The sequence below is a fragment of the Microtus pennsylvanicus genome, chromosome 18 (genome assembly GCF_037038515.1).
Source record: "Microtus pennsylvanicus isolate mMicPen1 chromosome 18, mMicPen1.hap1, whole genome shotgun sequence".
In the NCBI taxonomy this organism is placed as follows: Eukaryota; Metazoa; Chordata; class Mammalia; order Rodentia; family Cricetidae; genus Microtus; species Microtus pennsylvanicus.
Genome location: NC_134596.1, coordinates 28,744,925 through 28,870,547, shown reverse-complemented (window position 1 = coordinate 28,870,547; position 125,623 = coordinate 28,744,925). Strand labels below are relative to the sequence as shown.

The 125,623-nt window shown below is 47.7% G+C and overlaps 1 protein-coding gene across 5 annotated transcripts; it reads left to right on the top strand.

Moving 5' to 3' along the window:
* The first annotated feature begins 10,298 nt into the window (after positions 1-10,298).
* Crtc3 (CREB regulated transcription coactivator 3) lies at positions 10,299-113,714 on the top strand. Of its 5 annotated transcripts, XR_012908340.1 has the most exons (17): positions 10,300-10,607; positions 21,387-21,485; positions 72,623-72,742; positions 82,664-82,725; positions 84,756-84,818; positions 87,230-87,330; positions 93,219-93,254; positions 97,630-97,715; positions 99,084-99,133; positions 99,823-100,040; positions 103,576-103,874; positions 106,954-107,151; positions 107,238-107,318; positions 109,406-109,508; positions 110,015-112,494; positions 112,650-112,688; positions 112,806-113,714. XR_012908340.1 is itself a non-coding variant. In XM_075953059.1 (15 exons), the coding sequence occupies exons 1-15, from the start codon at positions 10,476-10,478 to the stop codon at positions 110,221-110,223; spliced, it is 1,854 nt and encodes a 617-aa protein (XP_075809174.1). In that variant the 5' UTR covers positions 10,299-10,475; the 3' UTR covers positions 110,224-113,714. The 5 variants fall into 5 exon arrangements, 2 of the variants coding, with proteins under 2 accessions (XP_075809174.1, XP_075809173.1); XR_012908338.1 differs by having other exon boundaries at positions 110,015-112,456; positions 112,495-113,714; XR_012908339.1 differs by having other exon boundaries at positions 110,015-112,688.
* The last annotated feature ends 11,909 nt before the right edge of the window (positions 113,715-125,623 follow it).

Genomic DNA, 125,623 nt, shown 5'->3' with positions numbered 1-125,623 from the left:
GCTCGGAGGAAGATTTGGGGGAGTCGGTACTCTTCTTCCACCACGTGGGCCCCAGGGATTAAGCTCAGGTTTGCAGGCTCTGTGGCGATGCCTTTGCCCACTGAGCTCTCTTGCCAGCCCAGAATCCACGTTTACCTTCCGAGGAGAAATACTGGGTGGAGGAGACGGCTCAGTCAGTTCAGTGCTTGCAACGCAAGCAGGAGAACCCGAGCTCAATCCTCAGCACCGGGTCAACAGCAGCAAGGAGGCTGGGTATGCCGGTCTGGGCTTCTAATCCCAGTTCTGGACCTGAAAGCCGACCCACGCAGATCCCTGGGGCTGTTTAGCCAGCCAGTCTAGCCTAATCAGGAAGTTCTAGGTCCCAGTGAGAGATCCGGTCTAAGACAACAAGATCTTTAGAGTGAAATATGCTCTTAAGTAAACAAGCTCTTTAGATTTCGAAATTCTAAGATCCCCGTCTCGACACACAGTAACAAAATTGCAAAGTAACCAAATGAAGATAGGATTGTCTAAAGGGAAACAGCCATCAGGTGGGGGAGGGGCAGAAGGGTTGGGGAATGAAGCTCATTTGGTAGAACCCAGTATTAACCTGGTAAGAAAACACCTGGGTTGATTGACCTCTGACCTTCACAGGCACACACACATGTACACTCACATATACAGGAACAAACATACATGTGTACACACACAAGAGAAAAAGGTGGGGCTAGAGAGATGGTTCTGGTAGTTAAGAGCATGGCTGCTCTTGCAGAGAAGTCTGATTGGGTTCCCAGCACCCACACGGTATCTAACGACCCTCTTGTAAATCCAATCCCAGGAGTTCTAACGCCCCCTTCTGGACTCTGGGGGTACTGCATGCAGATGATACATATACATAAAAGCAGGAAACACACTTATACACATCACACAAATACGTGAGTAAGTGAATAAGCAATGTTTTTAGGAGGTAGGAGGAAAGGGGAAGGAGAGAGGAGGGTGGAGGAGGGAGAGGAGGCAGAGCATCATATTGGGGGTCAGGATAACAGACAGGAGGGTGAGATGAATGACTTATTCCAAAGACGGCTTGGCTAGAGAGCAGACATTTTAAGATAAAACAAAAACCAGCCAGGTGGGGGTGGCGCATGCCTTTAATCCCAGCACTTGGGAGGCAGAGGCAGATGGATCTCTGGGAGTTCGAGGTCAGCCTGGTCTACAAGAGCTAGTTCCAGGACAGGTTCCAAAGCTGCAGAGAAACCCTGTCTCAAAAAAAAACAAAACAAAACAAACAAACAAACAAAAAACAAACAAAAAGAAAAAACAAAAATCAAAGAAACCATTTCGTTGAGCCACAGAGCCATGTCTGCATTCCTGTACCAAAGAGAAGATAAGGATTTTTTACAAAGTAACAACAATTAAACTAACGGGGAAAAAAAACCCACCCAGAACTCTGGGGCCCATCTAGTAGAATGCTCCTAGTAGACATAAGGTTCTGCACCCTAGCACCACAAAAACTGGGTGTGTTTGTGCTCACCTGTAATCCCAACAGTGGGGAGGTGGAGGCAGGAAAGTCAGTTCAAGATCACCATTGGTGACATAGTAAGATGGAGGCCAGCCTGGGATCCCTGAGACCCTGTGGCAAAAAGCCAATAACAGGGCAGTGAGACAGCTCAGGGAGGAAAGGAGGTTGTTGCCAAGACTGATAACCAGAGCTCAGTCCCCAGGCCATACACTGTGGAAGGAGAGAACTGACTTCCACGAGTTGTTCAGCCTGCCCGTGGTACTCCCTACATCATACCTGCCCATGGTACTCCCTACATCATACCTGCCCGTGGTACTCCCTACATCAAACCTGCCCGTGGTACTCCCTACATCATACCTGCCCGTGGTACTCCCTACATCATACCTGCCCATGGTACTCCCTACATCATACCTGCCCGTGGTACTCCCTACATCAAACCTGCCCGTGGTACTCCCTACATCATACCTGCCCGTGGTACTCCCTACATCATACCTGCCCGTGGTACTCCCTGTATACATCATACCTGCCCGTGGTACTCCCTGTATACATCATACCTGCCCGTGGTACTCCCTACATCATACCTGCCCGTGGTACTCCCTACATCATACCTGCCCGTGGTACTCCCTACATCATACCTGCCCGTGGTACTCCCTACATCATACCTGCCCGTGGTACTCCCTACATCATACCTGCCCGTGGTACTCCCTACATCATACCTGCCCGTGGTACTCCCTACATCAAACCTGCCCGTGGTACTCCCTACATCATACCTGCCCGTGGTACTCCCTACATCATACCTGCCCGTGGTACTCCCTACATCATACCTGCCCGTGGTACTCCCTACATCATACCTGCCCGTGGTACTCCCTACATCAAACCTGCCCGTGGTACTCCCTACATCATACCTGCCCGTGGTACTCCCTACATCATACCTGCCCGTGGTACTCCCTACATCATACCTGCCCGTGGTACTCCCTACATCATACCTGCCCGTGGTACTCCCTACATCAAACCTGCCCGTGGTACTCCCTACATCATACCTGCCCGTGGTACTCCCTACATCATACCTGCCCGTGGTACTCCCTACATCATACCTGCCCGTGGTACTCCCTACATCCCCATCACCCCCCCACACACACACACGGATAGTAAATACACAAATTTAATATTATAAGAAAAAATAGCAATAGACAAACAAATCCATGCGGTACAGATATGAGAAGGGGAAGGAGGAATGTACAAATGGGGGATGAGTCTGTCCGGTGACATCCACCAATGAAAAGACAAGATGCAGGCTGAAACGGGGCCCGTCTGTAATCCCAGCAATTGGAGCGAGAGGCAAGAGGGTCAGGAGGGAAGTGGAAGATACAATTTCCCAGGACTCTCTATATTCCTGTACCTATGTATTGATATGTGTATGATAAAAATTCTTCTCTTTGGCTGTTACAGGCCCTGGGTGAGTTAACCAAGGGTAAAATAACAGGGTTTAAGTGATCATCTCTAGGACAGCAGTCCGGAAGCTGCGGAGGGTGCGTTTGCAGTTATGCAGTGCTGGGGATTGAACCCAGGACTTCATGCATGCTAGGTAAGCACTTTACCCGTTAGGCCATATCCACCAGCCCAGGAGATATTTTTCCCTTGTGAGAGAAAAAAATAATTAACAATATATTAAACGAGATATTAGTTAATAAATTATATAAAATAAAAATATGTGTGGGTGTTTGGCCTGGTTATATGCCTTTGCACCACTTGTTAGAAACATTTTTTATTTTTCTAACACTTGTTAGTGTTATAAAAGTGTGTCAGAGCCCCTGGGAGTGGAGTTACGATGGTTGTGAGCCTCTCTGTAGGTGCTGGGAACTGAACCACCTCTCCAGTCTCCGTGCATATGTAGTAACTAAATACTACAGTTATTTAGTCAGTGTGTGTGTGTGCACGGCACATGCGCAGACCTGAGGACAACTTGCAGCAGCTGAATTTAGGTCGTAGGACTTCTCGGCCAGTACTCTTCCCCCAAATGTATACTGAAGTATACTCTATAAACACTTAAGGCTGACTTATCAGATATGATCATTTAGTTGCACTGGAAAGATTATAAGCAGAGAAAATCATAAAAAAAAATGGGCATTGGTGTGAAAGTGTCAGAGTCCCTGGAACTGGAATTACAGACAGGTGTGAGCTGCCATGTGGGTGATGGGAATTGAACCTGGGTCCTCTGGAAGAGCAGTCGGTGCTCTTAACCACTGAGCCATCTCTCCAGCCCCAAGCACCCTTTTCTATAAGATCAAGCCTATCATAGACGGCAAGGCTATACGGTCTTTTTCAGTGTAACCGTCTTTCCAAAACTATAAAGTTCTCTACTTACTCCAAGCAATTCCAAATGATGTGTTTACTGGATTAAAATTTTAAATATTTATTTATTATTTGCACAATGTTCTGTCTGCCTGTTTGCCTGCATGTCAAAAGAGGGCACCAGATCTCATTGCAGATGGTTTGTGAGCCACCATGTGGGAGTTGAAGTAGAAGGGCAGTCAGTGCTCTTAGCCTCTGAGCCATCTCTCCAGTCCCCTTATTGAGTTAAAATTTAAGTTTAGGATTAGGCGGCGTGACTGAGTGGTAAAGACTTGCCTATCATGCTCAGGATGTTGGGTTCATCAAAAAAAAATTAAGACAAGTTAATTACAGGATGACTACAAATACAGCGAATATATTCCCAGTCAGATGGGGAGAGAAGCGTGGAATCAGGATGTGGTAAGACTGATGCCGGACAGGCTGATGGAGACAGTTCACTTAGCTCCATAGCCATCCCAAGATCCTCGGTCCCTTCAGACGTAAAAGGTGGAAGGTTAGAACAACATTTTCTGGGTGACCTTGCAGCTAAGATTTCTGGGGGCGATTTTGCCTCTTCCCGCCATTTTTTTTTAATCTTACAAGCTCAGTAAATAGACTGGCTGGAGAGATGGATCAGTGATTAAAAGCACTTGTTGCTCTCCCCACACCAGGGTTCGGTTCCCAGCACCTACACTGAGACACTGAGCTGCCTTTAAGTTTCACTTCAAGGGATTCAGTGCCCTTTTCTGGCCGCTGTGGGAATCTGCTTCTGTGCATATGCATATGACTGCACACACATAAACAAATACATGAAATATCAAAAAGAGAAAAGATTTTTGGTGAGAAATGAAGCGAGTGTGTGTGTGCGGATGTTTCTGCTGGGGAAGGAATGCTGCTGGTGTCTTCTCACCGTGACAGCACTGCGGTGGCTCCCTTGTGGTGGGAACCCATTCTAGGACCAGCAGTGGTTGCATGAACTGCAGGCAGTACTGAGCATCCATCGGTATCACAGGTCTTAGCAGTCTAAATACACTCCTCTCCGACCTCAAGAACCTTTACTTTTTACAACTTCCTTTTGACATATCTGAATTGCCAGCATCATAACTCCCAGGCTCTGGGGCTTTTTTTTTTCAAGTACCCCCTACCCAGGAACAGGGTCTCATGTAGTCCAGGCTGCTCTCTAACTGGCTAGGTACTTGGAGGCCTTCTGCCTCCACCTCCTGATGCTGAGGTTATAGATGTGCGCCACCATGACCATGACCAGCTAGGGCTTTTTTTTTTTAAGAATTTTACTTTTAAATTACATGTATGGGTATGTGCTGTGGGGTGTCTTTCTGTACGCTGTGACTGTATTGCTCTCATTGGTTAAATAAAGCTACTCTGGCCTATGGCAAGGCAGGATAGAGCCAGGCAGGAAATTCAAGCAGAGATACAGGAGAAGAAGGGCAGAGTCTGGGAGATGCCAGCCAGCTGCTAAGGAAGCAAGACCTGTAAAAAAAAATGAGGTAACAAGCCATGAGCCACGTGGCAAACATAAATAAGAAATATGCGTTAATTTAAATGTAAGAGCTAGCTAGTAATAAGTCTGAGCCGTTGGCCAAGCATTTATAATTAATATAGGCTTCTGAGTGGTTATTCAGGAACTGGCGGACAGGAGAGAAACCTCCAAATACAGGTATGTACACGTGAGTGCAGATGCCTAACAAGGCCAGAAGCTTCAGATCCCTCTTGAGCTGGAGTTATACCAATTTTCAGCCGCCTGACTTGGGTGATGGGAACTAAACTCAGATCCTCTCCAAGAGCAGTACAAGTTCTTAACCACTGAGCCATCTCTCTAGTCCCTAGGGATCTGTTCTTAAAGTTTCATTGTATTTATTATGCCCGCATAGAGGTCGGAGGTCATCTTTCAGGAGTTGGTCAGTTCTCTTGTTGTAAGCTTGCACAGCAAAAGCTTTTATCCACTGGTAGGTGCCCAGTAAGGGCTTATTTATTGATTGTTTTTTACAGTGTGTGTGTGTGTGTGTGTGTGTGTGTACGTGCTTCTGCGTGCATACACCCTCACAGACACACCTGTGGGAAGGTCAGAGGAAAACTTGTAAGAGTTGATTCTTTTTCTACCATGTGGATCCTGGGATGGAACTCAAGTTGTTAGGTCTGGTGGCAAGTGCCTGCATTAACTGAGCCACTTTGCTGGCCCCCAGCTGGGACTTTTATCAGGTGAAATAAACGTGACAAAGCATTTTGTGTTGCAATCTGTTACCTGAGACCCTGTGACCATACAGGCAGGTGGTCTACTCAGCATGGACACGCTGCTTAAGGGGTTACCTCCCACCCATTTGTGAGATGATACAAACTTTCTTCCTGCTACTCAGATTGGCAAGCAATGTAAAACTCATGAATTATTAATTTTTGGAATGTCCCACTTAATATTTTTAGACTGTGGTTGATGGTGTGTAATTGAAACCTTGGAAAACGAAACCGTGGGTGAAGGAGTATCCCTCCTCCTGTGTGTTTTCAGAGCTGTTAAGTATCGCTAAGGGTAGTGGCAGCTTTCCTATTCGGCTGGTGGCTTTCTGTTTCGGGAGAGGTAGTGGTTCCTTTGCTGGCTCATTTCTGCAGCCAGGCGCTCAACATCAGAGTCTGTTACCAGCCTTCTTTACTACTTGAACTAGGCTAGAATAGATTCTTAGTTTATTTGGTTTTATTATTTTTAGTTTATATGGTGGGAAAGGGGACATGACTATGTGGACCTGGCTGCCCTCGAACTCACAGCTCTGCCTTCCTGTGCCTCCTGAGTGCTGGGATTAAAGGTGTGTGCCACTTCACCTGTTTAGATGCTTGTTTTGGAGACAGGGTCTCGATATGCAGCCCTGGCTGGCCTGAAACGCAATACATAGATCAGATCTAAATCAGAGAAATCTTCCCGCTTGTGCCTCCCAAGTGTTTTGATTAAAGGTGTGTGCCACCATGCCTAGCTTTTTTTTTCTTTAAGATTTATGTTGGTTACATTTAATTTTGTGTCTATGTGTCCCTGTGTGAGCATGTATACACGAGTGTAGGTGCCTGTGGAAGCCAAAGGTGTTAGATTCCCTGAAGACAGAGTTACATATAATGATATTTTATTTGTGTTTTAATAAATAAAACTTGCCTGAAGATCAGAGTGCAGAGCTAAGCTACTGGAGGCCAGGGAGTGGTGGCACACACCTCTGTTTCCAGGACTCAAGGCCACCCTGGGCTATATAAGATCTGTCAAAAAGAGAAATAGCACACAAAGGTGCTCCCAGTACTCGGGAGTCAAAGGCCTTTAATCCCAGCACCAGGAAGGCAGAGACAAGAGTGATATGGTTGGACAGAGAGAGAGGCATATAAGGCTGGAGGAGACAAGAGCTCACTGCAGTCTGAGGTTTGGTGGAGAGCATTGCAATCCGCAGTCACACGGAGGATAGGATTGCCCCTTTGTTTGTCTGAGCCTTGGTAGAGTCAGGAACCCTCTAGGGGCTTAACTGCTTTGCTTTTCTGATTTTCAGCAGCTTGAACCCCAGTGTCTGTTTATGGGTTTTTATTATTCATGCTCCAGTTACAGAGTCTGTGAACACCCAGTTTGCTGGGTACCAAACGGATCCTCTGGAAGGGTAGCAAGTGCTCTGACCCACTGAACCAACACTCCAGCTGTGTGCACTTGTTTTTTCTTTTCCTTTTTCGTTCTTTTTTTGAGACAGGGTTTTACTACGCAGCCAGAATCACCTCTAACCTGTAGTTTTCCTGCTCTGCCTTCCTCGTGCTGGCTTCTCGGGTATATGACACTATGCCCAGCCTGGCTTCTGTTGTTTGAAACCGGACACAGTGTGACACACAGGCAGAAAATAACACGTAAAGAAAAGGCATGGGTGAGGCCGCAGAGAAGACTCTGTGGTTAGGAGCACTTACGTTTTTGCAGAGGGCCAAGGTTCAGTTCCCAGAACCCACCTGGCAGCTCATGACCAACCATGTGTGACTCCAGTTCCAGGGGATCTGATGCCCTCTTCCAAGGAATCCTACACACACATCCTGCACATAAACTCACGCAAGTACACACATTCACATAGAAATGAAGAAATATAAAACAGGAAAGCATGGTGGATTGGACAGACACAACATATATATAAACCAGTTATAACGAAACAGTCTAGGGGCGGGTAAGATGGCTCTGTGGGTAATGGTGTCATGCCACCAAGCATGGAACCCAAAAGTAGAAGCAAAAAGCTAACTGCCACAAAATCAACTTGGCACACGTGAAACATGCAGGCACAATCGATCGATCAATAAACATCTCAAAAACATCACAGGAAATAAAGTTTCATGTCACGTCTCTAATTTTGTTTTTGTCACAAGATCTTGCATATTCCAGGCTAGCTTCAGTCTCATGATGTAGCCAAGGATGACCGTGGACTCTTTGGTCTCCTGCCTCCGCCTCTCAAGTGCTGGAATTACAGACATGTGCCATGGGCTCATTTTTGTACCGTTTTAAAACATAAAACTTCCTACTCCACACATAGTCACTGTATTAATAAATCATACACAATAAAACATAAAACACAAACAGTAGACCATTATATGTTAATTTTTTTTTTCGAGACAGGGTTTCTCTGTGGTTTTGGAGCTTGTCCTGGAACTAGCTCTGTAGACCAGGCTGGTCTCGAACTCACAGAGATCCACCTGCCTCTGCCTCGCGAGTGCTGGGATTAAAGGCGTGCACCGCCATCGCCCGGCTATATGTTAATTTTGAAGAATGAGCAGTCGTGATAGATGTCAACATGAACACAGTCGTGTTTTATGGACACAAAGAAGAATGAGGATGGGCTTGTTTTATAAACACCAAGCGTAGAAAGAAAAATGACTTTTTAAAAGTTAGTGTGTGTGTGCACGCGCGCGTGTGCACGTGCACGTGGGTTGTGTATGTTTGTGCATGTGCCCAGGTATGTGCTAGCCACAGCCTGAGTGAGTGTGGGGGGGGTCAAAGACCAATTTTCAGGACTTGGTTCTCTCCTTCCACGTCGGTTTGAGGGATCAAACTCGGGTCATCAAGCTCTTACCCGCTGAGTCATTGAGCTGGCCCCAAAATGCCTTTTAAATTTTATTGGCAGTGCTGGATTCACACCAAGGGCCTAGGGCTTGTCATACGAGTGCTCCACAGCGGAACACCATTCCAGGCCCTGTGGAAATGTTTTGATGGTTTAATCATGAGATGCGTGGGCGTTATTAGTTATTTTCTGTGCTTTTCTGCATGTCTCTAATACGCTCTAATTTATAAAACACAGACACACTCAAGCACTCCCTAGGACATCTTGGTGTACAATTACGCTGGAAGCAGCTTCTGGGCTGAAAAGGGGGAAACCTGATTAGGAGATGGGCTTTCTAAAAAAGGCAAACTTGAAGGGGTGGGAGAGATGGCGCAGCAGTTAAGACAATGGTTCTCAACCTGCGGTTCGAGGCCCCTTTGGGGTTGAAGGACAGGGGTTACATATCAGACGTCCTGTACATCAGATATTTACATTATGATTCATAACACTGGCAAAATTACAGCTATGAAGTAGCAATGGAAATAATTTTATGGTTGTGGATCACCACAACATGAGGAACTGTATTAAAGGGTTGCAGTATTAGGAAGGTTGAGAACCTCTATGTTGAGCGTATGCGCCAAGTTTGGTTCCCAGTCTAGGGAGATCGGGCATTTCTGATCTCCGTGGACACTGCATACACATGCACATATCCACACTCATAGTTAAAAATACACGACTCTTAAAGAAAAAAAAAGAACATAGAGCTGGCACCTTCTGAAGCTGGGGTTTTTAAGATACCACAGGGGCATTTACAAAGAATGGGGGCTGTGCCGTTAAGAGGCTGTTGCGACCAACATAGTGTCTCTAGCTGGAGTAAAACAGGAGTTGGGGGTAGAAACTGAGATCCCTGCTTAGGCTGATTTGTTCGTGGTGGTGATGGGGACCTCAGAAGGCCACCAGGAAACTAAACCGGAATGGGTAGGAGGGGGCAACTGTTAGGCTCCGGGCCGGTCCAGTGAGGTCCCTCCAGGTACACTCTGTGGTAAACTCCAAGTGAGGTCGATAAGATTGCACCCGCAAACTCAACCACGCTTGCTTGAAGTGGGTAGGAGTATTGGCACAACCCTGTTCTCAACGAGTCACCTAAATCCAAAGGCCATCCCGAAGCTGGGGCGGTGAGGGCAGCGGTACCCAGCGGCTCCCACACATTGGGGCGGCTTAGCTTTGCTGACGGGATGTAGGTGTGAGGGGGTCAGCGGGCTGGGGACAGGGGGCTCAGTGCTCGATCCGCGCGCGGGAGGCCGGGCTCCGGGGCTGGGAGGACGGACGGGACAGCGGGGGGCCGGGCTCCGGGGCTGGGAGGACGGACGGGACCGCGGGGGGGCCGGGCTCCGGGGCGCCGGGGGCGGGGCCGGCGCGTGGGGGCGGACCTCGGCGCGCTCCGGGCCGCTCGCTAGGCTCTGGGGCCGCGGCGGCTCCTCTGCCGGGTCGCGCCGGAGGACGGGCTTCGGGCGGCGGCTTGGGCGGCCTGCGGAGCGAGCGGGTGGGCCGAGCCGCGGGGCCCTGCGCCTGCCATCTGCTGAGCCCGGTCGCGCGGGGCGCGCGCCATGGCCGCCTCGCCGGGCTCGGGCAGCGCCAACCCGCGGAAGTTCAGCGAGAAGATCGCGCTGCACACGCAGCGGCAGGCCGAGGAGACGCGGGCCTTCGAGCAGCTCATGACCGACCTCACCCTGTCGCGGGTGAGGGCAGGGGCCGGGGCCGGCGCGGGCGGTGCGGGAGGGAGGACGGGCGGGAGGGCGGGCCCGAGAGGCGGGGGAGAGGTCGCCGGGCCGAGGGCGGCGGCGGCGGCGGGGCCGGGCGGGGGCCGCGGTGGGGAGCGGGGCCGGGGCGGCTGCGGCCTCGGCTCCGGGCGGCCTGGCGACACCGAGGGCGGCTCGCGATCTCGGCGGAGGGAACGGCCGAGCCGGGGAGGCGGGCGGCGGGGCCAGGCGGCCTAAGCGGGAAGATGACCCCGAGAGGAAATCGCACGCAGCTCCGAGGCGGGACCGAGGCGCGCCGGGTTCGGGCGGTGCGGCTTCTTGGTGCTCCGGACACCCGCCGCCGGCGAGCCCTTGGCTGTCCGCCTGGAAGGCCTCGGGGACCCGAGGGTCGCACATCCTCCCCGGAGGAAAGCTCGGTGCACGCACGAGTGAATGGACGGCTGGCCCCCGAGTGGCAGAGGGCCTTGGTACCAAGATGTGATTCCGTGACAAGTTTGTGACTTTCCCCTTTTCGCCTCTCGGAGGTGCTTTATGTGGTCCGGTGTATTTTTGTTCAACATCAGATGTTTACGGGGTGCCTAGCGTAGACGGTGACTGAGGAGGGACCCAGAGGAAAGAGTAAGGAGTCATTCGGGACAAACGCCTGGGAAGGCTGGACAACTTTAGCGGAGCTGCAGAGGATGGAGAGAGAGCAGGGGTGTGTGCGGGACCGCAGAGGGTCACTGTGAGTGTGCGGGCAGCCTTGAGGATTCTGAGTGCCGGCCTTGAAGCTGTCAGACGGCCCGAGGCCGAGAAGATGCTGGGGGGTGGGCAGCTGGAAGGAGATGTGAGAACAGATTGCAAACTGGCTGGTTCCCTGCTCCCTGATTTGCAGACATACTATTTTTTGTCCACTATAGTGTTGCGGAACTCAAAAAAAAAAATCTGTTGCCAGGGTTTTGAAATTGAGAGTTTTTTCTTTAAATATACATTTAACACAAACTGAACTAATATAAATTTGTAATGCAAACTAAGTTTACTTATTTTAAAAATCGAGAGACCTGGTAGCAATCTTGCATTCTCGTGTTGCCACCCTCAAGTGGAGTACGAACTCTATTTTTATTTTGCTATAATGCGATCCGCACCATTCACTGTCGCAGCCCCCCACACCGGGGCCATTTGTCATATTTATGCAATGTTTTCTTTTGGTGTAGTTAAGGGAAAAGTGAAATACTTTCTGAGCTTTCATTCCTACTACATCGAAGCAAAAGAAAAAAAGGATAGATAAAGAAGGTTTTAAGAAAAAATTTCCCCGCGTCCTGACTAGCGCTGCCCCTTGCTAACTGGTGTCCACAGGCCTTTACTTTTCTTGATCTTGGTTAGATTGAGTGTGACAGGCTTAGAACACATGGAAGAGAATGTGTGGGTAAAAGCCGCGGATTAATGTAAGGCCCGTTTCGTGGTGTTTAGAGGAGGCATACGTTATGCACAAACCCACGCTCTCTCCGTGTCTGTGTACCTGGCATTGTTCCAGCCACTCATGCGAGTTTTGAGGCCCCTTTAAATCATCCTTCGAGGTGGGATCGTGAGTCGTGCACAGACTCCTTTTATTTTTGTGAGACAAGGTGGCACTCTATAGCCCAGCTGGCTTCTAGCCTGCCATACTTCTTCTTTGGCCTCATAAATGCTGGGTTCGTAGGTGTATGCCATCATGAGTGGTTCAGATTTTAAACATTAAAAGACCTCACAGATCGCTAGTGTTCATTCAATTATTTTTTAAAAAGATTTACTTATTTGTTTATTATGTATACAGTGTTATGCCTGCACACTAGGAGAGGGCACCAGATATCATTAAATTGTAAGCCACCATGTAGGTGCTGGGAATTGAACTCAGGACCTCTAGAAGAACAGCTAGTGCTCTAGACCGCTGAGCCATCTCTCCAGCCCTTAATTATGATTTTACTCGTATATGTTCACACATAAACCTGTGTCTGAAGTTCTTTGGGTACAGCTTCGATACACCTGTAAACCAAAACATTTAGATATACGACATACACTCAGGGTTACAAATGCAATAAAATCAAGTAAAATTTAATTTTATATGACAAATGTTGGTCTGCTGAAGGGAGCTGAGGCTCTCTGTGTGAAAATGTTGACTTAGCAAGCCTGTTCAACTGTGGCTTATGGGCTAATCCAATGGCTATTTTCTGCTAATTACTACAAACGATGCCATTTGCCCTTTACCTGGCACAGGGAATCATTTGCACGTTAATTCTGCATGTGTTCTCTCCTTGCCCAGTCACATGCACAAGTGACAACACCGATTTTGCCCCGGAGGTTTATCTTGTTTTTCATTTTAAAGGATTATTTTTCTCTAAGAAATCACGGAACGGAACACTTCTCATAAAGAACTCCTAGAACCTCAACTGTGTGAATTATGTTCTCATTTGGAAAACAATCCATTTGGTCCATAGGAGGCTATTGGACGGCTGCTGTACTGTCTTTCCTTGGGGCTTAGAGCAGGCATGTGATTGATGGGCAGACATTGAAACTGATCTAGGTGTCCTTTCTTCTCGAGACAGTGTCAGAGTTCAGATTCTCAGTCTTTCAGGGTTGAACTTGAACCAGGTAGGTAGGATGCTCCTCCTCTTGGGTTGCAGCCCCACAGAGGTCTCGTATCTGATATTTACATTACAGTTCATAGCAGTAGAAAAATTGCAGGTATGAAGTAACAAGGAAATATGTTATGGCTGGGGTCAGCACAGCATGAGGAACTAAAGGGTCGCAGTCTTGGGAAGGGTGAGAGCCACTGCTCTCTATTTTGGAGATTTTTTTTCTTTCCAGCTTTAGTTGTTCAGCTTCAACAGGAAGCAATGTGAAAAGTTTGGTTTGGTTGGTTTTGGTTTTCGAGACTGGATGGACTTCTCTGTGTAGCCCTGGCTGTCCTAGAACTTGCTCTGTAGACCAGGCTGGCCTCGGACTTAGAGCTTCTCTGGCCTCAGCCTCCCTAGTCCTTGGATCAAAGGCCACCATACCTGACTAGAGTTTTGATAAGGGAGGACTTGGAGGATTTGTTTGTGGTGGTCCTGGGGTTGCCTGGTGAGGAGGAGGAAAGTGGAGGCAGCATCTGCCTGAGAAGAGCGCTGTGTTGTTCATTCGTCCGTGTGATGTTTGTGAGTTGTGTGCTACCGGTGTGCTAATGGACTGTTTGTGATGTGTGTGTACGATGCGGGTAAAGAGTCTCCTTGGTGTGCTCACAAATGCTGTGACTGCAGTGTGTGCCTGGGTTTTTATGGTTATTTGGGATGCCGTAGTGGACAAGCAACAGAGCCTTCTGGTGGACGTTAGGCTCTAGAGAGGAAGACTTCTAAGAAGTAAAGACCCATCTGGGCGAATGTTATAGAAAGGAAGCAGCTGGGGCTCTGGGCATGTGTGGTAGAAAGTCCATGCCACTTCTGACGGCCTGAAGGGTCGGTGGGTACGGGGAAGGAAGGTGGGGATATGTGTGTGGGAGGGGAATGTGCTTCAGGCAGAGTCCTAAGGTCCAGCAGGAGGATTAGAAGAGAGAGGGAGGTGCTGGAGACTTCACAGGGATCGGGTTGTAGAGAAGGGATTTGGGAGTGATCCTGAGAACAATAGTAGGCCAGTGGTAGAGGCTGAACCTGGATTGATTTGCATCTTCAAAGGATCCCTCCAGCTCCAGAGCTGCAGCTAGACTCTAGGAGGCCACAGTGGAGAAGCCGGATCAAGGCTGCCACAGCAAACTCAGGCAGGGGGTCAATGGCATTGACTAGGGCAGTGGTGTGTGTGTGTGTGTGTGTGTGTGTGTGTGTGTGTGTGTGGTGGTGGTGGTGGTGAACAGATCAATACTTAGAAAGTGTGAGGAGCTTTGGAGAAGTGAGGACGGTGAGCAGAGAGGGTCCAGATGATTCCCAGCTTCAAGCTCCAGGCACCTCAGGTCCTTCGGGAGAAAACTCTGGCCGGAGTAGGGCGTGGCTGTGGAAGAGATGCTGAGTTTGAGGGACCTGCGAGCTAGGCACTGAAAGCATGTTCCAGCCGGCATTGGTTTGTGCGGACCTGGGGCTCAGGAAGGAAGGCTGGGTGTTGGTACAAATTTGGGGCTCTTTGGAGTTTAGCCACAGGAAATTCGACGGCTTGGGAAGAGTTTAGAGGCCACATACTGCAGGGAGGGCGTTGTAGTTCAGGTGGTCGAGTGCCTGTGTTGAGCCCAGAGTTTGGTCCCTGGCATAAACCAGCTGAGGTGGCTCAACCTGGAATCCCAGCACTTGGGAAGTTGAGGCAGGAGGATGAGAAATGTAGCCATTCTTAGTTAGCTACATAGGAAGTTTGAGGTCAGCCTACCCTATCTCAAAGAAAAGACCCCCTCCACACACAAACTACAGACTGTCGGCCCACACCCTGGTTTTAGCTCTCTGACATATTTTTATTTTGTTTTCTTGATCCAAAATATGTGTGTGTGTATGTGTGTGTGTGTAACTGTCTGTGTCTGTGTGCTTGTATCTGTTTAATGAGGGCCAGCAGTAAGCACTGGGATTGTACGTTAAAGTCTAGCCTCTGAATTTTGGAAAATGAGATTACTTAGCAACACCCTTCTCTCATTTCTTTCTTTTTCCATTAAAAATATTTATTTACATTTTATTTTATGTATGTGAGTGTTTTGCCTGCATGTATGAAAGTGAACCACATGGGTGTCTGGTGCTCACAAGGCCAGACGAGGGTGCTGGATCCCCTGGAACTGTAGTTAGGGATGGTTGTGAGCTGTCCGGTGGGTGCTGGGAGTCCAACCTGTCCTCTGCAAGAGCAGGAAGTGCTCTTCTGAGCAATCTCTTTAGCTCCTCTCTTTACAATTATTCTCTTTGCACGGGGGTGGTGGTGGTGGTGGTGGTATATCTGTGCCCATGCTTGTGGAGGTCGGAGGACAATGGGTAGGAGTCACTTCTCTTCTTCCACGTATGTGTCCTGAGGGTCACACATGTCATCAGGCCTGACAGCAAGTGCATTTGCCGGCTGAGTCATCTCACTGTCCTTTCCGTCATATTTTGGAAAGCCTGACAGCAATAGTCTAGTGATGCCCCAGGACTATGGTGATGCTATAGAACATGTATGTGGTCTTCAGCGTGCCCCAGTCCCCACCATCTCTGTGGCGTGTCTCATGATGCTTCAGATTGCCTTACTGACTTAGCTTCCCTCTATCAGATTCGAATTTGTCCCCTGCTATTAAGTGAAGTGTGAAGAGGGCCTAGAAGCCAAAGCCCCTACCGTCTACAGGGGAGAGAGAGGATGAGGTGCCACCAAAGACTGAAGGGCGGCTAGGACGTCAGGAGGAAAGCCAGTGGGCTTGCTGTGCAGAGCAGGGGATGTCCACCCACGGAGTCGGTGCTGCTGTCCCGATAAGGACATCATGTCCTTTGGTCTGGTTGCGTGCAGGCCATCAGTCACCACTGCATGTGCAGGAAGTGGATTGGGAGGCTTGGAGAGACAGGAACAGAGAGGGAGACTTGGAAGCTCCAGGGTGCTTGGCTGGGAAGGGCAGCTTGTATGGAGAAACCTTAGGAGAAACTCAGCTCTGCACCAACATCGATTTGCCTTGAATAGTTGGAAAAAAACATTGTTTTCTGTTTCGTTTTTGTTTTTCTTTTTTTTAAGACAAGGTCTCATATAGCTGTAATAGTGGCCTCAGACTCACTGTGTTGTCAAAAATGACCTTGAACTCCTGCTCCCCCCCCCCCCCCCGCCTCCAAATCTAGAACGTTAGGATTACAGGTGTGTGCCAGCGTTCCTAGTTTATACAGCACTAAGGAGTGTACATGGGGACGCGAGCCTACTGGGCCCTCTCCCCGCTGAGCCGCACCCCCAGCTTAGTCCATGCCTGGTCTTTCTGTTAAAACAAGCAATGGGTAGGTATGCTGCAGAGTGGCCAGGCCTCTGAGCCAAGAGCAGAGAAGAAGCCTGCAGAGATTAGGGTTGGGCTGAATCCCAGGGCTCCGTGACAGGCAGCCGCTGCTCTCTTCCTTGCTGTCACAGACAGTCTTCAAAACGGCCTTGTGGTTTATCTGACTGGATTTTCCGTCTTTTGGTAGACGGGTAAACTGAGGCTTATCAAAGTTTCCGTACGAGGCTGGGAAGGGCAGGGGAGGACTGAATCTGGGGGTCACACTGGATGTCTGTGCAGTCAGATCTTTTCCCCTAGTAGAGGGGTGTGTGTGTGTGTCCGTCTGTCTGTCTGTTTTTGCACTCTGTCACATTTACTGATGTCTTTCCTCCTGGGATTGAAGCTAAGGATTCACACGTGCTAGGCCCTGCCACTCAGCCATTACCTCCACCCTAGGTCTTTTTCACAACAGCACACTGGGTACTATAGCTTTATAATAGATCTTGAACTATTAACTTAAATCTTGTAACTTAGTCCTTCTTAAAATTACTCTGGGGGCTGGAGAAATGGCTCAGTGGTTAAGAGCATGCGCTCCCTTTTTAGGGGATCCAAGTTTGGTTTCCAGCACCCACAGCTCATAACTGGCTGTAACTCCGATCCCAGGGGACCCAGTGATCCTTTGGACTCTGTATGTGTCTGTACTCATGTGTGTGCATTCCCCTACACAGACATACACATAGACACGTAATTAAAAATAGAATAAATCTTTAAGAAATGTCTCCTGCTGAGCTGGGTCATTGTACTTTCATAAATTTTAGAATTATCTTGTCAATCTATAAAAACAAGACTTGGCTGGGAATTTTCACTTTTATTTTTGTTTGGTCCTGGAGATTGAGCCCTGGTCCATTGGTACCCTGAGCTGTGCTCTGCCGCTGAGCTATGCTCCCAGCTCCCTGCTGGGATTTTGATTAGGATATTGTGTTGGCTATTGTGAGACTTTTCCAGAAAAGAATTAGAGCAGATTCTATCTCATTTATACAGGCGTTAGAAGAAATTCTACCACAGTGTGTGACCTCAGGCCGGGTCTTGCTAATGAGAGTTTCAGTGTAAGGTAGATAAGGAGGATGGATGAAAGGGCCAGGAATTGATGGCGAATAGTAGCTGATCCTTAGCCGGAGTGGTGGATAACAGGGTTTATTGAGGTCTGGGACAAACCAAACAATCCAGATCCTGGGTGAGGAGCAGGCAGTGTTGTCATGCAAGGCTATGGTTTAGGGCTAGTGAAATGCCCATGCAGTAAAGGTGCTTGCTGGCAGCCCTGCTGACGTGAATCCACCAGGCTCCAGGACCCACACGGGGGAAGGAGAGGATCAACTCTTAGCCATTGCTTTCTGACTTGTGCCCACACGAATGCACAACTATGCATTCAAAACGCACGAGCCTGCACACACACACACACACACACCTAGTGTTGTTTGTTCTTGCAGTCTTCCAAGTTCTAAAACTGAAATAGAAAATACTGAACAAGTCAGAACTCCCTGTAGGCTGCCAGTCTGTGACCTCTGCCTTAGTCTGCTCTGCTTGAGTCCTTATTCCCATCATCTGGAAGCACGGAGGTGTTGAATTCAGTCTCAAGTTTCTTTCTAGTTTAATGATTCAAAATTTCAAAAGAAGCCGGGCGGTGGTGGCGCACGCCTTTAATCCCAGCACTCGGGAGGCAGAGGCAGGAGGATCTCTGTGAGTTCGAGACCAGCCTGGTCTACAAGGGCTTGTTCCAGGACAGGCTCCAAAACCACAGAGAAACCCTGTCTTGAAAAACCAAAAAAAAAAAGAGTAAAAATAAAATTTCAAAAGAAGAAAGTGTCAAAATAAAGGAAAGTCTTTAGACGTAGCTGAGACCATCTACGGAAATAGTAGCCAGGTCTCTATAGTTCACATAACACCATTGTATTTTTTATATTTATCCTTATATCCTTTGTGAAGGGCACGGGATGACTCGGCTAACCACATGAGAGCTCACTCTGGTGTCACACAGTCTTTGAAGGCTCTGGAGACAGGCTCTCCAGAGGGCGGGCAGTCGTGGGGTGGGGTCCTTTGCGGTGGCCTTAAGTACAGTTGAAGGCAGGTGCCTAGCTAGATTTGTAATTGAGCCTGGCTGAAGTGTTGAGGCTTTGGGTAAGGGTTGAAGCCTTTGTGGGACCTCTCAGGAGGGAAGAGCGTTGGCATGTGTGTACCTTCATAGGCTGGCATGGTATCTAACACACAATTATGTTTTTATGTAAATGAAGCAGTGGATTGAGTGAATCTTTGAAGAAAGAATGACAGACTTTAGATCAAGGAAATCAAGAATCTTGTCTGAGCATTTCAAGGATTGCCAGTTAAATGCTTCTCGCAAGTGCATTTAGAATGTTAAATGGAAAGCTGGCTTTATTCTTAAACTTGGCTCATAGGCAGAAATAGCTTACCGAGTCTTCAAATTTGACTATGAGATCTGAGTTTTGATTAATATATATAACATATAGTTAATATGTCTCCCTACACACAGCATGTTTGAGAAATCAAGTACTGTGAGTATAAGGAAGTTAAAGACACCCAAGGACTTCGTATGCCTTTAAAATTTACAAAAAATATGTGTACTTATTTTTGAATATACATGCTATATTAAGGAATATTATCACCTCAGGGAGTTCACTTAGGATGCTAAGGGTAGTGGAGGAGCAGTGATGAACCAGGCTGTCTCAGTAATCATAGAAGCAGTTGGATAGATAGACGATGGTTTCACTGGTCATCTCTAGTTTTTCAGTATCTAAGCTTTCCTAGTGAGTGTTAATAAATCAGAGATTCGTAGCTCCACAGTGTTCTGTAGTAGAATCATTGAATTTTTTGTCATAATTTCCTTACTACCACACTTACAGAATGTTTACAGTGTGTTAGATAATTTTTGGTAATTAATTTTAAAATTTATGCCGGGCGGTGGTGGCGCATGCCTTTAATCCCAGCACTTGGGAGGCAGAGGCAGGCGGATCTCTGTGAGTTCAAGACCAGCCTGGTCTACAGAGCTAGTTCCAGGACAGGCTCCAAAGCCACAGAGAAACCCTGTCTCGAAAAACCAAAAAAAAAAATTTTTTTAAATTTATGTCTGTGTGCACCTGTGCGCGTTTATGTGTGTGGAAGTGCTCTCGGAGGCCCGAGATCTAGAATGGCAGGATTTTGTGAGCTGCCTGATGGAGGTCTAAACTGGATCCTCTGTAAGAGCAATGTGTTTCTTAACTACTGAGTCATTGCTCCGGCTCCTACACTGTATCAGATATTTTAAATAATAATAATAATACATAGTATGATCGCTCAGGAAGAAATGGGAAGCAGGAATAGGATGTGGGTTTTGTGTAAAGTAGCTGCGCTTGGGCTTGGGCAGGGCATTGAACACTGGATCTGAGTCCCCTGTCTGTAAATGCGGGGCTGTGGAGAAATCCCAGGGTGAAGTGGACCAGTGCTGAGGCCAACACCTGGCCTGCCCTAAGGGCTCAGGTCTGGTATACTCTATTGTGTAAGCAGAGGACAGAGTAGAAATTAGAGGAAGGGTAGAAATCCGCCTCAGGGATTTCTCTCTGACCCTCCTTCCGTGTATGAATTATAATCGCTGAGGGTTACATAATACTCAGTGTATTGTTTCAGAAGCAGGGCTCATGAGAACTGGGACAGTTGACTGCCCTCTGAGAGTAGATAAGAACGAAACTGCTGAATCCGTAGGAAACTGCTTGATGCCTGTTTGCCTGACTCTTCATTAAATATCTTTATTATAAATTCGTGTGTGTGTGTGTGCGCGCGCATGCACACGTGGCACATGTGTGGAGGTCAGAGGACAGCTTGCTGGAGTTGGTTCTCGTCTTCCACCATGCGATCCTGGGGATCAAACTCAGACCATCAGGCTCCGTGACAAACTCCCCCACCTATTAAGTTATCTAATCAGCCTGACATGACCTCCTTTAGTAAGTCCGTATCTAGAGATTAATAATTACTCCTTAGGATGAGCTCTGATGGTTTCAGGAAAATAAAACTAAAAATTATACACACGCACGTATACACACAATTGTGTAACGGTCTAGAAAAGGCTCATGATGGAAGCATGTAAGATGGTACCTGTTTTGGCTGAGTGTGGTGGTGCACACTTGCTATCCCAGGACTTAGGAAGGAGATGTGGCTGTGGGGGTGGGGATATTGGGAGTTCAAGGCCAACCTTTGCTATGTAGTGAGTTTGAGGCTAACCTGACTATATGAGACTTAAAAAAAAAAGAAAAGTAAGAAAGAAAGAAAAAAGAACAAGTGAACAACCCCTCCAACAAGTCATATCTATGCTGTGATTCCCCATTCACATATGACACATAAATGCACATGGGATCGGGAAGTCTGGAGAAGGAAAGGAAAACAATGTTTCTGATTTTTAGATAGCTTAATTTCCTTTTAGAAATGTTTTTTATTGTTAAATATTGTGTCTGTATGCCTATACATCATTGTGTGTAGGACTTCTGAAATATTCTTAAATTCTTTCTAAAACTCATAAAGAAATTAAAAAAAAAAACAAAACCAAAAAACAGAAAGCCAGACTATGGTGGTGCACGCCTTCTAAGTAATCACCACTTAGAAGGTAGAGGCAGGAGACAGAGTGAGCCTGAGGCCATGCTAGGTTGTGTGAGACCATCCATCTCTCCAAACAAAACCCAAAGGAAACAGACCCCAGAGAGCTCTGGAAACCTGAAGATGATGGTCATTTAAATAGAAAAGGAAATCCAAACTAGGACTTCTTTTTTGAAGCATTCTACAAAACACTGTGCTTGGATGTCTCTTTCAGATTTTGCTAAACCTTCTTGAAATCTCTCTGTTTCCAGGTTCAGTTTCAGAAGCTTCAGCAGCTGCGCCTGACCCAGTACCACGGGGGATCCCTGCCTAACGTGAGCCAGCTGCGGAACAGCACCTCCGAGTTCCAGGTACCCCACTCGCCTGCTTTTGTGAAGGGTGTGTACAGAGACAGAGATAAGCCCCGGGAAGATTAGCTCTTTGGAGAAGAGCCTGTGCCCAAGTGCAGCTCAGCCTTCTGGGAAGTCCAGCCGTGCGTTCTTTCCTGGTGGCTGCCGGTGGAGGTGTTGTGACTTCACAGCAGGCAGAGGCCGAGCATCCGCTTGAAATGTGTGAAGAGAACTGGCTTAGCATGTACCGGGCTCTGGGTCCCATCCTCAGCGTCACCAGAAAACAAAACACAGAACACCCCAAACTAACTTGAGCCACAAGTTTAAGTTAGCGTTTTCTAGTACCCACACTAAAGGAAAATAACCCGGTGAAATTAAGTTTAATATAATTTAAACAGTAGGGATTTATTTTAAAACTTACTGTTATTGTATGGATGTATGATGTGTGTATGTGTGTAGACATGGCCTGTGCCACAGCATGTGTGTGGAGGTCAGAGGAAAACTTTGTTATTTTTTGAGACAGGGTCTCTCTGTATAGTTATGGTTGTTCTGGAACTCACTCTGTACACCAGGCTGGCCTTGAATTTAGAGATCCACCGGCTTCTGCTTCCTGAACACTGGGATTAAAGGTGTGCGCCACCATGCCCAGCTTCAGAGCACAGCTTTCAAGGGTCAGCTGTCTCTTACCGTGCTCTGAATAGAACTCAGTCATCAAGTGCTCTTGCTGGCCATCACTAGGGTTTCTGAGATACGGTCTGTACAGCTCTGGCTGCTCTGAACTTGCTGTGTAGACCAAGGCGGCTTCAGATGTCCGTTCCTCCTGCCTGTGGCTCCTGAGTGCTGAGAATACAGGTATCTCACAACATCTGGCTTGTTGTTCTGTTTTCTTCCTTTCTCTTTTCTTTCTTCCTTTTCTTCTTTTCTTCCTTTCTTCCTCCTTCCCTCTCTGCTTCCCTCCCTTCCTCTCTCCCTCCTTCCTTCCTTCCTTCCTTCCTTCCTTCCTTCCTTCCTTCCCTCCCTCCTTCCACTTTCTGTTTTTGTTCTTTTGAGAAAGGGTCTTACTGGTCTTGAGCAGCTAAGCTATGTACCTGAGGATAACTTTGAACTTCTCATACTCCTGCCTCTGTTTCCAAAGTGCTGGGATTGTTGGGTTATTGGGAATGGGACCTAAGACTTGTTAAAATACTGTGCTAGGCAAACTCCACCAGCTGAGCTACATCTTCAGCCCTGGTCTTAAGTTCTTGCTTTTCTTACTGTAGCTCTCTAAGACCTGGGATCATAGGCATGTGCCAGCATGCCTAGCCTTATTTAAATAATTTGAATACTTATTTAACCCAAGAAATACCACAATACCATCACAACATATAATCTACATAGAAAACATAAGAGAGTCCCCATATTGTTTTGTGCTGTTGTGTTTTTTACACTTAAAGCTTGTCTCAGTCTCAACTACGCCTGTCACCAGATTCATGTGACTAATGACGGCCTCACTGGGCAGGTGGGCCAGACACATAGATAACAGTCTTGCTGCGCTGAGATTAGTGCTGATTTAGGCACCATAGTCATTTACCAGAAGAGCCTTACTTAAAACAATGTGGAATTAGTGTTCCAGACAATAGTGTAGGGTGCTGTAGTTAAGATCTGAGTTAGACCTATTTTGATGTCCTACCCACAGAGAAGTTAGAAGCCTGACATTTTTAATTAAACAAGTTAGGATTTGATGTTAAAGGTGATACATAAACTTTGTGATAATAACTCCATGCCTTCGGATGCCCTTCTATCTTATTTTTGTGATGTGTGTATGTGGTGTGTATAATGTTAGTGGTATCTGTGTTTGTGTGCATATGTGGTATGCATGTAATCTGTGTGGTGTGTGTGTGTGTGGTTTATGTGTGTGAGCTCAGTAATGTTGGGGTCATGGCACCCAAAGCTGTTGTTAGCTTTTTACACGAATGTTGGGGGTTCGAGCTCAGGTTCTCATGCTTGCAGAGAATGTGTTCTCACCCAGCTGTCTTCTGAGCCCCACCTCCCTTCCCTGTTAAAGCTGACTCTTCTTTGTCGAGAAACTAAGTTCGTTGTTTTTATGATACCCTAAGTATTGTGGAGCATTTTGGATCTCTGGCTTTTAAAACTCTGTGTGTGTGTTGTGTATGTTTGTACGGGCACAAGCCTGTCATGGCGTCCATGTGAGGGTCAAAGGGCAACCTCAGTTGTTAGTCCTCACCCTCGGTCTTTTTGCTGCTGTGTACACCAGGCTAGCTGTCTTGCAAGATTTTGGAGATTCTTCTGTTTCTCCTACTTCTCTCTAGGAGTACTGGGCTCACAGATGTGTGCTGTCATGTTCAGCCATATGTGAATTCTGAGGGCCTGAACGCAAGTCGTCTGATTGCCTGGCAAATGCTTTATCCCCTGAGCCATTCCCTAGCCCAGATTCTGGATTTTTAAGTTAAGAATGCTCAACCAGTTACATTTTTGCTAATATTTGAGAAAACTGGGATCTGTGGTACTTCTGTATTTAAGCATACAGATTAAGAACATTTTTTAGCATCTGCTGCTATTGCAGAGGGTCCAAGTTCAGTTTTCGGCACCCTGTCAGGAAGTCTAGTGTCAGAGGATCTGATTCCTCTTCTGGTCTCTGTGAGCACCTGCAAACACATGGTGCACATTCATACACTCAGGCACACGTATGTAGACCTAAAAATAAATACATCTTTCTAAAAAGTACTGTTTGAGATTTGGGGAGACACTACTGTTTGAGATTTGGGGAGACACTACTGTTTGAGATTTGGGGAGACACTACTGTTTGAGATTTGGGGAGACACTACTGTTTGAGATTTGGGGAGACACTACAGCAGATAAAGTGTTTGCTGTAAGTGTGAACACTAGAGGTGGCATCTCTAGAAGCTGCAGAAAAGCTGGGCACCTGTGGCGGCCACCAGAAATGACGGCACTGAGGAAACAGAGGTGGCTAGCCACACCGGCTGTGCTTGGTGTCCTCGCACCTCAGCAGAGACCCGGCCTCAGTGGAGTCAGCTCCAGGCCTTCACCTACGCCTGCACCCCCACCCGCAACCACGTGTGTCTGCACACACGTATAAAATGTGTTTTTATTTGCTTTTTGGCATATAGCCCAGGCTGGCGTCCAGCTCTCTGTCCTCTTGTCTCTATCCTCCTGCCTTGGCCTCTAAGTGTTGGACTTAGAGGTCTGGTCCCCATGTACTAATTTGGGGTAAGGATGCAGCTCAGTTGGTCGAGCACCTGACCGCATACACAAGGCCCTGGCCTGGGTTTCCAGAACAACATGAGCAGGAGGATTAGAAGTTCAAAGTCATCCTTGACTATAGAGTAAGTTTGAGGCCAGCTGGGATTAGTGAGACCCTGCCTTGAGAGAACCCTAAAGAACATTTTTGACTTTTGTGACCTGACCTTGTTGACGGTCACGGGCAATTATTTTGTAGTGCAGCTTTCTTTTAACACTTCTGGGGCTTGGATTGAACCCAGGGCTTCTCAGATGGTGAGTCTGTAGGAATCGCTCAGAAGTGATGGTTGGATCCCATCAGGCATGTGATTCCAGTTTGTCCTGTGACTGTGGCTTTGCCCTTACCAGCTCAGTTGGTCTTTCAGGGTTCCTGCTCTGAAGCTGCTCTTTCTCCTTTGTAATGAACCCTGACTGTTCTTACCCAGCTACCTTAAGTCTTTACTAAACTGCATTAAACTTTGCATTATAAACACACATGCATAAAACAAATACATATAAATATATTTATTGACATATATTTATAGTATATCTGTGTGTGATTTTAAGAATTCCCGTTTTTGCTGAATAGGTTATGATCTGTAACTGTTACTTTTATTTTGATGACTGTATGATCACTCATTAGGTTAGTAGGAACCTTCTTCCAAATAGCAAATTCTATAACAAATTGATGTAAAAACAGGTCTTGGGGCATAGGTTTTCTTCTGATACTTTTTTTGAGATGTAACTGAGTCTTTAGAAAGATAGCTCTATGTTATGGAACCACCATAACAACCACTGAGGTATTGGATGGTTTCCTCACACAGAGTGGCTGTGTCCCTTGGTGGTCACTTTCCGTGGTCCCCACAGAGTACCCTGTGAATGGAATCCAAAGGATGTGGTCTTCTGGCTCTGGGTTGCCTTTAACCGGTCACACTGGAGCCCCATCCGTGTTGTAGCACGCGCTCGTTTTCCTGTAAGCTGGGACAAAGTGCCACCCCGCTGTGGCTTACACCAGCAGGAAGTCACTTTCTCACAGGTCTTAGTCTGGGAGTGTGAAATCACGGATCATCAGGCCGCGCTCCCACTGAATGCTCCCCTAGTCTGGGAGTGTGAAATCACGGATCATCAGGGCCGCGCTCCCACTGAATGCTCCCTGGCTTTTTGGGTAGTGCTGTAACTGCCATCTGTGGCTTTGCTGTCATGTGACCTTCCCATGTATGTGTGACTTAACCCCTTCTCCCCACTCTTGTAACGACACCAGGCTTGGATGTCGGCCGTGTTACTCTAGTGTGACCACCATCTGAACTGATGAATGATGTGCAAAGATCCTGCTTTTTTTCTTTCATTTAACCCCTTCCTCTTTTTCTTTCTCCCTTCTTTTGAGACGATGTTCTTATCCTACTACCCAGGTTGGCCTAGAAAAACACTGTTAGAGTGGCCTCTAACTTGGAGCAGTCCTCCTGCCTCAGCCTCCTGAATGCTGAAATTACAGGTCCACGGCATCCAGCTGTGTGTGCAGCTGTGCTCTTCTGTGAATGCCCTGCTGGGCCTGGTGGATCATGCGCTAAGTTAAGTTGATCTTTCTCCGGCTCTGTCCCTGTATTTCTGATGCAGGGGACTGGACTTGGCTTTTGAGCACGCTGACCAAGTCCTTTACCACAGTCCATACGCCAGCCCCTACTTGACCTTTTTAGGAGGTTACCTGGTTTTCTACAGCTGCTCTACGGTGTCACACTCCTGTCGGCAAGGTGTAAGCATTCCAGTGGCCCCGGATCTTCTCTAGCACTTGGCATTTCAGGCTTAAAAAACAAAACACCAGCCAGGTGTGGCAGCATGTGCTTTTAGTCCCTGCAGCTAGGTAGCACAGGCAAGTGGATCTCTGTGAGTTTGAGGATAGGCTAGGCCAGGTGGGGAGGTATAGTAAGACATCCCAAAAAAAAACCCACAAAAACCAACCAAACAAACAGAAAACCAACCAGTCACACACACAAACACACACAAACTTGCCATCTTAATACTTACTATACAATTCAATGGCATTAAGAACATTCATAGGCTTGTACAGCCAGTCTCCAGGACTTTTTCACCTCACAAAACTGGAACTCGGTACTCATTGAGAAAACATTTCTGTTTTCGCTTTCCCAGCCTGGCAGCCACCCTCTGCTCTCCGTGATCCAACACACTGTGTGCCTTTTTGTGACTAAGCTGTTTCGCCTCACATAATTTCCTCAAGTTTCATCCATATTGTGACAGGATTTCCTTCCCTTTTAAGGATGAATAATATTCTATTGTATGTGCATACCACAGGTGTTTATCTGCTCATCTGGTGGACATTGCTTTGCTCTGCCTCTTGGCTGCGGCACATTCCGCTACTGTAAATATGCTGTGGTGAGCAGATAGCTCAAGTGCCTGCTGCTTCCTGTTTTGTGACGGGGCTCAGGTAGCCTAGGCTGGCCTCAAACTGGCTCGTAGCTGAAGATAACAGTGAATTTCTAATCCTCCTGCCTCTGCCTCCCAAGTATTGGGATTGCAGATGTGTGCCTCACGCCCGCTTTAAGAACCTGTTCTCAGTTGTCTTAGGTATGAACTCAGAACTGGTGTTGCTAGGTCATATGTAGGTCTCAGGAACTGCCTGTGTTCTAGAGCAGCCGCTCTGGTTTGTATTCTTTTTTTTTTTTTTTACCACTAGACTACCAGGGATCTGGTTTGTATTCTTGCTATAGTGCACAGGGTTCCAGCTTTCCCACTCCCTCCTCCCCAAAGCCATGCTGCTAGATGTGCTATTTCTGTAGAGAAAGCTTTGGTGTCTCATTGTGTCTTCAGTCTGCACTTCCCTAATAACTAATAATGTAGCCTTGGCTAGCCTGGAATGCACTGTGTAGACCAGGCTAGCCTCAAACTCAGGGATCTGTCTGCTTCTACAACCTGAATGCTGGGAATGCTCGTGTCCTGCTTGAGCATCTTTTCATGTGCTTAGTTGACTTGCTGCTGCTGCAGTCCCCTCCTCTCCTCTTCTTCTTCATCCTCCTCTTCTTCCTCCTCCCTTCCTCCTACCCCTTCACTCCTTCTCCTTCCTCTCCTTCCTTTCTCCACTCCCTTCCTCCAACATTCCCCTTTTGTCTTCTCTCCTTCCTCTTTCTGATAACAACAGCTATTATTACTGTTGTTTTTATAGACAAAGTCTCACTTTGTAGCCCAGGCTGGCCTTGATCTAGAGTGCTCCTCAGCTTCTCTAGTGCCAGGATTTCAGGCTGGGGAGATGGGGACATCTTGAAAATATGGAGTCTTTATTCTTGGGTGTGGCTTCCGTTCCAAATCCTGCAGAAACACAGATTTTAATTGAGTTGCTTATAATCACCTACTTACACACAGTCCTCGTCCTTATATATTTTCCTTTATTCTATTTTAAATTAACAAATAAAAATATATGCATAATATGCCACTTTTTTCTTTTTCCTCTGCTGGGGGTTGAATTTGGGGTGTAAACATGCTGGTTAGGCATTCTTCACTGAATGTTCAGTGGTTACAACTGAAGTGGGGAATAACTACATCAAGTTAATTAGTGTCCATACGGCCTCATAACCTTATCGCTTTGTGCATGACTCTACTCTCAGAACTGTTCAGTTATGCAGTGTTTTTAGTAGTTCTAGTCACTATGAGGTCCAGTAAATCCTTTAAACTGTTCATGATTATGTTTTGTTTTGGGACTTGTATCTATATAGCCCAGGCTAGCCTCCAACCCACTATGTAGCTTCAGGCTTGATTTGAACTCTGTTCTCTTGATTCAGTCTCCTGGGTGCTGAATTACAGGTTGTACCTCCACACCAAGCACAACCTGTGATTTTGCTTGTTTCTTACTATATCACTGGATGGTCAACAGAGTGCTGTTTTAATATGGCTAAAGGCCAGTTCGTTATCCCAGGGCCAATCTGAAAGCACATTCTTACTCCAGCCGCCCCTCACAGGGGACACAGATTGTTATCCGACTCAACCAAAGCACGACATTCAAGACCCTTCTGATAGTCCTTAGTATGGGGTGGGCTGTCAGTCAAAGCTGGCTACTGGTGAGACTGGCACACGTACACTGCAGGCTGGTGAGGAGGAAGTGGCAAATCCTTTGAGACCAGGGTTGCCCCTTTTGGTTAGAGGAGGAGTAATTCTTTCACTGTCACCGTGCATTCTGAACCACAGCCTGGGCCCCTGTTGGCTGTGTGTTCTGCTTATTAGGAACCACGGGGCAAGGGACTAGAGGTTCCCGTGTGTTTACACTGGGCTTTTGGAGTGTCAGTGTAGCTTTTTGTAGCCTCCATATAACATGTCTACCCTTTCGAATTGTATCACCCAAACCAGCTGCTAATCGCATCACCAGAGACTCTACATTGTAACAAAATTGTGTCATTGTGTTTATAAACTGAAGGTTCCTAAATTCAGACTGAGTTTGAGAACGGTATGGTTGCCAAGTGAGAAACCCCTTGTTGCATGGTGGCAGAGGCTTTCAGGGAGGAAGACAAAAGGGTGTCTTTACTGAGGCTCACTGTCAGTACCTGTGGCTGTAATGAAGCCAGAGTTTGCATAGCAAAGGTTAGAGACCACGGCTTTGCCTGTAGTTCAGTCTCGGTGGGCTTCCTTCACGGTTTCCTTCCTTAATTCCATAGGGCTCTAAGAAAAAGGAAAGTAAGCGGGGCAGTGGTAGCACACACTTAATCCCACCACTTGGGAGGTAGAGGCAGGTGGATCTCAGTGAGTTTGAGGCCAACTTGGTCTACAGAACAAGTTCCAGGACAGCCAAGGAATATAAACCCTGTCTTAAAATCCAAAGGAAAGAAAAGAAAAACAAAACAGAAAAGCAAGAAAACAGACTGACTGACAAAACCTACAGAAGCATATATTGAGCTCACACTGTGTGCCAGATACTGGATTAAATTCTTTACATATACTATTAATTTGTACAGAATCTCCTTGGGGTTGAGTCCCATAAATAAATTATAGTCACTACCAAAGTATATATATGTATGTGTGTGTATATATAGTTTATTATTACTAAAATACATATATGCATATATATGTAATTTATTTTAAAAGGAAAATATATTTTTAGATATTCATAGAAAAAATTTAAAAATATTTTTCCTGATTTTAAATGTGATAGTTGCTGTTTATAGAAGCAGATAATATCTTTCTTTGTACTTGATTTTTTCCAATAGCTTTGCTGTGATAAGCATTCTTTTTTTTTTTTTTTTGAGACAGGGTTTCTCTGTAGCTTTGGTGATAAGCATTCTTAACAAATAATTATCATAGTGCATGAAAATTTTATGCCTTCTCTTCTTTCTGTTGTGAACAATGCTCCATGTGTTTAGACAGTCCTCTAAAGTATTATCTAGTTTCTCACGGTGCTTATCACATACATGCACCACAGCGTACTTGAAAAACACCTCCCACTCTTTCAAAAGAAAATGATTCTCTTGATTTTTTAATCTGGTTTTCTGGTTTGTAAAGTATGTCTAAAAGAAAATAGCAGAAGACCTGGTAGTGACTTGGTACTATGTCCAGAAGACAGACCAGGAGTGCTTCCCCATCATCCCCTTATCCTCTTAGGCAGCGTTTGAAAACCCATTACACGCCAGCCTTGGGAACTTGTGTTTCTGCATAAATAGTAGCATAAATGGCGCGAATGTAGCATCCTGCAGCAGTAGAGCACCCTCGCTTTCCAGGTGGAAGCTGACCTCTCAGTTCTCCAGCCTTTGCCCTCCTCGGGGTCCCTAGACTGGGAAGAGGGTTGCCTTGGTTTGGTCTCTATGCTGTGATAAGGTTCCACGAACAAAATCAACTTGGGGAGGAAAGGGTTTATTTGGCTAGCCTAATTCCGGGTCACAGTTTATTGAGGGAAGCCAAGACAGGAACTCCAGTCAGGGACCTGGAGGCGGGAGCTGAAGCCCCGTGGAGGATGCTGCTTACTGGGCTGCTCCTAAGCTTTCTCACTTTCCCTTTCTGACACTGTCAGGACCCCTGCCCAGGGGCTGCACTGCTGACAGGTAGCCTTCGCTTAACCACTCTCAGGTACATAGATCTGAAGCAAGGGTTCCTGCTAGCTCAGGCTGGCAGTATACCATAGTCATTGGAGCTCTTCTTCTTCCTACTGTGTGCACAGACTGACTGGTCTGTGAGGGCTTCCTGTTCTGCCCCCTCCCTCTTCTGAGAGAGTTAACTACTTTCTTCCTTCATTCCAAAGAAATACACTTGGCAAACATTTCTTTCTTTTCTTTTTTCTTCTTCTTTTTTTTTTTTTTTTTTGAGACAAAAGTTTCACTGTGTAGCCCTGGGTGTCCTGAATTATTTCCACTATATAGATCAGGCGGGCCTCAGACTCACAGAGATAGATCTTCCTGCCTCCTCCAGAGAGTTTTGATTAAAAGCTTGTGCCACCACCATGCCTGGCATAGTGTCTGTTCTTTGCTAGTTTGTTTGGTGGTACTAGGAATTGAACCTACAGCCTCTACCACAGAGCTATGGCCTCATTTGGCAAATGTTTCTTGAATACCTACTGTGTGGCAGGCCCAATATAGACTCTAGGAAACATGGAAATGAGTAAGACAGCCCCCACCCCAACCATTGTGGTCCCATTAGTTCTAGTCCCAAATCTCTGGCTCTGCTTCTCCTCATGAAGGAGGGCTTTCCTGCTTCCACCCACAATGGCCTTGGAGTCTCAGGCAGCATCCGTGGAGATCACCCAGCAGTTCTCTGTAGCATCTTAAAATCCCCTCTGTATCTCTGGCTCGGCTTCTGACTCCTCACGTCCCCTGACCAGCTCTCACTTTCAGACTTTATACTTTTGCAGTTTTCCTATGGCTTGCTCTCACTGCTGTTTGTTTGGGTGCTGCTTAGGCTGAGCTGTTCTGCGGGGAGGAGTGTGGGCTGACTTACCATCTGAGTCTGTGCTGTGGGCATTTTCTCTGCCTCTCTAAGTCCGTTTGTGGGGTGTGAGTCTAATAATTGTTGTGTAAGGTAAACTGAAACCGTAGGAAGCAGGAGGCATTGACCTCGCACTTGGGAACTGGTGTGTGTTAAGAGAACTAGCGTGTAAAGATAACAGATTACTTCCAAAGCCGCTAGCTAAATTCTGTTTGTGTGTATTCACTCATTGTAGTTGGTGGCCTTTGTGGCAGAGTCATCTGCTCAAAACCTAAAGTGAGAAAGAATTTTGTTCCCAGGGTCATAAAGCTTCGTGGCCAGCCCTGCTTTTGAGCACTGGGTGCTCTCTGCCAGCCCCAAAACAACACTGCTTCGTCCAGTGCTGTTGGAGGGGATGAGGTAGGCAGTGACCTTGAGTCTCTGCTAGAGATTTAGAGGCCCACTTTTCGGGTCACTTTAGTATGAATGATTCCCAGGAAAGACTCCCACGGGTTGCTAATACTATTATGTCGTGTCTTAATTTCTTTTGCAGAAAGTGACCTTGTTTCTAAGTTCTGTGTGGGAGTCTGTCCCTCGCAACCCAAATGCACTTTGCAGCTGGGATTTCTCTCTGTTTTGCTCGATGTTTGCCTTTGATTTTTACTTTCAGCAGCGTGTTCTTTTCTGCTGAAGGGAATAGCGAGAAGCACAGAAAGTTAGTGACTTACTTAATGCTTGTGGAATGTGCATCTGTCCCAAAATAGGAACAGTGACCAAGGATATGGTTGTCATATTTTAATACAAATTTGAATTGTGCCTTTTTTCTTTCTTTTTATCTATCCATATGTGTTGAATAAGAGTCTTAGAGAATAAGAGAGAAAAGTAGACAGCTCATGAATCTCTAGTAGTCTGGAATTAAGCCTTTGTTTGAAATTATAGAAGGAGCAAGGAAGCATTGGCCCCAGCATGAATTAGGAACATCTGTATCTATGGGAACGGGGCAGTGCCTTGTGCATTCTGCCCTTCCATTCGATCCTGTTTGCTCCTGCAGTGAGGGATCAGCAATGTACAGATGCTTGAGGGGCTTGGGATGCAGCTCATTGGCACAGTGCTTGTCGTACATCCATGAAGCCCTGGGTTTGATCCCCAGCACTGCATAAGTGTGATGGTACACACCTTTAATCCAGGCGTTCAGGAGAGAGAAGCAGGAGGGTCACAAGTTCAAGGTCATCCACAGCTGTGTTGCAAGTTTGAGGCCAGTCTGGGACACATAAGATACTATTTTTAACACAATATTCCATAGTGTTTTAAAAAGGCAATTGTCATGGCTCAGTGGTTAAGAGCACTGCCTGCTCTTCCAAAGGTCCTGAGTTAAATTCCCAGCAACCACATGGTGGCTCACAACCATCTGTAATGAGATCTGGTGCCCTCTTCTGGCCTGTGGGCACACATGCAGATAGACCACGGTATACTTGATAGATAAATAATTTTTTAAAAGAAATTTTTAAAAAGGCCGTTGCCACAATAGCACCCACCTATAGTCCTAGCTTTAAGATTAACGCAGGAGGCTCTTTGTCTCTGTTTGTTCACCTTTAAACTGGGGACAATCGCTAATGCCAGTGTCATTGAAATTTTTGTGTGGTTGGGAGGTATAAATGAGTTCTTACGTAGAACACCCTGGAACAGTGCTTGGCAGAGGTGAGCCAGGTGGGTGTTTCCTCAGCGTTGTTTCTGCCTCCCCTGCAGCTGCCACTGCAGCTTCCAGCATCACCGCCCCCTCTCCGGCACCGTGCACACAAGCAGCAGCTCAGAGTCCTAGACCACGTTTAGGACTGTGGTGGGGTGACGCAGGCAGTCTCCACGGCAGTATGGGCGACTGATAGTTTGATAGTGCTGTTGGGACCACAGCAGCTCCTGTCACACTAGCTGTTCACACCAGGGCTTCATTCTCTGCTGTGGGTTGTGTCCCTGGAAAGTCGTTTGTTCTTACTAATGAAGTACCTTCATTTTCTCTTGCTGATGAGAGGTAATGGGCTCAGCAATTAAGAGTGGGTACTGCTCTTGCAAAGGATCCAAGTTCGGGTCCCAGTACCCTGATTAGACAATTTATAAGTACCTGTAATCTCAGCTCCGGGTTCATTGTTCTCCTCGTCCCACCTCAGACACTTGCAGTCACGTGCACACATCTCCATGTAGACATGCAGACACACACACACACACACACACACACACACACACAATTAAAATAGAATAATGTTTAAAAATAAGTTAAAAGGCTGCAGTAAGTAAAAGTAAAAAGCCTAAATAAGCAAACAGACATAACTAGAGCTAAATCAAAGCTGCCTCCAGCTTCCCATCTCTGCACTTCTGCCCTACAAACTAGAGGGTGTGTGCACCCCCAGGAGTGGGCACGCCTTGGCTACATTCTGGGTGCAAGGGTCCCACAGCTACTGATGAGTTTATTTGTATGGACGGGAAAGAGTTGAAAAATCCCAGGCCCTGGGAGCCGCCAGGATACCAGGGCTTCCCTCATGCTCTTCCGGGCTCACATTCACCACGGCAAGCTTGGCTCCTAATAGTTGCCAGGCCAAAGCACCATAACCCTGTACAGCCCGACTGTGCTTATCTTGTCCAAACATACTTATATGCCAGGAAATACTTGTTCAGATGATTAAAAATCACTTTTCTATTGCATTAAGCAGCTATTGTTACCTGCCCTGAATTTATTTACTATTGAGTGCCTGTCATGGATGGATATCTGTGGGTTTATGAAGATAGTTCAGAGACTATCTGCTTAAGAAGTTTTTAGTTGGCTATGATGGTGTATGGCCCTAATCCCAGCACTTAGGAGGCAGAGGGAAAGTTCCAGAGCAGGCTGGGCTACATAGCCACACCCTGTCTCAGAAACAGCAATAAAAGCCACTTAGAATCAAGCCTGATAAACTGAATATTTGCATGATAACTAGCACAATATCACTAACTCTAGCATCCCCCCCTCCCCCCGTTTCTTTCTTTCAAGACAAACTGTAATAGGCTTCAGGCTGGCCTCAAACTTAGCTATGGAGTCAGGACTGACTTTGGACTCCTGCTTGTTCTGATTCTCCTGCTTCTGTCTCCCAAGTAACGCCTGGAATTTTAGCTTTGATTTTGAAGATTAAAATTAACTTTTTCCCTGTTTTTAGTTTTGGTGTGATTGGGTGTTTTGCCTGCTTTATGTGTGTACACCATGTTCGTGCTTGGTGCCCATGGACGCCAGAAGAGGGTGTGAGAACTCTGGAACCAGAGTTACAGATGGTTGTGAGTCACCCTGTTTGTGCTGGGAATCCAGCCAGGTCCTCAGAATAGCAGCCTTCTCACTGAGTGCTCTCTACTGCTGAGCCGTCTCTCCAGTACCTCATTTTAAACCTCTCTGTTCCAAGCCGGGCGATGGTGGCGCACGCCTTTAATCCCAGCACTCGGGAGGCAGAGGCAGGTGGATCTCTGTGAGTTCCAGACCAGCCTGGTCGACAGAGCTAGTTCCAGGACAGGCTCCAAATCCACAGAGAAACCCTGTCTCGAAAAACCAAAAAATAAATTAAATAAATAAATAAATAAACCTCTCTGTTCCCTAAGAGTGTGGTGGTTCACGTGGGTGATCCTCGTCCTTGGGAAGACAAAGCCGGGGACCAAGAGTTTGGGGCCAGTGAGGACTGTGTAGTAAGACTGTCTCCAAACACAAAACAAAATCTTTTATATTTAGGGAAAGTAACATATTGCATTTGTGTGTAGCTTGATTCCTAAGTCTTTGTTTTTCACTATAAAATAATATATGCCTATTACATGAAAGTTAGAAAATATTCAAAATTAAAAAGGAGTAAGTTGGATGTGGCATTTAGGAGTCAGAGGCAGGTGGATCTCTGTGAGTTCAACGCCCGCCTGGTACTCAGGAGTCAGAGGCAGGTGTATCTCAGTGAGTTCAAGGCCTGCCTGATCTACAGAGTGAGTTCCAGGCTAGCGAGGACTGCACGGAGATCCTGTCTCAAGGGAATTGCAGGGGGGCCAGAAAAACTAGTCACATAAATGGATATTTTGCTTTTGAGACAGGGCTTATAAAGTCCAGAATAGCCTAGAATTTGCAGTATAGCTGGAGATGACCTTGAATTTGCCCTCCTGACTGCTAGGATTGCAAGTGTCTGTCACCGCGTCTCCTTTAGACCTCAAACCCAGGGCTTCAAGCACCTCACCAACAGAGCCACATTCCTAACCCCCAGCCCTATCTTAGGAACTGGAAAGTGTTATTTTAGTGATTCATTTTAGTCTTCCTGTATCTTTTTTTAAAATATTTATTATGTATACAATATTCCATCTGTGTGTATGCCTGCAGACCAGAAGAGGGCACCAGACCTCATTACAGATGGTTGTGAGCCACCATGTGGTTGCTGGGAATTGAACTCAGGACCTTTGGAAGAGCAGGCAGTGCTCTTAACCACTGAGCCATCTCTCCAGCCCCCTCCTGTATCTTTTATACAGATGATGTCATTCTTTTTCTCTGCCCTGTGTTTCTGTCTGTGCCTGTGTGTGTGCGCATGTGTGCACCTGTGCACATGTGTTCCTGAGCATTAGACTTAAGGCTTTGTGATCTCCTGCTTCAGTCTCTCCAGGCCCTTACCTTCCATATTTGCATCCTGGCATTTCCCTCTGCTTCTGTTTCAGCTATTACAATAATAATTATTTTCCCATGTCATTAACATACTTTGTAAATATAGTTTTAAAAGTCAAACAATATTTCATCATCTTTGACATATAATTCACACCTATTCCCAAAATGTCAGATTCTGATTTTCTTTGATGAGAAGTAACATAGTAGTAAGCAGATTTATATGTGACCCTTCTAAACTTTGATTACAAATTCCTGCCAGTAAAATCAGTCAGAAGGAACTGTCTGCATGGGTTTTCCTCCATGTGGCCTCATTGCTTTTGGCAATGATGTTTAGTCTCACAGAAACTGTGGTGCTGATTGATTTAGATACTTAGTATATGACTGCAAGAGACCATTAGTGTTTCTGGAACTCATATTCCAAGTGTGTGTTTACTATTCAAGAATGACTCCAAAGTCCATGATGTAAAGTTTTTGTGTTTACTGAAGCTCAGAGTTTAATCACATGGGCTGAGCAGCTGACAGCACTGCTTAGCAAATGCCACTGGGGCTCCCTAGCCTTGTGCAGTACTCTTCTATATTTGTTGACTTAAATACTTATCTTTTTGAACACAGAGAACTTCTGCGGGGCTGGAGAGATGGCTCAGCAGTTAAGAGCGCTGGCCACTCTTTCAGAGGAATTGAGTTCAGTCCCCAGCACCCACATGGCTGACAACCATCTACAACTCTAGTTCCAAAGGCTCTGATGCCATCTTCTGGGCTCTGCAGACACAGGAATGCACATATGTGCACAGACATAGATGCAGGCAGAACACCTTAACACATAAAATAAATCTTTAAAAAAAAGAGAGGACTTTTGCTGGGCAGTGGTGGCACGCACCTTTAATCCCAACACTCAGGAGGCAGAGGCAGGCGGATCTCTGTGAGTTCTAGACCAGCCTGGTCTACAGAGTGAGTTCTAGGACACCCAGGGCTACACAGAGAAACCCTGTCTTGAACACACACACACGAAAAGAAAAGAGGACTTTTGTGAAATTGGCAAGACCATTAATTTATGGTATAGAAACAGAGAGGAAAGCTGTTCCTATTGCAGAAATGAACTCTAGAAAACCCCTAGGACTCCAACGCTTATAACCAAAGGCCTGCAGATGCCACCTAGTTTCTAGTTGCTAGATTGTATGTATTCATCTTTTACTTCTAGCAAATAAATCTGGTTTTATTCTTAGCACCAACCAATATTTATTTTCTTTATAAAAAGTCATGAAATGTTATGTGAATGTAATTAAGCATGAAAAATAAATACATCACTCACTGATGCTGTCGTTTGGTGTCCTGGGCTGCTGCTGTCCCTCCCTCACTTGCTTGTTCTTTAGGAAAGGAAATATGGGGGAAACAGTTTCTGAGAAAAACTTAGCAAGATACATTGCTTTGACCAATCGTAAGTTTGCATTAGTGCCTTTGCTTAACCTTGCAGTCTCTCAGTCTTTTCTTTTCTTGAACATGTGTGCACTTTGTTCTTGTTTTTCATATATGTTCTTTTGGTTTTTTTTTGTTTTTGTTTGTTTTTTCTTTTCTTTTAATATTTTTTTTTACATTCATATGCCTGAGTGTGTGTATGTTCACCACAGATCCTCCGGAGCCTGTAGAGGTAAGAAGAGGGCAGGAACTTCCCTGGCACTGGAGTTACAGGTGGTTGTAAGACACACGTGTGTGGTGGGGACTGGACCTGGGTCCTCTGCAAGAGTCTGTGAGTGCTTTAACCAATGAGACTTTTCTCCAACCCCCTGTTGTTTTTCCAAGACCGTGTTTCTTTGTGTATCTCTGGCTGTTCTGGAACTAGCTCTGTATACCAGGCTGGCCTCTAACTCACAGAGATCCGCCTGCCTCTGCCTCCCGAGTGCTGGGATTAAAGGCGTGCCATCATGGCATGTGTGTACTTTTTTTTTTTTTTTTTTTTTTTTTGCTTTTCGAGACAGGGATTCTCTATAGCTTTGGAGCCTGTCCTGGAACTAGCTCTGTAGACCAGGCTGGTCTCGAACTCACAGAGATCCGCCTGCCTCTGCCTCCGAGTGCTGGGATTAAAGGCGTGTGCCACCATCGCCTGGCGGCATGTGTATACTTTCAAGAGAACCAGCTGTCTTTAAGTAGCTTCCTTCCTTCCCTCTGCTGTCAGGGAGGTGGTGAACCACAGGTGCCTCTTGTCCTGTCCCCAGAATGCTTACTTCCTTTATTTCATAGTCTCTGGCAAACTTGTACCCCCAATCCTTCCTTTGAGGATTTTTTTTCCATGTAAGATCTCAAAATGATGCCCCTGTTGACCGGCTTCCTGCTTCTTCATTTTTGGTCATTTCATTTCTGGTCTTTTCCAGGCATGAATGTGATCCGTAATGTGCCAGCCTCCCCCAGTGCTGTGTTTGTTTTGGTGGCTTCTCTTCCTGCTGTTGCCTCACTCCCCAGGTTCCTGGGCTCCTGGGCCCCCACCTCTCTTTCATCTTGCTCTTGTCTAGGTTCCAGCCAGAACTGAGGCTGGGGGACTCAGAGTGCTGCACATCCTGTGATTTGGCCTCCAGTCACCATTGCTGGCCTCGTGCCTTAGCTCTGAAAGCTGGACTTGGTCCGGTCCTCTGTGCCAGAGTCCCATGGTAACCGCCTCATTGCTTTGTGACCGCTTTTTATCAGCCCCATTCCCAGGGACTGAACCCAGCAGCCATTGCGCTCTCCTGGTATCAGCCTCCAGCCTGCTGTTTGGACCACACTCCGGAGCACTGCTGCTGCTTGCTCTAGTGCCCAGTCAGGAAGTCCCTGTTCTGGACACTTATCTCAGCGAAGGGCAGCTGCGTTCTTCCAGTTCTTCAGACCAGAATGCCGGGTCACTCTTCACCCCTTTTATTCATTCACATCTGCTCTTGAACCTTCAGCAAATTCTTGATTCTTCTTTAAAAGCGCATTCAGTGCTGGGGCTGTAGCTCAACTGGCAGAGTGCTTGTCCAGGTAGCTAGCGTGCGTGCGTAAGTACCTGGGTCCAGTCCCTCCCCCTCAGAGTTAGCTCGGTCCAGACTCCGCCTCTGAGAAAGCCCACCAAACAGTGACCCCTTCCCAGAGATGCTCAAGACCACTCCCACAGGGTATTTAAACTGCCCCCCAGAGAGCAAATGCATGGTTTTCTGGGTCTCTCTTTCCCCCTCTTCTCTGGGAGGCTGGAAAGCCACCCAGGAGCTTTGTATCCATTAAACCTGGCCTTTTTCTGACTCAGTTTAATTTGATCTGATTTGGATTGTTGCGTTGGTGGCGAGGCTTATCGGGGTGCAGAAACTTTTCAAGCATGCAGCGCTTGGCCTCATTTACATGGTTTTCTGTTCCTTTAGCCGTCCCTGGGACTCTCACAGGGCCATTCTTCCAGCTTTTTGAATGGCTTACTTCCTCACATTGCCCAACTCTCCATGTTCGTCAGCGAGGCACGATCAGGTCCTGAAAGTTACCCTCCCAACCCAACTGTGCAGTGTGTTTTCCTCCTTAGCCCTTATCACTGTCCAATACATGATATCGTAGTGATATTTTGTTTATATTTTGACAAATAAAGCTTGCCTGAAGAAGATCCAAGTGCAGAGCTAAGCCACCAGAGGCCAGGAAGTGGTGGCACACACCTTTAATCCCAGGACTCAGAAGACAGAGGGAGAGGGATCTCTGTTAGTTCAAGGCCACTCTGGGCTACAGGAGATTGAATCTGTCTAAAAGAGAAACAGAGGGCACACAAAGGGGATCCCAGCGCTTGGGATCCCACACCTTAATCCCAGCACTAGAGAGAGGAGATAAGAGTGATATGGCTGGGCAGAGAGAGGATTATGAGGTGCGAGGAGACAGTCTGAGGTTTGGTGGAGACAGTTGCAGTCTGAGAATGGGATCGCCCCTTCAGTCTGAACATAGGTAAGGTTAAAGAACTCTCTAGTAGCTAGCTGCTCCGTTTCTCTGATCTTCAGCATTAACCCCTATATCCGACGCTGGGTTTTTAATATTAATACCAATTAGGATTCATGCTACATCTTTTATCTGTTATTTACATTGTGTCTCCTGTCAGAATGTAAACACCAAGAAGGCAAAGGCGCTAAAGTCTAAAGCAGTGCCATCTCCAGAGTGAAGGAATGAGGAGTTGAACGTTTTTTTACTTGTGTGTTAATACATTTTTTTTTTAAATTTTAACTTTCTGTTATGTGCCCTGGTGTGAAGGTGTCAGATCCCAGGGAACTGGAGTTACAGACAGTTGTGAGCTGCCATGTGGGTGCTGGGAATAGAACTCAGGTCCTCTAGAAGAGCAACCAGTGCTCTTAACCGCTGAGCCATCTCTCAGCCTTGTGTTAATATATTTTATATGTATTAACAGATTCTCAAAATGACCTTCTGTGATGGTACTTTCATGGTTCCCACTTTACATGCAGAAGACTGAGGCTAAGCGACTTACGAAGCGCGTCTGAGCCAGCAGACAGATACTCAGATAGGGAGCGTGGCTGACGGAGCAGACGTTAACATGGTCCTGACTAGAAGTCCGGGTTTCAGCCCTGCTGTGATTGCCTCAATTTCCTGACATAGAAAACATGGACAACAATTCTCCTTTCAGATTACTGAAAGGGTTATAGGTCTTGAGAATGTCACTTTCTTACATGTTTCTCTGATTATTGGTAAGGTTGACTTATATAAATATGTATATATTTTTTGGCCATTCAGGCTTTCTCTGGAGAGTTTGTTTATAACTTTCCCCAGGTTTCTTTCTAATTAAGTTGGGAGAATTCTTTGAGTGTTAGAGGTCTGTGTTCTTACAAATAGTCCTTCTCACCCTTTCACTGTTGAGTAATGTTTTTGGTAATAGTTTCTCTTCATGTGGTCACAGGTCCAGCGTTGGTTGATAATCAAGTCAGTGAGAATACAGACTTATTCACTCAGCCACTGTTTCCTCAGGACTGGCATTTGGGGGTGCCCATTCAAGCAGAACAGCTCTAAACCCTGACTTCCGGTTTGCACTACTGATGGTGGCCCTTTGAATGGGTTTTAACAGATTTTTGAAAGATAATATGTATTCTCAGAGCCAAAGAGACCCAAACATTTTCCAGACTTTGGCCACATAATCAGAAGTTTCAAAAGCGTTCTGGAATTTATGGGCTGGCCTCCACGTTATCAGGCATCTGCTGTCTTCTCTGGGAGCAGTTCACTTTCAGCTCCTTCCACCCTCCCTCAGCCGCGCAACACAGACGGGGCAGATGATGACTCTTCAGATGTCCCCTGTGGGACGAGCTCCGGAGGAGTCTCCAGACTCACAATTCATATGGTCAGAACTTGGCAGGCTCTTCTGAGCGCGGTGACTTTCTATCAGACCACCGGCTCCATAGACCCTCCAGGCCCGAGTGCGCAGCCCTGGGGAGTGAGTATGGCCCCCAGCTGCTGCCTACCCTAGCTCAGGTTTGCTTTGAATCTAAAAGGAAAATCTGAGGCCTTCGACTGTTGCCCTGAATGGCCCTCCTAGACCAGATTTGGTTTGTGCAGCTGTCTCACACAGGAAATGTCCTGGAGGTTGAGCCACTTGGTGTTCAATAAAACAGGTCTTTCAGATACCTCTTTTAAAAAATTATTATTTTGCTTTTTTGCTTTTAATTATGTGCATGTGGCTGGGGTTGGGAGGTTTGTGCACATGAGCACAAGTGCTGGAGGAGGCCAGAGGGGTGCATAGAGCTAGAGTTGTGGGCATTTGGGAGCTGCCCAGTGTGGGTGCTGGGAACCACAGTGCTCTTCACTACCAAGCCGTCTCCAGCTCCTCAGTATGTTCAATACTATGTAAGCCCATCTACACCTCTTCTCCCCCTCCAGCCCTTGTGTGTGTGTGTGTGTGTGTGTGTGTGCGTGTGCACGCGAGCAGGCACGTGCACGCAAGACAGAGAGAGAGCTGAAGTTACAAATGGTTGAGAGATACCCATGTGGGTGCTGGGATCTGAACTCAGATCAAGAACAGCAAGCATACTTATCTTCAGAGCCAGCCATAGACCTGTGGCACATGTCTATATAATCCTAGCACTCTAGAAGTTGAAGTAGAAGGATCACAAGTTCGAAGCCTGCATGGGCTACATAGAGAGACTCTGCCTCAAACAAAGATTAAAACCTGCGGTCCATCTGATACATGAAATATATAAAGGTCTCATGTCCTGATTTGGTGTCTCAGATTGACTGGTGGTCAGGAGTGTTGTCTCTGAGGTCAAACTGGGTCTCATTACCAGCTTGACTAGCATTGGGACGTTGGGTAAGATTGTTATCTTTCTGCACCTAGTTTATGCATCCATAAAGCTCTGGTGACAGAGTGCCTAAGGTAGACTGGCATGATTAAATTAGCCAATACATGTACATCCTCAGAATAATGCCCGGCATGTAGTTATTGCTCAATGAACGTTGCAAAATTCCTGTACCAACTTCTCTTGGGTGAAATGCTGGGCATGTCAACCTTCTTGTGTGATTTCAGTAAATTGTTTATACCACTTTTCCTCTCTGTATAGGTATGCTGTTGAGGTCTACAGATCTAAGTTTTGCTTTTATTTTTATTTTTCTCAGGTGAGGTTTCATGTATCCTAAGCTGAACTAGAACTCATTTGAGGTTGACCTAGAACTGTCTCTCTCTCTCTCTCTCTCTCTCTCTCTTTGTGTGTGTGTGTGTGTGTGTGTGTGTGTGTGTGTGTGTGTGTGAGAGAGAGAGAGAGAGAGAGAGAGAGAGAGAGAGAGAGAGAGAGAGAGAGAGAGACTTACTATGTAGCCTTGGCTGGTCTGAATTAACTTTGTAGACAGATCAGCTGACCAGGCTGACCAGAGATCTGCCTGCCTCTGCCTTCCAAGTGTTTAGACTGAAGGTATGTGTCATTATACCTTGCAAATTTCTTTTAAATCTTCCTGTCTCCACCTACCAAATGGTGAGACCACAGGTGTGTGCCTCCATGCCCAATTTTTGCCATGCTGGGGATTGAACCCAGGGTTCACGCTTGTTAGATGAGCACCCTACTAACTGAGCCACACCTCAGCCCATCTCCACCCCCACTCCCCTCAACCAGATCTCACTGTGTAACCTAGGCTGACCTGGAACTGATAGTCCTGTGTCAGCTTCTTGAGTGCTAGAATTACAGGCATGTGCCACTACATAGGCTCTTCTTACATAAAGCCTCTTAGAGTCTGTGCAGGCTGGTTAACATCTGAGTGACTCCTCATTGGCTGGATAAAAATACCCCTGCTGGAGTCTTAGCTGACCCAGCCCGTGGTCATCCAGACTGTATGTGAATGCAGTTCCAGGAGAGGCAGGGCCTGTTAGAAAGAAGAAGCCAGAGCAGTGGCACAGCCGGACAAGGGCAGAAGCTGTTTCTCCAGGTGGCCTTGCATTTAGTCTCTGAAGTTCAGTGCTTTCTCCTTTATCCAGAACCGGGGCTCTGATGACCAGGCTGTTAAAGAGCGGGGGAGGGAGCAGCAGTCACGGCAATGCGCCTCTAAACCTCTAAGTCACCACATATTTTGGCTGTAGAATCAGCCAAAGTTTTGTTCCAGTTCCTCACAAAATTTCACAATATTCAGGCGTTAGAATTGGTCCCTGTGTTGTGAAATGGCTGGTTTTATACTCTAAACGCTGCGATGAAGACACAGTTGTTGATTGTTACTTTGGAGGCTTTCCAAGAGCTGGAACACCATCTGTAGAAGTTTCTCCACACTTGCCAGATCCTGTCGCCGTTTCCCTGTTCAGAGACGATAGTCTGTGTCTCAGGGTGCTCCCTGGGCACAGAAATTGGTTGCCTTGACAACAGATAGCTGATGTCTTAGCTCTTTTCTTTCTTTACCCCCAACCTCTTGGGGATGTGACTTCAGAAAGCTCTCCACTCCCATTTCTCCTGGAAACCTGTTTGTAACAGTAGTAACCATTTTGTGTTCTAGTTCATCCCCCCCCCCCCCCGTGTCCCGGGACTGAGGATTGAACCTAGTTTTTGCCATTACCATATCATTGAGCCATTTCCTCATCCCTTTTTAATCATTTTATTCTGAGACAGTGTCTCAGGGAGGTGCCCAGTATGGCCTTTGACTTGCTCTGTAACCTAGACAGACCTTGAACTTTCTTTCAGCTTTCCTGTCTCAGTCTCCTGAATAGAGGCAATTACAGGCTTGCACTACCAAGTTTAGCTCACACTTTCCTTTTGGCAGAGTGTGTGTGTGTGTGTGTGTGTGTGTGTGTGTGTGTGTGTGTGTGTGTGTGTGGTTGGGGGTAGGGGATGAAGGGGTGGGAGGATGGGATGCTGGGGATTGAACCCAGGACTTCATGAGTGCTCACAAGTACACCACCACTAAGCTAGACTGCTAGCTATTCTTGTTGGTTTATTTGCGCGTTCTCTCTCTCTCTCTCTCTCTCTCTCTCTCTCTCTCTCTCTCTCTCTCTCTCTCTGTGTGTGTGTGTGTGTGTGTGTGTGTGTGTGTGTGTGTGTGTTTGTACATTGCAAGCCACAGAGCATGTGCAAAATCAGGACAACTTGCAAGGGGACTTGGTTTTCTCCTTCCCCCATGTGGATTCTGAGGATGTCACTTTGGCAGCAAGTGCCTTTACCTGCCGAGCCACCATGCTAGCCCTAGTCTAATGTATTTATTTGTGACCTTATGTATATAGCTCTTATTATTGTGTGGGACGCATGTGGATGTGTGCTTGCGTGCCATGCCCCACCTCCATCTAGCCCATATTTGGAGTTTAGTTTTCTTCTTCTTTTCTTGGGTTTCAGGATTGAGCTCAGTCTTGGGCGGCAAACACTTTTGTGCACTGAGTCATCTCATCAGCCCTCTTCTAGTTTTCTTGAGTCCAGAGGAAAACACTTCCCCACAGATGTTACAGATGTTAGCAGGAGCTATTTGTTTGATTGAGACAGTCTTACTATGTAGCCCTGGTTGGCCTGTAATTCTCAGCATAGACCAGGCTGGCCTTGACGTTGTGTTGATTCTCCCGTCTCTGCGCCCTGGAGTGCTGGGGACCCAGGGATGTGCCCCTGCACCTGCTGGTTTCGGTCTTGCTGTGGTGCTGCAGACTGAACCCACTTCCTAAGCTGCAGTCCAGCCTCTGGGCAGGAGTCTCCTTGTGGTTAGAGGCCAGACCACTGAGTACTGAGAGCTACACTGTGTTCTGTCTCTTGGTTCTGCTGGAGTGGAGAGTCGCATCTTATCCCCCTTTTATCGCTGCTTAGACAGGAGCATCCCTAAGGTTACAGTGGCAAGTGACAGTATCAGGATTCTGACCTGGAATTTTTACCTTTTTTTGTTGTTGTTGTTGTTGTTATCTTTTTCAGGCCTTTGCTCTTACTTAGCAAATAAAATGAGACACACAGAATCAATTTGTTTTCAGTGGAAATGTGTTTTATCCGTTTCCAGTCTGTATAGATGCCCTTTTTGGCCTTTTGGAACCTTCAAATGGCCACTTAGTGTCACCTTTGCCTGGTCATTCTCTTAGATTATATCCTATTTATTCATTCCCTCAGTCACCTGAGAAATATTTTTGTTAATATAATCCTACTTTCAGACCTAAGCAAACTTTTCTTCCTTCAGCTACCAAAGAGCTGTTTCCTTTTTTTTTTTTTTTTTTTTTGCAGTCCTAAGTCCCCCATGCCCTGAGAATTTCACACTGGAACTTGGTCAGGAGAGGCCAGAATTGGGAATCGGTAGTCCTGATGGAGGTGGTCCACTAACAGGGACGGGAGCATCCAGAGTAGGAGGACCAGCAGGGTCCCAAAGGCCAGAAGGGAGGATGAGTGGCTAGCAAGGACAGCCATGGCCACACAGAGCATGGTCCTCCTTCCTCTGAAGTGCCTGCACAGCACTTCATCTCGTCGGTATCTCATTGCCATCTTGGCTTTCATGAAATTGTCCAACAGACCCACTGGACCAGTCGGTGCCTGTTTAGGCTCTGAGTCGTTTTTGAGGTTTGTTTAGAGTTAATTAATTAGGGTAGTCATTTAAACGTTTTGATATGGACAGCCATTACATGTTAATTAAAAAGAAAAATTAAAAGCTTAGAACCAGCTCCTGAGTTGATGCGCAGCTTCAAGCAGGGAGACTGTTGAAGCGAAGCCTCGAGGACTGCACAGCACAGCCGTGGCTGGGCGTCTGCCAGCAGCGGGGGCTCCAGCTTGTCGTAGCCTCTTTCCATTTCGATTCCTTGCCCTGGAATAACAAAATTTATGCACCAGAGGGGACTCCGTAGTCTTTCAATGCATAGGTGGGAAACTGAAAGCAAGAAAAAGGAAGCAGTTAGCCTGCGGCGCCCTAGCTGTGGGGGTGTGGGCGAGAGCTGTGCTCTCCTGGCAGAAGCTCTCCAAGGCTGTGCCAGCTTCACCTCCCAGTGAAGTCGAAAGGGACATTTACTTCTTTCTTCTTCTCGTCTCTCCTCCATCTTTTCCTCTCTTTTATCTCTTTCGTTTTTTGTTTTGCTGTTGAGACAGGAGCTTGCTGTGTAGCTTTTGGCTGGCACTATATATTTTGGCTGGCATGGAACATATGGTGATCCTCCTGCCTCTGTGTCTCTCATGCCGGATGACAGGTGAGCTTCAGCTTCACAATGCCTGACTCCCTTCCCTTCTTTAAATCAAATTTCTGCCAGGAATACTTTGTGTCCCTGCTACTGTTACTACCAGTACTGGCTAACAAAACCAGGCTCCGTCCGTTCCATGTGTCACACGCTGTGGCTAAGTGCTTTGCGTGTTAGTTATTCCTCACAGTAACCCCAGAGTAGGTGTTGTTACTGTCCCCAGCTACATACAGGGCCAAAGATGGGGATTGCCAAGGCTCGAGGGCCTCCCTAAGGCAGGTTTAAGCCCGGCGCTCTCCTTCTAGAGTTGATGCTTGTTGTGACCATAGCTGTCCCCACCAGTAGCTGCTGTTCTTTTGTTGGTTTTCTGAAACAGAACTGTTTTCTCTGAATGCAGAAGTTGAAACCTGTTAAGGAAATTCAACTAGAGTGTTTCTTGAAGAAAAAAAGAAACCATTTCCTGATTTCTTCATTTGTTAACTCCATGACATCATTAGGGCTGGTATACTGTGCTAAGAATGAAGTGGAGATAATCCTTTGGGAACTTCTGAAGCTGTTGGGCTGGTATACTCTGCTGAGAATGAAGTGGAGTTAATCTTTTGGGAACTTCTGAAGCTGTTGGCGGCAACACTTGGACCCTTTGACCTTTTTCTTTCACCCTTTGATTTTTTCCTGCCTTTCATTTGGTTCCTGAAGCTTGTAGAATGTGCATTCCTCGTCATGGGGTAAAGGCAGGCGGAAAGGGCGGTCCCAAATTAGTCCCTTCAGTGACTGAGGTCTTCCAGTGGTGCTGGGCAAGTTTCTCTAAATTGTGCCCAAAGTCTGATGATCTCTGAATCCAACTATCTCTGACCATTTGGGTTTGTTTGTATTTTCCCATGGGTAGAGAAATCAGGAAGTAGGAAGCAAAACCAGCAAAGAAACTTTTGGAAGTGTGTTTGTTGTTAGTGGCGTGCCACGCTGCAGGCAGGAGTGGTGGAATTAGGGTTAGATTGAGAGAGTCTGGACTCAGACACTCTCTTCCTGTCCCGAGATTTGTGTTCCAGAAGTGGAGCATTCCAAGCCTCAGTTTCCCTGTCTGTTTGATGGGGTAGCACTAGTCCCTTTTCACAGAGCTGCAGTGAAATAAGAATGTGAGCATCAGTATTGTTCTGGCACATTCTGAACGCCAGGTCAGGTTCATTATGAGGCCAAGAGTTCGGCCTTGTTTTCAGTTAGGAAACAATCTGAGTTACTCTTTGGTGTTAGTAAAAATTCTGAAATTTGTTCCAAGCATTAGTACAGACTTTGTAATTTGGTTCATGTCTTTTAAAAGCAGTTTAAGACCATGTTTCACATCAGTATGAAAAATATTAAAATTTTAGCCTGGTGGTGGGGGTGGTGCACTCGGGAAGCAGAGGCAGGCTAGGCAAGTGCACACCCTTGATCGCACACTCGAGACTAAGTCACTTTCCAGCATATACTCAAGGAAACTTGTAGTAGTTTCTTCCCTCATCCATTCCAATGCTGCTGTCCTCGTGACATCAAGTAGTGACTACTATAGCTAACCCAGAAGGCTGTAATTTAGATCATTATCTTTTTAAAGCTATTATTAGGACAGACATAGTGGTATATAGCTGTTACTCCAGTTCTCAGGAGGCTGCGGCAGGAAAATTGTGGCAAGTTTGAGGCCAGTCAGGACTACAAAGTAAGTTCTAGGCTAGCCAGGGCTATATAGTGAGACTCTGCTTCAAACAAACAAACGGGGGGGGGGGGGGGTTCGGGAAGGGGCAGAAAACAAGCCAGGCATGGTGCACACCCTTTAAACCCAAAACTTTAGAGGCAGAGACAGTAGGATTGGGAGTTCAAGCCTATCCTTGGCTACACAGCAAGTCTGAGGCCAATCTGGACTGCATGAGACCCTGATGATAAAGCAGACCCACAAAAAGAAGTGATTTGGAAAAAAAATATCTTCCTACATCCTCCTCAGAACGCAGCAGTGCGGTCATTGCTGAGTGCAGAGTTACAGTCTCCAACAGTGACGGCAAGGCGGCACGACTGGCGTGCGTGTATACTGCTTGAAAATATAAAATGTGCTTTTTATTCTGGCTTACAAAAGGCTCGGGCTTCAGCAGGGTGCAGCAAAACATTCCTTAACCAGAATGACTGTCAGCAAGGTCCTATCAAAATGTGCAGCTTGGGAACACAGCTACAAACAGACACGGGGAACAAAGCCATTGAATACAAACTATGGTTGTATCTGGATGTAAGCAATATAGCCCATCTCCCCTAGTCTGTGTGCCTAAGTTATATATAACGTGGTTATGTTTCTTGGTAGTAGGAATCTTATTAGGTACATTGTAATCCAGGGCTGCAGAGGCCGAGGCAAGAAGACAGTCACAAATTTGAGGCTAGCCCAGGCAACAAAGTAAGACCCTTTCTCAAACAAAACAAAATATTGGAACAAGCAGTCTTCACATATTTATTGCATACAGATTATAGTCTAGACACTCTGCTCAATGCAGGAGATACAGTCATGACCCAGACATGCTGGGTCATTGCTAGGCAGAACTTCAGGCCAGAGGGACAGATGGATGATTTTACAACTTTTAACACCACGTGATAAACCTACAATGGAGTGCAGAGCTGGAGCACCTCAGAGTGGTGCCTGATCCAGACTGCAGGCAGGGACACCTTCCTGGAGGAGGAGGTGGTGGTGAAGTGTGATCCACGGGCAGTGCCACGGGAAGCTGGTCCAGAGCGTTCTTACAGGAGACACACATGTGGCCGAGAAACCCAGGAGGCAGGAGAAAGGAACCGAAAGTTTGGTGAGTCTGAGACTGCCAGCTCCGTGAAGAGGGAGCCGTGGGAGCCCAGAACCAGATGGAGCACCTCACTCCTGTGGGAAGGAATTTCCAGTTTGGCTTGAGGACAGTGCGAGGCTGTTGAAGGATATTTATTGCTGTTTGCTTACTTATTTGCTTGCTCTTCCAAGTTTTTAAATTTAAATAAGTAAACTCAAAGTTGGTGCACACCTTTAATCTTAGCACATAGAAGGCAGAGGCAGGAGGATCTCTGTGACCTCAAGAGCAACCTGTTTCTATAGCAAGTTCTAGTCCATCAGGGCCACGTAGTGAGACCTGTTTATATAGCACGTTCTAGTCCATTAGGGCCACGTAGTGAGACCTGTTTATATAGCACGTTCTAGTCCATCAGGGCCACGTAGTGAGACCTGTTTATATAGCACGTTCTAGTCCATCAGGGCCACGTAGTGAGACCTGTTTATATAGCACGTTCTAGTCCATCAGGGCCACGTAGTGAGACCTGTTTATATAGCACGTTCTAGTCCATCAGGGCCACATAGTGAGACCCTGTCTCAGAGCAAACAAACAAAAACAAATAAAACCCAACAAAACAAACAACAACAACAAAACCCTTCAGGTAACATTGAAGCCTTGTAGATGAAAGGCCAAAGCCCCCTTCTCTCATGGACATCGTGTCCAAATTCTAGTCCGCAGCAGGACCAAATATTGTTTTCATCTTGCTAGAGGTTTTCTGTTCATGTGCAAGCTTTTCAGCCTGTGTTTGCACACTCTCCTTTTACTCAGAAGGCACTGTGTCACCTAGTACACACACACACACACACACACTTTTGTTAGCTGCAAATCCAAGGCTTTGTGCACTCCGTCACTGAGTTCTCTCCTCAGCCCCTGTATATTCCTTTTGTTTTTTCCGGGGCAGGGGTGAGCCCAGTCCTGCAGCATTCTAGGTAATGGCTGACCTACTCTTGTTAATGCAGCCCTTTTACTAGATATTGTAGTACACACTTGTATTCCCAAGTACTCAGAAGGCTGAGGCAGGAGAATCACTTGAGTCCCAAAGTTCCAGTCTAGCCTAGGCAACCTAGTGAGACTCCCTGTCACACACACACAAAGCAGCAGAATTCACTCTTCTGTGCTCTTTCATTTGCTAGGCCACTTTCATACTGAGAGAAGCTTACGTGTAATTGTTCATTAGTATAAGACAAAATGGGGTGCATTCTGTAATCCCAGCATTCGGAAGATAGGAGTAGGATGTAGGAGGAGGGCCGCTTGTTTGTCCTGGCCACCCAGCTAGTTTAGTCCCGAAATAATCACACAGAAACTGCATTGATTAAATCACTGCTTGGCCCATTAGCTCTAACTTCTTATTGGCTAACTCTTACATCCTTTAACCCAGATCCAAAATGCAAGGCTTTCTCAGCTACACAGCAAGTTTGAAGCCAGCCCGAGCTACAGGAGACGTTGTCTCAAAAACCAAAATAAGAAACCCTAAAACAAAACTGCAGTGAGCATCCCTGATAGCATTCATTTTTGGATATTTCCCTGCGGTGTCTGTGCATAGTTCCTAGAAGCAAAACAGCGAAGTACAAGCCAGACCTGTCTTTCCAGTGGGTGAGAGGCTGAGGTGGAGGAGGGCGAGTTTGAGGCTAATTGACTTGGTGTAGAGACACAAAAAAAGGCGTGTGTGTGTCTTTATTATTTTTATAAGTACAGTTTAGTGGTGCTATGCGTACTCATTTGTTATGCAAAACTGTCTCCAGAATCTCTTCATTGTGGAAATGAGAAAGTCTGTGCCCATTAAATCACAGCTCCCATTTCCTCCCCGATCCTCCCCCGGTACCCACCGTCCTGCTTTCTGCATCTCTGACTCTGACTGGGCTTGGTGCCTCCTGAGTGAGATCATACACCCTTGTCTTTGTGTAGCCAGTCTCTTTCCTTTGGCATGATGCCCTCAAGGCTCATCCATGCCCTATTGACAGGACTTCCTTCCTTTTAAAGGCTTAGTAATATTACCTTGTGTGTATATACCATCCATTTACCTGTTTATATTATGATGGATGCGTGAGTTGGTTTCGCCCCTTGGCTGTTGTGCTTAAAGCAGCCATGAAAATAGTTAATACATATGCTTTTGGATGCATACCCAGAAGTGGTTTTGCTGGACCATAAGGTATTTTTAGATTGGTTCATTTGCACAGGCTGAAGAGGTGGCCCGGGGAGCTGGGAGTGTAGGTGTGTGAACCACAGCCCTCTTCCTTGGTGTTTTATTCTGCTTCCCTTGTCACACCAGGGACTGAGCCAGAGTTGGGTATGTGGGCTCTGCCACTGAGTGACTACAGCCCCAGCTCCCAGCTTTACTGTTAGTTTTTGGGCAATTGCTATCATCTTCCCATGGCGCTCACACCATTTTATAGTCCTCAAGCAGGTGAGCCCTGGCTTCGCTGCTGTTGCCATGTTAAGACACCCTGAGTAAAGCAGCTACGGGGAGAAAGAGTTTGTTTCAGCTCAGCCTTCTGTGATTTGTTTGTGAGCTTAGACGGTCTTTGTTTTTTAGGGTAGTCACCCCAACAGGTGTGAAGGGGCACCTCATTATGACTTTGTGCCTCTCTGATCATTAGGCATGAAACATCTCCTCTTACGGTTCCTGGCCATTTGGATCTTCTTTGGGGAAATGCTTGTTTAAGTCATATCTGTCGTCATCTTTGCCAAGAATGTAGCAGGCAAAAATTGAAGGCCATCTCTCCTTGTTTAATCAACACAGCTCTTGCTATGAGTGAAATTAATTCATTCAACAAATAAAAATGAAGGAGCCCCTGCTTGCTTGCTTGCTTTCTTCCTTCCTTTCTTTTTTTCTTTTTGGTTTTTTGAGACAGGGCTTCTCTGTAGCTTTGGAGCCTGTCCCGGAACTAGCTCTTGTAGACCAGGCTGGCCTCAAACTCACAGAGATCCGCCTGCCTCGCCTCCCAAAAGCTGGGATTAAAGGTGTGCGCCTTTTATAAAGACAACCGCCCAGCTCTCCCTAGCTTTCTAAAATCCTGGAAGTGTAGCGTGTAATTCAGGCTGAACACTTATCTTTCTGTGGTTGCGTGTGGTTCTGAGTACTTTATCTTTTATTAGCATATGCAAACACTCTGTGTGTTAAGCAGATTGGCTTTTGGTATGTTAGTTGACTGTCGTTACATTTCAAGTTGCCTTAAGTGTTAAAACAGCACACATTTTATCACCTGGCAGTTTCTGTAGTGAATCCCACACATGGATTACCTGGGTTATCAGTTTCAGGGGCTCTCCAGGGTCATCCAGTTATGGGGGCAGGGGCTTTTTCTCATCAGACTCGCCTGGGGATTATCTTCTCCTCTCTCAGGGTAGCCCATTTACTTCATGGTTAGAGCACTACAGCATCCATTTGGGGCGGCAGCTCCTCTGAGCTCTTCAAGGCCACTGTGTGCCACGTGGACTTCTCCAGTGTCCATTTGCTACACAGCAGCTTACTCCGTCAAGCTGGGGAGAGAAAGGCTTGCTAGTGCTTCTGCTGGTGAAACGGGAGTGCTCCCTGGGATGATGTCCCGTCACCCTGGCTGTACTGTTAGTAGAGGCCTGTTGCAGGCCCTGCCCGCAGTTAAGGGCTGAGGATTATGCCCAGGCATGAAGACTGGGAGGTGGGGACTGTTGGTGCCTCCTTTGCCTTGTTTACTACAGTCTTCTAGGTATATTCCAAACAATCTCTCCATTCAGAATGTGTCTGTATATTCAAGACATTGGTATTTTGTAATGCTGGGTTTAATCTCTAGTACACTTAGAATAGACTTCACTCTCAGACTCCTCCTTCCCTCTTTTGAACATCCATATTCTATCCTAATACTATTACTGTTTTGGAATTTGCTTACCACCACCCCTGCCCTTTGAGACAGGGTCTTCAGAGTTAGAGTCTCTCTCCCTCGGCCTCCTGGGTGCTGGGATTACAGACATGTGCTGCCATACCCACTGAGTATTTTTATCTTGTTTGTGTATATCTAATGTGTATCTGCGAGCGTGGCGTGCATGCCTGTGAAGGTCAAAGAACAGCTTTCAGTAGTTGATCCTGGGGGTCAAACCCAGGTTCCCAGCACAGCAAGCATTTGTACTGGCTAAACAATCATGTCAGTCTGTAATTGGTTCATTTGTTTTTCTAAATGAAAACAAGTGGTCTAAAAGATTGATTTTATGTTTAATTATATGTATGTGTGTGCCTGTGTATGAATATGTGCACATGAGCTCAGGTGCCACTGGATACTGGGTGTCCTAGAGCTGGAGTTATGGGTGGATGTGAGCCACCATGGGGTGCTGGGAACGGGACTCAGGTCGTCTGCACGAGCAGTGTGCTCTCTTCACTGCTGAACCATCTCTCCAGCCCACCGCCATTTATTTCTTACATGAATTTCTCCCAAGTTTTCTTCCTCTTTTGGTCCGCTGGTGTGGCTGTCGTTTCTTAGTCTGTCTTTGTAGCTGTGTATTACTGTAGGTATAGAATATAGCCTTTGAGTTTAATTTTACTTACATGTTTTTCAGGTATACGAATACATATTCACATAGTCCAGAATCAAGGGCAAATGAAAGGGTGTGTAGCCTGAGTACCCCTTCGTCTCTGTTGTAGCTCCTAGTTCCCTTCCCACCAGCAGCCAGTGTTTTCACGTTTTCTTATTCCTTTAGGGGCCGTTTACATACACATCACCAATGCTCCTCTGACTCTCTTACCTGCATTTCTGGACCTGGCTTTTTTCCACTTAGTATATCTCAAGGATTTCTTTATATCTTTTTGCTTGTTTTTTGTTTCTGTTTTTTATTTGAGACAAGGTTTCTCTATGTAGCCCTGGCTGTCCTGGAACTAGCTCTTGTAGACCAGGCTGACCTCAAACTCACAGAGATCGGCCTGCCTCTGCCTCCTAAGTGCTGGGATTAAAGTCAAGCGCCACCACCATCCAGCTTTCTCTATACCATTCTTTTTTTTTCTTTTTTTTTATTGAGAAAATGAGAAAAAAAAAGTTTCCACCTCCTCCCAGCCTCCCATTTCCCTCCCCCTCTTTCTTCCCTTCTCCCCCTCCTCCCCCCCTTCTCCTCCTCCCCCCACTCCTTTCCCCCTCCCTCTCCAGTCCAAAGAGCAGTCAGGGTTCCCTGTCCTGTGGTAAGTCCTAGGTCCTCCCCCTCCGTCCATATCTAGGAAGGTGAACATCCAAATGGTATAGAGAGGCTGTCTTTATACCATTCTTAAAAGTGTATTTGCTGTGTGCATGTGTGTGTGTGCATGTGTATGTATGGTCTATGCATATGTGTGTGCTCATGTTAACATGCAGGTACTCATGTGCTGCCAAGCATATATGAAAATTACGGGAGAACTCGGGTGTCAGTCTTCGCCTTTCATGGAGACAGGGCTCCTGTTCACTGTTGCATGTGCTCCCAGGGATCCTTCTGTGTCTATCTCCCACGTTACCGTAGGAACACTGGGATCACAGATGCTTGATTCTATGTCCGTTTCACATAGGACTCAGTTCTTTATACTTTCTTGTGCAGCCAGTGCTTTACCTGATGAACACAACCCACCTTATTTTTTTTTGAGACAGAGTCTCTCACTACTTCAGAGCTCACCGATTCACTGAGACCAGCTGTCTAGTGACCCTAGGTCTCCCCGTGTCTCTTCCTCCCTACTGCTAGGGTTACAGGCATATGCCATCGTGCCTGGTTGTTAATGCAGGTACTGGGGATCCAAACTCAGGTTCTTTGCTTGAGTGACAAACACTTGGCCATTGGAGCCATTTCCCCAGCCCCTCTTTAAAACAAAGCAAAATAACAGCCTCCTACTAGATGAACATACCACAGTTCGTTCTTGTTATACGCATGCGGTTTCATATTCGTACAGGTATAGCTGTAAAGGACAGTTTCTAGAAGAGAATTGATGGAGCAGTTGTGGGTTTACCGTGTACCGTAGTTCATCCTCCCTGGAAGGTGCACCAGTTCATGCCATGTCTGTTCCGTTACCCACATCCTCCCCAGGGTTTTGACAAACCTTGTGATCAATGTTAATCCTTGTAAGCTTATAAATGTCTGTGTGTGGGGGAGGGTGTTTACACGTGCATATATGTGTGTGCACGCTTATGTGTGTGCAGGTTCACAGTCACATGAAAGCCTAAGGTCAGTAAAATCAACCTTGCCTTTAAATTCCCTCCCCCCCTTTGAAGCATGCGCGTGTGTGTGTGTGTGTGTGTGAGTACAGGTGCACGCGTGTGTTCTGTGGAGCAGTTATGAGGGTCGGGACAACCTCGGGTGTCAGTGCGTGCCTTCCACCTTGTTTGAGGCAGGGACCTGTAGTTATTTGCAGCTGCACGGGCCAGGCCTACAAGATTTTGGGGCTCTTCTGTGTCTGTTTCTCCTCTCACTGGAGGAGGGGATGCAGCTCCAGTCTCTGTGCTTGAATGGCGAACACTTTACTCACTAAGCCGTCTTCCCAGCCCCGTGTGAGTTTTGGTTTTCTTTGTTGCCTGTTTGGTTTTGAGACAGGCTCTCTTGGACGTAGGCCAGCAGATTTTGGGGATTCATCTGTCACTGCCTCCAGAGGTGGGACTCCAGGTGCGTGCCACCATGCCAGTATCCTACGTCAGTAATGGGGACCAAATTCCTTGTGCTCCACCAACTGAGTTTGCTCTCCAAATCCTCTATGTAGGTTTTCTGTTTTGTTTTTGTTTTTCGAGGCATGTTTTCTCTGTGTACCCTGACTGTTCTGGAACGAGCTTTGTAGACCAGGCTGGCCTTGAATTTACAGAAACCCTTCTGCCTCTGCTTCCTAAGTGCTAGTATTAAAGGCGTGCGCCACCACTGCTTAGCTGGCTTTCTATATAGTTTTAATTTGCATTTCTCTTATATATGAAGTGTGCGTTTTTCCTGTGTTTTTGAGCCGTTTGTATTATCTTGACAAAATTTATGACTTTTGCTCTTAATTTTGATGATTGGTTGTTATGTTAGAAAATGTGGCCATTTTTCTGTGATTGAGTCATGCATATTTTCACAGCTTACCATTTCTTATTAGACTTTATGATGGGATTTTTCATGTAATTTTTTTTTTAATGAACAGAAATTTGGGGACTGGGATGACAGTGCAGTTGTTACGGTGCTTGAGTTCCAGGCATGTGCCATCTGCTAGCTCCCTTTTGTTGGTGCCTGTCCTTGTACCAATGTCACTCTGTTTTGACTAATTATTTTAAGTTTATATTACATTTTAAAATATTAATCTGCTTTCATGTAGCTTTTCAGTTCTTTTTCTTTCCAGGCTGTTCTTTAGTGTTTGTTCTCAAGATGATTTTAAATTGGCTCCTTTAGGGTTGCCATGGTTTGAGTGGGAATGACCTCCACAGGCTCATACATTTGAATGTGTGGTCCCCGGTTTTTGGAACTGTTTGGGAAGGACGCGAAGGTGTGACTTTGTTAAAGGAGGTGTACTAATAGAAAAGACTTTGATGTTTCAAAAACTCTGCCTTATGATTATGGATCTGAACGTACTCTTAGCTGCTGCTCCAGCACCATGCCTGTCTGCCTGCCGCCATGATCCTTTCCAAGATGGTCCTGGACTCATCCTCCGAAACTTTAAGCCCCCAATAAACCCTTTTTTCTTAAGTTGCCTTGGTTACAGTGTCTTAGCACAGCAAAAGAAAAGTGATTTCTACAATGTGTTGTCGGTAACTTTGCACTGCTGAGCGGTACCAGCAGATTCATGCTTTAGGGGCTTAGTCCGACTGCAGTGTGGAAGCAAGGTAGGAGGAAACAAGAATAGAGACCAAAACCAAGTATAGCTCAGCATGGTGGCACACATCTGTGGATCAGGTGAGTTTTGGGCAGCTTGGGCTGTACAATGAGACTTGTCTCAAAACAATCAAAAATAAAACACCAAATCACAAGGCTGTTTCAGAGTTCTTGGGAAGAACAAATGAATGGAGAACTAAGGAGCAGGTGGGGTGGAGATACTGAGGTCAGTGTACTCAAGGAAGATCTCAGATGCTGTGGGTTAGGCAGCCAGATAGGGCTGTTCCCTGAGGTGCAGAGTTTACAGGTCGCGGCTGAAGTGAGAGGGTGGAGGCAGAATGACTTGTCAAGGTGTGCAGTGGGAAACATCCCCTGAAGCCCTCAGCACCTGTCCAGGGGGCTGTTAGCTACAGTCTGTAGTCTGGAGAGACGTGGGCTGCAGGTGCAGCTGTGTGACCGACCCCAGGGAAGCTCAGCATTTAAAGGATGGTTTGTGGGTTCAGAATTCTGTGGAGGCAGAAAAACAGGAGAGTATGGTCGTGGAACAGCAGGTTTCAAAACAGAATAACTCCAGTTTCAGATGCTTTTAGGATGCCAGTAGCTTAGGGGCTGCAGCAGCCCACCTGGACTTAGCGGCGAGGAAAGGCTGTGGAGCTGTGGATGCCATGGGGATCTCAGTGGAGAAGAGAAGGTCAGGAACCGAGAGCTGAGCAGGGAGCTTGCTGCTTAGAAGAGATGCAGGATGAGGGGGTGCATCATTCTGTTCCTGTCCCCTCCCCCCAACTCAACAAGTGAGAGACTTGGCTGTGCTCATGTGTTGACGGGAAGAGACAGTGAGCAAAGGAAGAAGAGGGTTGTGATCCTGTTGCTGTCTGAGTAGCGGGGCTTAGAGAAGTCGGCCAACGTGACGTGTCTGGAAGAAAATATGGGCGTGTGGAGAGATAACAGAGAGCTAGTGTTACAGCCACAGTGCTGGAGGTGGAGGCAGAAGGATTGCCGAGAATAAAGAAAGGAGGAAGCAGCAGCAGTAAACAAAACCATCTAAGAAATTGGAATCAGCTTTAGAAACTTAGTGAAAGAGTAAGTTTAAGAAGCAAGCACTAGCCAGATACCTCAACGGTGAAAGTGACGGCGGCCGAGCCTAACGATTTGAGTTCAGTCCCCAGAAAACACGTGGTGGAAGGAGAGCTCTGACTCCCGAGAGCTGTCCTCTGACCTCCACACATTGCTGTAGTCTATGTACCCACCCCACACTACCCCTCCGACCTCGCACAAAAATAAAGTTAAAAGGCAAGATGTAAAGACTGAGAATGTTGGTCAGTAGTATGCTACTACTTGCCCAGCACGAATAGGACCACAAGTTCAGTTTCTTGTACTGAAAAGAATAAATTGAAAAATAAAAGGGATTGGGATCCCTCAGTTAGTTAAGTGCTTGCTGTACCTGCAAGGGCCTGGGCTCGGTCCCCAGAGCCCTCATGAGAGGTGTGGTATGTGTGCTTGTGGTCTCAGCCCCGAGGAGTCGGGTCACTGCGCTCAGCCTACTTGGCATGTTCCAGACCAGTGGAAGATTCTCTCAAAAAAAGAGAGTGAATGGCTCTGAAGTACCAGTGTGGACCTCCGGCCTGGCCTGTATGTGCACACACTTGAATAAAGAAGTAGCAAGCAAGCTATAACATATATGTTATATATGTTACTATGTGTACTCAGAGAGAGGAATAGAAGTAGCATCCATTCCTACTTGCTGTGCACACGTAACATTATTTGAAGGACTCATGAAGCTATTATCCTGGCTCTGTATTGGGAAGCAAGAAGTGGAACTGGGATTGGAGGTTTTCTCAGCATTCTCCATCTTTATATTTTTTATTTGTTGAGAATGTAAATAAATACTTACTAAAATAACTTGATAAAAATAGTTTATTGTTTTTAAAAATAATAATTCCAACAAGACGAATTTTCTTTTCGAGGCAGGTTGTATAGCTCAGGCTGGCCTTGAATTCTCTGTGAGTTGAGGTTGACCTTGAACTTCTGATTCTCTTCCTCATACCTTCTGTGTGTTGGGAATACAGGTGTGTGACCAGCCTGCCCTGTTTTATAGGGCACTGGGTGTGGAGCCCAGGACTTTGTACATGCTAGGTAAGCATTTACTACCTGAGCTCTATTCTCAGCCGCAGGGCACGGATTTTCTTAGCTACTCCTGTCTCTAATAAGTGTCCCTGGTTTATCTGTTGAGCGTCTAAGAATCAGACTCTGGCTTTTTGTCTGAGAGAACTTTGCCTTTATTTGACTCTCGCTGAATGGGAACCAGCAGGCTTGGGGAAGCATTCCTGGATCTCTGGGTCAAAGAAGAGGGCTTCAGGCTGCCACAGCCGGTCCTATGAACTCTGGGCTTTAAGGCTGGCTTAGAGCCCCAGAGAAGGAAGAAAAGTCAGTATCTTGATGGAGCTGACACTCTGTAGCGAGCTGCGTGGTGTCACACCTGATGGAGATGTATAATCAACTCCTATGGCTAAAGTCTGACTTATGCCTGATCACACAATGATCATCAGCTGCCTGCATATGCGTGAACCTATGGGCAGTGCCCACCTGGCAGTTCAGGGTTGGCAGCCCATGCCTACTTAAGGGCTGGGAGAGGTTTGCCCAGAGAGAGGAAAAAGAGAGAGAGGGGAAGAGAGAGAGAAGTGTAAAAAGTCCTGGAATAAAACTGCAGTGAGAAGAGCTCCGGTGGTCGTGTCATCCTTGCAGGACGAGGGTGGCCGTGACAGCACTCACCCTGGCTCCCCACATCCCAGCTGTATACACACCAGCAGCTGTTAATCTTTCAACTTTGTCACCCCGTCACTATTATAAATGATTCCCAGAAACGGCAAAACCTCAAGTATTTCCCCAAATTAAGCAGAAGTAAAGACACAGAAAATCGAAGCGGGTGAAAAGGGCTCTCGCGTCCATTATTGCATTCTGGTGTCAGAGCAAAGGGTGAAACGATTGCATGGATTTAGCGTATTTTATTTTTCATGTTTAGTTCTTATATTCCCCACTGATTATGACTCTCACTTGAGGCACTGGAGGGAATACAAAAAAATCACCTCAGATCTGAGACGAAGTAAAAAGTTCAGTGGCAGAGTCCTTGCTTAAACTTGTGTAGGACCCTGTTTGCTTCCCACCACCACAAGAGAAGAAAGGAAGACAGTTCAGTATATGAAGACATTGAAACTCCACAGAAATTCCAGATTCACTCGTGGCCATTCTCTTTACCCATTGTTAGTGTCCCAAGTAAAGTAACTCGTCGAACCTGAGGGCTGGGTTCAGAGGAGTCAGCATTCTGATTTCTCCCACTAAAACCCCCAGATGCTATGTGTCTGAGGGGCTTTTTAACCACTGTTCTCAGGTCTAGATGATCACGGCTGCTGAGCCCATGAGAAGTCAGTGAAGGGTCCCTTGTCGGCTTTGTTACGGTGGCTCAGGACTTCCTAGATCTGTGGGTAGACTGCGTGGGTGGGTCGTGCTTCTAGGTGAAGGCAGCTGAGCCAGCAGTAGCTAGGCTACCAGGGGCTACCAGCCCCACCCTTCCCAGCTGCAGGCTGAGAAGATGGGGAGTGCTATGTTCCTTGCCTGGGAGAGAGCTTGCTAAGACTGTTGGTAACAGAGAAGCCGAGGCTGCTGCCCAAGCCCATGACACACACTATTCAAGGAAAGGCTCTCGCCAGCTCAGTTGAAATGATGTTTCCTTCCATGTCTAGGCAGAAGTAAGAGCTTGCAGGTAGGAGGACTCCATATGGGTCCTGCAAGTTTGTCTGTTTGACAAAAGAATTTGAAACCAATTTAATTCAGCTATAAGTAAGCAACCAGATCCAGTTTTTATTGTTGTTTTGTTTTTTGTTTTTGTTTGTTTGTTTGTTTGTTTTTTGAGACAGGGTTTCTCTGTGTAACAGTCCGCCAAGCTGTCCTGGAACTCACTATGTAGACCAGGCTGGCTTTTAACTCACCAAGATCCTCCGGCCTCTGCTTCCTGAGTGCTGGGATTAAAGGCGTGCGCCACCACCACTGGACCAGATCCAGTTTTGATTAAATGGAAAATCTGGGGAGGAGTGAGGGAGGAAAGAAGGAAGAAAAAAATTTAAATCAAAATAGAAACCAACCACCCCAAAAGAATCTGGTTCTGCAGACCTATTCTTCAGTTTGGGTGGCTTGGTTCCTCAGGGACAACTGATTGTGACAGATGCCCTCAAGAGTGGTGAATGTTTTGGGGATGCCATAGCTCAGCCTGAAAGAGAACATACCAGACACATGTTGTATGACAAAGGACTGCACCCCAAGAATGTGGTGTGTTCCGTGTCCAGGGGGACCAGGGATAAGGATGCTGCATGACAAAGGACTGCACCGCGAGAATGTGGTGTGTTCCGCTTCCAGGGGGACCAGGGATAAAGATGCTGCGTGCTTGGCTTGGCTGACCCGAAAGGTCTTGTGACTTGGTGAATCCTGAAGACCAGGACACTGTGTCTCATCATGAGCAAGAAGCCAGATGAGGCTAGTACCCTCTGCTCTTTTAAACCAAAAACAGGATGTAAGGGTTGCGGGTTTTTAACCCGGTATCTTTATTTAGAATTACCATGTGTTCTATCTAACTAAATGTTCCAGATTCTTTTATTCTTTCCAGACACACTTTTTCTTATACTTTAATACTTTTCTTTCTTTCTTTCTTTCTTTCTTTCTTTCTTTCTTTCTTTCTTTCTTTCTTTTTTTTTTTTTTTTGATTTTCCAGATAGGGTTTCTCTGTAGTTTTTGGTGCCTGTCCTGGAACTAGCTCTTGTAGACCAGGCTGGCCTCGAACTCACAGAGATCCACCTGCCTCTGCCTCCTGAGTGCTGGGATTAAAGGCGTGCGCCACCACCACCCGGTTTACTTTAATACTTCTTTTGTGAAATTAAATACTTGCTCTGTCCTCTATTAATTAATTTATTTATTCATTCATTCTAGTGCTGGGGATCAAACCCGGCATACTAGACAATTGCTCTGTTAAACAGCTAAGTATTCTTAATTTGTTCTTTAAAGACATCAGTGATGGGCCAGTGCGATGGCGCAGTGGGTAAAGGTGCTTGCTGCCAAGTTTGACATCCGAGTTCCATCCCAAGAACCCACGTGGTAGAAGGAGAAACCCTGCTCCTACAAGTTGTCTTCTGACCGCCACACTCATACTGTGGAGTGCGTGTCTGTATACATAGAAATAAATACATGTGTTTAAAAAGATGTCACTAGTAAAATAAAATAGCAGTAGATAAGAAAGAAAAACAAAGCATAAAGATATACATACTCTGTAGGGGTGAGGGGAGCTTGCTTTGTTAGCCAGCTGTGTGTACTCATTACTAGTCTCAATATCTTACAGTTTCTCCCCCCTCTGTCTGCTTGGCATTAACCTAGGACCTTGTATGAACTAGACAAGTGTTCTGCCCCGGAAGTGTATTCCCATCCGTTTTGCACTTTTTAAGTTGAGACAAGGTTTCACTAAGTTGCCCAGGCAGGCTTTGAACTCACTCTGTGGCTTAGGCAGGCCTTGAACTTTTGATTCCCTGCTCCAGCCTCCTGAGCAGCTGACATCACAGGCCTGCGCTGTTAGGCTTGCCACAGTGTCCTCCACGTTAGTATTGTCCAGACTTTGTTCTTCTTGTCTCATCTAGTCCATTCCCCTCTTAGGTTTTTTTTTTTTCCTTTTAATCTAAATTCTAGATCTCTCGAAACTCAGTGATGTGTCTCACTGAGTGTAATCACCGCGGCGAATCTGGTGTGAGTCAGAATGCAGTAGGACTGTAAGGAGGGGAGCAGAGCAGCACCCCACGACTGTCTCCTCTACCCATTCCCTGCGGAAGGTGCTTTGATCCCTTCCTAAAAGGGGCCCTAAGTCTCCATCTGACCCTCACACCCAGAGGGTGCCGTTGGCAATCCTCTGGGCATTTGCCCTCCTGGTGAGCCCATTCCTAGGTCTGGCTCCTGCTCAAGCCTAGGTTCGTCAAAAACCAGTTCTGTCTGAGGACTCTCTGACCTACAACCGAGCAGTTCCTCGCTGGGTGTGATGGCACATACCTATAGCCCCGGTACTTGAGAGCCTGAGGCTGGAGGCTGTTCAGTTTGAGGACAACCTAGAAAACACCCAACCAAACAAAAGCTCAAAGCATTTCTTCCCTCCCCAGTTCTTTCTGTGTTGAGAGAAGCCGCCTGGAGATGGGCAGGCAGACCTAGATTCCCTACACCAAGGGCTCTAGTCGCACTCAAAGTTTAGAGGAGTTACACCGAGCAAACAGTCTTGCTCACCACCAAACACATCACTCCAGACAGTTTGAAACTTCTTCTCTGGGAGCCAGAGCAGCCTGACCTGGAAACAGAGTAAAATGCCACCTGACGGCTCAGAGCCTGCGTTATCCGTGGCCACCCCCAACACCGAGGATTTGAAGTTGAAATTCTTTGTTTTATTACAGAAAATCTTAGCTGTACACAAAAGTAGGAAGAATAAAATAAAGAACTATTACCACTTTTAATAATTACCAGCATCTTACCATTGAAACTTTTTGATCACTTGTGCTAATGATAAAAAGAGTGTTGTGTCACCAGTTTGGGCGTATTGTTTGTTTATACGTTGTCTGCATATGGCACTTTCCTGTTAAACACACACACGAATAAAACGCTAAGTGGGAACAGAACTATATTCATGCCGCGAATCCCTTGGGGGACACACTCTGCTCTGGAGCCTGAGTTGTTAGAAACATTAGATAATTAACCAAACATGTTGGCACCCACTACATGGCAGGCAGGGTTAGAACTCAGTCTCCAGTCTGTTCTGCCAGGGTATCATCTGTCTCTCCTCTTTAGGCCTGAGGAGCCCTGCCAGAGACCTGGTTGCCCTTTTCCTCCTAATCTTTAGAGACTGCCCCAGCTTAGCGCAGGACCCAACACTCTGAGCATGCCTTCCATGTTGTTCTTTGTTGTGCCCTTGTACCTTGTTTTCTCTTTTGAGCCAGGGTCTTGCTGTGTATCCCCTGCTGGCCTGAAACTCACCTACTGGCTTGGCTGTCTGTGTGCTACTGTACCCCAGTCTTTATTTCTTGTTGCGCAAACCATGAGGGGCAAGCCAGTGAATAGCTTTCCTCCATGGTTTCTGCTTCAGTTCCTGCCTTGACTTCCCTCGGTGGACTGTGGTCATCCAGCATATGTAAGCCAAAATAAGCCCATTCCTCCCAAGTTGCTATAGTCGTGATGTTTTATTGCAAGAATAGGGACTCTCACAAAGACATCGTAAGAACCAAAAGAGCTTCTGGAGGTGGCTGGAACGATCTCCTGTTGGGTCCTCAAGAGAGACACAGTTCTTACTATACATGCCCTTCTGAAAAGAGAGTTCCAGCCAAGTATAAATAAACCCTGGTCATAGAGCTTGCCTTAATCCCTCCTCTTCCTCGGCTGAAGTATGCTCAGCACCAGTGGCCAGTCTTCACAGATCTACCAGAAACTGAAACTTCTTCTCTGGGAGCCAGAGCAGCCTGACCTGGAAACAGAGTAAAATGCCACCTGACGGCTCAGAGCCTGCGTTATCCGTGGCCACCCCCAACACCGAGGATTTGAAGTTGAAATTCTTTGTTTTATTACGGAAAATCTTAGCTGTACACAAAAGTAGGAAGAATAAAATAAAGAACTATTACCACTTTTAATAATTACCAAGCTAAAGCACTTCACTATGACGGGCTAGCTAAGGGGTCATTTGTAGAACTCAGTGATCTATTTCAGTGTGACTTCAGGCCCAGCAGTAACTCACCCGGCCTGTCTTACCTTCCAGCCAAACTCGCCTCCAGTCACCTTGCTTGCCCTTATCAGGGAAGCAGGAGGCAGCTGTGGGCCTGAGGACAGAGAGGCCTATAGGGCTGTTGAAGCAGTGTTTTTAGTCTCAAGAAGGAAGCACGGTTGGACCAGTAAACAGCTCTAAGGCTTTCAGCCAGCTGACCATTTGAGACCTGCCTCAAATGAGATCACAGGTGAACGTCAAGTCATAGGTGTGTATCATACATTACAGCATAGTCAAGTATCTTACCAGGCTTCACGTGGCTTACAGATCTTCAGTAGATTTACAAACATAGTAAGATTTAATCAGTGTGTGTGTGTGTGTGTGTGTGTGTGTGTGTGTGTGTGTGTGTGTGTGTGTGGTGTGTTGCTGATTATTGAATGAATGGTCCAGGGGCTAACTAATGAACTAACACACAGTGTGCGCTACCACTGAGCTACAGCTTAAGGGATATATATCTCCATCCACCCATCCCCTGGAAACAGAATCTTACTGTGTAACCCAAGCTGACTTTGAATCTATTATCCTTCTGTCTCAGTTCCCTAGCTCTGGGATTTTAGGCATATACTAATATGCCTGGGTAGAAAGAGTCCTAATAAAGAATTCATACATCAGCCAAAACTCCATTTAAAACCTCAGAAGCTGTTGGTTGTATGTAGACCACTTAGCAAAGAAGGCAATGTGATAAGGTACAGAGATCACTGAATGAGTCTCAGAGAGTCAGAATTCAAGTTGCCTGGCCGCTGGGCAGGCCACCACACACCTGTAATCCCATAGGTGGTAGAGGCAGAAGTCTTGGCTACCTAGTTTAGGGCCAGCCTGGGCTGTGTGAGAGGCTGTCTCAAAACAAACTATTTAACTAACAAAAACCGTATTTCTATCTCTGCCTTCCTGAGAACGCTCACTCCACCCCTCGGGACGTAGTCCCGCCTGTAGGAGGAAGACCCGGATTGCCCTCTTGCAGGCCTTGCTCTATTTGTCTACTGCACTCTGGTAGACCAGCAGCCCTGCCCCCCCTACCTTTGTTCCCAGGCTGCAGACTAAAGCGGCCTATGTGTGATGTAAGAGAATCTCGGGCTCCCGTCCTGTGCGCCTTGCCTCCCATCTGCTTCTGTCGTTTGATTTCTCGTTTACTGCTGGGATGGATGAAGTTGCTGCATAAATGATACTGAATCATGTTATAATTTTGGGTGACATGGAAGTTTCAGGCCAGTATGCATTTCTGGCACTAATGGTGGTTTTTATCGTTTTTGCAGTTTTACCTGTTCTTTGATCTCTGTTCATCACTGTTTATACAGCTACCGAGAGCTGCTCTAAAGATTGCATCTGTTTGAGAATATTGATTGGCCAATGCTCTGTAAAGATGCTGAGGTTTGGGCATTGTCAATCAGAATTTTCAAAAGATCTATTTATTGGCTAAATCTTGATCTCCTGTTACTTTTGAAACAGCTGCCTTTAAACTTCTGGGCTTAAGCAGTACTCCTGTCTCAGCCGCTAGAGTAGCCAGAGTTCCAGGAGCATACCACCAGGACTGGGTTATTATACATACAAACTTTCAGATGTGTGTGCATGCGTGGTGTGTGTATGTGTCTGAGTGTCTTGGTTGTGTTGAAGATCAAACTCGGGATTTCATGCATGCTAGGCAGGAACAGTTTATTTCTAAAATGTTAATAAAACTCCTTACATGCAAGAATGTCAATTGATTAGCACTGGGTGGTGATGCCACACAAAGAAACCCTGTCTTGAAAAAACAAAATAAACAAACAACCTTAAGATAAAATTTATTTTCTGTTTGCTACAGAAATAAGATATGTCTTGGTTGATCATAAATAAATCATATACTATTACATATATGTACTTTTAAAATTTATCATTTATTATTATTATTATTAATTATGTTTTTTTGAAACAGGCTTTCTGTAAGCCCTGCCTGTCCTGGAACTCACTATGTAGAAATGCTGGCCTTGAACTCATAGAGATACGCATGCCTCCCAAGGGCTGGGATTAAAGACATGTGTCATTATACCCAACTTAATTTAAGATTTGTTTTTTTTATTTTATGTGTATCAGTGTTTTGTTTTTGTAGCACATGTGTTCAGTGCCCTCCAAGGCCAGAAGAGGGCGTGGATCCTTTGTCAGCTGCCATGTGAGTGCTGGGAACTGAACCCAGGTCCTCTGGAAGAGCATCCAGTGCTCTTAACCCCAACACAGTCTCACCAGCCCCATATAGGCCTTTAATACTGATAATACTTTTAAATTAACATACAGCTCTCTAACTAAGACTTCAGCTCATTGAGTGAGGAGTCCACATATGTTTGCCAGTGAAGATGGGGAATTCTCATTAACCACGATGTAATGACAGGCCAGCAATGTTGTATACCCCTGCGAGAGCCAGTGGAAGTATGCCAGTGATGACAGTTCTGTCTACAGCAGAGGCAGCGTATTCTTCTGGTCACTAGACTGGACTAGATCTGTGGAAGGTGATGAAACCAGCTGCAACAGCTGTAGCTTTCAGAAGTGATGTGATGTGGACACCTGTCTGTCACATACATCTCACGTATATGTGATCACCTAACCACACCGAGAGCCCTAGCCAGGGCTGGGAATGCAGCTCAGAGCAGAGTGCTTGCCTGGTACCGTGGTGGTGCACATCTGCCGTCCAGCACTTGTGAGGTGAAGGCAAGAGGCCCAGGAGGTCAAAGTCATCTTCAGCCAAGGAGGTGGGCAGCCTGGGCTATAGCAGAGTCTGCTTAGAAACAACGCATGTAAGCAAACAAAAACCAAAAGCTGGGATATTCCTTCTGTGGAACCCCTCCCATCCTAGCAAATTGTTTCTTCTTTTTGTGTAATAAATCTGTGTGCATGTGCATGTGAACACACGCACAGGGGTGTGGAGAGACTGATTCCTACCCGGGATCTGGGTGTATAATATAGTGCGCCATGAGCTCTAGATTTCCTCTCTGAAATCCACAGAGGCCTGGTGCTGTAAACCTGGAGCTTGGGCTGCTGCGGAGGCTGAGGCAAGAGCCTCATAAGTTCAGAAGTCAGCCAGAGCAACAATTTAGCAAGACCCTATTACAAAGTTAAATCACACCCCCCCCTCAAACAACCAGGGCTGGGAATGCAGCTCAGTGTAGAGTGCTTGTCTAGAACTGCAGGCTCGGGGACGAGCAGGGGTGGAGAGCAGGCCAACAGTACTGCGATGTCGGAAGGGTCTGCTCTCAGTGTTAATGTGGCTGCCTGCCTTGTCGGCCACCTCATACCTGTGAGGCTGGGTCGGCTGGCTGCCCTTGTAGGTATATTTTTCAGAAAAATTTAGGAATTTACAATTCTTTACAATCCTACAAGGTAAGGAGAGCCCGAGAGCAAGGCTCTCTGCCTGTGGACATTTAGTTCCGACAGTAGGTTGAGCAGCTTCCAATATCCAGATAGCCCCTTTCCTCATAGCTCGCCCATGGAAACAATGGAAGAAGTGGCCTTAGCTATCCTCTGGCCACCTGAGTGTTAGCCTCAGCCCACTCCCTACCTCTGGACCCTCAGCCCTCTCCCTACCTCTGGAGCCTCAGCCCTCTCCCTACCTCTGGACCCCCAGCCCTCTCCCTACCTCTGGACCCTCAACCCTCTCCCTACCTCTGGACCCCCAGCCCTCTCCCTACCTCTGGACCCCCAGCCCTCTCCCTACCTCTGGAGCCTCAGCCCTCTCCCTACCTCTGGACCCTCAGCCCTCTCCCTACCTCTGGACCCCCAGCCCACTCCCTACCTCTGGACCCTCAGCCCACTCCCTACCTCTGGACCCCCAGCCCTCTCCTTACCTCTGGACCCTCATCCCTCTCCCTACCTCTGGACCCCCAGCCCTCTCCCTACCTCTGGACCCCCAGCCCTCTCCCTACCTCTGGAGCCTCAGCCCTGTCCCTACCTCTGGACCCTCAGCCCTCTCCCTACCTCTGGACCCTCAGCCCTCTCCCTACCTCTGGACCCCCAGCCCTCTCCCTACCTCTGGACCCCCAGCCCTCTCCCTACCTCTGGACCCTCAGCCCTCTCCCTACCTCTGGACCCCCAGCCCTCTCCCTAACTCTGGAGCCTCAGCCCTCTCCCTACCTCTGGACCCCCAGCCCTCTCCCTACCTCTGGACCCTCAGCCCTCTCCCTACCTCTGGACCCCCAGCCCTCTCCCTACCTCTGGACCCCCAGCCCTCTCCCTACCTCTGGACCCTCAGCCCTCTCCCTACCTCTGGAGCCTCAGCCCTCTCCCTACCTCTGGACCTCCAGCCCACTCCCTACCTCTGGACCCTCAGCCCTCTCCCTACCTCTGGACCCCCAGCCCTCTCCCTACCTCTGGACCCCCAGCCCTCTCCCTACCTCTGGACCCCCAGCCCTCTCCCTACCTCTGGACCCCCAGCCCTCTCCCTACCTCTGGACCCCCAGCCCTCTCCCTACCTCTGGACCCCCAGCCCTCTCCCTACCTCTGGACCCCCAGCCCTCTCCCTACCTCTGGACCCCCAGCCCTCTCCCTAACTCTGGAGCTCTGTGGAATCTTGTTTATTGGGTCAGGCTCTACTCTGAGTCTGCCCTCCTGCAGACTGGTGACTTAGGCCCAGAATCTTTCTTATCTTTTGGGTCGCTACCCAGACATATTTCTCTGTGCTCTGCCTCAGCAATCAGGTCATCCTGTTCATCATGATGTGAACTTGCGCTTTCAGGCCATTGGTGTTGTTTTGGTTGCCACCAACAACTCTGTGCTCTCCCTCCCTCTGCTCTCCAGTGCTGGGGGCCACTTGACCAGCGCTGGCTCCAGACTCTGAGGTTACTTGGCCAGCCGTCCCTGTATTGTTTCAGAATAAAACTGAGTTATCCCAAACAAACAAAAAGCCATGGAAATACAACTGAATTTGGGTTTCTCCCACGATGAGTTCTTGGAATTGTTAGAAATTCTTTCAGATGACTTTTCCTCCTCTGTTGCCCATGCTGTGCTGGCAACATGCTCATCGGAGTTGAATGCTCCGCACTGTACCCCAGAGAGCTTTAGATACAGGCACTGAGGCCTCCGAGTCTCGGATTCTGAATCATTAGAGTTCTCCTCAGCGCTGAGCTGAGGCCCTCCCAGAAGTCTCTAGGCAGCGGTCTGGGCAGTCTTCTGGCTTTCTGCCTCCTGCTCTCCTCAGCACAGGCCTCCCTGCCATCACTACCACAGCAGAAGGGTTTGCTGCAGGAACAGCCAACCCAACCCTGGGCGCTCAGCAGACATCCACTTTTCACTTGGGTTACCAGTCAGGACCTGTAGGGCACCCACAGAAGCGCTCCTCCTGTGTCTTTCTGCAGTCCAGGCAGAAGGAAGATGCTTTACTTCTCACAGCAGAAAGAGAAGGGTGTGAGGGTTTGTTTGGACAGGATACACATCCGTTTGCTCCTAAGTCATTAACCACTGCCTCCTCAAGTCGCCTTGTCCCCGCTCGTGCATTCTAGGCCCCCGTTAGGTCTTAGAGGTGGTGCAGCGTGAGCAACAGGTGCCTCCCTGAAGTCTGGGTCTGTCGAAGGCGGTGTAAGGCGGCTTCCCGTGCTGGAGAAGACACTAACCGTGAGGGGATCTGTAGGGTGACCTTGAATATGATGTCGCCCACTCACATCTGCCCTCCCTGCTCATGCCCAGATACAGCTGGGACAGGGCAGTCCGCACATACGAGATCTCACTTTATTTTATTTTTGCCTTAATTTTATTCCTTTTATTTATTGGCTTGTTTATTCCTGTGTGCTATGGCATGTGTGTAGCAGTTAGAGGACTCTTCATGGGAGTCATTTTTCTCTTTTCACCATGTGGGTCCTGGGAGGATCAAACTCAGGCATAAGGCTTGCTGGCAAGTACAAATTTGTTATTGTTGTTTTGTTTTTCTTTTCTTTTTTAAAAATAATTTATCTTTATTTTGTATACATACATTGGTGTTTTGCCTGCATGTCTGTATGTATGTATGTATGACAGTGTTGTATCCCCTGCAACTGGAGTTACTCACAGTTGTGAACTGCCATATGGGTGCTGGGAATTGAACCCAGGTCCTCCAGAAAAGCAGCCAGTGCCCTTAACCTCTGAGCCATCTCTCTAGCTCCTGTTGTTTTGTTTTTCAAGCCAGGCCTCTGTGTAGTCCTGGCTGTCCTGGAACTCACAGAGATCCACCTGTCTCTACCTCCAAGTACTGAGATTAAAGGCGTGCGCCACCACCTCCCATCCTCATTTCATATTCTTAACAAGCCTAACTGGAAACTGTCATTCCTACCTTACTGGTAAGGAAGCCAGAGTAACTTGTTAGCAAGTGGAAGATGTCGCGGTGTCTCCAAATCACAGTTTTTGAACTGTAGTGTAGATGGCTGGCTTTATGAGTGTTAGAAATGAAGTTCTGTGTGATTTCTGAATTAGTACAGCAAGGTTGTATATTGTGAAATAATGTTAAGTACAAAAACTAGATCTCAAAATTATGTTGACTTTCAGCCAGGCGATAGTAGTGGTGCACGCCTTTAATCCCAGAAGGGAAGCGGATCTCTGTGAGTTTGAGGCCAGTTTGGTCTACAGAGTGAGTTCCAGGACAGGCTCCAAAGCTACACAGAGAAACCCTGTCTCAAAAACAGCAGCAAAAACAACAACAACAAAATGTTGCACCACGATGTAAAAGTTATACACAAGTAAGCTTGAAAAGCAAAGGAAAAATCAAGTACTTTCTAGGGCAGCAGAGCTTAATTTTTATTTGTTTGTTTGTTTGTTTGTTTGAGATAGGGTTTCACACTGTAGCCTAGGTTCGTCTTGAACTTGTGATTCTTCTGCCTCTGCCCCCTCTAATTCTGGGGTTACAGGTGTATGCCATCCAGCTCAATATTGCATTTTTAAGTGTGTGTGTATGTACGCATACATACGTGTGTGTGTGTGTGTGTGTGTGCGCGCGCGCGCGCGCATGCATGCAGAGGCACTCGTGCGTGCCCATGCATATGGGTGTGCATTGTGTGGAGCTTGTGTAGAGGCCAGAGGACAACCTGGCAGAAACGGTTCTTTCCTTTCACCTCTGTGGGGTCTGGGTTGAACCCAGGTTCGGGCTTGCGAGGCAGCACCTTTACCCACTGAGCCATCTTGCTGGCCCAGTAAAAACATTTTAAGATAGAATTGTAGCTCTCAGAAGGCAAGAAGAGACTGAGAGAGCTTGAAACCATAGATCCCTGGTTCTTCCTTTCCTAACTGTGACAATTTTTATGAATAATCTGTCTGCGTCCACATTATCACATTAAAGACTATTTTTGAAATAGTCTGTAATTATGTAGAAACAGAGCCACATGCAATATGTTATTTACCTTGACACAAAGCACCAGCATGCAATAGTAAAATTAGAAACTCGGCTTTTCATCTTAATCAGTTGCTCTTGAGGGTGAGTGGCAATTTCATGGTTAGAGGCCAAACGTTCTTCCTTTCTCTCTGCAGCCGACATTTCATCCAGCTGATAACGTTCGCGGAACCCGCCACCATGGGCTGGTGGAGAGGCCAGCCCGGAACCGCTTCCACCCCCTTCACCGAAGGTCTGGGGAGAAGCCAGGGAGACAAATATCCTTTTTCACTGTCTGAGGAGAGTGTGAGTTCTGAAATGCCTGAGAAGCGAGCGCTCGGGATTTATCTCGCTGTAGCTCCATCTGATCTCCTGAGAGGAAGCAGTAAAAGTAACTGAGCTCAAAGCTATCGACATTTCTGCAGCCAGATTGGGCAAGATCATGGTAGGTGCTTATGAAAACACCGGGAATGTTCTGTTGAATGAGACAGCAGAACATAAACTTGTAATCCAGGCATGCAGACATCCTCAGCATTGTCTTCAGAAACCAGCAGAGTTAAGCTTGACTTGATGGGATCAATTTAGAGAGATTTAGTCTATCTATCAAAAAAATGGGCAAATTGATGTTTGTATGATTGTTGACCTGATGACCTGCTTTTAGAATTTAAAGGAGAAATCTCATAAGATTGTCTGTTTATATAGTTTCAAACTCAGTAAATGATAAGTAAAATATAAACTTGGTATGTAGGAAAAAATTTTTTCTTTTAATTTATGTGCACTGGTGTTTTGCCTACATGTATGTCTGTCTGAGGGTGTCAGATCCTGGAACTGGAGTTACAGTTGTGAGCCAGTTTGTGGGTGCTGGGAATTGAACCTGGCTCCTGGAAGAGCAACAGTCTCCTAACCTGAGCCATCTCTCCAGCCTGGCTCCTGGAAGAGCAACAGTCTCCTAACCTGAGCCATCTCTCCAGCCTGGCTCCTGGAAGAGCAACAGTCTCCTAACCACTGAGCCATCTCTCCAGCCTGGCTCCTGGAAGAGCAACAGTCTCCTAACCACTGAGCCATCTCTCCAGCCTGGCTCCTCTGGAAGAGCAACCAGTCTCCTAACCACTGAGCCATCTCTCCAGCCTGGCTCCTGGAAGAGCAACAGTCTCCTAACCACTGAGCCATCTCTCCAGCCTGGCTCCTGGAAGAGCAACAGTCTCCTAACCACTGAGCCATCTCTCCAGCCTGGCTCCTGGAAGAGCAACAGTCTCCTAACCACTGAGCCATCTCTCCAGCCTGGCTCCTGGAAGAGCAACAGTCTCCTAACCTGAGCCATCTCTCCAGCGGCATTTAGGAAAATTCTTTAACAGTGATGTGATACCAAACTCTGTTGCTAAGGAATAAAGAAAGGGGCCAGTGGATTCATCTGGCAGTTTGATTTAAGCGGTAGGCCTTAGGAGTGGGACAGGCTGGGTGGCATTGTGGGCCCCACGGTGCTGAAGGTTGGGGGCAGACAGAGCTGAACTGGATGCTGCAGAGAGGGAGAGACAGAGCATGCCAGGGCCTCTTCTCACTTGCTCTTCTCAGCCCAGGCACAGGCTGAGGAAGGAGCAGATAGGCGTGGCGAATCTCCCTGCAGAGAGCTGATTCCTGGCAGTGATGGTAGAGTTGGCTTCACAAGCTTAGAAACCAGGAAGTGGGGGAGGGCACTTCTGTTTACTGAGCACCTACCCAGCCAGGCACTGTGCTGGGCAGTTTATATGTCATTTAGTCCCCAGAAGTCAATGGGTCATTGATTTTTTTCTTTTAACCCTCATTTTCCCACGAGAAAGCTAGAAGTCAGAGTAACTTGCCTAGGATTCCACTGCTGTGACTCATATAGCCCAGGCTAGTCCACATGGTGGTGAGGAGAACCACATGCTAGAGAAGACTCCTAGTCTCCTATTGCAGGGACTCACAGAGGAAGTATCACCTTTTCTTACCTTCAATGCCCCTTGCGTTTTACTCCATTGAGAAGCGAGTCCTGAGTCCTCCCAGCTCCTCTCCAGACACTGAATGTGATCCACAAGGTGCAGTGACTTCTAGTTTTGTCTGTTATATGGCTGCTGTCAGGGAAAAGGAAAGTGACAGACGATCCTGAGAATTCCTTTCTGGAATGTGCAGTGGCTTCACGCAGAGTGCAGAAGGTAAAAGGGAGACACAGTTTATCTAACTAGCACCTGTGAGTGTGGCACGGCACACCAAGCAATTGTCCAAACTGCCTGGAATTCTCTAGCAAAAGGCCAAATGTTTCTGCCTGATTTAACAACACATGGGTGGGAGAGTATAGCTCAGGGGTAGAGTATTCGCCTAACATTCTCAGGGGTTAGGGTTCAAGACAAGTTTTCTTCCTGCTAGTGTGGCTCGGTGGCAGAGAACCTGGCTTATGTAAAGCAAGCCCTGGATTCAATTCTCAGCATGAGAGAGGGGAGGAGGGGAGGAAGGAAAGAGGGGTAAAAAGAAGGAAAAGAGTGGGCGGTGGAAGAGATTGAGGACGGGGATTAGGTAAGAAGTAGGGTGTGGTAGGTCCATTCATTAAACATATAGTCGTGGAGACCCTTCCCTGGCCCAGGCGGTGTCTTGAGCACTGAGGACAAAGTGATGAATGAGATATCCCTGTATTCTTGAGTTTTACAGTCTTCTGGGAGATGACAGACAGCTAAGCAGCAAATAATAATAAGGAAAGTAACTTCAGATAGTATCTTCATTACTTTTCTGTTGCTGTAATAAGACACCATGACCAAGGCAACTCATTAAAGAGTTTATTGGGGGCCTAGAGTTTCAGAGAGTTAGAGTCTGTGACCATCTTGGTGGGGAGCATGGCAGCAAGCAGGCTGGCAGGCACGGTGCTGGAGCAGTAGCCGAGAGCTCACTTCTTGAGACAGAGAGCTAACTGGAAATATCTTTTGAAATCTCAAAGCCCACCCCCAATAACACCTCCAACAAGGCCCCAACTTCTAATCCTTCTCGAACAGCTCCACCACCCGGGGACCAAGTAGTCAAACATAGGAGCCTGTGGAGGCCGTTCTCATCCAGACCACCGCAGATGGCAGTGGTTAGAGAGTAGCAGCTTCCAGAGTCATGCTCTGGCAAAGGGAGCGGACCGTATACAGTTCCAGAAGGGGCTGCTCTGCATGTCCAGGGAAGCTGTCTCTCTTCAGGGGATGCATCCCAGAGGGTAGCCTGACTCTGAGTCAGCAAAGCCAGCCAGCTCGCAAGGGAAAGGAAAACCCAAGTGAATATACAGAGACTGTTGTTGAGCTGTTTCTCCATGGTCGTCTCCTAAGCCCCTAATTTGGATTCTGGGCCTGAACATCTGATGTAGAGAAGCTCATTGGCCTAGGGGTATCCACTAATGGACTATTGTGTCATGTTTGAGGCGTCAAAAAACTGGGAACATCAAGTGAGAAATAGGATGGATGATTTTACATCTCAGGTGGTAAACTTACTCTGAATTCGGAGGGAGACACCCGAGGCCTTCTTTGCTTTCCTGGCCAGCATTCTGTTGGCTGTGAAGTAACTCACTTTACCCTGTGCCTTTCATTTTTGTCTATAATACCAGTCTAGTTTTTAAAAATTATCTTTTATGTATATGGATGTTTGGCTGTGTGTATGTCTATGCACCACGTATGTGCCTGGTGCCTATGGAAGCCGGAAGAAGTGGGATTTCCTGGATGTGTAGTTGCAGGCGGTTGTGAGCCACCATGTGGTTGCTCAAAACCAAACTCAGGTTCTCTGAAAGATCAGTCAGTGTTCTGAACCTCGGAGCCCTCTCTCCAGTCCCCAAGTTTTACCATTTTAAATGCCAGAAAATGGTTTGAATCTTTGTTGAAACAAACAGAAAAAAAAATAAGATGTATTCAGAATTCTTTTATTATAGTTGTTTCTTAGCATGGGTATTGTTTTAGGGTGGGCAGTCTGCTAACAAGGGTTTGGTCCAGGGCTACAATGGCCACAGATAAAATGAGCATTGTTCAGCAAATACTCCAGCTTCCTCCCCGAGTGGGCAGCCACAGCCCACGGGGCTCAGACCCAGGAACCTCCTTCTAGATTAGGCATGCATGGCTGCCACAAGGCCAGGGCATCGCCACAGCGGGACTCTGTCAACCCCTGCCACTGCAGGCAAAGGAGAGGCACCTCAGAGGCCTAGAAAATACACCTTTTGCAGCAGCCCGTGCTGCAGCGCTCCACCCACCCGGGCCTCACGGTGGTGGTAGACTTGCCCTATCCCAAACACCATTCTGCTGAGCTTCTGGACCATTTTCTGATCTCTAGGGAAGATGTTAGAAAACCCCTTCTCAGAGAGGCGCATTGTTGTGGAAGGAAGAAAACGGTATTTAGAAAGCTCCCCAGCAGAGCTGAGACCCTGGCCTGAGCAGACCTGAATCACATGCTTGAGAACCTGATAGGAACCACCCCTCTGCAGCAGGCCTTGGCTTATCTAGTCACAACAGGACGGAAATTTTAGAACATGGGACATTGTTCTTTGAGAGTCATAGCCTGTCAAGTCTAAGAAACACTGTACCCCCACCCCCACCCCACACCTGCTCTTGGAGTCTCATGGTACATATAGGGTTCTGAGACACTCTGGAGTTAATAAATGTCTATCTTTATGGATTTTCAAAACCTGGTGACCTCCAAAACCCAACCCTTCCCTAACAGTCCTGTCAGAAGGCAGAGAGACAGACACTGGTCCTTAGAGTTCTAAGGTAGAGCAATCCTAACCTAACCCTCACCTAACAATCCTGTCAGAAGGCAGAGAGACAGACACTGGTCCTTAGAGTTCTAAGGTGGAGCAATCCTAACCTAACCCTCACCTAACAGTCCTGTCAGAAGGCAGAGAGACAGACACTGGTCCTTAGAGTTCTAAGGTAGAGCAATCCTAACCTAACCCTCACCTAACAGTCCTGTCAGAAGGCAGAGAGACAGACACTGGTCCTTAGAGTTCTAAGGTGGAGCAATCCTAACCTAACCCTCCCTAACAGTCCTGTCAGAAGGCAGAGAGACAGACACTGGTCCTTAGAGTTCTAAGGTGGAGCAATCCTAACCTAACCCTCACCTAACAGTCCTGTCAGAAGGCAGAGAGACAGACACTGGTCCTTAGAGTTCTAAGGTAGAGCAATCCTAACCTAACCCTCACCTAACAGTCCTGTCAGAAGGCAGAGAGACAGACACTGGTCCTTAGAGTTCTAAGGTGGAGCAATCCTAACCTAACCCTCCCTAACAGTCCTGTCAGAAGGCAGAGAGACAGACACTGGTCCTTAGAGTTCTAAGGTGGAGCAATCCTAACTTGCTAGTGTCGCCTGCAGCCTGTTTCCCTCTCGCGTGTACAGAGACTTAGAAAGATCTCATACATGTCTTTTCACATTTGACTTGAGGGCTGGCAAGGTGGTTCAGCAGCTAAAGGGGCTTGACATACATACTTAGCAACCTGAGTTCCACCCCCAGAGCCCATGCAAAGATGGATAGAGAATTTACTCCATTTAGTTGACCAGTGTGCCTTGACATTGGTGCCTCCGTCATGCACATACACATATGGACTAATAAGTTAAACTTTTTCTACCTGATGTGTTCTTTTTATTGGGGCATGTTTGGGCTGAACACGGCGTGTTACAAATGCAGTTCCAGTGCCAGGAAGCCGAGGTAGGAGGATGATTGCAGCTCAAGGTCAGCCTGGCCATACAGTGAACTCAGGGCCAGTCTGAATGAGACCTTGTCTTAGGAAGGGAGGACAGAGAAAGAAAAGGAAACAGAAATCAGGGGATGGGAAAATAGAACAGCCATAAAGATACAGCCTAGACGGCGGGAAGGACCCAAACAGTGTCCCTCTTAGACGGAAGAACCCAAACAGTGTCCTCTTAGACAACAGGAAGGACCCAAACAGTTTCCCTCTTAGACGGAGAGCCCGGCTTCTCCACTGTCCATGCTCAGCACCTCCCTCCCTGAGTCCCTGCAGTCAGCAGGGGTAAACTGAGCCCAATCCATCCACAGGGCCATGCGTCTTGGATTTTTAATTGTCTACTGACTGGGATGAGATAGAAGGAAAGGAGAGAGTCCCATCTTCTAGCTTCTTTTACCTCAGCCTAGTTACGTGAAGATGGGCCAGGGTTTACTACATTTTCATGTTCTAAGTGCTTATTAGGCAGCTTAAAATGCAAGCTCACTGTGCCCTAGCACGCTCCACACGCTACCTGTGTGCAGTGCTTTGTGATGGGACTTGATTTGTTTTGATCAGGATCTCCCTATGTATCCCTGGCTGTCCTGGAACTCACTGTGTAGACCAGGCTGGCCTTGAACTCACAGAGATCTGCTTGTCTCTGCCTCCCAAGTGCTGAGACTTGGACTCAATGGTTTTAAGGGTGGCAATGTACTTGAAAACCATGCTAGACATCTGCTTTATGAACTGAACTTCTGTAAGCAGAGGTTCATCAAGTCTTTGAGAAGAAAGAAAGGCAGATGAACACAGGCTGTGGAACTCAGTCTCCTCCTTACAGGCTTCGCCAGCTCAGACACTGATAGACTCAGGTTTTCTCTCTTTCAGGGATCTACCCTGAACTTCACAGACAGTGAGCCCAGGCAGGTTGAAGAAAGGCGTCTCTGGACTATGTCTCTGTCTCATTGTGTTGGCTCAGAGTCAGATTAAGAAATAAGATAGTGAGAAATCAAAGAAAACAAGTTTCTGGAGGACAAACCTAGCGGTCATAGTGCTTTTCTTGGCAAAGGAAATCATTAAGATCCCATTAATAGCCACATTTCTATAACTCCATATGTTGTACTCACTTTAGATGTCCAGCCTGACTCATGGCAGGGCTCCACTCCGTTAAGACCCCCATTTCCTGCTGAGCCCAATCAGGTGGTGCTTTGCTTTACTCTAGGCTCCATCTTCTTCCAAGAACACCCCAAGTGCATGTTTCCCCTTTTCTGGGGCCCATGGTGCCAGTTCATCACTTCCCAGGAGGCAGTAGAGAGGTGCAGTCTGAAGCTTTGGAGTCAGTGAGTGGTAGGTTGCCACGCCAGCTGTGGGATTATGGATCTCTCGGCTCGTCTAGGACTGAGCCTCTGACTCTTTGGCTGTAAAATGGTAATCATGTCATCTGCCTCCTAAGACTTTTAAGATTATAGGGGAGCTGCTGGGCGGTGATAGTGCATGCCTTTTAATCCCAGTACTTGGGAGGCAGAGGATGGATCTCTGAGTTTGAAGTCAGCCTGATCTATAGAGCAAATTCCAAGAAAGCTAGGACTACACAGAGAACCTTCCTTCCCCCTCTCCCTCCCTCTCTCCCTCCCTCCCTCCCTCCTTGCCCCCTCTCTTGCGTGCGCACGCGCGCGCACACACACACATACAAGGACTACAGAGGAGCATGAACTTGATTAACACAAGCCTGGAACACAGTAGGTGCTTGTTACTTCCATTTTCCTATTTCTGGTATCATAATGTATACCTTGTATATATTCTATACTATTTCTCCCTCAAATATAAGAAATAAAGATTTGGAATCAAAAGCAGTATTGGTGTGCATTTGACCCAATCAGTGACATAAGAGACAAAAAGTGGGTTTGGTGATGGTGGTGAGACGTGAACCAGGTCTGTGAGGAGGCTGTATCACCAAAGAGGCCAGGAGAGGGACCTGGCGCTAGCAAAGGCATAGGCAGAAGAGTAAACTTGTGGTAGTGGAGGCAAGAGAAGCCCAGGGCCCTGCAGCCACAGTGTGGGTCACACAGTTAGCTGTGACATTACAGCTAGAGCACCTTCCAGCAAGAGCCAGTGGTGAGCGGTGGTTTGTAAGGATTTCTTTTTAGTAGTTTTAATTACGTGAGGGTGTGGGGTGCATAAGTACAGATTCCTGAGGAGGCTGGAGACTCTGGAGCCCTTGGATCTGGAAGTGCAGGTAGTTGTGAGCTGCCCGTGCTTAGCTCCTTAGTCATTTCTCCAACCCCCTTTTAAATTAATTAATTGTTTCTTTCTTTTTTTTTTTTTTTTTTTTGGACTGGCCTGAAAATTACTATACCATGAATTCCATGCTAGTCTTTTCTTTCTTTCCTTTTGAGTTTTTGAGACAGGGTTTCTCTGTGTAACAGCCCTGGCAGTCATGGAACTAGCTCTTGGAGACCAGGCTGGCCTCACAGAAATCTGTCTGCTTTCCCGAGTGCTGGGATTAAAGATGTGTGCCACCACCGCCCAGCCCTCACCAGGCTAGTCTTGAACTCACAAGACTGCCTCTGCTTCCCAGAGTGCATGTGCTACCACATCCAGTGCTTTGATTTTTTTAAGTAGGAGAATAATATTATTTAAAATATCTGAGTGCAATTCACAAATCAACACTAACGGCCCTGCTATACTCAGTGTGTATAGTAAATACCCCATTTGTCTTTCTGAGTCTTTGGAATGGGTCTTTAGATGTGTTAGACCCAATAAGCAACACAGAACCAAGAAAACAACAGCTTTTACACCTGGAATTTACATCCACTTCAAGTCCAATATAGTTCTCTTTTGATTTAGAAATAGCAAGAACTCGCCTTAATTTGGAAAAGAATTTTTTATATGTACCTATGTGTATATATACCTACATGCATACATACACACACATATAATCTCAGCACTCATAAGGCTGAAATGGAAGGATTGCTTTGATTCTGAGGCTAGCCTGGGCTACTTAGTAAGAGCTTGCCTCAAAAACAAACAAACAAAGCCTCCCAAAAACAAACTCAAAAAGGAAGTTCACCCCCCAGCACTGGGGATTGAGCCCAGGGGCTCATACATGCCAGACAAGGGCTCTCCCACCAAGCTGTCTCCCCATGACTTCTTGTTCTTACTTTGTTTGAGAGAGGGTCTCACTAAGTTGCGAACTCTGATCTCAGACTTGGTGTTCCTGCTACAGCCTCCTGAGGAAAAAGGACGTATATTGACTTCTGTGACTGGAAACCCAAGGGGTATGGCCAGGAAGCCATATGATATCATTAAGACTATCCCTGTGGTATTGACTTCTTGCATAGACAGGCATTCTGGACTCAGATGCCTCATTCCCACCTGGAAGTACTCTCCTTGGTCCTGTTTGTGTCCCTGGCCTCTTCGAGATCCAGTTACTCTCTGCAGAATGAGAAACCTTGACAAAAACTAGCTGGGCCTGAGTCCATCCATCCAGAGAAAGGGAGACCTGCATAGGGTGACCTTACCAGTGTTTGTAATGCAAATAATGGAAACAAACATTGGGCAGGACACACACAGACATGACAGGGTGGGGAGAGAAGGTTCAGTGGGCAGAGTACTTAACCATGCAAACTTGGGAACCCGAGTTTGAGCCCCAGAACCCATGTGAAAAAGCAGGACGTGGTGGCACCCACTTATAATCAGAGCGCTGGGCAGGCAGAGACAGGCAGATCCCTGGGGCTGACTGGCCAGTCAGTGAGCTACAAGCCAAGGAGAGGCCGTCTCAGCAAACAGGGAGCAGGGCATGATGGTACAAGCCTTTTTTTTTTTTTGGTTTTTCGACACAGGCTTTCTCTGTGGCTTTGGAGCCTATCCTGGAACTAGCTCTGTAGACCAGGCTGGTCTCGAACTCCCAGAGATCCGCCTGCCTCTGCCTCCCGAGTGCTGGGATTAAAGGCGTCCGCCACCATCACCCGGCTTGGTGCAAGCCTTTTATCTCAGCTCTGGGAGGCAGAGGCAGCACTGCACAGCCAGCTTGGTCTACATAGAGAATTCCAGAACAGCCAGCACTCGATAGGGAGACCCTGTCTCTCTCTCTCCCTCTCTCTCTCTCTGTCTCTCTCTCTGTCTCTGTCTCTCTCTCTGTCTCTCTCTCTCTCTGTCTCTGTCTCTCTCTCTCTCTGTCTCTCTCTCTCTGTCTCTCTCTCTCTCTCACACACACACACACACACAATGAAACGACAGCAACAACAAACCAAGGTCGATGGCTTCTGAGGATGACTTCTGACCTCCGCAGACACACATCTGCACAGTTCACTCATAACACATATGCACTTACACGACACAGCCCACGCAAGCCCGGTGAGGACATGGTTCGAGAACAGATCACAGAACTGGTGAGAATGTGGAGGGGCGTGCCCCATTAAGTGGGGGGGGGGGACAACTCAGCGGCCGAACCTCCAGTTTCAGTTTCTTAATTCTGCTTCAACTCCCCATAAATTTTGTTTTCCTTTATTAAAAACTCTACTTTGATGGGAATACTTTTGCAGCCAGTTATCCTTCGCAGGCCCTGGATGAGAGCTGGCCAAGGTAAGAGAGCTAAACAGAAGTGTTGTGTTTTGTTTTGTTTTATAGGAGTATTTTAGCAGATAGGAGAGAACCTCTTTTTAAGGTGGTTTAACCATCTTGAATGTTGTTTTAGACTTATTTATATATTATTTAAGTTTCTGGCTTTTTTTTTATTTGAGTCAGGGTCTCTTGTAGCTCAGGCTAGCCTCAAACTTGTGATATAGTCAAGGAGGGCCTTGAACTCCTGATCCTCCTGCCTCTGCCTTTCCAAATGGAATCAGAGACAAGTTCCACCATGATATTTTTTGGAGTGGGGGAAGGGTGGGACGACAGCATCTCTCTATGTAGTCCATGCTATTCTGGAGCTCGCTATGTAGACCAGGCTAGTATTCACAGCAATACTACTGCTTGTGCCCCAAGTACCTGGCCTAGCTAGAAATTTTAACATCACATTTTGTTTTATCTTCTAAAGTTTAAGTCTTGAGCTGGGCATGGTGGTACATGCCTGCAATCCCAGCACTTAGGTGTCTGCAGAATCACAAGTTTGAGGCTAGTCTAAGTGACATAGTGAACTCCAGGGAGCCCAGGGGATGAAATGAGTCCCTATCTGAGATGACAACAACATCAAAAAAATCTCAGCCTTCCCATATATAATTCTGAGCTTGTAAGAAAATATAGAATAAAAATTACTTAAGCAAATCTAGATTCAAATAGAAATACACTGGGAAAACATTTACCAACAAAATGTCTAACTTGATAGTCTTAGGAGAGACATGAAAAAATAAATTCCTTCTCTGGCGTTTCTTAGTCAGTTACTGAAGGGGATGAAAGACTCCTAAACTGAGAATGTATTTGGTCTAGCGCCTGTGAATATGTTTTGTATCTGGTGTAATGATGACCCATTAGACAGTCACAGAAAGAGGACTGACTGCCTCTGCTGTGTGTGAGGCATTAGTTCACACCTCCACATCAGACTTTTGTATCACCAGGAGTGATGGCCCATAGCTGTAATCCCAGAACTTGGGTAGCTGAAGCAGGAGGATTGCTGTAAATTCAAGGTCAGCCTCAGATACAGAGTGAGACCCTGTCCCAGAAAACAAGATGCCGGGCGGTGGTGGCACACGCCATTAACCCCAGCACTCGGGAGGCAGAGGCAGGCAGCATCTCTGTGATTTCGAGTTCAGCCTGGCTTACAAATTGAGTTCCAGGACAGGCTCCATAGCTACTGAGAAACCTTGTCTCAAAAAACCAGAAGAAGGAAGGAAGGAAGGAAGGAAAGAAGGAAGGAAGGAAGGAAGGAATCTTTTTTTAAAAAAAAAAAGAGAAGACATTTAAAAAGAGAGAGAGAGAGCGAGAATTCTCTGAATGTCAACTCTCAATCTTTCCCTCATCAATTCTTTGGGCAAATACTGACTGAGCCCTTATCATGAATAGTGTAGTCTGGATCTGAGAAAGTCAAGAAGGAGCAGCACTGACCCCACCGCAGGTCTCAGCCTCCTCAGGAGTCCTGAGGTTCACGTGTGTAAGGTACAGCATTGTACTTTAGGTGAGAAAGGGTAGATCTCCAGACGGATGCGCTTCAGCCTCCTATCCCTGGGTGTCTTTTGCTCCTCAGAGCCCTGGGCTTGGTCAGGTGACTGTCTAGCAAGTATGTTGCACTCGTGGCCTTCCATGAGAGAGCAAATAATCATATCCAGGATGGCCAAAGCAGCCCTGCACACACACTCAAGGTGCACCATGAGGGGAAACTTGGCGTACTGGAATAAGACCTACTGTCCCTGAGAGAGGGAGGGTCATTCTTCCTTTGACTAGTTCCACCCAGCGTCCAAGTGTGCCCAGCTGGCTGATGCCGTGCTGTCTTGGAAGACAGAACTGCCACTCAGAGAGGCCACTCCAGTCCAGCCTCCTCTCCGGTGCTGATCAGAGCAAGGCCTGAGCGTTTTAGATAACCCAGGGCCCAGATGGCAAGGTTAGAAGAGCCGGCTACCAAACACTCTTTGATCCCATAGCTTAACCTTCTTCCCTTTTTAATGTCGTTTTGGTTTCTAAAGGCAGCAGCCTCCTTGGAAAGAAGAAAAGCATCCTGGATTCAGGCTGACGTCTGCACTTAACAGGTATGTGGGCTGTTTTGTAGTAGAAGTACATTTTCAAGGAGACAACGGGTTTGGCTAGGTAGCTCTATGTGTTATCTTGCTGCCCAGTTTGTTTGTATCAGTTGTGTTTATATGAAGTGGTAAAAAATAAAACAGAATACTGTTGAGTGTGTAGGAGATGGTGCAGTAAGAACATGAAGTCTGGAGGGGACCGCCAAGGTTTGCCTCGACCACATGATCCCGGACAGAGTACCTTCTGTCTGTCTGCACATATGAACACGGAGGTAGTAATTGTTCCCAGGAGGGGGTTGGCTGGAAGGATTAAATAGGATGCCACTTGGAGGCACAGTACAATAAATGTCAACTATTCTTCAGGTTACTTTAGGCCATACTTCAGTCACTTTTCAATCCTGATGCCTCAAGAATGACTGTCCTTTTCTGCTTTAAGAGGATAAATGACTTCCCCCAGAAACATTTAGCTAATATGCAGAGGGGACTGGAATTTGAAAAACAACCAAAAGCTTGAATTGGACATGGTGGCTCAGGCTGTAATTCCAGTACTCCGGAAGCTGAGAGGCAGGAGACAACCAGTTAAAAACCATGAGTTATGGAGCCAAATCTTAAATAATAATGTGAAAATGAAAACTCTCAGTGGTGTGAAGTTTTCAGTATATGCAGGAGAGATAAAGTGGTAAACAGCCTGTGCCCACTCGAAGTGTTTCTGTCTTGGTCGGCATTCTGCCAGTCTCATTTCTTCTCTCCCTGCTTCCTGTGTCATCCTATGACCAGCTGTGAATGCCCCACCAGCTGTGAATGCCCCACCAGCTGTGAATGCCCCACCAGCTGTGAATGCCCCACCAGCTGTAAATGCCCCACCAGCTGTGAATGCCCCACCAGCTGTGAATGCCCCACCAGCTGTGAATGCCCCACCAGCTGTGAATGCCCCACCAGCTGTGAATGCCCCACCAGCTGTGAATGCCCCACCAGCTGTGAATGCCCCACCAGCTGTGAATGCCTTCCAGCTGTGAATGCCCCACCGGCTGTGGATGCCCCACCAGCTGTGAATGCCTTCCAGCTGTGAATGCCCCACCAGCTGTGGATGACCCTCCAGCTGTGAATGCCCCACCAGCTGTGAATGCCCCACCAGCTGTGAATGCCCTACCAGTTGAAGGCCACGGAGAGGCTTAAAGCTCATAACTGCAGTGGGATTAACAACAGTAACGATAATTTCCACTCCGTAGTCCAATGGCAGTCGACAGTCCCATTTCCCCATCCTCCCTCTGTTTGACTGATGTTTTCTGGGTTTCTGTGACTCTGCCGGAGCCAGGAGCCCTCAGGGCACACGCTGTTCCCGCAGCATCCCAAGAGTCCTTCCCTTGTCACCTCTTCCCTCCCCTGAAACCACGTGGCTCCAGTCACATGAAGCTGTTGCCTGGAGCAGAGCGTGAAGAAGCATTTTAGGCTAACTTGAAGTTGCTCATGTGCCCCCTGTATGACAGACAGTTTGACCTTTGGATGGGATAAATAAATAGTTGTCATCTTTTGGAGCTGAAGTCGTGCATACACTAGAACTATCTGAGAGCGTTTCAAATACTTGGTGTTGATCAACAGTTCCCCCACATTTGCCTAGGCCTATTTTACACTGGAAACAACAGCACGCGCGCGCACACACACACTGAAAGAATATTTCTCTCTGTGAGCGTACCCATCGATACTCAGCTGCCGCCGATAGAAATCCAGCTGAGATGTGAAATGTACCCACTGGTGTATTTCAGCATAGCAACAATAAACTTATTACATGCCAACAGAAATAATACCTTCTTAAAAAGACACACAGAATGGACAGACTGGTTGCATTATTGTAGCTCCTGCAGCCATAGTCAGTGCCTGTGCTGAGTCTGTTGTGCTGTGATGTGTGCACAACTGCTGGGGAGCCCTGCTGTGCCCTCGGAGGTGAGAATGAAGAGGGGATGGTAGTGGTCTTCTGACCTTGTATTCTCCCAGAAAGGGCTTAAGAACCACTGTTTCGGGTGCTTTTCCACATGGGCTCAGGAATTCTCAAGAAGCCTAGTGCAACCCCGGGTCAGACGGGCCCCAGACCCTCTTCTGAGATGCAGAGGGAAAAGGATGGCCTTAGGAAAGCTGTGAAGCTGAGGCCAACCTTGCTGAAATAGTCCCTGTGCCATTAGCCTCATAGTGTAAGGCCATCCGAGCCCAGATTGAACTCTCTTTGAACACATGGTGGTCCTCTGGTGCCTTCGTGGTGTGAAGGACTGCAGGTAGGTCCCGAGCCTTCATTGTGTGGATGTTTGTAAAGTCGGTTGTTCTCATCTTCTCTCCTGTTGGTAATATTCAGAAAAAAATCAAAAACAGCTGCATTTCACTGAGGAAAAAAATGGATTTTCAGCCAGACTCTCTCCTCCCCTCCTCAGGACCAATTCTGATTCTGCTCTTCATACGAGTGCTCTGAGCACCAAGCCCCAGGACCCCTATGGAGGAGGTGGCCAGTCACCCTGGCCTGCCCCATACATGGGTAAGACACACAGGCCCCTGCTACTGGCATCTGTGTTTTCTCCTGCACTGTAGAAACTGAGAGAGAAAAGCGTCCGTGGTGCATGCTCTTCTCCAGTCTGGTGGTCTTCAGAGAAAAGCTCCCAGCAGGGGAAGTGTGTGTGTTCATATGACAGACTGCATCCCTCCTTCGCTTCGCCCATGGCGCCTGCTTCCCTGTTGGCATCTCTTGGCTCTGGAGCTTCTTCTTCCCTGTGGCAGAAGCCCCCTTTGTAGACACCCGTCATCCTCTACACAGGCTTCTGCTGCAGCATCCTTGCTTCTCTTTGTCCTAACTTTTATACCCTTGTAGTGGTTTTGTTGGGTTTTCCAAGGCCTTCTTTTGTCACTGATATGACCAGGTTGGAGGAAGTGGCTTCACTTTGAGGATCCATGGATCCTGTAGGGTTGAACCTCGGGATGGAGGCAAACCCTCCAGCAGAACTGGCACAGACAGTCCCCGTGGGAAGAGTAATAACGACCAGGACGAAGTAGAGCCAAGGAGAAGACCTTTCCACAGGAAGGCTTGTCCCAGGGAATAGGCGAGGGAGGGGAGCAGAATGGAAGCTAAATGTTGTCATTTGCTCCTTGGTCTCCATTTCTGCTCAGAACCCTGGTTTTCTCCCTGTGGGCCAGAGGAAGTCTGAAAGAGAAAGTCCATGAACCGGGACGGGCAGACTCATGCTACTTTGTGTCTCTGCTTCCACTGTTACCCCTGTCTGCTCTCATGCTCGCTCTCAGAAACCATCAACGCACTTCCGTTCACTGCCTTTTTGCTGGACTTACATGAGCGTACCTCCTGTTCCCCAGCCTGCTCCTCTTATGTGAACTTGCTGGGGTTCTCCTGCTGTCTCCTTCCATCCCCGTGTCTTCCTCTCCTACCCAGCACCACCTCCTCCGTGTGAAAGCCTCGGCTGTGTCTGCCCTTCCTCCCTCTGCTGGTCCCGAGCTACCCGTGCTCTCCTATGTGCAGCTTCTGTGATCTGACTACTGCTTCTTCATGTAGACTGCTCCTCTTCCCCTGCTTAGGATAAAGTTCCTGAAGGCACTGTCTTAAAAGTCCTGTCCTAGCCAACACCCGATACAGTGTTCAGTACAGAGGCACATTTACTGCTGGAGAAGTATGAAGAAATCTCACTGTACTGAGCACTCCCTAAAACTGATATGACCAGGTGCACACATCTAACCCAAAGTGGGGATGCTTCATTCGGATACTTCCCAAGCATGTCTTTCTGGGCCTTCTAATCTAGAAAGAACACAGGCTTGAATCGTCTGCTCCATATACAGATTGACTTTGAGTGCAAGGACTGGCCTAGATACTGGCTTTTCCGGTTTTCTTTGCAGTTTGGGTTTATTTAAAGCCTAAAATGTCTGTTCCGTCCGAGGAGAGCCATTCATGGTCTCACTTCCTTGCATATAATAGGGATAGGATTTGATAGTAATTGTTACTATATTTGCTCCCTTGGTGCAATTCATTTGCTGAAATGACTCTTCGTAAAGCCTGAGAGCTTTGGAATTGGCCGGGGACATCTGCTGTATTTCCATACATGGGAATATGAGAGGGAAGTTGGCCGGGAAGTTGGAATTGGATGTGGGTCACTGAACAGTGCTTAGAGAAGTGGGTGTGGGGGAAGCTAGAGGACAGTAGCTTCAGGATAGGTAGAGATGGATGTGTATAAACAAAACCTTAAAAAGCAGAGACTAACCAGTGGGGTGCCTGTACACACAGCAAGGTGTCTGTCACCCTGACTGGGCGCCAGCTAGCCTGGTGTCATCTTCCCTGTGTTCCTGCCTTGGCGTTACCCTCTGAGATTACCCTGTTCTAGAGGGGACTGAAGGCCTAGAGAGAACAAGGGAACCATTGCTAATTTAAGGAGCATTTGAGCTTCCATGTAAAGAGAAAAAAAAGTAACTAAGGAAATCGAGCTGAATATTTGCTTTAAGAGTAAGGTCTTCTCTAAAAGAAGAGGGACTGCCAGCAGGTGCGCCGCTCACGATGGGAGGTGGGTGATCAGACACTGATCCCTGAGCAACAAGAAACAAGGGAGAGGAAGGAGCAGGTCCTGGGCAGGACTCCTGGGTTGCCTCAGGAACTTTGGTGGTCTCTCCTTTTCAACTGAGTGTTAGAAATCATGGGGCCCCAGTGTCTGCCAACTGCAGAAGGTGAGCCAACCCCCAGCATGGCTGTCTGCACTGTGTGCCTGCCTCTGCAGTATCACAGGCCTCAGAAAGACATCCAAATATGGATGTGTTTACATGGGAAAGCCAGTGTGTTTAAAATATTATTCAAGTCTCCAAGGATGAGAATTATTTCTAGAGAATTATATTTGTTGGTGGGAGCTATTTTAAATGGTTTTATGTATTTTCCCCATGTAATTCATTAAAGTTTTTCATTTTCTTTCCTTTTGGATTTTAAAAATACCAACTAGCTTCACAAAAAAAGTATTTCTTTTTATAGGACCCACCAAATAAAGTAAGGATTTTAAAAGTGATGGGAAAATATAACCAATGTCCAGAACTAGATTCTGTAGTCGGAACAGTAACAGCGACCCTTTCCTGGGAACCTCTGCTAAGCATAGTGATGGAAGTCCATCGTTGTCACTGTCGTCGTGGTTGGGAGCCAATGATGAGGGAGTGCCTGCTTGTTGTTTAGCTACATGAAGAGTATGACCCATTTGCTAGCTCAGATTATATTCCCAGGAAGCAAAGCTGTTAGCCTGATATATAGTGGTTGTTGAGTTACATGACAACTCGACATAAATGTTATGAAGTTGTGAATGACAGAAACAAACTTTCTTATAGCCAAACAGGGTTTCATCATTTCCCTCTTCTTGTCTAATTACCCGTTTCCCTGGTAACTTGCAGTGAGTGTCATTACTGTTCCGTGTAGACGTGTGGATGGAGCAGCACAGTGACTCTCTGTGACACTTGCCCTGTCCTGGCTTTATCTCCAAATCGTCCTCTTTCATCATAGCATGTAGAAGGAGCTAGAGTGGCCCTTGTTCTTCTGGGAGCAGGCTAGGAGCTAAGGGCAAAACATGCAGACTGTGGCTACAAGCCACCATCTCTGAGTGTCATCAAGATGGCAGGGAGGCTGAAATTCTAGAAACTTCTCAGAGGATTCACAGTGTCTACACCTTGTATTTCTACTGCACATGAAGACTGTGAGGCATTGTGTAGGCTTGCCAGACATGAGAGCACATAAAAGGGACCTGGGCTCAGCTGCTCTTAGTTAGGTCAACCCTCTGAGGCGCCAAGGCTGTGGGTTTCCTACAGCACAGAAGTGACCTCGGTCATTGCCGTACTGTCACCTGTGGGACTCTTTTTCTAGATACCTAGTCACAGTTCCCTGCTTTTTGTCTTTAACCCTTGTGTTAAAGTCATGCCCTTTGGTATGTTGTGTTTGCACGTATGTGTGTAACTGTGTGCCGCGGTAATAGTAGTAGTAGCAATAGAAATCTACATTGGGCTATTTTGTTATATGTTCATTTTAAATAAATTGTCAATCACAGCTGCCCCGTCCTCTGGTCTTCAGTGGAACACCTGAGAGTGATATTAAATTGTTCTTACTCCCTGGCCCTTCACCCACACTAGACCAGCTCTGCCCTTGCTCTCCCTGCAGTGGCCTTTGTGTCTCCAGTCTTCACTGCCTGCCACGTACTCAGCTTCACGACTCAGTGTTCAGTCTGCTGGCTTTCCAGCCTGGTGCCCGGCCATGAGGCTGTCCAAAAGCTTCTCGTGTTCTGCCACAAAGAACAGTCTCTCCAGCTTATTATTAATCCAGGCCTCTGTTCTCCGCTTCATCCCATTTCCAGCCCGCGTGTCTCCTCACCATCCCCTGCCCCTGTTGTATGTGTCTTCCTCTTCCCCTCCCCTTTTCCTTAATCCTTCCCACTCTTGCTAGTTCCACCGAGGCAGCCCTTTAGCCTTACTTCCATTCAACCGACTCCCTCCGGGCACAGCACATTGGCTCTAAAGGTGACAAGTCCGGAGTTCTAGTCCCAGAACCGGCAGTGTGATCTTGGCCGTGGCGATAGATCATGTCTCATACAGTTGCTCCAAGGATTAGATGAGATCATGTGTGAGGTGCCTGGCACGCAGCAAGTGTTATCCTCTCCCTCCCTGTTCTCACTGCCTACCTAGGGATGAAGCCCGCCTCCTGCACCGCACGAGCAGGGTGCCACACAGGGAATCTGCTCACCTCTGAAGTTCACGTGGTACCCTCAGTTAGCTCTTTGTGTTGTAGGGACTAGTTAACCTTAGTAACTAAAGAGTGTCTTGATGAAGAGATTCCTCAATGTACCATAATAGACCATTTCATAAAATGCAGTTTATCATTTTGAATAGGATAATTACATTTTGGTGGTCATAACAGTCACGTTCCCTGTCCTTTCTCAAAAAACTATAATGTGAATGAGCCGCTCTTGTCCCCCCTGCTGTCACTGCTGATTCTGGAGCGTTGCCTCTGTCCCTCCGCACTGCGTTCTCCTGTCCAGCTATGCACCTTGTCCAGTTCACTTTGCTTCCTTGCTTTTTGTCACCTTTTCCTTTGTTTGTGTGTGGTGCTGGCCTCAGATCCATGGCCTCAGCATGCTAGGCAAGCACTCTGCTGTTGAGAAACATGCAGTTTACATACCTTCTGCATCAACATCCTTAAGGATCAGGTTTAAGACTCCTTGTCTTAATACATTTACCCTTGTGACCCAGCCGTAGCAGGTGAATCTCTGTGAGTTCGAGGCTAGACTAGCCTGGTCTACAGAGAGAGTTCCGGAACAGCTAGGGCTGTTACACAGAGGAATCCTGTCTCAAAAAAAAAAAAAAAAAAAAAAAAAGAAAGAAAGAAAGAAAGAAAGAAAAAGAAATTACTCCTTAGTGGTCTTGAAGATGGACTAAAACAGTTTTCAGTCACTAACTTAGATTCTGTTTTCTGAGAGAAAGTCTCCTTTTTGTGAGTCTGATCAATTAGTAAGCCCTTGGCGCTCTTGGGAACTCTTAGTGTTCATCTGCCCATAAGATGCCATAGCTCCGCCTCTTCCTGCCTGCCCTGCACCACCTGCCCCAATCCTCTAACGCACACTGCAAAAACTGAGCAAGTATCTGTTGAGTGAATGATTGATTATTAAGTGTTAATATTATAGAATGAGTGGGTTAATTTATAATTTAACCATTGCATCTAGAAACTTACCTAAGCTGAGCTGTGTTTAAGGGCTTAGACTTCAAATTTTATCCTGAGTCTATGCTGAGAACTCACTTAGTGTAAAATTGCTCTGAGGGAGGAGGGTTAGCTAGGCCATGTGGGGCGACTCTAGTTCCAGCCAGAGCTGAGGAAGAGACTGCACATGGTCCTCTCTTCTTCCTTCGGCCAGAACTGACTCCAGACTAGCGTTTAAAAGCTTTGTGAACAGCTACCACATTTACCCTTACCTTCACTTAGTCTCTAGATGTGTTTTTTTTTAAAGCAACTTGTTTTAGAGTCCAGAATATGTCCCAGTGTCCAGCACGGAACTACCACCCATAGTCAGTGTCCAAGTTCCTGCCCTCCTATAGGATGACATATTTGGAAGTGTGGCAGAACAAACTTTTTTGCTTTGTATTTTGAAGCCAGACTGCCTTCAGGTATTTCTCAGACTGCCAGCCACTGTTCTCTGGAGGCAGAGTCAGGAAGAACCTAAGACAGGAAGAGCTCTTGGGCCCCGACTCTCGGCTCTGAGTAACTGCATCTGTTTTAGTATGAATGCCAAAGCACTCGAATGAGCTTTGTTAGAACTGCTCTAGAATCTTCAAAAACTATATTTCATGTCAAAAAGTTATTCTAATGCATGAAAAATGATAATATCACATATAAAAGGGTTTTTTTTCTCTTTCTACCAGGTTTCTGTGATGGAGAAAATGACGGCCATGGGGAAGGTATGAGAGGTGTTGGGGTTGGCAGTCATATTCATGTAAAATCCGACAACTGTTGCTTAGAGTACTTATCTGAGATGCTCTAAGGAAATTAGCAAGACATGATCAAAGCCCTGAGAGAGGAAATGTGTGACCAGATTACAATGGTTCCTTGTTACCCGAGTCCCCTCGGTACTGCAGTCACAAGCTTGGGCAAGGAAGGAAGAGTTGTAACCACATGAAAATGTGAATTAATCGCAGACTTAAGCAGTTGCTCCATGGCCTGCTTTCCACACTGTCTCAGCCCCCTTAGAAAAGTCACTCTGAGCTACTGACAGATTTAAATGACAGTGCAAGACATGTGCGAGTTTGCGCTCAGGCTTTGGACTGCTCGGCATGCATGCATGCAGCTCAGAGTTCAGCCTCCAGCACCAGACACACCAGGCTTGTGCACTCCTGCAGTCCTCCGCCTGGGTGCTGAAGGCAGGAGGACCGGAAGTTCCTGGAGAGTCTTAGCTACACATAGAGCTTGAGACTAGCCTGGGCTACATGAGATCCTGTCCCCAAAAAGGAAAAAGATACAAGTTTATTATAAGACAGAGTTATGCATTTTGCAGAAGACACTGACTTCATAAAGCCTATTAGAATCATGCTGGAGATCTGCTGAAATGAACCTGAAACCCTCAGCAAACAGGGCTCCAAAGCAGTTCGTTTAGCCAGTTAATACTGGCGACATTGGACCTTTATGAACTGAAATATAATTATTTTCATATTCTGAATTAGCTGAATGGCTAAATTTGTTTGTATGTCACAGAGGCCAGGCTTGTGGAGAACAAGATAAGCAGGGGTCTGGGTCTGAAAAAGCATGGGATAAATCCGGACTAGCTGAACATAGAGGACAATGAGGAATACTGAGAACTCAAGAACAATCGCAGTGGGTTTTTGATCCTACTGCACGTACTGGCTTTGGGGGAGCCTAGGCAGTTTGGATGCTCACCTTAGGAGACCTGGATAGAGGTGGGCGGTCCTTGGGCTTCCCACAGGTCAGGGAACCCTGATTGCTCTTCGAGCAGATGAGGGAGGGTGACTTGATCGGGGGAGGGGGAGGGAAATGGGAGGCGGTTGCGGGGAGGAGGCAGAAATCCTTAATAAATAAATAAATTTAAAAAAAAAGATAAGCAGGGGTCACTTGCATGAGGCAGAGCCCTCTGACGTCACCCTGCACGCTCCTTTTCTGAGCAAACCATTTTAGGTGTTAAATAAAATCATAAAAACTTGAAACTGGCCCTCAGGAGGCAGAGGCAGGCAGATCTCCATGAGTTCAAGGTCAGTGTATTCTATAGAGCAAGTTCCAGAGGGCAAACTCTGTCTCATAAAGCAAACAAACAAAAAAAAAAAAGAGGGGGGAAGAAAACTTGCAACTGCTTCATCTGATCATTCAGGACAGAAGTGAAGAAACGGCTTCAGCGCCATCCCCAGCTATTTCTTTGAAGAATTCCCAACAAGCCTTGTACATGGAAACAGACTACAAACAATGAATTCCTCAGGGAAACAACCTGTTGAGGCCCTGCAGCCTGTCCCAGTCCCAGTCCTGTGACCATCTCTTTAGGCCTTAGGTCATGAGGCTGCTTGCTTAGCCTCCCGTAGACCTTCCGAGCACATTGCTGTCCTTGTTCTCCATTTGCCTAGAACCACAAAGGCTCACAAAGCCCGCTGCTCCTGTCCCCAGTTGTGGAGAGCCCCTGTGGGTCTGCATGTCCCAGGCACTGTTTATTCAGGATCACCCAGAAGTAGAACAGTCTTAGAGCCTCATGGGGCTTACCTCTCTGAAGCATTTATATTCGTGATAAGAAAAAGAGCCAACAAGAACAGAATATGCTCTTCACAAGAGACTAATCCCTCTGCGTGACTCGGTGAGGTCATGCAGGACTTTTCAGGGCCTATCCTTAGCAATACATAAAGGGAAACAAGGAAAAAGAAAAAAAAGGAGAGAAAGAGTGAGTGGTTTGAATCTCAGAACTGAGCGAGCCCGAGGCGCACAGATCAAGTTCCGTCGTCTCAGCAGAAGTGGCATTTGCTGCCCTGGTGCTGGGAGGTCAGCCATGATGACCCCTGCATCGTGCCGGAGGCCACAGCTGTAATTATTTCCTAAGTTTTATTAACTTACCAAAAAAATGGAAAAAAGAAACTTAGGGGATTTATTTTAAACCTTTTCTCAGAGTTCATTCTGAAATTTTGGTCCATGTTTTGTTGTCTGTTCTTTGAGATTTGGTATCATGTAGCTCAGACTGGCACCGAAACCCTGATCTTCCTGCTTCTGCATCCTACATGCTGGGGTTACAGACTTGTACCAACACGCCTAGCTTTGATCTCATTTTTAAGTGACTTCCTGGGTTCTGTTACTCATCTCGTGCAGGCCAAAGCAGGACAGGCACAGTGGAGCCACGCAGTCCCTAGAACCCTTCAGTCTAGATCCCTTCTGAGCAATGACATTAGATCACATAGTTCTTCAGAGCTTGCCTTTGACCTTTGGTCTGTGTCTGAGAACAAAGAGCCTCCACTTGGTTTGTGTCTTGGCTGGCTTTCTCTCTTTCATTGGTATGACTGAGCATGTTCATGCGGACAGCCAAGGACAGTCCCTTCAAGCAGAGCCGGGTTGTTCTGTAACATTAGAACCCCTATCAGCTGCTCAGCCAAATGTGCCAGTGGGTTATCAGTTCTTCTTTAGTCCCAGTCCCAGCCCTTTACCAAGTAGCTTCACTGCCACTGTGATTGTCATACATTGTGTGTGCATGTGTGCATCATGTTTATATATGTGGACGTCTTAGAGAACACTTGCACATACATGTACATTCACGTGGAAGCCCAGAACTGGGTGTCTTCCTTGATTACTCTCCACTTTATATATCAAGTAGGAGACCCGTTGAATCCAGCACTTCCTGACTTGGACTAATCTAGCTAGTCAGCTCGTTTCTGGAGCAGGGAGCCTTCTTCTCTGCCCCTGGTGCTCTGGGATTACAGGCAGCTGCCATGTCTACCTGGCTTTTGCATGGATTCTGGGAATCCAGACTCTGGTTCTCACTTACAAGGCAAGTGCTCTCTCCACCGAGCCAGCTCCCCAACACACCTCTTCATTTGTTGTTACCTTCTTCATATCATTAGTGTGTGTATTTTTCCTTATCTCTTTTCCCATGCCTGCAGGGCCTTGGCCTGGTCTCAGACTTCTACCCTTTGTTTCCCATCATTATCCTTTACCTAGCTGATAGTCCAAGGAAAAAGAGCACTCTGGCTGGTGGTAGCCACCACTTCTTCTCTAGACTTCTTTACTTCCTCCACACTCTCTTGCTTGTGCTCCCTTGACTGTGTCTCTCAAGGGAGCACAGAGCATCCGGCTCCAAAGCCTCAATGTTCTTCTCTGCTCTGAAGCAAGGATATATTATTCTCCTGGGCTTCTTTCAGTTTTAATGACTGTCATAGATGTGTTGCCTTCGTCCCCTGGCTAGTCTATAGATTCCTTCAAATTTGAATCTGTTTCTTAATTGTTTCTTTAACTCCTACAATGACACACAAAGCACCTTCAGGAGACCATCAATAAAGATTTGATAAAGGGGCTGGAGAGAACTGCCAGAGGCCCTGGGGTTCGTGTCCTAGCACCCCTTGGTGGTTCACAACTGTCTGTAGTTCCAGGAGATCTAATTCCCTCTTCTACCCTCCATGGCCACTGGCATTCACGTAGTACACAGACAGACACATGTAGGTAAAATATCCATGCACACAAAATAATGCAATAACTAAGGAAGAAAAGAATATATAAAAAATAAATATTTGCTAAAGAAATCCTGTTCACTAGGCAGGGTGGCACATGCCTGTAATCTCACCACTTGGGAGACAGAGGCTGGAGAATGGCTGCAAGTCCAAGGTCAGCCTGGGTTACATAGCAGGTTCCAGGGCAGACATGCCTAAATGCTCAGAAACATTTTAAAAATTGTTTCCTTTTCTTTTTATTTATTTATTTTGTTTATTTCTTTGAGACAGCATTTCTCTGTGTAATCCTGGCTGTCCTGGAACTCACTCTGTAGACCAGGCTGGCCTCGAACTCAGAGATCTGCCTGCTTCTACCTCTGAGTGCTGGGTTTAGAGACGTGTGTCACTACCACCCAGCTTCTTTCTTTTCTTTTGAGACAGTGTCTTTCTGTATAGCCCTAGCTGTCCTGTAGAGTATACTGGCTTTAAATTTATAGAGATCCATCTGCCTCTGCCTTCTGAGTGCTGGGATAAAGGTTTGCTACCCCCTTCCCACCTACCCCAGCTCTTTTTAACTTTGCTGATTTATTTGACCAAAAGTGGGGTGGCTGCCTTCTAATCTTAGTTCAATGAGTCTGTTTCTTCTCCCTTTCAGTAGCATCTTTTCCTGGGCCGTTGAAAGAAGAGAATCTGTTAAATGTTCCGAAGCCACTGCCTAAGCAGCTGTGGGAGACCAAGGAGGTGGGTGAGCCGTCCTGGCTGCAGGCATCGTCCTGGCTGCCTGCCCTGCAGAGGCGGAAGCCAGAACTAGGGAAAAGGGAAGAGAGGACTTGGCTGGACCCTGAGACTGGAAAGACATAGCAGGGGATGCTGCTCCAAACGACATCATGATCACTTGGTGAATTAGCATAGCGATCGTGTGGCTTCCCTGCTTTCCTGTGAATTTACTCTCAAAAGAAAACCGTTAGGCTGCTGTACTTCACACGGTCAGAAGCTTGGGGCCTGGCACAAAAGGGCAGTCAGCTCTGCTTGGGCGCCGCTCGCCTGCTCTGCTGAGGACTCCTGTCATGACAGATGATCCTTTCCGACACTGCAGCCTTTGGCCCCAGCTGATGACAGCAGGTGACATGCCACCTGTTTGCTGTGATTTCTCTGAGCTTTGAGTGGTAGCAGCTAAAGGCCACTGCTGACCTCCACCTCACCATGTGGACCTCGCCCTGAGGAGAGAGAGGCCCCCAGCTTAGCTTGGCCGCTCTCTGTAGAGCCAGCCCCTCCTTCCAGCCCCTAGTGATGCTCAGATGTAGTTAGTTGTTTGGTCTCTGTGCCTAAGTGTCCTGTCTGTCAGGGCCCCATTGGTGCTGCTCCTTTTCCTCCCTGAAATCTGCCAAAGTTTCTGCTAGCATTATAGTGGTCTTAAAAGGTGGGGTTTTGTTGTTGTTGGTTTTTTTTTTTTTTGGTTTTTTGTTTGTTTGGTTTTGGTTTTTTGTTTGTAAAAGTAAAATATGTAGTTGATGTTTTATCTTTAGGAGCCTAAAGTCCACATATATAAACAGCTCTCTGTCCTCTTGGCTGTGAAAGTGGGTTCTTGTAGAAGACAGAAAATAGGTGTGCAGGTGTCCACTCCTTCCAAGTACCTGGAGCTGCTCTCTGGAGCCATGAGCTTGTCTCCCTTGGCCCTGTGGCTGCACAGTATCCGTCCCTGTCCCCCACCAATTTACATTGTAATTAGATCGTCCTTTTTCCTTGACATTCATTCCCTCCTTCCTTACGCAGTTTTGCTTTTTAAATTTCCTTTTTTTCTCTCTTGTCAACTGAAAAAAAAATATTTAAAATCGGAATGTGCAAAAGTTTGCCTTTTTGAAGGCGGTGACTATTTAGCTAGAAGACATATTAAAAGGAATCCAGAAAGTGTGTTAATATTATACTTGTCTTTTGACTAGAAAGTTGAGAAATTTAAGACTCCCCCAAACCTCCATGGCTGCTCTGTGACGATGCCCCTGGTCTACTCTGTCTGTCACAGGCTCTAACGAGGAGGCTCTGACTCCACTTTGCAAACATCTGAATTTGGCTGTGCACTAAATGAGCCCAGCTTTCTTTGTCTCTTCCCAGATCCAGTCTCTGTCTGGACGCCCGCGATCCTGTGATGTTGGGGGAGGCAAGTAAGTAATGTCCCTTCTGCTGACGGTTTCTGAGAGCCTTCTCTGCTGGGCCACAGAACTGAGAGATGGAGCTTGCTCTAGATAAACCCAAGTCAGCTGCATTTGCATAAAAACAGCCGGTCTCTCTTGGTACACTTATTTCATGTATTTGAGGCAGTTCCATTAGCTAACTGGCGAAAGCCAATAACACCACCATAAGTGTGTCTGATAATCGCCCATTTGACTCTGAGCACACACAGACCCTACCTGGTAGAAGCAGAAGCGTGCACACGTCCACTGGAGCCTGTGGCAGGCTATGGGCATCAGCTGACAGGAAAGGACTAAATATGACATAGTATCTCATAGTTTGTTTTTGTTTTTTGAGACAATTTCTCTGTGGGACAATCCTGGCTGTCCTGGAACTTGCTCTGTAGACCAGGCTGGCCTCGAACTCACAGAGATCCACCTACCTCTGCCTCCTGAGTGCTGGGGTTATATACAGCAATTTAGAATTTGCAGCGTTTGTAATCTATTCTGATCTGGAGAATACCCTGTAAGGCATAGGCGACGAGGGCGAGCAGATGGCCGCGGTCTCGGCAGAGGCAGGGCCTCCAGGGACTGCAGTCTCTGGCGGGAAGGGCATCGTCTGTGCCCCGTCTTCCAACAGCCTAACACGTGGCAGGAAGTAATCCTCCTTTCTCTCCTTCCAGTGCTTTCCCACATAACGGCCAAAACATAGGCCTCTCTCCGTTCCTGGGGACCCTGAACACCGGAGGGTCATTGCCCGACCTAACCAACCTCCACTACTCGGCACCCCTGCCAGCCTCCCTGGACACCAGCGACCACCTCTTTGGTAGCATGAGTGTGGGGAACAGCGTGGGCAACCTTCCAGCTGCTATGACTCACCTGGGCATAAGGAACTCCTCCGGTAAGTACTCCCACGTTGAAAGGGAGTGGCTGTGTCCCCTGCTGTGTCTGTCTGGTGCATCACTGAGGGAAAATGACCACGTCTCAGAGGCATAGTGTAGCCTCCTTCGCGCTGGTCAGCATCCGCTCGGGGTCCCTGCTCTGCATGGTAGTCCTGCTGCGTGCTCCTCACTCTTCGCTGTCTTCCCGAGCCCACGTGTGCAGAGAGCTTGGGGAGGAGTGTTTGGGAGTAGAGAGACAGGTGCCACTCTGTGCCAACTGGACGTGATTAGCAGTTCTTAGCAGCCTTTCCTTAGCTCTCCCCAGTTTCCCACTGGATCTCTGAAGGACAATGTTTTAAATGTTAGAAAATTTACAATGGGCATGATGAAAATACTTGTACTTATGTAGATGAAGTAGACCTCTATAGTTCAGAACTACCCAGGTGCTGAGAGGAGCCTGTAGGGTGGCACTGCTGTGACTGTGCCCCTTGCCGTGCTGTCGCTGTCCAGACCCGGGTGGATTTCACGCTGAACCTGCACTGCTCCCTCCTCTGTCAGTGGTGTGGTACAGCCCCGGTTCAGGTGCCTGCTGCAGAATGTTCTATTTGGAAGGCTCCTCAGGTGCCTACGGTCTGTAGGTGGAGGAAGTGGTTTCTGGTTTCCACTCTGGGTTCAGAGCCTGCCCCCCTGGGAGTGGCCCCGTAGGGTTCCCTGCCAGGTCCAGTGGTGCTGTGGGACCGCTGCTGAGCAGCATGGGTTCAGTTCTGCCCAGCTGGCTGCAGAGACCACCTTAATTTTTGTTTTAGGAGGTGCTCTTATTTTTATTTTTTAAGGCTGAGTTTTGAGGGTTTTGGTTGTTGTTGGGGTTTTTGTTGTTTTGTTTTGTTGGTTTTTCAAGACAGGGTTTCTCTGGAGCCTGTCCTGAAGCTAGCTCTTGTATTCCAGGCTGGCCTCGAACTCACAGAGATCCATCTGCCTCTGCCTCCTGAGTGCTGGGATTAAAGGCATGCGTGCGCCACCACCGCCCGGCAAGTTTTGAGTTTTTAGAAATCAAATTATATATGGACAAACTCACCATCAAAATTGAGTTGTGAAGTCATGTGACAGTGTCTGGCGTGCAGGGTGTTTCTGGGTGTTGTGAGACCCTGGGATACTCTTTAAGAAGACACCAGTCTCTTAGCTCTGAGTTTCTCTGATTTATTTCACAACAGAAACTCTCAAACCCTTTGAGAGTTCTAGACTCAGCCTGGGCAGGTCCCCTTTTAGACGAATTCTCAGTGAGCAGTGATGCCCAGGGTCCCTGTAACAAAACAGCATCCCCTCGGCTCCCTGGGGTCTTGAGGAAGCTGCCGCCTGTAGGCTTTATCCTTTGATTCTTACTGAAAACCCCGTGTTCAGTCATTGACTATCCACCTTCTTCAAAACGCAGCATTTCATGCTGAACACTGTAGATCAAGTGCCTAGCTTTATAATGTCATGCACACCTTAAAGTGTGTGGTACAGAGGCTACAGAGATGGCTCTGTCTCAGAGCACAGGCTGCTCTTAGCAGAGGACCCAGGTTCGGTTCCCAGCTCCCACATGATGACTCATAATCACCCGTAACTCCAGTTCCAGGGGATTGGATGCCTCTTCTGGCTTCCACCAGCACAAGGCCTGTGCATGGTGCCCATATATGCATGTGGACAAGCATTCATACATATAAAATAACAATATTGAAGTATATATCATATAACATGTAAAAGTTAAGGCAGGTGCATCACAAGTTCCAGGCCAGCCTGATCCTACTTTTCTTTGAAAAAAAAAAAAAAACACCTGGCACACATGTTTTTGAAAGATATCTAAGTCTTCTTTCTGAAGGAGGCTTCTTTTTAAATCTAAATTCAGCCCGTTAGCTCTACCTACTATTTGAGCTAACTGGGTCTCGTGTTTTCATTGACTGAGAGGTGATAACTCCCAGGATTCTGCCAGAAACATCATTTCTAACTTTAAAGACATTTTTATGGGCTAGTGAAATGTCTCAGTGGATAAAAGTCCCTGTTGCCAAGCCTGACCACCTGAGTTCAGTCCCAGAACCCACATCGAGGTGGAGAGCAGTGACTCCACCTGTGCCACGGCTCGTGTGCCTTCCTCCGTCATATACACATCATACATACTACGTGAATAAGCATTTTAAAAATTAATAACTTGGTATTAGGTATAGGGTTCCATACCTGCAAGCGGTTGCGAAGTAGAGACAGGAAAATCAGGAGTTGGAGGTCATCCCCTGCTACAAATCAAGTTCTACTCAGGCCTGGCCTACGCGGTAGATGTCCTGTCTTCATTTAAAAAATAAATAAATCATAATCATTTTGCCAGGTAAAATAGTTGATCTTAGAATTTCTGTAATTTTTATCAAACAGTTTTTTCTTTTATATTTCCTTGGTGCATTGTGAGCACAGGCAAGCACAGTAAGCATGTGGAAATCAAGGAACAGTAGGTTTGGCACCAGGTATCTTTACCTGTTGAGCCATTTGGCTGGCCCGGTTTTTGTTTTTTGTTTTGAGAGATTCTCATGTGGCCCTGGCTGACCTCCAGCTAGCAAGTCCTCCTGCCTTAGCCCCCGGAGGACTGGGATTTCAGGGTGCTGTTCTTACTTGTTTCTGCTTCTGTTTTGTTTGGTTCTGCTCATGGTACTAGAGAGTTCACCCAGGACCTCAAGAATTCCCGGCGAGTGTTCTGCCAATGAGCCCTCCTGACCTCCACAAACAAATTTTTTATCAATACAAACACATTTCTGCTTCCCAATCATGGCTCTGGCCTGTTGAAATACATGCAGCAGCAGCAGCTTCCTTGTTCATAGAATAGAGCTGTTCCGTCTGGGCTTAAGCTGAGTGCCAGGGTCCAATAGGGCATAGGACGGGGTCCCAGCTTCTAGGTACTCCTCTCTTAGTTCTTCTCTGTACCATGGAGACCCCATTCCCAAACAGTCTTGCTCATGCTAAGATTCATCCCCTCTTCACCTCAGAGAAAAAGGAACTATCAGAAACTGCTTTCCCTTGACTTTGCAAACACTGTTGATAGCTTATAAAGAGGCCATAACTGAAGAACAAGGAGCTGTCAGGCTGAGAGATGGGGGTATGGAGGCCTGCTCTGCAGGGGCCACAGAGGTCCAGGCTGAGAGGTGGGAAGCGGGTATGGAGCCTGCTCTGCAGAGGCCACAGAGGTCCAGGCTGTGCCACGGGACAGATGCTCTGGGGGCTGTGAACGGAGGGTTGTGTAGTCTGAGGCTCCTCAGCACTCCTCGCCTGCTCCAGCTTCCCCAGGGTTTTCTCAGTCTTGTTCTTCTTCAGAAGCAGTAATTCTCTTCTCACTCAAGCTGGAGGCTTGGCAGCATCTCTCTATACATGGTGTTTCCTTGCCTTGTCATTGGTACACCCGAGACATTTTCAGCAGGAGAGCTGCTCAGGAGCTTCCGCACACACATAGCTAGTCAGAAGTTTGCTTTACTCTTAGATCTGAAAACAAAAGCTTTGTCTTAAGTCATAACAAGAAACTTGTAAATTTGTTTGTTGCAGGTCTGCAGAGTTCTCGAAGCAATCCTTCCATTCAAGCCACACTCAATAAGATGACGCTGTCCTCATCCCTCAATAACCACCCACAGACATCTGCAGCCAATGCGTCCGCTCTTCACCCCTCGCTCCGACTCTTCTCCCTCAGCAACCCCTCACTTTCCACCACAAACATGAGTGGCCCTTCTCGGCGTAGGCAGCCGCCAGTCAGTCCTCTCACGCTCTCTCCTGGCCCGGAAGCACATCAAGGTTTCGGCAGACAGCTTTCTTCTACCAGCCCACTGAACCCCTATCCTGCCTCCCAGGTGAAGAAGACTTTTGAACCCCCTACCTTCAACAGGCTGAGCTGTAGATGGTTTCTCCTTCTCTGGCCATTGTTATTCCACTGCACAGCCCGCGATTGCACATGCACCCACCCCGTCTTATTCCTGAAGTGAGGGAGCAGAGGTGTGTGCGTGAGTCGGCACGCATCCGTGATGTTCTCATCTCCAACTTTGGATGTTTATTGCCCTTAAGCAAATATTAAACAATTTGTAGTCATTAACCCCTGAAGTCGAGGCTGGAGAAGGGGTAAGGTGTGGAAAGTGAAAGGCAATCCAGGGAAACCGGGTTAGAATCGCAAACTGTACACAGAAAATCAGCCATTGATCCAGTAACTACAGTAAGGCACAGAGAAAAGCCCGGAAAACCACTCGGTGTCCTGACACTTCAGTAGTGGTTTAACCCTCTTCCCTCATTCTACTGCCCACCCGAGAACAACACTCTGGTTAAATACCATCTATGACAAGGGTGACGGCACTCGAGAGAGAGGCGCAGTTGGGAGTCACAGCCATTAGAGTGGAGGAATGTCTCCGTGGACTTTCGGACTTTGTTTTTATTCTAAGTTCCTAGGGCGTTACTCCTTACCATAATCACTGGTAAATATGTTTTTGACCCATTTGCCACACCCTGGATCCATTATAGCATCATTGACTGCTCCCTGCTGCATGAAACTGAGTAATGGTTAGCAACAAGCCTCGGTAGACCCGGGAGAAGCTGCGTGATCGGGTGTTAGTCACTCCGCCAGTCACTGCTGCTGGATGCTGACATCGTGAGCCATTTCTTCCGGGGAAGATGAGATGGCATTGGGGATTTTTTTTTTAATATAATCTTTTCTAATCTTTTCTCATTCCACGCGGCCACCCCACTCTCATTCCCTCCTCACACATCCCACCCCCCACCCCCTAGGGAAATTTTTTAAAACTTTAAAATTTTTAAAAATGTTATTGGATTGCCAGGTGGTGGTAGCACACACCTTTAATCCTAGTACTTGGGAGGCAGAGGCAGGTGAATCTCTGTGAGTTCAAGACCAGCCTGGTCTACAAAATGAGCTCCAGGACAGGCAGTGCTACACAGAGAAACCCTGTCTCAAACTGCCCCCACCAAAAAAAAAAGTTATTTAATTCCTTTTAGTTTTGCTTTGTGAGATTCTTTTACGAGCTATTAAAGTGTTCTTGATTTTTTGCTACACTTTAAGGGTGGAGAACATTGACTCTAATATTTTTATTATTATTTGTTTAATGTTAAGGTTTAAAAACGTCTCGCTCATGTATGTAGTTTCAAAAGGCAAATAGTTCTGAAGGGCCTGTCTCCCCCACCCATTAACCACAGTTTTCACTGCCTGGGCTTGGCCGTTTCCGACCATTTTTGCTAATCTCTTTGGTATAAACACGTTACTTCGTGCTTCTTTTCCTCTAGATGTCGGCTGTTGAGCACTACTAATGGCATCCTGCCGTCCAGGATGGGGATGCAGCTTTCCTTCTGCCCCCCACAGCCCCGCTCTCACACACACCCCCTCTTTCTCGGTCTGTTCATCCATTATAATCTCAGAGCAGCACGTGTGTTTGCGTTTCTATAGCTACCGTGATGTAGTTAGGCTTGACCCCATAGCACATGGTGAAATAACAGAGTGGGCGTGTGCTTTGCTCCCAGATGTTGATGTCCTGCTCTCTGTCTTTCTTGGTCTGGCTTTCCAGCTGTGTGTCGCTAATTCAGGCCCAAACTCTGGTATTGGAATAATCTTAACACATTTCACTTCTTCCTTCCCATGTTTCCAGTCTGTGTCTGCTTGGGATCTGAAGGTGATGCTGGGCTCTCTGCTCCCCTGGGGATGAGACAGTCTGACAGTCCCCGGTTCTGATTGATGCTGGGTGTCTGCTCACCTGGGGATGAGACAGTCTGACAGTCCCCGGTTCTGATTGATGCTGGGTGTCTGCTCACCTGGGGGTGAGACAGTCTGACAGTCCCTGGTTCTTCCTTCGCTTTCAAAAGCAAGACACTCAATTACTGACAGGCAGCTCTGAGACTGGGGGCTTGCTGAGGCAGAGACTTTGTGACAGAACCGTCTCTCTTTTCTGTGGTGAGCTTCTTCTAGCACTGGTGTTTAGAGAAGTCTCCGGCTGGTTCAAAGTCCCTGAGCAATACTATACTGTTGGATACTTGGGCTTGTGTCTGGATAGCAGCTTCTGGGCCAAGTCGGAGGTGGATAGCTCAACTTGTGGCTTGCAGAGACCTCTCCTCTAGTCCCTCCAGGGTCGGCTTCCACTCCCCAGCTATCATCAGGGAAGGCAGCTAAGTGCCCAGCACAGAAATTCTTGATCACCGCCCTGGGTTAACATCAGCCCTGATCCCTGCTGTCCCCAAGCCTGGATCTCTTTAGGAATTGGGCTACTTGAACCAGATGACAACACATGGCCTTCTCGGTTCTGCTGTTTGACAGATCAGACTGTGTTGCCATTTTCTTTTCTCCTGTTATCTTTCTCCTCCCTTGAGTGGAGTTCATGGTTGTAGTGTTGTTTGCTGATGTTCACTGCTGTTAGTGTTGAGCTGGTGTCTTGCGTTAGTAGAGTTTAGGATGGTAGCGCAGCTAAGTACCTTCTTCAGCCTCCCATCTCTCCAGCAGTCATGGTTTTAACAAGCAAGACATTATTTTCACTGAGAAAACAGGAAATCGGCTATATTCTTGCTTACTTAAACAATAGAAATGTCATTGAGAGGAATGCTTTCACAGGTATGAACCTGAGATGTGCTTCGAAGGAGCAGAGGCCAAGCATCTCAGCGTGACAGGGAGACAGAGGGCAGAGTAGGCATCTCAGCGTGGCAGGGGGACGGAGGGCAGAGCCAGGCATCTCAGCGTGGCAGGGGGACGGAGGGCAGAGCAGGCATCTCAGCGTAGCAGGGGGACGGAGGGCAGAGCCAGGCATCTCAGCGTGGCAGGGGGACGGAGGGCAGACGTCGGGCATCTCAGCATGGCAGGGAGATATTCAGGCTCCCCTCTAACCCTGCTCCCAATCCTAAGGACCTTTATCACTTGGAAGCTGACAAGTCACTTGGTTTATTTCACAGATGGTGTCCTCAGAGCAAAGCCTTTCCTTCCTGCCCACAGAAGCTCAAGCCCAAGTGTCCCCACCGCCCCCTTACCCCACATCCCAGGAGATGCCTCAACCCCTCCTGCAGCAGCCCCATGCCCAGGAGCCCCCTGCTCCTCAGCCCCAGGCAGCCCCCTCCCTGCCACAGTCAGACTTCCAGCTCCTCACTGCCCAGGTGAGTCCCCGTGGGGTGTGGGAGGTGGGGAGCCCTATTTCACTCTGAATTCTGGCAATAAATAGTTCCCTCCTTATTTCCCACAGGGCTCATCTCTGACCAACTTCTTCCCAGATGTGGGCTTTGACCAACAGCCCATGAGACCCAGCCCTGCCTTTCCTCAACAGGTAGGTGGCCGTTCTTGCCCCACCTTTTCTAAGGTGGTTCTGTGTGCGGACCCCTTCAGCCTAAGAGATGAGGCCTCCCCTCTGTTTCAGGTGTGTTCCGTGCCAGCAGAGCCTCACAGCCTCCCTCTTATCCAGTGCCACTGCGGCTGCCTTTTGCCTTACAGACCTTGGGAGGGGGTCAGGGCTCAGCAGAGGCAATGTTTGAACGGTGGTGGATTTTGACAACACTCTCGTCATAGAGCTGGGGAGGCTGTTTAGTCAGTAAAGCGCAAGGACTTGAGCTCCATTGCGGAAACCTACATTTAAGAAGGATAGCGCCAGGTGTATCAGTGTGCACTGTTAATCCTCGCACTTGGGACGCAAAGAGAGGCAGACCACTGTGAGTTTAAAGTTGGTTTTGTACCTATGTACACAAAGTTCCAGACCAGCCAGGGCTACATAATGAGACCCCCTTCAAAAAGAAGGAGTGGGGGCTGGAGAAATGGCTCAACAGATAAGAGCACTTGCTGTTCTTATAGAGAACCCAGGTTTGGTTCCCAGAACCCACATAACAGCTTACAGCCATCTATAACTCCAGTTACAGGGCATCTGATAGCCTCTTCTGGCCTCCTCAGGAACCAGGCATGCATGTGGTGCACAAAATATAGGTAGGCAAACACTTAAACACATAAAAATAAATCTTTTAGAAACAAAAAATAAAAGATTAAGAAATCCTAGGTACAACTGTGCCCACTCGTAATCCCATCGCTGGGACGGATCCCTAGGACTGACCAAGCTTAGCTGATGAGTTCCAGGCCAGTGAGAGGCCTGTCTTAAACTGAGAAGGTGGATGGCATCTGTGGACGAGCACCCAAAGTTGTCCTCTGGCCTCCAGATGCACACACAGTACACGTGTCTATGCACGCGCGCACACACACAGGGACCATAGCAGACAGCTGGCCAGTCCCCTGTGTTGGCGAATCTGAAGGATGAGAGGGACAACACGTGACCGCAGCAGCAGAGTTAGAAAGTGGTGTAACACTGCCTGCGGGCCTGGTGCCCTGCCCGGCTCAGCGCATGGCCTGCAGGAACACTCAGCCCTTCCACAGAGCATTTCCATTCAGCCACTTTTTTTCGCTTTTGTGTTTCTAATAGTGTTTGGTAAGGATGGATCAGGCTTCAGGATGGATTTTAAAAAGTGAAGGGAGGGCTGGGTGCTGGTGGTGGCGCACGCCTTTAATCCCAACAGAGGCAGGCGGATCTCTGTGAGTCTGAGGCCAGCCTGGTCCACAGAAGCTAGTTCCAGGACAACTAGGGCTGTTACACAGAGAAACCCTATCTCAGAAGAAAGAAAAAAGTGAAGGGGGGTTTTAACCCACCTCCAGAACTTAATAATAGTAGCACAGGTAAAGATACTATAGGCAAGTGGCAAGAGCGAGCAGTACTCACTCTGAGCTTTCTTGCTGTTATTGTTTTGTGTTTTGTCCTGCTTGCCATCTGACCCAGAGTCTCACATAATGAGAGGCAGGCATGCCAGGCAAGCCCTCTGGCACCGAGCTGCACCTCGTCACTGCTTTCTAAAGAGGAAAGAGCCCTTTCAGACTAGGTGAGGACCAGCACTTCCCTCAAAAGTGTTGGAGATCTTTCTTTTAAGACATTTTTTTAAATGGCCTAAAAAATTAATTTCAGCAAAAATTCCTAAATCAGACCCCATTTCTAAGTAGGCCTCCTAGGCTCTGTCCTTGAGAGGTGCTGGCCAAGGGTGAAGGGAAGATTCCCACTCTCTCACTTCCCGGAAGCCAGAGAACCCACTGTTTCCCTGAGCACCTCTCTGATGGGCTGAGGAACAGGCATATCAGAGACCCAAAGGGAGTCTCTAACTGTGGCCACTTATGTCTCTTGGCGTCGTGTAGCAGGCAGTGTATGGGCAGAGGAAAGCTACCCACACTGTGGTACCCAGGCAGTGTTCCTCCTGTGTCATCACACAGCAGAGCCCTCCGGGATCCTAGGCAAAAGGGGCTGTGGGACAGTCTGAGGACACACAGCCCTTGTTCACACACACCTCAGAAGCAGAGCTGCATGCCCACTGTGGCTTTTGTTGCTCCCAGGTGCCTTTGGTGCAGCAGAGCCACCGGGAACCACAGGACTCGTTTCCTTTGAGACCAAACCCGTATTCCAACTGTGGAAACTTCCCAGACGCCGTCCTGACAGGTGAGTGTAGGCCACCCCTCAGCGCTGCTGTTGGTTTCTGTCCACAGTGTGTTTGCCTCTGGGAGAGGTCTAGATCATATCACAGTCTATAAATGAAACAGACCCCTGCCTCGGTCTGACGAAGAGACGGAGGCAGGCAGTGAGGACAGGGCCTGGTGGCCAACACGTTTCTGAAAATACTTAGTCTGCGGTGACCAAGAACCATCTAAAAGCGGGAAACTACAAACATTCAAAGATTTAGTTAGACATGGCAATGTATATTTGAGATTCAAGCCCTTGGGGAGCTGAGACAGGGATTCCCTTAATTTTGAAGCTACATACAGAATGAGACCCTGGCTAAAAAAAACAAACGTTGATTCCAGGGGAAGAGCTGTGGGCCTGGGAGTGGTCAGTGCATGGGTGCTCGCCGTCCTGCCTGGCCTGTCTGGGAAGGTGACAGGATAGAATGCTGGGGATTGTCACTCTTTAGTTCTCCTGTCACTGAATCTCCTCTCTGCTCCTTTCAGAAGATCCAAGCACCAACCTGTTCAAAGGCCTTAGTGGGGGGCTGTCGGGCATGCCTGAGGTCAGCCTGGACATGGACACTCCGTTTCCATTGGAAGAGGAGCTACAGATCGAACCCTTGAGCCTGGACGGACTCAACATGTTAAGTGACTCCAGCATGGGCCTGCTGGACCCCTCTGTGGAGGAGACATTTCGAGCTGACCGGCTCTGAGCAGAACACAGTGGAGCAGGGGGACTGAAATGGCCAGAGCAGAGCCGAAAATGGAGCCAGCAGACATCCCGACATCAGCCATCCGTCCCAGGCTCTCCCCTGAAGTCCTAGCTCAGAGGCCATGGCTTTTCTAAGCACAGCTGCATCCTGCCTCTCTGGCCTGTGGCACCGTTGTACTGCCACAGGCCGGCTGCTGTGGAGCTTCTGATGACTGGGGTCACCGTGTCACCCTTCATTCTTTGCTGGCATCTAGTCAGCGTGTAAACGTAGAAAGTGCTGTGGGACAGGTGCCTCCGTAGCACCACCAGAGCTCCGACCCGCACATCTCAGTCAGCACCTAAGAGGGGCCACAGGCCCGTGGAGTTGGTTCAGCACCACACAACGGTACCGGAGCACCACGATGCCTTTCTGTCTGGCCGCCAAGGCCAGGCACCCTCCGGCTGGTGAATATTCTGGGCCATTGCTCTGCCAGGTGGTGTAGTGAAGAGGACGACGCCTACCCACCCGTCCCAGGGCAGGCTGTTGTTAGCAGGCTCAGCTCAGCTTGCTCCCTCCCAGTCCGGTACCTCTTTGCTGCTGCTTCCCTGTGCGTGCACAGGAGAAGAGGGAGTGAAAAGAGTCCCCGGAACCAGGATGAGCCTAAAGAGGGCAGTGCTCCTTTTAGGAGGCGGTGGGCATGTCCCCTGCACAAGGTGTCCTCCATCTTAGGCCGGCCACCCTGAAGCCCCACTGGGCAGAGCTGCTGGGACTCCTGTCAGTGCATAGCAGCTGAACGGCCCCTTCCCTCCCCAGCTCTCTCTGTGTAATGCAATCCTACTAGACTGTAAGCTCCGTGAGGGCAGGAGCTGTGTGCCTTGTTCCTTACTGAACCCCTAGTGCCTGACGGGACTGAGGGCTGTGTGACTGGGTGTGGCACCCGGTCGTGGACGATTGACTAGATATGCCGCGGGTAGGGCGGACTGACCTGTAGCTATCGCTAGTCCCTGCTTGAGCTCAGAGCTTCAGCCTTCTCTCACTGGTGCCTTCAGCTCACACGCACTTGGATACGCCTTACCACACTGGGTGACCAGCTCGTCACTAGGCGCAGCAGCCATCTTCCTCGGGATCACGTCCCTCAGCAGCTAGGTGGGAATCATCCAGAATGGCTGGGCACACCAGAGCCCCTAAGTGTGGGACACCCAGGATCTTCACTAGGCCCCCACTGTAGAACCTTTCTACTCAGACCCATGCTTTTTTCATTCTAAATTGCCTAAAATAGAGGTGCATAGTAAATGAGACCGGATTCGTGGGACTTTCGTGATGCATTAACACCTTATCGCCCAATAATCTGACCAGATTCTACCACTACTGCCTCCTAGCCCTGAGTGGGGAAGTGGTGGTGTCCATGTAGCCTTCAGGGGAGGAGATGACAATGGCAGGGCTAAAGAAGAGTCTTTGCAGCCAGGCGATGGTGGCGCACGCCTTTAATCCCAGCACTCGGGAGGCAGAGGCAGGCGGATCTCTGTGAGTTCGAGGCCAGCCTGGTCTACAAGAGCTAGTTCCAGGACAGGAACCAAAAGCTACAGTGAAACCCTGTCTCGAAAAATCCAAAAAAAAAAAAAAAAGAAGAGTCTTTGCTCAGACATCTGCTACCCTCCCTGAAGGCCGGCGTAGCCCAGGCTCATTGCTTTTCCACCCAGGCCAGCAAGGATGAAGTAGAAGAAAGCCAGCACATCTGTGCCTGTGGCGAGCAGAGCCTGTGCACAGGACGCTGGCTCCCACACCTCCCTACATCTCGTCAGCATCTTCTCTTAGGCCTTCTCCATGATCCTTCAAACAGCCCTGATGGTGCCGTACTCCACCTTCCTCTAGGACCTAAGCATTGTGTGTTCCCATTTAGCTCCAGCTCTGCTGTTTCTGTTTAGCTCCACCCCCAGAAGATGCCCCTGGCCTCTGCTGAGCCCTGTTCACAGTGGAACTCTCATATGCTTTATGCCTGAGATCAGAGAGGAGTGACTTTAGTTTAAGTGGAAGCTTTTCCCTCTTCAAGCTGCCCTGCACCCCACCACGCCCACTGAAGCCAGCTCCCCTGTCAGAGGCCCCACCGTGTGCACTGAAACCAGCTCCTCTGTTCGAGGTCCCACCGTGCCCACGGAAGCCAGCTCCTCTGTTCAAGGTCCCACCATGCCCACGGAAGCCAGCTCTTCTCTCAGAGGTCCCGCCATGCCCACGGAAGCCAGCTCCTCTGTTCAAGGTCCCACCGTGCCCATGGAGCCAACTCCTCTGTCAGAGGTCCCACCATGCCCACGGAAGCCAGCTCCTCTCTCAGAGGCCCCACCATGCCCATGGAGCCAGCTCCTCTGTCAGAGGCCCCACCGTGCCCACTGAAGCCAGCTCCTCTGTCAGAGGCCCCACCGTGCCCACCGAAGCCAGCTCCTCTCTCAGAGGCCCCACTGTGCCCACGGAAGCCAGCTCCTCTCTCAGAGGCCCCACCGTGCCCACCGAAGCCAGCTCCTCTCTCAGAGGCCCCACTGTGCCCACAGAAGCCAGCTTCTCTGTCAGAGGCCCCACCGTACCCTCGGAAGTCAGCTCCTCTCTCAGAGGTCCCTGAAATCAGATCTCAGGCTTTGGGCAGGGATCGGTGCTGATGTGAGAGTTTAGAGAAGGGGGGGTCCCAGCACAATCTGCTCTCTGCATCGTGCCTTATCCATGGGATTATTACATCAGGAGAAGACCACCTTGTAATGGGAGACCCCAAGACCCCATATCCTGAATTACCCTGCCCCTAGGATATTTTCCAGCTGATGGGATAGTACTGGCTATCGGGGAAATAGATAAAAAGTTTAAAAAAAAAACAGACAATACAGTGTAGCACTGAATTAAATCTGCTGTTAGGTCCACCAACCCTATCTTCTCGTGGGAAAAACTTTAAACCACTGGAGAGCCCACCCTGTCTAGGCGGTGTTGAGGACACCAGGAGACCTTGTCGCCCTACCCTAGCCTTGTAAGCCTGCATGCACTCGCTGCTGCCCTAGGCCTCGGCACTGAAGTGGCTACAGGCGTCCCCAGCCCTACCTGTCCATGTTTTCACCTGGTCACGGCTGTACTCGTTCTTCTAGCAGTGTGGCGGTCGTGGGGTATAGGATGTGAGCATGAGGAGAAAGGCTTGGATCCCGCCCCAAATCAGTTCTCCTTTGCCCTGCTCCCTCTCCTAAGTCTACTGTGTCCTTGGAGCTGAAGAGTGGTGTATTCATGCTCGTGCACGTATCTGAAGACATTTCCTGTTGGGACTCTCCAGGCCTCTTGTGATTTATACACAGATGGTTCCCAGCGTTTCCACTGCTCCAGGATGGGGCCATCCCAGCAACTAATCGGACTTCCTGCCAGTGTCCTAACTCCCGGCCCTTTGTTAAGCAATATTGACAGATTGGACTTTGTATAAAGTAGCTTCCAAGTTTTATAATGCATCATTTTACATCTTTCGTAATTAAAAGCAGCACAATATGGTTGTATCTGCTCTCCGTGTTTCTCTTCGACCTTGGGCGCACCGGCTTGGTGGGCAACTTCACTGGCTGCCTCTGCCTACTTGGCTGGCACTCCCCGATTTCTGAACATTGGCTGGGTCCTTCACCAACCCACCTGCTGCCCTGTCTCATTACAAATGCAAGGTGCACAGTCCCTTTGAGACTGGGTAACAGGGACAGAGCACCCTGGATGCTGTCTTCTGCCTCCTCCTGCCTCCGCCGAAGGCCCCACCTGCTCCTTACCCAGCTGCTGTCCTGGACCAACCTTGATCATCTTCCCGATGCCTTCTGCCCTGGTCATAAGCCTCTTCTCCTTCAGGGAGGCACACACCCTCAGCTACACTGAGCACTGTCTGAGAGTGACTCCTGAGATCCACAGAAATCTCACCTCCGGGCAGTGGGCTGGAGCCCTGCATCTCAGCCCCCGCCCACACACCTTGTTCTTGGACCACCGCCCTTCTCTCAGCGTGCTTGGCCTCTTCAGGTTCCCTTTCCCTCCCTCCTGACTTGGTCCTCAGGCTTAGCAGCCTCCAGGATGCCCTCAGGAAGCTCCTTTTTCTCTGACTCCCCACACCCTGCCTTTGACCTTCAGAAACTCAGCAAGCCCACCCTGCCATTATCCCAATCTTTGGCTCTCCTCAGAGCCTTCTCTCGTCTGCCCCCCCCCCCACGCAGTCAGCACCAGCTCTCCTTCCTCTTCTGTTCCCTGTTTCATCCTTTCTCCCCTCAGCCTGCCCAACTCTCTCCCTGCCTTGTCTCCCCTCCCCCACTCGTGCCTCCCCCTAACCTGGGTTTCATTTTTCATGTGTCATTTCTCTGCTCTTCCTCCAAGAACTGCCCCCACCCTCAGCCTGTGCATCTGCCTCAGTCTCCTTCCTAAAATAGAAAACCTTTCTTCAAGCCCCACTTCTCAGACCACAGGCTGTCTTCTTCCTTTCCACGAAGGCAACTCAACCCAGCCATCGCCTCCCGCACCTGGCTTCAAACCCCCTCGGCCTCCTCAGGTTAGCTCCTGTCCTGCTGGACCGACCCCTTTCCTTAAACCCTCTCTAGCTCCAGTAAACCTTTCCTTGTCCTTTTTGTTTTAGGTGTTTGTTTGTTTGTTTGTTTTCAAGACAGGGTTTCTCTGTAGCTTTGGAGCCTGTCCTGGAACTAGCTCTTGTAGACCAGGCTGGCCTCGAACTCACAGAGATCTGCCGCCTCTGCCTTCTACACTTAGGTCCTAGGTCACCTGTATGACCCTCACCACTGCCCCAGGCTCCCTCATCCACTTCCTCCAAGCTGATGGCCCTCACCCCTTATCTTCTCCTCCACCCCCTCTTACCTGTCCTCTCGGCTCTTCCTCATACTGTCCCATCTTTCTGCTGCTTGACCGTTGGAAATCTGTGTGTGAGAAAGCACCTTACCTGCCTTCCGTACCCACCTTCCCTCAAAGTTCTGAGTCCTGGAGAGCAGGGGTCGTGGCTGTGCACATCCCCGTGCCTGGCTCCTGGTGTATAGTCAGGGCTCTGTCAGGATCTCCCAGCTGCTGAGCCCCCTCTCTCTCTGGTCACAGCTGCCACTCCTGTGCCCAAGCTGCGGCACCAACCATTCTCTCCACTCCTCAATCTGAACCACTGAGAACTCCTTCTCTGACCCCCTTCTCACTTCCTGCTCACCCAGCAGCCTCTGTCTACACTCAGCAGAAGGGGTTTGAGAATTTCATACATGTATACATCGTATATTGCTTATATAACACCCCGCTTCCCTTTCGGCTCCTCTCAGACCCCACCACCACCTCTCCCTCCCAATGTCATTTCCTCTTTTCATAGCTCAGGGAGTCCAGTAGGTGCTGTCGTTACCTGCACAGGTGTGTAGGGACAGCCATCGGGACATGGGCATCCTAACGGGGCCACATCCCCTCAGAGTGACAGATTTTATTTCATCTCTCTGTACCTCTAAAATGAAACAAACACCACCATTTCTGACACTGGTGTGCATGGAATGAACACACACAATTCAAGAACTTAGGAGTAATCTCTCAGAGTGTCAGCTTCTTGTAGAGACAGGGTCTAACTGTGCAGCCCAGGCTGGCCTAGAGTTCACAGAGATCTGCCTTTGCCTGTCTCCAGCACTGGAATTAGAGTCATGTACTTCCTTGCCTGACAGTCATGTCCCTCTGGCTTGCTTGCTTTCTTTCTTCTTGCCTGCCTGCCTGCCTGCCTGCCTGCCTGCCTTCCTTCCTTCCTTCCTTCCTTCCTTCCTTCCTTCCTTCTTTCTTTCTTTCTTTCTTTCTTTCTTTCTTTCTTTCTTTCTTTCTTTCTTTTTCCAAGACAGGGTTTCTCTGTGTAGCTTTGGAGCCTGTCCTAGAATTTGCTCTGTAAACCAGACTGGCCTCGAACTCCCAGAGATCTGTCTGTCTCTGCCTCCCGAGTGCTGGGATTAAAGGCATGCGCCACCACCACCTGACTCAATGTCATTTTTCCTATTTGTTACAGGAATCGGTCCCTTTAAGGACAGTGTGTGCTGATGCCTAGGAACACTGGGTTTGTACAACGCTTGATTTGGAATCTCAAATATTAGCACTGGCGGATTGTTCCAAATGGACTTCACTGTGGGCTGGTATGCAGCTGTGGGAAGGAAGGTCTGCGGTGAGGTCTTAGGGGTGGCTGTGTCCCCATGTGGACACTAGATGGAGCTAAGGCTCCGAGTAGTTCCCAGGACCCGAAACAGAGAGAGCCACTTGATCCCCCTAGGTCCCTAATGAATCTCTGATGACCGAAGGTCACTAGCTCCTTAGCGACCACTACAGACTGTCAGACATTGCACATCACAAGTCCCTTCCAGCCACCTAAAAGCAATGCAGGCCAAGGTGACTTTTGTATTTTACAGTCACTGGCTACAAGGCCCTGAGGGAGACTGACTCCAAGGGTCTCTTTCTGTCTCTGTACTTGTCGTGACACCAGATACCCAAGGCTTGAAGGCAAATCAATCCTGAGACTGGACAGACTGGTGCACATGTGCAAACCAACACTGGGGAGGTGGAGCAGGGGTTCAGGACCAACCCCCAGCTGTGTAACAAGACTACAGCCAACCTGGGCTACATGATGCCCTGTCTCAGAAACACATACGTGTGCGCACGCACATACGAGGGCTGGAGAGAAGACTTGGTGGTTGAGAGTACTGGCTGCTCTTCCAGAGGACTCAGCACCCACGTGGACGCTCACAACCATCTATAACTCCAGTTCCAGGGGATCCCTTCTCTGACCTCTGTAGGCACTAGATGTATGTATTGCACAGACATGCATGTAAGAAAAATACCCAGGGCTGGAGAGATGGCTCTGTGGTTAAGAACACTGGCTGTTCTTCCAGAGGACCTGAATTCAATTCCCAGCACCCACATGGCAGCTCACAAATGTCTGTAACTCCAGTTCCAGACCTGCCATCATCACACAGACAGGCATGCGGGCAAAACACCAATATGTATAGAATAAAGATAAATAGTTTTTAACAAAAAGAGAAAAACAAAAATACCCATAGCCATAAAATAAAAAATAAATTTGTAGGGCCGGGCATGGTGGTGCACACCTTTTAGCCCAGCCAGCACTCGTGAGGCCGAGACAGGTGGATTTCTGTGATTTCAAGGCCAGCCTGCACACAAAGTGAGTTCTAGGATAGCCAAGGCTGTTACGCAGAAAAACCCACAAAAACAAAAAAAAATGTTTGTTTGTTTGTTTTTTTTAATGTAAAATTGAAGAATGTTGTAAAAGGCTTTACTGGCTGGGAAAGGAGATGAGGCCGTGAACATGGTCCTGCGCTCTAAGGGGAAGAAAAGGCTCTGGTTTATAAAAGCAGCGCACACTCGTGGTCACAAAGGCAAAGTGTGTGGAGCAGCCCAAAGGCACAGCTTCTGAGTGGCGGAACCTGGAACTCCCAGAAGTCGTCAGGACTGGCACCCAGATACCCCCGGTGGAGAAGTCTGCACCATGGATAATTAGAAAAAACGACAGGCGGGAATGGAGGTGGGTCCTGTAACAGTGTGCTTTTTAGGAAAAGAGAAATCAGTTTAACAGAACAAAAGGAAATCGAAATATGAGGAAGTTACCAAGCCAGAGAGTCGTACTGCCTCTTAGGTGTCTACGGTGTTTTCCAAAGAGAAACACTGAGCGGTTTGGTTTATGCCCTGGCAGGTTGGGACTGCGGAGGGCATCTCCCTGCAACCTCAGGCTTCAGGAAAGGAAATGAGCTCATCACCTCTTCCTAGCTCCTTCCCCTCCCAACTTTTATGAGCTTGAGTTTTCACATTGTCAGGGCTAATACTAGTTACATCCTGCCCGGCCGCCTTTATTCCCACCATTGTCTGGCCCCCGTTCCGGGTGTGGGTTCCTTGCTCCAGCCTGTCCCTTCAGAATGGGCTTCCCATCCCTCAGCTGTTTTCATTCCTGTATGGCTTTGTCATCAGGAGATCTTTCTAAGAAGGGCTGAGCTGGTCACAGCCATGGGCATCTGGCTACTAAGCTGCAGCCTTGAAGGAAGATGGGCATTTTCCACCAGGCTGGTTTATGCCCGATGTCTTGGGAAATGGATAGAAAAGACACCATCAGTATACCTCCCAATAGGATTACGTGCTCAGAACTGGCATCCTGAACTTGGCTTTGTTGATGTCTGCTTGAAGTTTTAGATTTGGAACTAAAGAAAATTGCTGGGCTGTCCTGGACAGGAGGCAGGTGGATGGAGGGGGGGAAAGAATGACGCTCGGTGCTGCGTAGCCAGGAACTGGGGAGTCAGAGCTCAATTAGACAATTCTTGCCTCAAGCTGCACATAGCCCAGTGAGGAAGTAAGACACTGGGCTCAGCGGCTAAGAGCACTGACTGCTCTTCCAGAGGTCCTGAGTTCAATTTCCAGCAACCACATGGTGACTCACAACCATCTGTAATAAGATCTGGTGCCCTCCTCTGGCCTGCAGGCACACATGCAGACAGAACACTGTATAAATAATAAATAAATAAATAAATCTTAAAAAAAAAAAGCTATGAACAGGTTGTGGTAGCACACACCTAGAATTCCAGAGGATCAGGAATCAGGGTCATCACCTGCTACTAATGAATCTGAGGCCAGCCTGGGCTACGTGAGACCCTGACCCAGAAAGGAGAAAAACAACAACAACGAAAGAATCTCTGGAACTTCCCGCTTAATATTTCTGGGCTGTGATTGCCAACACATAATTGCAACTGCAAAAATGACACCTTGGCTAAGGACAGACCGGTTACCTGCAGGAGGGGCAGCAGGGGGAAAACAAGAGCCCAGAGTAGGAAATCCTAGCTTCTCCGTGAAGTGCCGGACAGGAAGGACCTATGGGAAGGAGCACCGGGGGCCAGAATCCCTGGGCACAGTGGGCGACTGTGGTAACCGCAGCCTGGGCACGGCAGCTGTGGACTAAGCTTCACAAACTGCCTACCAGTATCTTCCTGGGATAGCCTAAGACCCTCCTGTTAGCAAGCATTGCCCAAACCAGAGCCTCTGAGAGTTAAGTGAAACCCGGATAACAGAACCAGGACCAGAGAAACAAAGGGCCAATGCTGAGGAGTAAACACGGAGGCGACACTGCTTAGGGCCAAGCTCTGGGGCTGTGTGAGAGCTAGGGCTCAAGTCGGCTCTCCAGCCTTCTCCGTGAAAAAGAGGCAAGTGGTTAGCTGCCCTGTGCTTCAGTTTCTTTATAAAACAAGGAGAGGGATGTCCCCATGTTGTCATGCCTCTCCCCTCCATAGGGTGAGCTTCCTAAATAGTAGCCTTCATTTTCCCTATGATTCTTTGGACTTAGGTTTTACTGTTATTTTGTAGCCCATGCCAGCTCCCAACTGCTATGTATTGGAGGACAATTCTGAACTCCTCACTTCCTGTTTTCCCACCTCCCAAGTGCTGGAATTGTGGGCCTATGCCGCCGCATCTGGTTGTTCTCTGTATAAAAATGAGCCCTTTACTACCAGACGTCAGAACATGAGAAAATGTGTTTTGAGGGCCACCGAGTCCACGCTGTGAAGTGAGCACCTCACTTGGCTTCTGTGACCTCTCAGAAGGGTCACGTGGGTTCCTCTGCACCTGCTCCGGAGTCAGCATAGCTAGCAGCCAACAGCTGTGCTCTGCCTTCTCAATGTACCAATGCTCAGGTTCGGGAGCCTGCAGACCAATGTCCAACAGGACCTGCTTGTCCTATACTTGTTCCAAGCCTCCATTTAAAACCAGGTTCTTCCACTGATGGTTTCTGCAGGGACTTTGATTCTGTCCAAAAACTATGCAGACCTCTCGGGGTCTTTTTATTAAACCTGAGATGGAGCCCTGCAAACTGGAAGCCACTTAGACCCTCACGGCCCAGAAGTGGGCCATGGAATCCCACGCTACTGGCCCCATCCACACAAGCCCATCAGATGCTCGCGCTCTCTCTCAGGAGTCTGAAACACTGGTAGGAGAGACACAGAGTCTGGGAATGACTCAACTCCAACCAAATTAAAGGCCATGCCCCAGAGGGAAGGTTCTGGGAGGCCCGCTTGTTCGGTACTTCCTCAGCCTCTCCACGGGCTTTCTTCTCAGAACCCTGCAGTATCAATTCAGCCAGCTAGCTTGCCAACGCTCTCCCTGAGGACTGTGGTGCCCAAGCTCTGCCTGCCCTCTCGCTGGAGTCAGTCAAGGCCGCGGGGGCTGATGAAACATGCCACGGCTCAGGCTTTCTGAAGCTCCTTGGGCTGGCTCCGGGGAGCTTCCTGTGTGACTGACCCCACCGCACGTCCTCAGCCACTGCTTTCCATCACTTCTCACCCAGGGGCCTGAGAGTCAGCATTCATCGGAGCAAGGTCTGACAAGCCCCGGTTCTGCAGAGTGCTGGGGTGGGGGGTGCGTGCACTAGTGGGGACTTGTGTAAGACTTGGGGTGCTGGCTCTGTGGTTTAAGGTTGCTTGCCCTAACTTTGTAGCATCTTCAGCGTGCCAGTCCGTCTCCAAGGGGTTGGCGTGACCATCAGTAGTTTCCGAACCGAGCCCTGAACCCTTTCAGTCCGGAACATCTTGTGGGGCCATGAGCAAAGTGATGGGGACAGGTTGATGGAGGAGACCAGAGCGAAGGGAAAGGATGCCACCAGAACCAAGGAAAAGACGAGACACCATGGGACTTCCGGTTCGGGGAACCAAGTGAGGGTCAGGGACCGACCCACTGATGTTCTTAAAAAGAGTTTCACTGAGCTGGGTGATGGTGGCGCACGCCTTTAATCCCAGCACGCCTTTAATCCCAGCACTCCGGGAAGCAGAGGCAGGTGATTCTCTGTGAGTTCGAGGCCAGCTTGGTCTACAAAGCTAGTTCCTGGACAGCCAGGTTGTTACACAGAGAAACCCTATCAGCTGTTTTTAAATAGTTTTTAGTTGTGTGAAGGTGTTGGGAGTCTGCACATGGATATGAACACATGACCACCAGAGGCTTCAGTTCCCTGGAGCTGGAGAGCCAGGCAGCTGTGAGCCATCTGATCTGGGTGCTGGGAATCAAACTTGGATCCTCTGGGAAAGCAGTAAGCGCTCTCAACTGCTGAGCCATCTCTCCAGCCCCTCATAAATGTTCTTATTGTAATATTAATACTCAAATAGCCAAGAAAGCATGTTTGAGGGCCTGAAACAATGGCTCAGCGGTTAAGAGCACTGACTGCTTTCCCAGAGGGCCTGGGGTTGATTCCCAGCACCAACATGGTGGTTCACAACTGTGTAACTTCAGACCCAAGAAATGGGATCTGAAACCCTCTTCTGGGCTCTGGTGGGGGGCAAGCACTCATGCACTCATGTGGTACACACAACATAGACACACACACATACACACACATACACACACATATACACATATACACACACACTAAACACCCATATACAATATACAGGGGGATTTTTTTTTCTTTAAGAAAGAATATCTGAGACCACTCCTGATTGGAGAGGGCACCATTACCTGTGAAGTGCTCCCACTTCACAGCCTTATGGTGACCATTTGAAGGCTTCCAGCCCACCAGCTAGAAGTGGGTTTTATGTCCGAATTCAAATAATTCTTCCTGGTCATCTCATTTTCATAGATGATGACAGTGTGACCGAAAAATACACACTGATTTGTTGTTGTTTGTTTGTTTTTGAGACAGGGTTTCTCTGTGTATTTTTTACTATCCTGGAACTCACCCTGTAGACCAGTGGTGTGGGAAGTCCTGTATATGTGTTGCTTTTATTGGTTAATGAATAAAGAAACTGCCTTGGCCCAAGATAGAGTAGAGCTAAGCCGGGAACACTAAACTGAATGCTGGGAGAAAGAAGGCAGAGTCAGGAGAAGCCATGTAACCCGACCAGAGGCAGATGCTGGACAGACCCTTGCTGGTAAACCACAGCCATGTGGTGATACACAGATTAATAGAAATGGGTTAACCAAAGATAGAAGAGCTAGCTAGCAATATGCTTAAGTGATTGGCCAAGCAGTGATTTAAATAATATAGTTTCTGCGTGATTATTTTGTGGTCTGGGCAGCCGGGAACTATTACAGGCCTCAAATGCACAGAGATCCTACTTCCTCTGCCTCCCAAGTGCTGGGATTAAAGGCGTGCGCCACCATGCCTAGTGAAATGCACATTTGTTAAGAACTCAGGTGCCTGCTAAAAGTCATTATTTGCAGATCTAGGCTAATTGGTTTAGAGAAGACTAGATTAAAACCACAAGAAAGTGGTGGGCGTGGTTTTACACACCCTCAATGCCAGCTTTGTAAGACAACTAATCAGGAAGTTCATTGAGCTACCTAGAGAGCACCAGGCCAGGGACTGGAGAGGTGACTCACTCGGTAAATCCCTGCCACGTGAGGATGAAGACCTGTGTTTAGATCACCTGTACACATGTCAAAGCCTGGTGCAGTGTTGCATGTCTGTAACCAGCTCTGCGGAAGGCAAAACAGGAGAGCCCTGGATTGATAAGCTCCAGGTTCGGTGAGAGACCACGTGCAGAAAAATAAAGCGGAGAAAGATGGAGGAAGATGCTGGGCTTCCATGCTCACACACATGCAAATGGTCCCATGCACACATAGACACAAACTCCTGTGCACAGACATATTGTAATGGTCTGTCCTATTTAAGAGACAACATCCCCATCCCACCCCCACCCTCCCATCCACCAAAGCAAGCGAATCTTCCTTCCTCAGGCTTCCAACCTGAACTCTCTCTCTTTTCTGTCTCCTGTCTCTCTCCAAAGAGGTAGCTTCTCCTATCTTCCCACCCCTCAGTTTCTCTCTCTCTCTCTCTCTCTCTCTCTCTCTCTCTCTCTCTCTCTCTGCCTCTCTCTCCTTGTCCCCCTTCTCCCTCCCTCTCCCCTTTCTCCTTCCCTCCCATAGCCCACTAAACCCCTTCCAACCTTGTCTCTCACCCTTCCGGGCTCCTCATGGGACCGGCTGACTCGCTGAGGTCTGTCACCCGCCCAGCAGCTCCCTATTTGGGACCCACTGCTGCCCCTCAGGGAAGGGCACCATTTTATTTTTACCACGACATATATACCACACACACTCACATATACATACACACTCACATATACACACACACTCCCATATACACACACGCTCACATATACACACACACTCACATATACACACACACATATACACACACACTCACATATACACACACACTCACATATACACACACACTCACATATACACACACACTCACATATACACACACACTCACATATACACACACACTCACATATACCACACACACTCACATATACCACACACACTCACATATACACACACACTCACATATACACACACAAAGAGAGTTTCAGGCCAGCCCAGACTAGAGTGTCTCAAAAGCCCCAAACAACCTCCCAACAAGAAATAATAAAAAAAATGTTCTCTAGTTCTACAAAAAGTTGCAGTGGCTTTTTGCCTCTATCTGGGCCCCCGTGCACAGCATACACATGGAGTCCAAACCTTACTACCTCGAACCCACACCTCAGTGGATCAAACAAAGGATCCTGTGGAGAAGAGAGGGCCCCTTTCCAACTGTAAAAAAACATAGTTCAGAGGGAGGCAGGAACTGAGGAAGACGAAAGGCAACGCTGGCCTCCTTAAGCACGCCAACACTCAAAGATTGTCTTGGAAAAGAGAAAAAAAAAGTAAAAAAAAAGATTGTCTTGGTCATGATGAAGTATATACTAATTTAAACAACCATGATCCATATATTGCTCAGCGCTAACTACTTTTGAAATTCTGTCTGTGCTCAGAAAGAGCTGTATCACCGGTGGATTGATGCTCAGAGTATCAGTCTTTCTGGGGGGACAGTTTGGTCCCCACTACCAGCGGAATCACTGAGGTCTTTTAAGGAAACATGATAAAATATTTTTATATTCTTGGAATAGAGAACAAGCTCCCTAAGCAAAATCTTTAGAAATCCTAAGATTTGACCTCATAAAAATGAAAATCCTCTCAGAGCTGGAGCCCACATCAAAGATAAAGAACACATGACAGATACGCCTTGCAGCATGCATAATCACCCTAGGTAAGCACCAACTCTCTGCCAACTGAGTTACCGCCTCAGCCTAGTTTGGTGCATTTATTTTGTAATGAACACTAAAAAGGAAAATTGATTTTTATAAAAAGCAAAAAGAAAGGGGAAAATGTTCAATATCTGCTTCCAGGAAGTTGGAAGACTGAGCTGAAATTCTAGGACTTTCTGCACAAACGTCTACCCAGCCCAGATATCGGCAGCTGCCGGCACAAAGAAGGCGGAGAGAGACACAGCACGTTTGCAATCCAGCCTCTCCCAAGGGAAGAGGGGAAAGTCGAGGAAGCCCCGCCCAGGGAGCCCTGCCCCCACCTCGTGCCGCTCCCACCTGGCTGGAGGCCGACACAGGGCAGGGGGTAGCCACCAGGTGGGCACCATCGTGACAGAGAACAGCCCAGGATAGGGAACAGGCCCACAACCTGTCCTCCAGCGTCTGATGTGGAATTGTTACGGGTGGAAAGGAGAAGACGGCTCGCCCACGTCATCCCCTGGTGCAGAGCCTTCACAGGGAGAACACAGAAACCTAGGAGCCCAGGAGAAAACCTGGGTGCTGAGGGCCAGGGGCACAGGGAAGCTGGACTCTCCATCTGTCTTGTGGAACGCGTCCTCCTTGCCTCTATCATACACCTTCCCTCATAGTCTTGTCTCTCTCTGAACCAATTTTTTCCGGAAACGAGGGTCAAAACAGCCAACACCTACTGAGCATGGGCACTGTGGTAATGTAAGAACGGCGTCCAAGCCTCAGATATTTGAAAGCTTGATCCAAAGTTGGTGACCCTAGTTACACAACTTCAGGGGGCGTGGTCTTGCTGGAGGAAGTATGTTGGGAGCGGGGAGGTTTTGAGGGGTTTAAAAGACTCTCGCCATTTCTGATTCTCTCTCTGCTTCCTGTTTGTGGTTAGAGACGGGAACCCTCAGTTCCACTTCCGGATCTAGTCGGGGTGCCCGCCTGATGCCACACTGCCCGGCAAGGATGGTGATGACTGGGAACTCTCTGGGACCATAAGCCCCAAAGAAACGGTTTCTCCTATCAATTGCCTTCGTGATTGAGTTTTATTGCAACAAGAGAGAAGTTACCAACACAGGCACTCACCAGTCGGACCCCATACTAACTGGGAACAAGAGACCGAGGTAGCAAGCCCCCCAAATTTAAGGGCCGAAAATACCAAGTGTGCATCTCACACACTTCTCCGTCAGGAATCTGGCGCTACTTCTTTAGGTTCTGACTCAAGATGTGAGTTATAGTCGTGGTGTGGGTTGAGTGCTGGGGGTGCTGGTGTATAATTTAAGTCCTAGCACTTGAGAGGCTGAGGCAGGAGGATTGAGTGTGGCCTGAGCTACACAGCAAGACCTTGTATT

Bases quoted from the DNA above. Each gene is read 5' to 3' on its own strand.
- Crtc3 (XM_075953058.1), top strand. From the start codon at position 10,476: ATGGCCGCCTCGCCGGGCTCGGGCAGCGCCAACCCGCGGAAGTTCAGC. The intron at 72,743-82,663 runs ATATCCTTTTTC...TAAAAACTCTAC, and splicing joins GGGAGAAGCCAGGGAGACAA to TTTGATGGGAATACTTTTGC. The intron at 107,319-109,405 runs GTAGGTGGCCGT...TGTTGCTCCCAG, and splicing joins GCCCTGCCTTTCCTCAACAG to GTGCCTTTGGTGCAGCAGAG.